This window comes from Nipponia nippon, unplaced genomic scaffold (genome assembly GCF_047370975.1).
Source record: "Nipponia nippon isolate SJK-2023a ecotype South Korea unplaced genomic scaffold, ASM4737097v1 scaffold_1, whole genome shotgun sequence".
Taxonomy (NCBI): domain Eukaryota; kingdom Metazoa; phylum Chordata; class Aves; order Pelecaniformes; family Threskiornithidae; genus Nipponia; species Nipponia nippon.
In genome coordinates, this window is record NW_028262290.1 from 44,317,193 (window position 1) to 44,461,371 (window position 144,179).

General features: G+C 38.7%; 1 protein-coding gene across 10 annotated transcripts; it reads left to right on the forward strand.

Annotated features, from left to right (window-relative positions):
* Window positions 1-17,997: 17,997 nt before the first annotated feature.
* PCMTD1 (protein-L-isoaspartate (D-aspartate) O-methyltransferase domain containing 1) lies at window positions 17,998-62,110 on the forward strand. 10 transcript variants are annotated; one of them, XM_087753480.1, is made up of 8 exons: window positions 18,111-18,250; window positions 20,165-20,291; window positions 38,154-38,580; window positions 42,414-42,516; window positions 54,689-54,860; window positions 55,426-55,446; window positions 56,428-56,551; window positions 59,425-62,110. In XM_087753480.1, the coding sequence occupies exons 3-8, from the start codon at window positions 38,274-38,276 to the stop codon at window positions 59,793-59,795; spliced, it is 1,098 nt and encodes a 365-aa protein (XP_087609606.1). In that variant the 5' UTR covers window positions 18,111-18,250; window positions 20,165-20,291; window positions 38,154-38,273; the 3' UTR covers window positions 59,796-62,110. The 10 variants fall into 10 exon arrangements, with proteins under 10 accessions (XP_087609647.1, XP_087609606.1, XP_087609598.1 ...); XM_087753472.1 differs by lacking the exon at window positions 20,165-20,291; XM_087753490.1 differs by lacking the exon at window positions 20,165-20,291 and having other exon boundaries at window positions 18,195-18,333.
* The last annotated feature ends 82,069 nt before the right edge of the window (window positions 62,111-144,179 follow it).

Below are 144,179 nucleotides of genomic sequence, written 5' to 3' on the forward strand. Positions count from 1 at the left end.
ATAATAATGTGTATATCATAAATATAACATTTGGAAGTACAATGTTTGCATTTAAGTCCAGTCCTAAAATTAAAATACTATTTCCTTCTGCTTCAGTGTACCAGAGGAAAAATGTCTTTCCAATAAAAGGATAAATGCCCAGACACATGTATACAAAGGACACACTGACACTTTGTGTATGTTTTCCTTCTGCCTGTTTCAGAATTCAGCAAAACACTTCGTTGGTCGTAGATGAGAAAAGTCCTTGTCCGGCTAAGCCTAAAATGATCTCAACTTTCAGCATCGCCTAGGCTGCTCTACAAACAGGAAGGACTGTGCTAGGAAGCAAAGGCTAATTGGTCTTAAAAGCAGCTGTCCTGACAAGTAGAATATATATTCATGAGAAACTATGGACAATATTAATTCAAAATCTAAGGTTAAAAAGGACAGTATTCAAAATGTAAAACTCTCTAAGGCAAACAAAAAAGTGCTTTAAGTGTACTGATGTTTAGTGAGACTTCTATTGACAAAGCCTGTAAGTCAGTGAACTAGAACTCAGCTCAAAGACCGTTTCTGGATATGGGCCCTGCAGTCCCACACTACACTGCTGTAAAAGCTTTTGCAGGTGCTCTGAAATTTGAGCTATCAAAGTCAAGGAGACTGCTCTCAGGATAAAAAACAAAAAAAGTCTTGTGCTTCATGTTGGAAGGAAGAGGTGGCAGAAAGCCTTAAAAACACCCTACATTTCCTACTGCTTTTTTTGACTTTTTTTTTTAAATGTCAACTGCATATAACAACTACTGTGTGACCCAGTTGGCATGCAAAGAGGTTAATTTGCCTCATGTCAGCCAATGCTTCTTAAGTAAAAGCTTCTGCAGAAATTATAAAGAAAGACTAAGTATGTATGTGGTAAATTTTCATCCATATCTTAACCAGTAATAAATTTACTGAAAAGTTATGCTCTCTAGCTAAAAGGTTGGCTTTCAACAAATGTTTTGAATAGTTATTGTTACTACATTATTATCAGATCTATGATTTATGAATGTGTTTGGGGGGGGGCTTTTTCTTTGCTTTTAACATCATTTTTTCTTTTTGATAGACAATAGATAGAAGGGAGTTGCTAAGAGTCATCCCAAATTATAGCAAAGTCTGGACAAAAGAGAAATTTAGTCTAACCCACATAGGGAAAAATATGCTGCTACTACCACTGGTGCCAAGAATAGGAACTGCAGGTCAATGGCAGCAGCTGGAGGGAGTCTAAAAAGGAGGTGAGAGGATAGGAGTCACTAGCATGATCAAGGGAGAAATGCCTCTGCATCAACTTGTAAATAAGCACTTTAATCATGTTTGCTACTTCGTTAGCATTTGAACAATTCAGATTGAGATATGAAAGATGTTTTTAGCTCCCTTCTCTTATGCAGGTCCTGGATGGCTTTAAGCAAATCACTTCTAGTCTGAATAATGAGGATAAAAATAGTAACATTTCTCTATCTCAAAGGGCTCATTATGAGAATAAATTAGATGCTCAAATGTTATAGTAATGCATCCCAGTAAATTAAAATGAATTTTCAAAACAAAATAATCACATTTACATGATCTTTTAGATACCTACAATTCAAAAATCTCTTTTTGGCAGTCATAGCTCTTTGTATGTAAGCAAGGAATTTCTGGATGGTTAACCCCAGAAATGTGAAGAACACTTATCGGGAAATACTTCAGCTAGTTGACAGCAGTATAGATAAAGATAAAGAAGAGACTATTAAATGATTAAATGACCTACACTACAGCTTCTCATATGCAGTTTTGCAGCTGGAAGAGAAGTGACTGCTAGGATGCTTAGTTTGGTCTCTTCAAAATGTCTACAGTGAGGCTCTGGTTTGAAAAGTGATTATGTAAAAATAGCACTTCCTACTCAGCAGATCTGTTCTTGTGTGCTTTAGTGGGGAGAGAGAAAAAAGAAAAAAATCACTGCATGTCTTCACTGCTGAGCCACCATATCTCTGGGGGAAGAAACTGCATTATACTCCAGTTTATGCAACTTCATCAAAATCACCAATTTAAAGCTATAGTGTACCTAAGCAAAACCCATCGTTTCAAAATTGTGCCCTTTGAAATCAGACCTGCATAACCTCATTACCTTCAGCTGAATGGAAATGAATGAAATGAAAGGAAATAAGTCCAGACTGAAAAATCATGACTGGATTTCCTCCAGCTTCCTATCATCACCCAAACTAATCAAGCTGTTTCTCCCCCAGGTGGAAAATGAAAAGAAAGAGAGGTGATGATGATTCTTCTTTTAAATATTTGGACAGTAGTCTCAGAGCATGGAGCCCATATAAGTTTCAAGAGGTTACATGAGGACTACAGAAGGCTAATACCATGATAACAGCTGCTACCACAGGGATGTAAGCAATGCAAAAACCAGAATCGTGCAGTTTGGCCAGCCTGTTGCCAGGGTTGTCAGACTATTGAGTGATGGAGTGGGCTTTGCCACTATGAGCTGCTTCCCAAGGATCAATATATCACAAAAAATGTTCCTCTTTCAGCCTTTCAAAAGAAGTCTTCTTTATCAGTGTGTTTGCTTCCCGAAGTAGAGCAGATGAGGAGGATCTTGTAAAAAGGAAAAAACCAAACAAACTACAATTCTTAACACTGGAAAATGCATACTTAGTATCTGTCTAGAGATTTGAAAGGATACTTTGATCATTCTTGCCAATTACATACCTGTTAGAGGAGAGTATATTTACATATTTAATATTAAGCTAATCTCCAAAAACTTCTTTGATCAAATAGACATGCCATTTATCCTCAAATGCTGTGCCAAAATCTCATCTCTAGATAGCCTAATGTGTGAAGTGATGAATTTGTTTTCAAGTCTTTTACAGAATGCCTTCCATTTTTCACTTCAGATTAAAACACCTACGCTTTTAACAAGTGTATTGCCTCTCCTGAATGCTATCTTTAAATATAAAAGAAATCATACCAGAATCGTTCCCTTAGGGTTTTGCCTTTTGACATTTCTCTACTTAGAAAACCTCTGAGAAGGAAAACTAATGGCATTATGCTTGCAGACACAATTCTTTTCTAAATGAACAGAAATGTCTACATATTTCTCCTTCCCATCTGTGACACATTCTAGTGTGCCTTATAGACATAGATCCTGAATGACCTTCACTAAATCCCTGGAGCAGTGGACTTTTAGAAGCTTGACTAGCCCTAGAACTGAAGTTTTGAGTTAGGGCTTCTGCACTCATTGAAAATGGAAAGATTACTTCTAAGTTTGCAGAAAAAAAGCATATAGGTTCTGACAGAAGCAGGTCCAGCAACAGAGGTTTTGCAACAGAATCTGGACTCAGGTCTGTTATGTTAGAGTTAGACATGACAAATCCCAATAAAAAGTGTCATATTTTTGTGATCAAATTGTGTTCTTACCGAATACATGCTTTCCAAGCAATGTCTAAGCTTGTAATTCTTTTCTTCTTCTTCTATGCCAAGCTTTTTCTTAAGACTTTTCAAAAAACTCTCCTAAAATGAAAATCCACCCAAGTGTTTTATTCAACAGAGAGATGCAGACACAGCATCACAATTCCTTTATGTATTTAGAATGCAGTGTTTTCTTGAACCTCAGACTGGGTCTTGGAGACTTTTCAAGCATGGTCTACATGTTTACTGAGGAAGTACTGGGCATTCCTTTCCTTACAGTACCAGGCATTCTAACAGGAGAGGGTTAAGACCTCTCAAAAGTAAGGCATACAGTCTGATAACTAAACTGTAATATATCTGGAGTCACTGTCAGCAAAGCATTGCTTGTTTACAGTCCTAAAATTGAAGTACCATGATAGAGTCTCTCAGAAAAAACCACACTGTTAGAGGTGCAGTAAGATTTTATTTTCAAGTCCTGCCAGAATTCCTCTAGTATTTTTTCAGAATACTCCTTAGCATTGCCACTTCGGGGAGCAAGTGTATGAGGTTTTGTATGCAGGCAGCTCTGGTCTATCACACCACAGTAGGCTGGGGTCCACCCATCAGCAGCATGCCCCATCAGTGGCACTCAGGACTTGAAGGAATAACTGATTTTGTATAATTGTTTTCATGGTGTGAGATGCAACTGTACTGACTTATTGAAGCACAGACCACAGAGCTCACTAGCCTATAGGATGCAAAATAGACAATGAAAATATTAGAGAGAAACATTTAATTACAGAACAAGATGCTCTTTCGTAGAGTGTAGCAACTTTTTCATCCTCGTCTATCACAAAAAAATTTTGGAGGTTGTAAAGCATTTTTTCTTACCAGTGATTTGATCAGTAAACAGTAGAACTTACTACAAGGATACAAATAATATTCTTAAAAATTTACAAAGATAAAATTAAATAGCCTTCAGCGAGACTTTTTTTAAGGCTTTCTTTCCAAATCACTCGGTACTTTTTTTTCCTTTAGTCAGAAGACTCATTTTCTTTGCAAAAATGTTTTTTTCTACCTGGGACAAATTTGTAGAAACAGATTTACTGAGAAGAATTCTGACACTTTCCTGGCAACTTGCAGTGATGCCTGGTGAAAGTAGCTAAATTTTGCTATAGAAGAAATTTGCAAAAACTCATGCAAACAGCTTTTGAACTCATCCAAATGTCATCCCCCTAAAGACAAATCTGAACAGAAATGTCAGGATTGTAATTTTTTGCTCACTTCAGGAATCCCATTTGGTATACTGCCTATACAGTTTAATATTAAAGTATTTTTTTTTCCACAAAAAACTCACTGACTGTAAGTGTTGATTCTGATTTTTCTTTTAAAGCTGCCTAAACTGGATATTCATCATATAATTTTGCCAGGAGACTGTTTTGCTTCTAGCAATTTCACCTTGAAGTCTCCAAAATCTGGTAAGATTTTTATCGAAGAATGAAAAAAATGGTGGGTATCCCTGTTTTGCCCAACTCCCCATAATCAGACACAAACAAGTAAAAGAAGGTCCAAAGAAAAGCTAAGAGCTCTGTCCCTGCATGTCATGAATTACAGATCACTCTCCTTTGCCTTGTAAAAAATGTAAGGCTTGTAGTACAAAAGCTACCAGAGGACATCACCAGTAGTTCAGGCTCCTCACAGTAGCAGGAAACTTGGTCTGCTTAGAGGAACCCAGCAGTACCACAAGCTGGCTATTTCTCCTACATAATGACATTTTTGGTTTTGTTTTGGGGAGCATTCCAGTCGTGAAAAGAAAGTCCACAAGAAATCTGCATCCAACAAAACAGCATGACAGGGACTTTAAACTGTGTATACCTGACAAAACTCATCTTTAGTGCAATGCTTTTTATATCCCCTGACTTGATAGTTTGTCTCCTAAATGAACTTTAGAAGCCTTTCAATTAAATTCTTCATGGGTATAACCTGTTAAAAGGTGCTTCAGATGACAACTTAATACAGGCTGATCTTGTGAAAACAGAACAGAACAAGATTACAAGAAATTAGAGTACTATTTTTGGTTTTCCTTTTTTTTTTTCTAATTCTGAGAAATTTGTTTAACCTTGCTGTGCCTCATTGTACTCTCTCTAAAATAAGGATAATGATACATGCCTATTCTACAGAGATCTGGGAAAATAATTATCTTTACATTGAAAAGCTATGGGAATGAGAAGTATCATTACTTCACTGTTATTTAATTGTATTAAAAATTATCCTTCAACTTCCATTAAAGTCTTTGGTATTAAATATAACAAAAGTGGGCAGAAGTAATGAATGCCATAATCCTTTATTTTCTCTATGGGTAAAGGTGTTTACTTATATGAATTGATTGGCAGATCCAAGTCATTTTAGAGAAACAGAGCCTATCTTCTATTTGAAGGAGGAAGAATCCTTATCAAATTCATATCACTGGTTTGGTTTAGGTTCTTCCCAGCCATTTTGTAGTGTTTCAGGTCTGGGAGCTTTTGGGTTTTGCTAGCATTACAATGCTGCTCTAGTAATTACACGGTGAAGAAAATTAATCTAAAAATAAGCTAAAGAAATCAAGCTCTCTGGTGTTAACATCCCAGATGGGAGGAGATCAACAGTAGGATGCTGACTTAACACAAATCTCTCTGCAGCTTTTTAATAAACTTTTGTCAATACAGTGCTGACATAAACAAGGTGTTTCAGACAATTTTTTGTTAAATGTGTATCTTATTTTATGACAGATCCAAGGTTCCACTGAAAATTTGTAACAATTAGGAGTAGTGCAACATAACTCCCTCCTTCCTTTGTGGTACACAATGACCGTGTTTCTGAAACCAACTCTTGCAAAATCAGAGTTGTCAGCAGAAAGATTACTACATCAATATCATAAGGTCAGAAGCTACTTGATCTATTAAAAGGGAGCACTGTCATAGCTGAGCTACATAGGAGAGATGCAGTAATAAAACCATATAATGACATTCCCTGTTCCCAAAGAATTTACATTCTATTATTAGGCAGAGGAAATAATGAAGATATTTTGGATGTTACTGACCTTTGCAATAACACCACCTTTGGGTGTTACTGACCCCCTGTGACCATTGCAAAAAAAAAAAAAAAAAAAAAAGGTGTGCAAGAAAAATCCTCAAGAATATTTAAAGAGTGCTTAAATAATAACCATCAAGGAAGAAGTTTACTAGAGTTATTTTTTTTATATTTATATTTAATAAGCTTTTATGGCTTCAGATAAAATGTACGTATTGAGTAAGTTTGTTTGAAATTTTGGAAACTGGATATAGCAGGTCAGATTTATATCCTAGCATGCTGGAAGGTCTACATTATGTCTCACCAAAAAGGTAATTGGCATTATTCGAACACTGGGTCTTTAGCTTTCCATGTTTCCATGTCTTTTCCTTTCTGTGAAATGAAGAGCATATTTCATCCACTAACTATAAATGTCTTCAGACATTACGGTCCCCTGCAGCTCTGAGTCACAAATCAAGTACTTATTACAGTCCGGACTCTCAGTATCTGATTGTGTTTTGATTCCCAAGTTCTGACTGCGATGAATGGTGTCGCTCTTCTGCAACAGCTAAATTAGTTTAAAAAAGCCACACAAACACTACAACCATACACTTAGTTTGTTTCTCTTGCAGAAAACTGATTAGCCTGTGATAAAATAAATTAATTTTAATGTTTGAAGGGGGTCAGTGAATGAATTAAATGAAGATTCTGTAAGACTTCGCTTATATTTAATCACCAGAATAAAGAAGAGCTACTGTTATCTTCTGAAATGATCCTTCCTGGCTGCAGGGTAGAAAGTCAGAATAAAGAAAGGTAATACATTGATGTTATTAATGTGAGTGATAGTAAAGATAGTACCAAATGAAAGGCCACGAAAAAAGCCGCAGGGTCACTTGGCTAGATGAACTTGCAACGGCAGCATACCCACACTAGACAAGGAATTGAAGCTACCCTGACAGTCAAGGTCTAAAGGGCCCAAAAGTTCTAAGCAAGAAATTTCACAGACATTTTTAAGGATCTGGGTTAAAGTTGGATTGAACAATGTCTAAAGCTGCTTCCATGTCCATAACAGAGATGAAAAATCCTAAACTAGAATCCAAGAAAGTGTGCCATTTATAAAATTATTCAGAACAACTCTTAGATGTCTATGATGCGTCTTTCATTGTGGCTTTCCAAAATCTGTTCTAGTGAATTATTCCAGAAAATAAGATGCTTCTACCCTCTCCTCTTCACAGCTGAGGTTCAGGAAAATACTGTAGTTCCTTTTTCTTTTATATTCCTAAATATTCCCATAAAGATTCTGGAAACTTTTGGAAGGTAGAAGACTGCCATAAAATATATGAAGAGCTATGCGGTAGCCTTCATATATATATATTTTTTTTTATATTAAAAGATGTGTACGAAAGTGGAGTGTGATTAAATAGCTCTAGTTGTGTGGGATCTTCTTGTTTTGTGTATCTACTTTTTATATAACTGTGTAATTTTACCCTTAATACAGACTTATATGAAGAAACCCCATGAACCCAGTTGGATACCAAATAATTTCATCTGTCATACAAGTTTTAGTTACGTGCTTATTTACATGCTGGGTAGTTTCTAGTGGCTTCTACTGCCCTAGAGACTTGAAACCATTTGGATGCTATTCTATTCGTAGGTCTTAATCACTAACTTTGTGTTCATTATGGATTCAGTTTGCTATTATATGCCAAAAATACAGGTGGCTTTATTCAGGTGAATTAAAACACATTGAGAAAAAGTATCAGTTACTTTCTTATAGAAAGGCAAGTTCTTGAGCTTCATTTCCCATTCTGCAGCATAAGCCTTCTTTCTAGAGAACAAGAGTGTTAAATCAGCAGGGCTCTGCAATTACTGACTACTTTGAAGCCAAAGTGAGATTTAAGTGTAAACTTTCTTCATTAATCTAAGTTGATCCTGGCACAATCTAAATATGCATGTTTAGCTGCCACAGATAGATCTACCTGCAATCTAGAGTATACTTTGAGTTCTACTTTTCTAATAGGAAATGGTTATGTGAAGCACTGAAACACCTAAAAATTAGTTAGATATAGACTTTAAAAACAGGAAAGCCAATAGAAATAACTAGTGGGCATTCTCTAATATTAACACATTGTTGCCTGTACACTGTAAAACATTTTCATGAGTACAGATTCTGATTGTTTATATCCCAGAAAATGCAAAAAAGCACAGCAATTCAGTTAAATACAGTTCATTCCTTGAGGGAGGAAAAAGAGGTTTGTATTATCCTTGCATTTTTGCCTGCTTCAGTAGCAGGGTATTAAATCATACAGAGGCAAACTTTGCACATAAAATAAATAATTGTATTCTTTTTCTTTAATATACTGAGATTTTAATTGTTCCAGGATCAGATTCTGCCATTGCTATAATGTACAGCATAATGTTAGCAGAATACATTTATACTTTTCTATGTCAGAGTCCACTGAAGACTTTCTTGCCACTGAAAGGTTCAACACACACACAAGAAGAAATGCCATGTAGGTATAGCCTCACACTTGCATGCAGCTCTGTTGATTTCAGGCTGTTATTTTATTTGAGAAGTTGCAGACTTTAGCAGAGCAATTTTCACACTATAAAAAAAAAAACAATCAAAAAAATCTTCCTCTCTCCTACCTGGGTTTTCTTCAATGGATTTTTTTCTTTTCATGTAATTGTATGAAAAAGTAGAGATTGACTAAAACAGTTAAAGGCATATAATCCCTATAAAGATTTATAGTTGTTTTATTGCCAAATACTTGATTATTTATGTTTTTTTATTTCTTTGGGTTAGTAGAAAACGGAGAACTGCCAGGAATCAAGATGAAACAATCTTTCCTGTGATTTAAAGGGTAGAGGCTTAGGCACTTACTCCGATCTTCTGGGGTACAGATCTTCAGTCCTGTAGTTGCATGCAAGAATGAGTTGACTTTAACAAGATCTTCCGCTATTACCAATATGCAGTAAGGGGAAAACATTGGCCTTTGGCATTTACTCAAGGCTTAACACAAGCACTGGTCGGCTTATTTGTCCTTGTCTTGCACATTAAGATATATGCATTATGCCAAATAAAACAAATGAGAAAGATCACAAACCTATCTCTTATCATAACAGTTAGCCATATAATTTCTACAAGAGACCTAATGCCTACCTAAGGTCATCTGAAACAATCAGAAGCTTTTTAACTTGGTGTACCTTAAACATGACTAATCAGTACAATCTTAATCTGCCCATTACACCCTGTACTCACGTATTCACTGCAAAGTTTGGCCTGCCAAGTTATGGCATGAAAGAGCTCCATTTGGGCTTGATCAGTTTAAAAGCTTGATGTCAGGGCTGAGTACACCAATAGGCTGTAATGGCCCTGACCAGCCCCAACCCCTTCCCGTGGCCCCAGAAGATCCATTTAGCCTCAGGCTGCTCTGTCCTGTAGGTGTATCTACCATCCCTGCATTGTTGTTTGGATTTCCTGGATTCACCTTAGATCTGGCTTGTTGCTTCACTTTTGCCTTATAATCCCTGGACTGTTCATAGGATCTGTTGCTGTTACCACCTTGCTTTGCTTATCCAGTTCAGGTGCTATCATCAGACTGTGGCCCGGCAATGAAGGCACTGCTGGTCCTCTGCTGTGGCTGCTCTCAGCTCCTGGTTCACCTTTAACTTTAGAGTCCTGCTCTTGCTGCTCCCTGGTACTCAGTGGCCACCATTCCTGCCAAAGTGAATCTCTCTTAGAAGTGAGGCACCTGAAAGCACTCAGCATATCATGCAAGTAGGTATATGTGGAGGAGCCCAAGTCTACCACTCTCACTACCAGCATACTTCACTTACCAGATCTGCCTTCGGTATCTTTTTTCTTTCTTTTCCTTCTTTAGCCGCTCTTGCATTTCAGAACCTTTCCAAAATGTGCTAGTGACACTTCCTCCATGAGGCAGACACTAGGGTCTAGCTGTGCTTCCATCTATATGGCTTTGTATGGGAATAGCGGAAGGCAGAAAATATCTTGCAGTTAGAGCTATTGGAAACAGCTGCAGAAATGGCCAAAGAGAGACTTGTGTAGCCAAAAAGAAAAAAAAAAAAAAAGTTAAAATCTTGAGCTTTGTTTTGCACTATTCTCATTAGCTATTTTCTGCAGCCTTCTGTAACTTCTCGGATTGCGCTTTCATGTCATACCCTTTTTCTTCTCTCTCTCTCACCCTTTGGTTCCTGCCTTGTCCTTTTATCCATTTTCTTTCCTTCTCTCTTCCTTAATCTTCTCCTAACTACCTTTACATGCCATAAAGTTGTGAAACTAACCCAATGCTTGCTACTGCCATATAGTTCATTCAAATGCATATTGTTTCCTATATTCAATTAATTAATTTCAATGGCGGTATCTTACCTGCTAACCTCTCATAATTTTTACCTTTCTCACCATTGCTCCAAGAGCTGGAAGAACAAAACAGGGGAGAATATTCAGGCCATTTAATTTCTTCTACTTTATACCTAAAGGTGTGGTGTACAACCACAGATGAGGGATTCTAGGAAAGCACTCTAATTAACTGGTTGAGAACAGATCTGTTCCAGAGATCCTTTACATCTCTCTTAACAATCTAGTTTCATATAACTTAATAAACAATGTGCTCCTCAGACACAGTTATGAAGTTTCACTTTTACTGCCCCAGCCATCGGCACGTATATCAAAGACTTAATAATAGTCAACTGCATCATCCAAAACCAAGCAAAAAAAAAAGGTGTAAAACCTCTGCCAAATTTGGAGAAAAATATAATTGTTTTTTTTTGTTTTTTTGTTTTTTTTTTTAAAGCATCAAGAGTTTGGATGAGGCTAAAAGAAAAGATTATGTTCTGTTAGAAGACCTTTAAAAAGCAATCTGCATGCTGAACATTAAGCAGAAATCTTCTGGTAAGTCTGTTGGATCTAACGTATTCTTTCTCTGTTTCTCATAAAAAATACTTAAAATGTAGAATATATCCGATGAACTTAAAAAAAAAAAAAAAAAAGCACATTAATTTTAATGATCTCTATACAAGAAAAGCTTGTTTCCTTGTCTTTTTGGTAGCCTGTTGAAAGGATGGTTTTATACAGTCCACAACAAGACTAAAATAATGTCTATAACAACTCAATCCTATTGATCAAAAGATTTAAATTCTCTTAGGAAAAAAATAATATAATCTTCTCACTTTGCCAAATTATTAAATGTGTTAGAAATGAAACTAGAGACATTTGGATTTTTGACATATTTACAACATGTAGATAGCTTTCCTAATCTTTCCTACTTAAAGATAAAAGCAGCATGGAAGACATAGATACCTAATAGATTGTCAATCTAACTAGATGGTTGCTCTTAAAAGCTTCTGCAATTATTACACATAGGCCAGATGACTAATGATAGTAAGAGGACTAATGACAGTGTATTATCAGCCCATATACAGAAGAGAGGCTCTACAAGTTAAATGTTAATTCATATAAATTAAATTACATATTGTTCCATGTTTGATTAACAAAATCAGGGAAAATTACAGGCAAATTCCCAATATTTATTAATTTAAGAATATAAGTTTTGTTATTATTTAAGATACCAAATACAGTAGCTTCCTTTTAACATGACTCATTCAAGGGAAGCTCATAGACTGTTTGGCTTCAAACTATTAATAATGGTGGCATATAATTTTTCTCAGTTCGAGGGACTGTGTTGCTTCTAAAAAAAATAGCATTATAAATTTAGCAAAACACCCTATTGATTTAAGCAAAGGATGACACAAAGAGTCTGTTGTTGACTCACTGTCAGTTACAGCCAGAGACAAATCAACATATTTCCATGGAGAATGTCTCGTGCTTGCAGTTTACAATCAATGAGTAGGACCGAGGTGATAATATATGACACTTTCTGCTGACACATTCATTTCGTATCCTAATATACCTCTGAGACAAGTTACAAATGGTTGAATGCAGAAGCACTGAAGGAAAACATTTATTTTCTCATCATGGGGGAAAAAAAAAGTAATGAAAGTAGGTATCCATACCCTTTTGAAAGAGAAGAATGGCTTAATATACTCTATTATTTGTAAAATATCATTACAGATTAATAGCTTACTTCTATACATGAAATCTGAAAGACAAACACTTGCCTTGGTACCAAATTCTAAAAGATTTTTTTAACATATTATTGCATGACTAGATTTTATTTATGTCAACCATTACCTGGATGTGATCAGTTTGTTATGTTTATGAACAACATTTGGTTATATACTTATCAGTGACTACAGGCCACTGGAACCCTTCTGATGCTACAATCTCAGGCTTGTACTTAACAGAAGAAAAAAACACGAAGGCACGAGCAGTAAACTGGAAAAGTAATCTGAAGAAGACCAGACAGCTGATCATGAGAGACACATCCTTGAAGCCAATGTCTATGGCCACAGATTCCACATAATTCCATTTTTCATTTCATTTCAGTCATTTTCACCTTTAAGTTAAAATATGTATTTTTTTTCTAGTATGGACTTTCAATGTTTTAAACTATGAACTGAGCATAACTTATGTTCTGACACCTAAAATACTACTTTCGGTTCTGTGTCAGCCTTTGCCAGCAGCATTCCCAACATGACTGCTCTAGGGATCCTGAGAGCACTACCACCACCCTAGCAGAAGATTTCATGGCAAGGGAAAGAAAGCCTCCTGCACTGTCCCAACCAGATGTATGCAGGTGTACCACTTTTGGTAATTATCACTGCTATTCCTGCTTACTCAGGGCAACAAAAGATGACCTTTCTGCTACTATTGTATCACATTTCCTCTGATTAAAGCAGGTAAGAGTTGTGACCACTTAAATGGCGCTTGAGAGCTGGAATGCACAAACAGATTACACGCATCCCAAATAAATGTATGTGACTCAAATCCCAACACATTTTATTTGAAACTGATTCTGCGTGCTTCAGAGGAGCACGATCGTGATCCACACCCCATGTGTAATGCTGTTCAATTGCTTAATGGAATTCATGTCTAAGAAGAGTGTATTTCAAAATCTACAGCAATGAAAATCTCTATTCCTAAAAATTACAAATGCCTTAGCAAGGTTACAGTACCAACTGCCTCTGTGAAGGGTGCAGGAGAGGGACAGAGTGTACAGTACTAAAAGAAAATTAAAGTGGTAAGTAAGTTTTAAAGACCAGTAAGAATACTCTATGAAGTAACCCCGCACATAGACATGGCCTGGAGTAAAAAATGATTTACTCCTTTTAAAGGTGCCTTTTTCAATCAACTAGCTCTGGAGCTTTTGGGAGACGTTATTCTGATCTAAAGCTTGATCAGCATATAACCACTTTTATATAAAACAGTTATGCTGGGTTTGTTTACCCAAATTGCAGATTAACAAGGCCGAAGATGCAGAGACACTAAAGCTTGCATATGTAGATCTTACCAGTCTTACAGGTGAAATCTTTTAATTCTCACCTGTCAAAGCAACACCATACAAATGTGGCTAAACTACTTCCAGAGCTAGGCCACACCTGAAAGCAGCACAGCTGCATTCCAGTTTCAGAGGTCCTCATCAACAGCCTATGGAGCCAGCTTGATGTTTTGCTGCTCATCAGACCTGGGGGTTACAATGTGATATGTGACTGTGCAGTCAGATCAGTCCATTAGCTTAACTACGAGCGGGTTGGTGCCGTATGTGCAACTGAACGGACTCAGCTTGGGTTTGGCACTCTGGAGGGGCTGATCAGTTCCCTTCCTGGGAATTTGAACGCTACTTACTATAAATCTTTGGAAATGACTTGATGGCTGCTGGGGTACGGATGAGAGCCACAGAAGGTACGCTCCATATCTGGGATGAAAAAATGCAAAAATAAAACATTTTAAAAGTATGATAGGCTGGCCAAACATAAAGGGTAAGAGAAACTGCTTTCCAGCAGTTATTTCATTACTTTTCCCCTTGTGTTACCTACAATTTTCTCAATCGTACACTATTTTTTGCTCTGAGGCAAGATGTTAATGTGGGAAGACCAGGTCTGCAAGAGAGGAGAAAGCCACTGCAGCACTTCTCCATTTCAGAGCCCTCTTCCTGAAACAGGCTATGCCAATGACAACATATGATACAGTGTGAAGGACGTGCTCACTGTGTCCAATTGCCAGAAGTTATATCTCCTGTAGGGAGCTGAGGACACTGTCTGAAAACTGCAACGTAGCACATGCTTTTTGTGTTCTAACCAGTCAAAGATTTTGAAGAAAGAAAATCCACCAAAAAAAAAAGAAAGGCGGCAAAGAGAAGAAAAATTAAAAAGACAAAGAAAGAGCTCAATGCATATACTGTATGAAGGCAAGAATATCAGGAAGATCTCTATATGAGAAGTCATACAAAACAGACATAGTACATCAACTATAATTTTAAAATGCTTCATAACTAAAGATGAAACAAAAGAGCAGAATGAGATTAGATTGGGGGAAGGAAGTATAATAAGATTGTGGAAATTAGAAAAAAATTAATTACATGTAAAACGAGTAAGAAACAGGATGTTACACGAAGACTCACCAGAAGTTGTAAGTTTTAAACGTTAATTAAAAGTATATGAGCGTTCAGTGTATTTTCACTATGAAGACACTAGCTATATGGATCAGGTTATCTATTTACATTTCCATAGTATTTTGATTGTAACATATTCTACATTGGTCCATCTCTATTTTACTACTCTATTGAGGTATTTTTTTACATGGGCTTTCTGGACTACATGCAGACCCAACACTACATCCTGTTCTATTTTTTTAATTTAATTTTATGGCCTTCAAAAAGCATCAGTTGAAAAACTCAGGCAGAAGTAACTTCCAATAAAGAAGGAATCCTGACTGTTTATCTTTCAGGGCCACCATCAATTACTTTGTAATTATTTTTTATTAAGCTGACTGAACCTCTATATAGCTAGATAGTAGTTATAACAAATGTTGTTGAAGAAGTTAGGTGCTGACATTCAGAACACTTCTTCAGATGTTTTTCAGCAGGGAAAACAAATGGCAGGTAACCCATGGAACAGTAAATATCCATTTGTTTCTATTTCTTTGCACACAGTGTCTTTTTCACTCATCTAACATGAAAGCCAAGGCAAAAAAGGAAAAATAGAATGAAAAATTACCAGAAAAATCTGGTTTCATTAACTAAAGGAAACAGCAGAATCAGAAAATGATCACTATTTTGAAATAATAGTAAGTTATAAATATTTTCTAAAAAGCTGGGTCAACATTCAAATGAATGTACCACAATGTGAAATAACAAATTAGAAATAGAGCTAAGGTGTAGGTCTCATATCCTCCTTGTATTAGCTCTCCATAGCTAAAAAAGTGAGTAAAGAAATTCTTACTTGGTATGGATAATGCTTAAGAAATCCAAACCTTAAGAAATCCAACAAAACATTATACTGTTATAACTTTATTAAAATTAGACTGTATTGTACAACATCAAAAATATTTTAAACACTGTTAGCTAAAGCGCCATCAAAAATTTTACAAGTTTAAACTTTATTCAATTATCAAAATGGCATCTATCTCTAAAAGTAAATTTTCAAGAAAAATACTTATTTTGTATATATTTCCTGTAGCATTTGAAAATATTTTGAAATGGTTATTCAATGACACAGAACATAAAGTTGAAACTGACTCGAATCATGCCAACTTAAATGCAACGGTACCTAAATGGTTCTCATTAACTAAACTGAGATGTGCAAAAACATAAGCAGTGTAAGTTATGCATTATTTGTTAGTTCCATGTTAAGAGGATTACATTCAAGGAATGCAGTTTGCATCACTCTACATTTAAGCTAACACAGCAAAAAAATATTTACGTTTACTATCTGAGGTAAAGGCACATTTCAATGTAAAAATGGAATTTCTTTGTTTCTCCTCCCCTCCATTTTTCTCATGCAAGGGGGCATCAGTTACAGCAGTAACAGTATGGCAATTTGTAGGACTATTTGAATCTCTCAGTCCAACTAACAAAAGACAGAATTATTTCTCAGTCATAGCCTAGCAGAAACTCTCTCCCTTATGTTTACGATTATCTCCACCTCAGTTGTTGCCACCTACAACCGCTGTGTGCTTCAGGTATTAACTAATTCTATCCCCCAACAGAGTAATACTCACTCCTGGCCTCTTACCAGCTACATTTTTGTGTACTTCATTTCTCAGGGCTTTTATGTAGAAATCCTGTTCCACCAGTACTCAAACTTTGGCTAAAGCTCAAAACTTTATGCCTCTCAGCTGCATTTTGCAAAACTCTCAATGCTTAAACCGCTCCAGATTATCCCTGTAACTGTTACCAAGTTATCTAAATTGCTGTTTTTATTGTAACATCCACTCTACATCTTCAGGTTTTCATATCCAGTAGCCTGAAATCCATAAACACTACCTCTTTTGCCTGATCATTTGGTGAATATGAACTTACTGTTCCACAAGTGTATCATCCATTTTCTTATACTGATCTCTGGTTTCTCATTCCTTTCCTCAATGGAAAACTGATTAGCAAAGCCAGTGCAAGTCCTGACAGCTGTGTACTTTTAATTCTGGAAAACACCAAAAGCAGCCTACTTTCCCCACTCTCTGACTCCTCAAATCTCACGTCATTCCTCCAGCCTCCTTTGAAACCAAATGTCAGGTAGTGCCCTAGAAACCTCACTTGAGACCAGGGCTCAGAATGACCCAGTACTTCTGATCACCTCGGGCTTCACCAGCCTGCACCAGGGCCCAAGGCTGTCACGACCTTCACCTACCCCCGTCTATTCCCTTCCACAGTACTTCCTCCTTTCCCAAATTCCTCTGAGCTTTCCCTGTGATCTCTCTTCCTCCCTGTACTTTTTCAAACTATCTCATCTTTCACAGCATCGCCAACATCAGAGCCCGAAGTCCCTTCTCTCGGAGGGGGGCAGCGCCACTTTCCGACTTCCCTTGTGCGAGACCCGACAGAGGCGGGATCCGAGAAAATGCCGGCCTCCCCCGCACCCCTGCTCGTCGGAGAAAGGCGACAACGCCATAAAATTAGGTGGCCCGGTGAAAGCAGAGCAATTTCGGATGGGCGCCGGGCACCTTGCCCCATTTTCAATCTCCGGATTGAGAAGCTGCCTGTCCTCCTCCGCCTCCGGCTGTGCTGCTGCTCCTCCCCCCGCGGCCGGCCCCGGCCCCCCGACCGCAACGCGGGGGGTTGTTTCGCCCCGCCTGTCCCTCCAGTGCGAGTAGCCGTTCCTGTTTTCCTCCCTCGGCGGCTCACGGGAGACAACCGGCCACCTGCCACGGGCGGCGGGGACACGGGTGGCGCGGACACGGGGGTCGCGGCCGGGTCCGCTCCCTGGAGGGGGTTTCCAGCCTGCTGGGGGAGGGGGGAGCCTGCAGCCGCGCGCCACCGCGAGGACGAGGATCCCCACGTCCCCAGGCGACTGGTGACGAGCACCGTGAACGCCAGCCTCCCATTGGCTGTCGGACTGGCAAAGCGCGGCCAATCACGGCTCGAAGCGGAGCGGCTCGCCTCCCTCCCCCCCTCCCATCCGACCCCGTGGCGCGGAGGGGGTTCGGCCGCCTGCGGGGGCAGGGTCACGTGACCCTGTGTTTACATCCTCTCAGCTGTTGGGGCCCCTCCTCCCCTCGCCGTCTTTCACCAACACAAACGGCGGCGGCGACCCGGGGACCGGGGGAGGGTGACTGTGACTGCGGGGGGCACGCCGACCTCTGCTTGCGCCGGCTCCCGCTCCCTCGGCGCTCGCCCGCCTACGTTCCCCCACAGGCGGGTCTCCCCGCTGCCGCCCCGCGCAGGGTCCGGGGCCCGCTGCAGAACGGGTGAGTGTCCCGCGGGGGGGGGAGAAGGAGAACTGCGGTTCCCCGCTGCGCAGCGCGGAGGCCGCCGTCGGACAGCCGGGACGGTGAGTTGCGGCGGGGGCTGAGCGCGGCGCGCCGGCCCCCTCCCCACGCCTCCCCGGGCGCTCCGGTTCCCATTGTCCGTTGGCCCCGCACGCAGGCGCGCGCCCTTCTGAGGCGCGGGGGGGGGGAGGTTGTTTTCGCGCAGCCGGGACAGGGCGAGGGCTTGCCGCCGCTCGCCTCTGCGGGGTGGGGAGGGACGGGACGGGGAGAGTGTGCGTACGCCGTCGGCAGCCCGTTCCTCCTCCTCTTTTGCCCGAGCCAGCCCCCGCGTCCTTTCGCCCCCTGCGTAATAAATAATCTCTGGCCCAGAAAGGGTTGGGAGGAGAGGTGTTTGGTGTAGCTGCCGCGGGCCCGGGACAGGTGTGAGCGGACGGGGACGAGAGAGAAGGTTCCAGCCTTGAGATCCGGGCGGAGGGAGGGCAGAGGCAAGGTGAGGGCAGCGCTCGTCCCCCGCAGCGGCTCTGCGGCCTGTCTCCTCTCCGTGACGGCTAGGTTTTTGCCTTTGAGGAAATGCAGTGCGAACGGGAGCTTATATTCCGCCTCTCCCCCCCCTTATAACCTCGGGGTCTTGTTGGGGGCTGCATCTTCAAGGCCCAGGCATTTTGGAAGAGGCAAAAGGGAGTGTGAGACAACATTTCGTTTTGTTTCAAGAAAAATCTATGGGCTAAGGAAGGGTATTGCCTCTTTCGGGAGAGGAGGTGGTGTGGCAGCAGCGAGGGGAAAATACTTTGTTTACATAAATAAAGTGTGTAAAATGCGCGGTAACTTTGCTTTTCGCCCCGTAAGCCGCGGCGGGTAGGCGGCGGTAGGAGTGGGCGAGCGTTCCTGGCGGCAGCCGCGAGGGAGGGCGAAGGCTGCCTCTGCCCCCCGCTTTGCCATAAACGCACATTTTGTCTCTGTTTACATTGTGGCCTCTTGTTTTGGCTGAGAGCAGCGTAAGGGGAGGAGCAGGAACTCGCTCCGGGGCAGCCACCTCCTCCCCTGTCTCTTTTCTTTGTTGTTATCTCTTCGCGGGAGGCGTCCTGGGTCGCGCCTGCCTGTAGCTGAGCCGCGGTCTGCGGTTAATGGGATTCTTCTTCGGCCCGAAACCTCGGGCCGCCTTCTTCTGTGCCCGTGCAGGTCTTGTCTTTCCTCCGTCGTCGCCCTCCCCCCCCCCCCCCCCCGCCTCGGCAGTTGTCAGCGGCTCGCAATGAAGTTGGAGGAAGGGGAAGGGAGGGCGGAGGGGGAAGGAATCTTGGCATTTATTTGATACGCAGTCAGCAGCCTGGGCCTGCTTTGTACAGCTCTGTCGTCTTTGACAGCAAAAGGGGGAAAAAGAAAAACTTACTGTGGTGGAAGGAGGAGGGACTGTTCATTTTTCTTGGTGGAAGACGAAGGAAAACATCTTCAGGGTCTGTAAGAAGAGATGGAAGTGCTGAACTGCTGCAGTGTGTGGAGAATGCTTGTGTCCTTGTAGTGCTTACCAGTGCCCATGTAGCTACTGTTCCCCTAGTGGGTATTTTTTACTCCTGTCAAGTAAAAGTCAAGCACATTTGAACTGCAGACTTTAGCAAGGAAGTAAGGTTTCTTCTGATAATGAGCAGTAAATTTTGAGACGCACACAAAAAAGAGACACAGGTAAGGATAGTCAGCACTTCAGGGAATTAATGAAGATACCTAGTCTCTCTTGACTGTGTGCTCTCTGTATTACAGAGAATGTTTTTAAGATGCAAGAAATCTAATGCTTAAAGTTAGTAAATGATGAGAGTGTATTGTGAGAACGCCTTTGTAACCATAATTCATTATTCTTGCATATGAATCACAATATGTGTGATACATTTTTTTTCCCCACAGGACCCTTACCTTACTCTGGGTGCTGGGCAGACCATCTCTGGAAGGAGTCAGGCATGGATAAATGGAGCTGTCTTCTGCAGAACTCCTGCCTGATTTGTTGGGAAAGTTTGAAAAATATTGTGGATATGTAGGTGGACAAATGTGTGAAAGATCTTTTGGTATTTTAAGTGACTTTGGGTGAATAAATGTAACGATAGCAATGTAAGAAGTACGTGAGTGAGGTCAGAGAGCCACAATGAGGGCTTTGGAGATGGATGCTTAGCCAGATGTTCTTTACAACGGTCAGTGTCCCACAGAAATGCAACGAAAAACAATTGGATGTTGTTGGGAGGTCTGCCGTGAGGAGAAAGTCGTGAAATCACAGAAATGGAAAAAAGTATGTAATACTGGACAGCCCTGGATGGCCAGATGTTATCACTGGGTCTGTGCAGGATTAGGTTCCTTCCCTGCATAATCTCTGGTCTTCACTCCAGAATTCTTGTAAAAATCTTTCTGCCTCTCCTAATTGGCTTTCTCTGGGTCTTCTTCCTGCAATCTCAGACTTCGTGTCGTGACTTGCTTTAGATATTTGACAAGCCAGTTTCAGTTTTGCAGTACTCTACAAATTTATGAAGTCTTGCCATTTTTATAGTCCTAATCTTGGCAATTTCATGATTTTTATTGTTCAGTCTTCTGTTTGCTTGTCAGTGACTGCCCCAAGCTGCAGCAGCTCCTTTCGAAGAGGCTTCTGCCTAGTAGGAGACTAAGAATAGAACCTAACTGCCAGACATGTATTGTAGATTTCCGTGCCTGTGACGGACCATACCAGAGCAGTCACTTGGCTGTGTTTCTGTAAACTTGAAGCGCGGTTGCTTTGAGATGGTGTGTATTCTGAAGCTAAAGGTAGGCTTAGGCATGATACCAGTGCAGGAGGAAGTCTCTAAAGAGCGTGTTGCCTGTGAGCTTTTTTTAGGCAAACCTGAAAGACGAAACAGTAACACAGAGATCAAATTTGAAGTTCCTACTGCAAGACATGGTTAGTAATACCGGTTTGTGGGTTTTTTTTTCCCCCCAAAGATACTCCCAAAACTCAATATAGGCAAGATGATTTTTCCATGCAGTGCCCCAGAAAGGTTTATGCCAGGAGTTTTAAGAGTTCCTCAAAACAAATACATTAAAAACAATTCTGAAATAGTCAGTATGGGAATGCTCATCCCAGTCTTCAGTGCATGGTGCGAAAAAACTGAGACTACAGTCATTGTTTCTGGATGAGAAGTGTCTTTATACATACCTGTTCTTTTGATTTCCTGCTTTGTTCCCATTTTCATCAGGAATGTCAGAGAGATCTGCTGTTTTACCCTGCTAAACCGAAACTTATGCTCTGTAGCTTATCATTAATTAGCTCTCTGTGTAAGAAAAGTGCTTGCAGCACTTGGCACTCTTGAATGCAAACATCATTGAATATTATCTAATTTATTTTACCTACTTAAAATGTAAATTCCTCAAAGCAAAAGTGGGAAGATGATATGTGCCATCTTGTTTTGCAAATGGATAGTCAGGTATGTGACTGGCCTAAGGCACTCCAGGAATCTTCCGGTAGGGTCAGCAGTTGATCTGTATGCTTCATCTTCTCCAACCAACGAGTGTGGATTTTTTTGTTTGAATGGAGAATTCTTTTAATATATCTGCTTTGCAGAACTCTGATCGCACTGTTCCACTTCTTTCTTTTATGGAGTTCTAGGGAGTAAAGTCAAGTAGTTTATATTAAATATTATGGGCATAATTACATTAAAACATCAGGAAATAACTACTGTGCTTCAACTCCTTTGGGACTTATTTGTGTGCACTGGGTGTTAATGAGAGCCTTCAGGCTTGCTTAATGCAAGTTCTTAAAGCAGGTGCTGCTGCTATGTTGTTTAAGAAAATTGGGCTGGACTTCTGGGTCTTGAAGAAATGATAGCATCCTAAGCTGCTACAGATCCTGAATATAATTTTTTGCAGGACTGAAAGATTAGCTGGCTGCAATTCAGAACAGTAGTGTTAGTTCTCTGTCATTTTTGTCCTGGTACATCATGCCAACTTCATGTTTCAGAGTTAGTGTTGCTACTGCAAAGTTGGCAGTGATGTTAACTAAACCCAAGGAGCTTGAAATTCTGATGAATGTACGTGTGTGGATTCTTGCTAAATGTGCTTCTGATCAGAAGCTTATTGGAAACATTGAAAGTAAGAAGTAAAAATAAACTGAAAGTAAAGATGTCTTTGAAAATGGCAGTTAGTCCTAAGAAACTTATTTCTGAAAGCAAGAAGTATTAGAAGTTGTATCTAGAGAGCAACTGTAGTGTCCATTGCTTGTACGTTGTGACTGCAGTTGGTATGTGACTTATTTCTTCACAAATTTTATCAGTCCTTTAAATTGAAGCACAAAAATGTAAGTTGTCCTTCATTGTGAGGAGAAAACACTAGTTTAGAAGTCACCATAGAGCGGTTTAAAAAAAAAAACCCAAAACCCAACAACAAAACAAACAAAAAGACAAAAGCCCAAACTGCACAGCCCTAAAATAGTTTAGAGGTGACATCAGGAGTCACCATGGTAACTCTCAGGCTACAGATTCTGATGTGTTCTCATGTGGAGGAGTTCTAGGGTGGGGAGGTGACCATGGAGCAGGAGTAAACCTCTCTGGTTAGAGGCAGAAAAAGACTTGGAGCCCACTGCTTAGAAGGTGCACTTAATGAAGGCTAATTTTGGAGTTCTGGCTTCTTGTATAGTGTTTAGCAAAGAAAGGATGTAAAGATTTAGTTTGTTACAAGTGCAGAATGCCGAGTTCTAAGAGTTGCATGGAGTTGGAGGTTTAACATACTGTGAGTGTTGTTAAGGTGATGTAAAATACTGAGGCTTAGAATTTCTCTCAAGTATTGCATTTCACTCCAAATATTCTCAAAGTAGTATTTGCTTAGCATATAGTAGCAAAATAAATGCTGAATTTGGATTTGCAGTGTTTCTAAGATGTAAAAGAAGACAAATGGAATTAATGTTTTAAAAACTTGTTTGAGGAAACAATCCAGAACTTGCCAACAAAAAATTAGGTTTAAAAACTAATTAAAAACACTAATAGAGCAAGTGGTTTGATAGCGACATGGGGTGTTTGGAATCTTACCTGAAGGACACTTACGTGAAGGTGCTATAGGGCATCTGAGTTGTCAGCATGGGAGCTGTTAGATACAAGATAAGATTTACTGAAAGCCTGCATTCTTCTGAAGTTGAAAAAAAAAGGGGGGGGGGGGGTGGGAGGGGTGGAAAGGTGCCAGGCAGGATAAATCTAAGTAGAGGTAGCTGAGCGATTAGAGAAGGGACAGCCTTTGTCTTGGCTGCTAACATGCATGCTTTACTGGAGATGGTGTGTGTTTATAGACACACGTGCACAAAGAATATGTGCACAACCAACCAGTTGTGCAGCAACATAGTGACTGTGAACAGGATCTCTGTCCTGAGAGTTCTTAGAGCGTCATGAGGACAGACTGCACATTCAGTTCTGGTTACAAGTCAGGGTGTCTTCAGGTTCGTTCTTTTGGTCTCTTCTCTTAAGAGTCTTTTGGCCAATGATGCCTTAACTTTTATCTGGTTGCTTTTCCAGTCCCAACTGTTGTGTTCCTTTCAAAGGACGCATCCCTCAGCTTTATGCAGTTTGTGTTCTGTCTAAGAGTCTTAAATCACACAACAGCAGCTCTTCTTGCTTATTTGCGGGGAAGCACGACAGGATGTGGGCAGAAGAGTTTTCTGTTGTGTTAAGTACTTAACGCTAATTGTTGCCATATCATAGGTCAAGTAGCTTATAGTTAGCATGGGCACCTAAAATAGCACTGGAGGTCTGTGTTTAAGCACCTGAATTGCATAGCAGGTATCAAAGGCTTGCTGTTACTATTAGAAAAACTTTTCTTTGCATGGTTTCTAAATAGGTGCTTATTAAAGCTGTCAGTAATCATGATTATTTCTTCCTTTTTTTAAACAATTGGCTTGTTAAAGTCCTAAATGATAGGTGCATATTTCTAATGGCAAATTAAGCAATCTTGAAACCTAGTTTCAAGATGAATAACAACAACTTTGTGGTACTGGATAATGTTCCACCAGGAGGCATCTGACTGTCATTGGGAAGATTTTTCTTTTTTTTTTTTTTCCAGCTGATGTCTACAAATGTTCTTACAGATTTAGCGGTAGGAGTTAGAGACAAATCAGAGTTCTTACAGTAGTTTAAGAAGTGGTGAAAGGCAGTATGCAGTAATATAGTAAACACAAAATACACGCACTCCTGAGTGTAACTATTCAAAGTATGTGTATTGGTACTATCCTTCAAGCAAAATAAATAGCATTTGCTATCAGTTCCTGTTCCCTTCAGGAGTCAAAGGGAACTAAACTTCAAAGAACATCTTGGAAATGACATGTCTTAATTCTTTGTTCAGGCTTTTTTAAAAAAATGACAAAAAAAGCTGCTTCTCAAAAAAGAGATACCTGCATCAATGCATGGCTTCTGTAAGTGAAGTGATAGTCATTGGAATTTTTTGTGGTAATAGTCAGCTACTGAATCACATACCGCAGTTGATACACCTGTGGTGTCCCTGTCCCAAATGGAAGGCTTGATTCCTATAAGTGGTTGTTTTAACATTGAAAGGGGAATTAAGACCATGTGGTTGGGAGAAAATGAGAAGTGGTTACTATTCTGAGAATTTATTAGTGTTATTTCTGTAGCAAATGTTTTCAGGGGATATTCAGGAATTACCATGTGGTTCTCTTGACAAATATTTGAAAGAAAAAGCCAAGTAATACTACTCAACCCAGTCAGGACCACTGTGCTATATAATGGTCTATATATTGAAATTAAAAAAAGATAAAGAGAGTTGGAGCTACTATCCTGGTGATCATATTTTCAACACAATTGTTTCTGCTTGATAGGTATGGCTAAAATGTATGCAAGTTAGCATTGCTGAAAGAATGAACTCTGAAGTTCACTAAAGGAGATGGTTAACTTCAGCAAACAAAGCAAAAGGTTAATGTTCCTGCAGTACTAATAATTTCAAGTAATTAGGAATGCTGTGAGTATTTCTATTAGGACATCAGTTTGCCATTAAAGAATTTGATTTCCATCTGAAAATCTTTGCCTGATACCCATAAAGCTCTTTTTTAGCCTTGTTGTTCCTGTTGGATTCTGGCAGGTGGGGTTTTGCTGGCTCTTCTGCTGGGCCATGTGATCCTGCTGTTTATTTGCAAAACTCTCCCCTTTAGCCTTTTGAGAGTGAACTGTGGTTTTGTTTCCATTCAGTGTAGTCACCTGCTGTCCAGTTTCTTAAGCTTCGCTGTGTTCTTCCTTCAAGTAACTCTAAATTTGGCATTATTGCAGTCAGGAGGTCAGTGAATCTGGAAGGGCACAGAAAAGTTGAGTTGCTGAGTTTCTTTATAACTTCTGCTGAGCTGACAGTTACAACATTATAAATCCCGTAGGCCTTAGTCTCTGCTTATTTACTTCAGTTAATTATGCATTCATTATGACTAAGACTCATTACTGCTGAATTTCCTGAGATTCTGTGATGTTTTCTGGAGTAACTTAGTTGTCAGAAAAAGTCAGTGTAGGATTTGACTTCGCCATTCTGGGATGCTCTGGATAAACTGGAGTTGTTCATGATGTAACTAAGGCAGGTTATGTGACTGTAGCAGCCTCTTGTGTTATATCTGTAAACTACACTTCTCTCAGGTGAAAACCACTTGCATTGTATGACTGAAAAAACCCTGATGGGGTAGGATTATGCGCACGAAGATACACTTACGCTGTGCAAGTGCACGACTTCTACGTCAAGCAATGGTAAAAGGTTCTCAACTTACATTACTTCGTGAAATATTTGTATGAATATCTTGAAATAGTCATTGAAGCTTTCCCAAATGCTCCAAATCCCCTCCAGACCACATCTGCTGTTGTTTGTACTGTAAGTAAATCATAACTTTGGAGCCATATTTCTAATAGTACTTGATTCACACCTGGAGACAAACAATAGTGCGGAAACATTTTCAAGTTAAAAATGTGCTTATATATTTTGGTTCTGGCTTTTAAAGAAGGCCTATAAGGAGGTTTTTTTCCAAGTATTTCTGGTTCTTAGTTCAGGCACGCATGGCCCCGGGCCCAGCCATCAGTGAGGCTAAGCACGTATTCTCAGTAGCATACAGACATGTATTCAGCACATATGTATAAAAACATAGCTGGCCACCATATTAATGCAGAAACCACAGCACTAATGCAAGCACAGACAGTGCCAGTGGCCTTATCCTCTTGCCCCTTCTGGATGGTCAAGCTGAATGTCTGCTAGTGGCAAACACATGCGTGTGTGGATCCTTCCAGTTACTGGGTTTAGACACCTGTTCTACCCTGAAACTGGCCTTTGGGTCCATTTATCCCCCATTGCTTCTTGCACACACACACTCGTGCCCAGCCACCCCGCCCAAACACCACAGGTTCTCCAACAGCCCACTTGGACCCCCCTTTTTCCTCCAGCAGCCAGCTCCTTCAGTTGCCTCACTTGGACAGTCTGCCCCATCCCTGTTTCCCAGGTCGCTCTGCCAGCTTCCTGGCCAGTCCAGCTTGGTACTCCCTGTGATCATACCCTGACCTGCAAAAGATCACCCCCTCCTTTGCTGGCACCACAGATCCACAGGCCCCTGTGACCAACAGTCTGACGCCACTCATCATGTAGACACACATGCACGCTGGATAGAGCCACAGGAAGAGTTACAAAAGGAGATTAATGAGCAGACAGGACAGACAGCCATGATTTGGGGGAGAGCACAGCTAGATATGCATGCTGACCTGCAACCTGTTCACAGGTGGCCTGTCCCTCTTGTAACCATAGCCCTCAGTTTTTCTGTGCTTGTTCATCCCCAAGCCACTTTGACCCCTCCCTTTCCCCACCTTTGGTTCCCCCCTTACACTTCCCATGACAGAACTTGTGCAATCCCCAAGTGCCTTTCCCCTGCATGCCATGATAAATCTGGTAGCCCTGTAAGCAGGCACACCTCTCAATCCGAGAAGTGCGCTGGGGAGGCCCACTGGTGGTGGGGGACATGGGGAGAGCTGATGGTTCTCCTGTGATAGCCCTGGGAGCAGCTGTGTCAGGGTATTTAGGTGGGTTCCCCCACCTGCAAGCGTGCCTCTCTGCTCCTTTGTCTGTGTGCAGAATAGCTCTTTATCGCATAACCTAACAGCATTAATTTTGATATGTGCTGCCAAATAATCTGTTTACCATTTGCAAGCACAGTTGAAAATTTATGGTAGAAGTTAGTGGCTGGCCACTAACAGTAACAGTTGCTGTTACAAAAGCAATACTTTGAAATGTTGCCTCAAAGCGTAGGGTATTTCAATAGCAACAGGAACAGGGAGAATGCTAGAATGATTGCATGAAACTGTGGAACAGGCTTTGATAACAGTACTAATTCTGTACCTTTTAAATTGTAAAATAAGAAGTTGCTTTTTTTTTCTGGATGACTTGCATTTGTGTAGAGGCTTTGCAGATTTTTAAAATATATTTAGCTCATACTTGATTTGTACATTTTGAAAGTTTAGATAAATCATCACTTTCCTTTGGTAAGAACCATGAAGGGATAGTTAATCTCTGCTTTATATAAAGTAGACATTGGATATCTTAAGAAATAGGGGTTTATGGACAAGGTCACATCATTTTAGAGGTATGTTGTTTATGGATTTATGGTATGTCTGGGGAATGAGGCAGATTATGATATGGGCCTTAAAGTGTGAGGCGCTTGGAGATATGCAGGATTTGGGGATTAAAAAGAAGAAAGTTATGTGCAAGCAGATATCCATCACTTTCTTTGACAAGATAAATTAAAAGTAACTGTTAGCGTGCATGTGTTTTAGTAAAGAAGTTACCTTTGAAAAAAATGGTGAATCCAGTGTGATGCTTCTGGAAGATTGCGTCGGTGAAAGAATTTTGTGTCATGGTTCTGAGGAAGAGAAGCAGGAAACAGTAGGCCTTACTCATTCATCCTTCTTGAAGATTATAGGCCTAAGTAATAAAGTAACTTCTCAAAACATACTGTCGTATTGCACTGGACTATTTTAAGAATCTAGTAAACAGGATCAGGACTTGAATTTTTAATTTATTTAGCATATCATAAGAAGGAGACACATAATAAAAGTTGAGATTCTCAGGCTGTGAAAGTAAACATTTTAGTCATACAGTATGAAAAGTTGTTTATGCTGTGATTATTGCATGCTATTTTGATGCTTTTAGATATATTTCTAAAGATCAGAAAATGCAAAGGATTTAGTGCACTTGGAGCTTGACAAAGTTGATTGATATTTTTGTTTTTTTATTTGGGTCTGGGTTTTTTTTGTAGAGAGTGCAGTAAATGCATAGCTCTAAGATGAGGTTTCAAGTGTCAGGAATGTAACCATCTTCTATTTTTACACTTGACCTCATTTCTGTTTTCTTTTGCTAAAGGCAACAGGCGTATGTTGTTCTGTTGCTGCTGGAAGTGAGTTGTTTAAGTAACTTGAAATGTTTATGTGCAATAAGCTTTTGAGCTTTAGCACTGGCTGAAACCGTGCATGTTTTGTTATGGGCCACATTTAGCCTACTCTAAGTTATATAAACTGTGATTTGATCTGCTTAAGGCTGTAGCTGCAGAAACTACATTTGTGGTAAAAGACTAGGAAAGCATGTTTCAGTTCTTGTACTAAACCTGATTTGTATTTCATTATAAAAGAGGCTCCCCCCACACTGTTACTGGTTGCTTTCTGAAGGTGATACTGAAAGTAAAGAAGCATCACATTTTACTGTGGTTTGTTACCTTCTGGTAACCACAAACTAAATTATTAAGCATTTCCTTTCATGAAGAGAAACAGATTTTGTTTTAAAAACGTTGAGTATTTGGCTTGTGCTTTATGTCAAGGTGTCTTAGTTGGCTTGTGATCAGGATAATGTTAAAATTTGCAGAAATGTTTGTCACTTGTATGCCTTATGCTTTTTCAGACTAAAAAGGATTAGATATTCCAAAAGTGGGGGTTTTTTTTTGCACATCTCTCTACAGCTTTTCTAATTCTTAACATTTGACTCTTATAGGTTATATAAAACTGCTTGAAATGGGTATTCTCTGTTAAATACCCTTGTACAAAGCTGTTCATTGTGGCAATGAGTTTTGCAGGCTGGTCACTCTGTAGCTCACTAATTCCTGTGAAATATGTGCACAGACAGCAGTTTCTTTTCTGAAAAACAGGTGCATGATACAGACGCAGTGAATATCAGATGTCTGTTTGTATTGAGCATCACTGATTCATATCTGTCTTACTTTAGTCTCGCCAGCGAGCAAGCCTCTATTCCCTGGTACCTCCTGTTTCTGTGGGTCTGTTAGGCCCTCCAGAGAAGCTTCTCTGCTTTCCCCTTTCTCCCAGCCCGTCTGTGATAAAGCAGTACTCTTCACCTAGTTTGTACTGGACAGACTTAAAATAGTTGTAGCATGGGAATGGGCAGAGCTGTAGGCACTCCTCTCAGGAGCCGAGACCTTTAAGAGTGTACTATAAGGGGACTGCTGGGTTCTTTCATGGCCATTGCTTTCAGAGGAAGGATAGAGGATTTTCTGTGTGTTGGACATTGGCTTAAGCTGATACTCTTTGCTTATGACATCTTTTAGTGGAACTTTGACAGGTCACTAAGCCATCTCAGGCTCCTCAGAGCGAGACCATTTTATGCAGTGTCTAACAAACAAGCATCACCAAACTTATTGGTGTGGGTAGAGAGGCAATATTAATTGTTTTGAAATCTACAGTTGATGGGATACTATAGGGTACACAGAATTGGGGCAGAGCTAGTGTTCATTCACTCATAAAGGTATACATACAACTTCCTGAGATGTAATCACCAGTTTGCATATAGTGGACCTCTAATGGTAAGCAACAGACTGGCAGCTATTGTTTTGTTGACATCTTACCACTGCATGCTGCGAAAAAAGCATGCCATGCTGCTCTGATCAACTACTAGTACCAGAAACTGTCTAGTTCCACCACTCAAGCTGCATCTTATGCTGCTGCCATAGATACCGGTTCTCGTCACTGTCAATCAGGTAGTCAGATTTTTGTTAGCAGTTAATGCTGCTCTCTGAAATTATTGAAATAATTTAGGGTTTTGTTTAAAATTGTTGTAGACAGTGTCACTGGACCGACACATAACAAGTTTTAGTTCTTCATTTTTTCTGATGATGCAGCATCTAGCAGCACCTTGCTGGTTTGGAAAATGGATTTTCAGAGCACTTAAGAGGCTATTTTCTTAGCAGCACTTCTGTTCATCTGCTTCAGAATATGAGGAGAAGCTGGTTCTGGGGACTGAGCAGCAACTGATTATTAATACTGTCCATCAATAATGAACAAACTCTTTATACCTGACAGACTAATGTCTTCTGAATAGGTAATAATGTCAGGTGCTTAAAATCTCATGAGACTTTTGCAAAGATGGGCTAATCAGAAATTCCACCAGAGGTGTTTATCATCTCATCAGCCTCTCATCCATGGAGGCTTTTTCGTTTTACAAATAAGAGCATTTCTTAACAAAAGTTTTATGGCAGATACCGGCTACATTAAAACTTACTGTGAAATTACATACTAGCAAATTCTTTTAAGAGAAGGGAGTGTTTCTGTGCTTATTCTCAATTCAAAGCTGTTGTAACATGAATGGCTGGATTGAAAATGGTTGTAGGTATGCAAATGCCAAAGATCCCATGTATTTGAGGTAGGAAGTGGGGGGGAAAATTTGTGCAGGTGACCAACAGATAGTCTTTACTAGTGACTGAGTCACTAAACTAGGGCGGTGAGACAGCTTTTCTGTCTCTCAGCAGGGAGTTTTTGTAGGATAATTAAGAAAGGTCGGTTGGTGGCCCAGAGGGCATTCTAGGATGTGAACGCTGAAGCTGGGTCTGTGGTGACCATAATGACAACTGTTGGAGAATCAGAAGCATAGCCCTAAATAAAGAGCACAGCTGAGGACTTGCTCTCTGAGGGTATAGGGCTGCTTTAGTACTTAGTGGGTATAGATCTACACTTTTAAATTTCAGAAACTGTCCTGTACTCTAGGTTTCACCCCAGTATCGCAAACTACACTGCTAGCTATCTTGGGTGGAATGGTGAACTCTTATTTCTCTGTTTTGAAGTAAGCATTCAGAACATGTTTGTGGTGTCACAGGTGGGAGCCTGAAGAAGAAACTGCTTCTGAAGCCTGGGAGGCTCAGCTTTGCAAATATTTTTTGATTGCCCAGATTTTAAGCAGTAAGGAGAACTGAGTCAGGATGTGGTGTTAAGCTATGCATTAGAAGTTCCGTCCAGGAAATACATAGGATTCTTTGCTTTGCTTTGTAATAAAAGATAATGAATTTTAAAGTCATTATCAACATACCTGAAAACAGGTCTGGCATATAGAACTGGTATATAGAAAATATTAATTTCAGCATTCAATCCTTGCTGTCGTGTGAAGAGGGTAGATAGAATTTCAGATGAGAAGAACAAATCCAGTACAGAAGAAAACATAGACTGAGAAAGGAATGTATCCCAGTGCAAAGAAGGAAAAAAAAAAGGTGGCTTTTTTCCTGGGTGGACAACCAACAAAACTCTGTGTTGTTTTATTATTTTTTACTTTTAAGTTCCTGTGAACTGTCTCTGTTTAAAAAAAAAAAAAAAAGAAACAAAAGTCAAAGGTTCAGTAGACATTCAGCAAGGTTGGTCCAAAAATTCTCTTGTGTAACTACCAAGGTTAAAGTAATTTGATCGTGAAATCTGTACTGATGTGCTTGTGTTGTGGTTTAACCCCACCTGGCAATGAAGCACCATAGAGCTGCTCACTCACCCTCCCCTCCTCTGGTGAGACGGGGGAGAGAATCTGAAGGGTAAAAGTGAGAAAACTCATGGTTTGAGATGAGAACAGTTTAATGATTGAAATAAGATAATAATAAAAAATTGTGATGAAAACAACAAAAAGAGGGAGAGAAACAAAACCCAGGAAAAACAAGTGATGCAACTGCTCAACACCCACTGACCAATGCCCAGCCCATCCCTGAGCAGCCATTGCTGCCCCGGCCACCTCCGCCCAGTTTATAGACTGAGCATGACATCATACGGTATGGAATAGCCCTTTGGCCAGTCTGGATCAGCTGTCCTGGCTGTGCCCCCTCCCAGCTTCTTCTGCACCTTCTTGCTGGCAGAGCATGGGAAGCTGAAAAGTCCTTGACTTAGTATAAGGACTGCTTAGACTAAACCATCAGTGTGTTATCACATTATTTTTCCTGCTAAATCGAAAACACAGCACTATACCAGCTACTAAGAAGAAAATTAACTCCATCCCAGCCTAAACCAGGACAGGTTGTCACTGTTCATACACTTGTGGAGTGCTGTAAGCTTCAGTGCGTCTTCTGAGAGAAATGCAGTACCATGTGTGCTGTTTGTGTGTTCAGGTGACTGGAGGTGGAGGAAGAGTGAGAGCAAGCACACACCTGGAATCTCGTATAAACAGCTGTTGAAGGCCTAAACAGGAGGATCAGGGCTTAAGCTTATGTCAGACTTGACAAACATTTTCTGCCCAAGTAGGTCAATGCAATTCAGGTTAAGTCAGTAGTTGTAGCTGTTTACATTCATTTGGCTTAACTTTAATCCTGTGGTCTGTTCCTTGTTCCATTGCTATATTACAAAGAACCTTGAAGTATGCTTTGTGGAGTGCATTACATTGGAGGGCTGACTGTGCTTGTTTCTGTTTAACTTGAAAAGCTTCTTGAAATGATCTACTGAACAATAGGTTAGGAGTGAGTCTTTTTGAGTGAGGTGAATCTATAGACTTCAAAAATGTGCAGTGTTTCCAATAAAGTTTTCCTTAATGCACCAAGTAGTATGTTACTATACTCTGAAAACAACAGTTTTCCTTCTTTTTAAACTATTCAGAATGACAAAACAAACAGCTGTGGAAGAGAAGGCAGGTCAAGTAGCACCTACTTTTCCAAAGCATTTAGACTTTTTCTTACCTTTAGTAGCAGTTTAGCAGCAAGGCATATGTGTAAAAGTTTAAAAAATGTCTGTAAAGACTTCATTTTGAAATACCTCTGTGTTCCACAGTTTATTCTGATTTTTGTAGTCACCTACTACAATTACCTCCAGCACACAGTTCATATATTGGTTTTCTCCAGCCTTTGCTTGGTGAAGCTAATGTTAAAATTTCTCTTGTCCTTTCAGATAGTAATCAGTCATTCTGTTTATTCAAAAGGTCCTGCTGAAATCTTAGACTCAGCTCTGTAGTTTGGAGTTGAATTTCCTCTTGTGCGGTGCTGTTACAATACTTGGGAGGAAAGGGGAAGCTAAACTAAAAATGGAGTCCTTTTGTTGCAGGAGTTGCTGGACGGGACAAGGACAGGCAAAACATGATCTTGAGTTCATTATGGCTGCAGGAGTGGCACAAATTGAGTCTAAACAGAAGTAGGTCCAACACTTAGTTGGTGGCCTGGGAAACTTTAAACCTCTGCTGATGAGAGTTGCTGACTTCTGCCACGAGTAAACTGAAACTGTTAAATGGACTGAAGTGTTTCAAGCCTTTGTGTGCATTTGTGGTTAATTCCTTCCTATCACCAGTCACAGGATATTCCTTTTTGGGGAAACTTAACAGCTGACTCCTGATGAAGAATTAAAATGAACTCAAATTGTCAGCACTTCTTAGATTCACATAGCCCAAACCCACCTGTTCAACTAATGTGACAATATTTTTAAAAAGTCAGAAATTATTTATGATAAGGAATTCCACCAAAATTAGTTATAAGTTATGTCAGAAACAGGTCAGAGGTGTTGTGATACGGTTGTGTGGATTTTTACAGAAATTGGAAAGTGTGTTGACATTTTATTTTTATTGAGAATATAACTAATGTGAATTTAAAGTGTTTTAACTTCTAAAAATAAATTTATCAGTAGTGTGGAATGAGAAACAGGTTTTTTTAATTGTAGTTGATTTTAGTCAGTGAATGACCTTTCTTATTCAAGACTATATTGAACTTTTAAATCCTAAACTAGAAATTCTGGTGGCTTCTGTATTCCAAAGATTACTAAGGCTAAGGCAATTGCTGCATTTTGTTAATGCAATGCACCCTTCTGCTTTCTTCTGAAATTTCTATGCATCTTGGTGTAATGGGCATCAGAATGCTTCTCGTGCTTTTTGTGAACTGTGTGTGTTTCAGTTTAGGTATTGGTGTGCTTCATGGGATGCTTTCTGTGAGCTTTGCAGCTATGTAGAAAGTTTCATCATAATATGCTCTACTGTCTCTATCTTGGTCCTGGGTCAGCTGTCACGAGGAAGCTTTGACTAACTCGCCCTTTTTCTCCAGATGTGCTAAAAGAGCTTGTGAGGTGTTCTCTTTTGTGTTACGTATCTGACTTCACACATGTATTGCCTCAGTTAGAAGCAAGTCATTTTACTTCCATAAGATAAAAGCTTGCAAACATAAAAGCATTGGAGGGAAGTGAAATATCAAAAAATATTTTTCTGCAGCACAAGAGGTCACTCTTCATGAAAAGATTTATTTCTTTAACTTCCTAGGATGTTTTTTGTTTTTTTAACAAAAATACTTTCCACTTGAGTAGCATTTTTGCTTACCTATAGCTGTAGAGGCCAGAGTAGAGCACTATAGTTGATTAATGAAAGCAAATGAAAAGCAAGGTATCTAAAAAGCAAGCAATATCACTGTCTCTACCTAATGTCACTTTCTAAATCCGGGGCAATGTATCTAGAATAAGACACAACCTTCAACCACACTTCCAGCCAGCCTCTCTGTTCTGCTGCGTAAGCGTCCCATTCTTAACTCTCCCGTTTTCTCCCCTGCTTCCCACAATGTCATGGTGTGTACCAGACCTTTTCTGTTCTTGCCTTTGAGATTCTGCGTGATAATGAAGGTGAAACGCTTAGTGGGTGTCATCAGTAGAAAAATCTTGTGATACTACAGTAACTTTAGCTGTTAGATAATACCAAGAATATGAAATTACAAAATACCTGAAGAAATTAAGTCTGTTTTAGCGTAATGATTATATTGAAATTAGCAAATGCTATTTACGGGAAAGAAATTTTATGTGAAACTAGTGAAGACTTTTTAAGGCAAACGATAAAGCTTTAGGTTGGAAGAATAGCCTTTTTCCATCTGAGCGGTTTGTTTATTTGCCTGCTCGCCAGTTGAGCGTAGATAGTTGAAGTTCTCCATCTGCCGGTGCGAGGTGGTGAATGCACTCTGCAGGTAGGGCTGGAAGTGCTAGTTCTGTTTCATGAATGTAGCAGCTGCATTAGTCTTCAAGAAACCCAGTTCTTACGTTTACTTTGTAGTTAAAATTATTTCCAAACATCTCAAGACAGTAATGAACTTTTTAGGGTGAAGGGATGGCAAAAACTATTGGTTTAGTCACTGTAGATTATTGAACTTAGTTAATTGTCATTTGATTCAGTAGTTCATTGAACTTTCAGGTGTGATGCAAGTGCAGACAAGCGAGCAGGGCTGGAATATTTTTACAAACTATTTTTTACTTAAATAAAAAATCCTGCCTCAAGTGCCACATTTCCTGTCTAAATTGTCCCTTAGTTTTTTCACAAATAGAAAGGGACGTTCCTGTGCTATTTAGCACACATAGCTCTATTTACTTAGCTCTGGAACACTAGGATGTTGAGAAGTGCAGTTTTTCTACTTCTACCAAAGGTTTTCCTGCTGATAATTGTGCCTGGTGACTTTTTACCTCTTTCTACCCCAGGAAGTCGGTGAGAATTGGTTTTGCTTCAGACAGAAGTACAGAGCTGAGTGGTGAACAATCATCATTTCACCCATGATTTTACCAGGGCTCTAGCAGCCCTGAGCATTCTGTCCCCCCTCCCCCTTCTTTTTTTAAGTATATTTGTAGTTAAGGAGAAGCATTGTTACTGTCTTATGTGGTAATTTGAGCTTGTGTGCTTGAAATTTTAAACCTAGCTGTATATATTTGCACTGGTACTATATGGTTATTCATCTTTATTAGTGATCTGGTGTTTTATGTAAATTAATGCAAGACAAAGATAAGGAAACACTTCTCATTTCCATTTTCAATTCTGACTGACAGGTTTCCTTTGTTGGAAGACTGTTTTGCGATGGCCATCTAGACAGGGGAGGGATAAGAATTGTACAATTTTGGTGTTGGATACTGTAGAAACTTTTAAAGCAAGAAGAAAATAGCAGGCCAAAACAAATTTTGAAGTTTAATCATAGTTTTCCCTTATTTAGTATTATGTGCATCTTTATAGATGTCCTTCCTGGTCAGAACTGATACTTAATAGCTTTAGTACTCTTTTTGATTCTGAGCTTGGTGTTCAGAAAAGTGAATCTACTCATTGGGCTACAGTCCAGCATGTGAGCACATTTTTTTGCATTTGCAAGGATGTTTCAGTGCTTTAGTTCAGAATCGTTGCTGTCTGCAGTTTAATCCTTCAGGAAAATGGTTCAAGCTCTAAAAGTCTTTGTTTAATGGTGCAATGGGGGGGAAATGCAAAACATGAAGTTGTAGTTTCTGGACATTTCCGTTTGGTTTTATGGAAAGGTTTACTAGTATTGTTTTGACAGAGACCCGTTAAACATATGGGAAAGGATTCATTAGTGTTCTAAGAAGGTTCTTCACTTGAAGTGTTTAACCATAAAAATTGTGTTGCAGTGATCCCACAATGTAAACTTAGGAACCAGCTTCATTCTGATAACTTAAATGACCTTGGGCATCTGGATTGTGTTTGTGAATTCCTGACTCACGAATTTGCACAAATAGGCATGTACAAAACAGGAATTTGCTGGATTGTGTTGGAGTATTCTCAGATAAAGGATTACATTCATAATTTTGAAAAGAATACCCAATGAAATATGCTTGTTTGAAGAGGCAGGTGGAATTTTTTAAAAGGTGATACTCAGCAATGCAATTAAAGTCAGGAGTGAGTATGTCGTCTTTTTTTTTTTTTTCCTTCCCCCTCTGTTAACTAGGTTACCTAGAACATGCACCAGGATTCATGATGGTCTTTTTCTTCTTTTGGCTATCTAAGCTGACTTTGTAATTAATGTTAATAACTAGCTCATTATGGGTACTCTAGTCATCTAGAAGTAGTGGATTAAACTTTTTTGTTTTCCTTTCTTCCAGTCTTCTGTTGCTATTTTACTGGTAATTCATGCAACATTAAAAATGTAAACATACGGATTTTATGAGTTTAGTGATTAATAATGTAATAACTGCAGATAAAATACAGATCTGAAGGAATTATCTTGAAGTTAATACGCTGTGTAGAATTCATGAAACTTGCTAGTCACTTAAGAGCCAGCAAGCTGTTGAAGACTTCTAGGTACTTAAGGAATTCATACTCTAGTGAATATGGGAGGCATTAGGAGGAGCTCAGATGCTCAGAGGGGTTTCCTGTGCTGAATTCAGAACAGAGCAATGTGTGGTTGTGTCTGCACTGGTGTTTTGGTTCAACTCAATAGTGAACATCTGAGGAACATCTCCTGGACATCACCACTCACCTGGCTTTCTCTCTCACTGCGGGGTGATTTCCGAGCATGTAAATCCGGTTCCTTTCAAATGTAACTAACTTCGTACATGCTCCAACTGCTCTTGGACATTCAGTTCTCAGAATGGGACTAGAGCTAGTCCAAAGGCAGTTGCTGTTGCCCCAAAGATATATGATTCTTAGCACTGTTTTCAGTGTCTGTGTAAACACTTAAGCTGTATTGCTTGCTAATGTAGGCAGCCCATGTTGACGTATTAAAGCTAAGCTGAAAAACATTGGATTGAGTTAAAATCTGAAGGGTAGAATTTTGATTAAATACTAGCTGTCCTGTGTCTTAATAGTTCCGCTTTTGTAAAGCGATCCAATACTAACAGTATTTCATCACCCTCTAATAGTTGTTGATTTGTTTCTCTTTTGAAACTCAAGTTATGTAAACATATCTGTTTTCCAGGATTCGTTTGTGATGTGCTTCTGAAAGAAGAACTGAGAAACTATTACATACTTACGTTTTTGGGAAAATTCTCCTCCTAATGTATTTTGCAAACTAATTGAATTATCATAGAAATTCAGCATGGGAGGAGCTGTGAGTGCTGGAGAAGACAATGATGACTTAATTGATAACTTGAAAGAAGCTCAGTACATTCGCACTGAGAGTGTGGAGCAAGCCTTCAGAGCAATTGATCGTGGTGATTATTATCTGGAAGGATACAGGGACAATGCTTATAAAGACTTGGCATGGAAGCATGGAAATATACACTTGTCAGCACCTTGCATTTATTCTGAAGTCATGGAAGCACTGAAGCTTCAGCCTGGATTATCTTTTCTAAATCTGGGTAGTGGAACCGGATACTTGAGTACAATGGTGGGATTAATATTAGGTAACTTGAACGTTTTTATTTTAATGTAGTGTTTCTGCATATTTTTAGAAGATTATGCAAGCCCTGTAAAACTTTACTACTTTAAAAATGACAGTACTATACTTAAGACTGGGTGTTTGAGATGTGTTGTTAAAATATTGTATGTTATCTACAAGCTGTGCACTGACACTGCTGTTCAGTGACATTTCATGGAGTGCTTTGAAAGAGGCAATTGTTCCTGCTTGCCTTTCTGTAGTCTAAAATTCTCATTTGAAATGAAACAGTCCTTTTGTTCCTCAAAAGGAAAAGGGATAGAGGAACAATTTTTGTTTGTTTAAAATTTTTGTTTGTTTGTTTGTTAAAAATTTTAGTCTGCATTTGCACCATGTTTGTGCCCTTACTCTAGGTTACTGTTTTGATCTTCAGTTTATGGGAAGAAAAATGTAAATTGTGAAGGCTAATGACTCTTGAAGAAACTTAATTGAAAAATAAATCTCTATCAGCATGCAAACAATTTAAAAATACATTTATTTAATCATTTTAGTAGTGAGAAAGTTTTGCGATGTAGACTGATAAGGTGAAGTACTGCAGGTCTGTAGGTTTTTAAAACTATTGTAACAGGTTAGCACTGCTTTTTCTTCTGTTTTCAAATGCATTTCCTGTATGGAAAAAAGATGGAATGAAATACTGCTGTCTACATTTAAATTTTAAAACCTACCTTAGAGAGAAAAATGCTTTAATTCTACCCTCCTCCCCAATATTTAGAATACAGAGCATGTGTACCAACAAATAATTTTTTTTTTTGCAAATGAATTTCATTATGTGAAATAACTTCATTTATTTTAGTATGTAGTTTTAATAGATATAATTTTATTGACTGTATTACATGGAGTTATCATATTTCCTTGGTTGCAGAAACCTTGGTGACAGGTAATATACAGATTTTTGCATTTATTTACTTATATACGCAACAGAGGTGTGAAGAATTGGTTTGTTAATTCTCAATTAGTTACTTTCTGTCATCTGTTCTTATTTATTAAAGAGCAGAAATTATCCCTAATAATACATAGCAAACGTCATTTGTTGGCATCTCCGGCAGTGTCCTTTGTTCCAGTTAATACCAATAAATTCAACAAATTCCACTGTTCTCTTGTGGAAACAGGAATTATGTTCATTCACAGGTAAAAATAGAAAAAAAGATATCTACTCTGTTAGAGTCTTGCTTTGCCCTTTTCAAGAATGTTTCTGTTTAAGAGAGTAGATAATTTTAATTGGATTGTAATAAGTTCAGCATTCTATTTCAGTATTAAAACAATTAGTAAATATTGCAGCATTTTTTCTCTAAAATGTTTGCTCAGGGTAGTGAGTAATGGTATTTATTTATTTCTCTGCCTTGTGGAAAGCTTTGTTATTACATTACTCTTTCTTAATGTTTAAAAAAAGAAATAGTGGTTTATGTATATTGCACTTGTATCTGTGTATTTATCTAATCTATTTTGGTGGCTGTTGATTGGCTGTTGAATGCTCCTTAGAGAACGCTCTCCTTATCAAGCAGAATTCCTGTCCTTCAGAATATTATATGTGAAGTTGAAGACATTGAAGAGGAAAAGACTTGTCCTCTACAGAGGGTGAGATTGGCTGACAGCCCCTCTGAGGAGCATGGTTACAGTGCAGATGTTCCCACAGAGCCAGCTCAGGTGCTGATACTTTTCTAGCGGGGCTGAGGAGCCTGGAGCAGTGACTGCTCAGCTACTTACAGAAGCAGACTTTCTATGTTTCTGTAGTGCTGTACCCAGTCTCTAAAGTCTGCTTAGTGTTGTAGTGTGGTTTGAGTGCTAGCTGAGGCATGGAAGGTATAAATACAATTTGTGTGCCTTTATTTTCTTACCCTGCTCCCTTTGATAAAATTGCTAGTTACATCTAATCATCCTTTTTTTAGTGTTTGCTTTAAACCAGGGAATAGCTGCTTTAACAAAGAAAATTAAACAGAAGTAATTTTCTGACAAAAAACCCCACTCCATAGAGATTAAATTAACTGTTGTTGGTACCATTAAAAGGTAAATCTAGTTCAGACTAGATGATGGAATTGCTAGCTCATAATGCTGAAAGAGGCCTGTTGACTTTCGAGAGTAACGGAGAAGTTGGTTTCACATTTTTAGAATGGCTGACTCTTTGCTTAAATATACAGCTGTGACTTTCCTGATGAAAGAATAGAATGTTTCTCGTATTTTTGTTCAAATTATGAATACTATGTTGTATCATGATGTGGTGTCTTGCATTCGTAGATCTAATTTCAAGCTGTTGGAACAACTGACACAGGTTTTTTTAGTTCTTTGTTTTTCAAAATTGAGTGTTGAAAGAAATGTGTATGTGAATTTTGGGACATGATGTCAATGCATTTTTAATTTACTTTAAATTATGAGGTTAAAGGAACGGCAATTAATTTTTAATTAAAACATACCTTGGATGCTGCTGCATGCTGTAGAACTGTAACTACACTGCTTAGAAACATCATAGCATATTACTGTGCAAGGGAACATTAAATAATTAAACAACTAGGAAGGGATTGCCTATGCTAATGCTTTTCTTAATGTGATAGGTAATAAACTAAATTTACAGTAGGTATGAGTGTCAACAGGAGGTACATATTTTCACAAGTTGTAAGAACATCCCTTGGATGATTTACCTACCTCTTGCCTGCCATCAGAGAGGTCTTACAAGCACTACCTATGGTAAACTATTGAATTGGTTTTATTTCACCTAGTAGAAAATGTTCTAAACTATGTTAAGAATTGCAATTATTAATCAGCTTAGTGGCATATACTATTTTTTTTGTTGCAGTAAAACGAAACCTTTTTTCGTAGGTCTGTTTTGTTAATTGGTGTCCTAGAAAAGACAAATTGAATTCTGTTTCATTGGAGTAACATCTTTGAGCTAAATATTTAGGAAAGATTTAGAATGCAGTAGAGGATATAAATATAAGTTTTGTCTAATCTTATTGATGTTTACTTTCCCTTCTTCCCCTTCCCTCTCCCTTTTCCAATTCTATGCTCCAATGACTAAAGTCCCTGGGCTATGCGTGCATGTTAAATATAGAATCCCCACAGCAAATGTGACTATCTGATTCAGATTCCTTCCTGATGTGGATAATCCTCATAATACTGTCTCATGATTTCTTCTTGTTCCTGAAAAATAGCATTAACTTTTGGCACACAAATTGACTTGGAAATATACTTGGATTTGATTACAGGAAAGCAGTGTTGCAACTGTGATGGGGTTGTGATGAATGAACATAACATGTGGTCAGTTTCAATGTTCTAGATGGAAATTAATTATTACATAAGTCAATCAGGAGCAGACTTCTGATTTTGGAACCTGCAAAATAGAAGAGCAGATGTGGCTAAGGGATATAATACCCCAATTTCTGAATTGTCAAAAGCTGACAATTTTGCTATAAGAAAACTTTTCAAAATTTAAGTAACAAAATACAGACTAAATCATAATTTGAAATTGTTGTATTCCAACTAGATACTGTGTTGAAAAAGAAGTTGCTCAGACTGACTTAAGTGTAGTCATATTAATTTTTTTCTGCATGCTTATGAAGAAAATTCATTCTATAAAATTGTTTTGCTACAGATCTGTCGCTGTTCTTCCATTGATCCTTTGGCCTTTTACCTTCTTAAGCATTGGTAATGCAGATGCAAAAAAATAACTTTGTCTAGCAGTGTTGGGAGGGAGACTTCTGTTTTTATGTGATGTTAGTGCTTTCACAGATGAAAGGTATAATGCTGTTCCATATGGTTGTGCTGTGCGTATAGAAAAAAAAAAAACCACCCTGCTGTTTTTATTTACAGGACCTTTTGGGATAAATCATGGAATAGAGCTTCATTCAGATGTGGTAGAATATGCCAAGGAAAAATTGGAAAGCTTCATAAAATATAGTGATAGCTTTGATAAGTAAGTATCTCATTTGTCTAGTTCACTTTGCAGCAACATTTTTGTTTTTAAACTGAGCGCGTCATTGCTTACAAGTTTAGGGAGGGGAAAAGAATGGCATCACACAAGCAAAACATAAAACTGCCAGTTTGTGACACTAGTTCATGAGGTAAGTTAAGGCTTAAGAAAGCACGCTTTAAAACTGTGGGAATATTCCTGCTGTGTAATACTTAACCAAAGTTGATTTCCCTGCATTTTGGCGGTGTGTATACGTACACACGCTCATGTATGTATGTGCATGTACGTGCATATATACATACGTACTTAGAGAATGACATGATATGAAGGTGTCTTGTCTGCATGTATAGAGTAATTTGTATCCATTAAGTCAGTTTTTGTTATATAACTGGACATCATCTTTCTGTACAGCATTAACTTTTTTCAAATGTACCACTGTTGATCTATACATGAGTAAATTTATCTGATTGTCCTCATGTTTGTTACCTGAAGAGATGGACTTAGGAGTATTCATCTGTGCTCATACAGCACTCATTTTTACTGGTGTACTTCTGGGTTACAGGGCTTTGAACCTTATTGGTTCTACCTACTCAAGTTTTTTATTACTAGTTTTAAGTTGGCCCATAAGAATCTGGATCTTGGACCTACCTGCCTCCATGAAAGTGAAAACAAGGTTCTAGCTAGGGCTAGTCTCTGTACAGGCTTTTTTCCGTACAGGCAATGAGTTCTCCAACAGTGATTACAAGGTAGCTTCTGGAAATGCAGAAAAGCTTTTGAATTGTAAGAGTAGCCTAAGAATTGCATGTCGTATGCCTCTTCTCTTCCCCAGCAGGCAGCAGAGAAAATTCTTTCTATTCTTTACCTTTGTTGTAATGTGCCTTATGAACTGCCATGCTCTTGGTTATGATGGCTGGAGCTCAATCCACTTTTTTCCATACCCCAAACTTCTGGAGCTCTGGTCTGATCACAGGCCTTCCTCCTTCTGCTCCTAAGAGCCAGGCTCTTAGAGTATAAAGTTAAGTTTAAGGTATCATCCTAGTGTTACCTGTATCTGAATTCAATTCTGTACTTATATTGACTAGGTGATTTTTTTAGTACTACGTTTCCCCATTAGAATAAATAAAATTATGTAAGAAGAAATATGTATGTTTCATTACTGCTGTCTTAATTTTAATACAAGAACTTAATGTTAGCTGAGGTTAATAGATACAGAAGCCAGGACAAATAAAAATAGATTCAGTCTAGAACTTTATGGTGCACTTTATATAATCTGTCTTAAAAAATGTGTGTGAAATGTGGTCACTTGTGATGATTACTAATATTGCATTAGTGGCTCTATTAAGTTAGATGTACCTGCCAGCTAATCAATTCCTGCGCATACTTGTATTCCTTCATTCCTGTAGGTGTGTGTACTCAGACATACAAAAAGCTGGTTTTGATTGAAATATCTTTCCAATCTGGTGATATGTTTATGTACAGAAATTAAGAGAAATTGAGTGAAAGGGTAGCAAGGAAATGTTATTATCATTTAAACAAAATCTGATCAGGATATTTATGTAAATGAATATCAGAACACTGGGCTTTACACTTTAAAATGTGCAAGAACTGGGGAAAAAAAAAAGTTGCTAAACTTGGCATAAGTGAATGTGAGCGTTGTATGTATATTGTGTTTGAAGGAAATAAGTAATGATGTAGTAAGTGACCTAAATATTCTTAAAGAAGAAGAGGTGTATTTTCCCGTAATTCAGCAAAGATCAACTCTGGGAACAGTGTTATAAATGTTGTGTGCTATTTACAATGATAGTTAAATTGATCTTTAGTTATACAGTGTTATTCCAATGAGGGGAAAAAGTAAGTTGGTGAATTACGATCTAAAGTTTATCACTAACTTGTATATTATATCTTGGCACATGTTGTTTAACAATCCAGCTTTTCCTCACAACAGTAAAATGCTAAGCAGTGACTACAGAAACACCCTCCTCACCAACCTAACAAAAATTACACTTCTATGAAAGTCCTTTTTGATACAAATATACTTAGTAATAGCTGCACTGCAGCTGATATGATACCGATTGGCTGGTTAGATTTTGTGTTTTATGGGGGGGTTTGTAACTTGTCTGCATAGCTGATTCTGGTTATCTGCTTTCTTTGTAAATACTCTGTATTTTAATGTAGTTAATGAAGATGGTGCGTGGGGTTTTCTGTGATGGGATCCTTCGATATTCTTTTTTCTAATATAAGCGAATTTATACAGTTTGTCTTGAATTTTAATCTGCCTCTCAAAGTAATCTGCTCTGGGACAGTAAGTCTGGTTTTGATTCTTGTTTTAGTAATTTTTTCCTGCATCTTCATTTATCAGTGAAATATATTTACCCAAAATTGTGTGGACTGTGGCATCTGAACTTAACTACTGATTTGGTCAGCTTAGTATTCAGATGAAAGACCACTGAAGAAACAGGTGTGCGGTGTCTTATCTACTGTTGAACACTGGGGTATACCTAGCAGGCATCCTTACTGTTTGAAAATAGATTTTATGTGGCAGACTGATATGAATGAAGCTAATTGAGTGGATGTGTGCATGTTACAGGGGAACAATACCTTACACTTGCCAGCAGCCTCTAACAAGGCATGCAGGGAACAGAAGGAGCACAGAGACCACGATCCGTTTTCCTGGCAGTAATGAAGTTTTGCGGATGGGGAATTCTGTGAAACTTTGCATTGCCGCTTCCTTGCGTTTTTTTTTCTGTAGTGTATAATGTTCTTCGGTCTAAATATTTTAACCACTCTCCTTCTGAAACAAAAAGGAGGGGTTTAACCTTACGGGTAGGTACTTGGAGAGCTTCAGCCTGGATCCTAAATAAACACTTTGTAACTTTGTGGTGTTCTTCACTTGGAGCAATAGGCCATTATCTTTGCATCTGACTTTTGCATGGAGATGGGTCATGATGATTTAGGTGGGGTTTTGCCTGGTAAAGCAAGATGGGATATTGCTTTGATGTCATTTTTATGGGAGAATGATCCAGTGTTGTGTGGTATAATACAACTTTTTTCTTGATTCCTGATAAGAATGTTGTTGAAATGTAATTAAAACCTTACTGTTCTATGATTGGGGTAGATGCTTGACCAAAGACTGGAAGCAATGTAAAAATAGGATGTCCAGAAGGATTTGAGACACTCTGTCTGCCTCAAAGGAGGGTTGTCTACCTCTGGTAGATGGGCTTCTCTTCAATTTTGGCCTCTTGAACTGTTCATCAGAGGAAAAGCTTTTCAGGTATCTGTTTCAGAAAGAAATAATTGCAGTAATCACTTGTATCTGTATCCATATCCCACCAATCTATAAAAATAGTTTTCCTCTAAGAGGTGGAGTTGTTCCTTCTGAGAGGTAAAATGGTGCCTTGATTTTACTTGACAACATATGTTTTCTAGTAGAAGCAAAGAAGTGCCATCTGAAAGCATCTGAAAGTGTTGTCGTGGTTGAGGTGCAAAGATTTTAGGTATAGACTAAAAGTTCTCTGTCTGAGTCATAAATATGTGTAAGGCTCTCTCGTTCTTAAAACCTTCAGGGAATGCATGCCAATTAAGGGGAAAAAATCATTCCTTAAGAAGGCTCTATCTAAAACACATATGTGCAAGTACCAGGCCCCGCTTCACCTGTTTATTGAAGGGGAATGTGTTGTCTTTTCTGCTCCCAGTCAACTTCTAGACCTAGAATATCCAGCTCGGAGAGAGAGCCACAGGGCAAGGCTAGGTTGCCCATCTTCTAGCACCCTATCAAAAACCAAACCTGGGTAAGCTGGTGAAGTCCCTGCTGTGAAAGAAAATCACCAACCCTTCTCAGGATCAAAAGAAACCACTTCAATGGTAAGTGACAAGAACCCTAGTACTACTTCTGAGATAACTGTTATGGGTGAAACTTCTTCCTGAAGTCCTGTAGTAGATTGTGTTGGCATTGAAAAATAGCAAGCTTAATCTTCCAGCAGAATATTTATTTGTCTTCATTGAAATTCAGTGTTCCTGCTAGGACTCTGAAGGCTCACTTTCTTTTCATTAAAGCAGATTTGAAATGGAAAGTTCCTTGTATATGCACAAAGAAAAGAAACTCCTTCCTGCCTGTGCAGCTGGTCAATGATTGCTCTAGAGCAGGAAAAGCAAACTGTCTCAAAAACTCACTGGTGGCTTTCTCAGTTTAAATCTTACTGATTACTTAGTCTTAATTTCAAATAGTGTACATGATGGGTTTTTTTAGTGGTGAATGAATTCTTGTTGAGGTTTAATCTAACCAAAACAACACAGGGACTACAAGAATTCCAGTGGGATTCTTTGATGCCAGAGGTTATGTTAAACAAAAAGGAAAGGAAAATAGGCTTTTGGAATAGCCCTTTTTCATTTAGAGATATCAGAGAAATACCATTTCTAATCCTACATCTCATAAACCAGAAGGCTTCAAAAATGAGAACTGAATCTACGCTTACCTAGGTACAAACTAAACTTGCATTTTTCAAGTATTTGATAGTTGCAGAAATACATATTCTTGCCCTCTCAGAACCACATATAAAATATCTTTTAGAAATAAATAAATAAATCCCATGGTGGACACTGCCTTTCTTTGGAAATCTCCTGTTGCTTCAAGTTTAGAACGTTTGTGCTCAGTGCATGGTTTCTATAAAATCTGTTGCTTCACAAACACCCGCAGTATAAAATATGACAATTTCAACCTATAAAACCATTTTTCTGCTTCAGTAAAAAAAGAAAGCAAATACTCTTCTGTTTTTGTAAACAGATAAGTTGTTTTCCAGACTTCTATCTATAGCTGTATTAGGACCCTGACAATAAACTGAAGTGACAGGAATTTTTTCTCGCCTCACTATTTCTGTCCACTTTTCTTAAAACTCACTGTGGAATTCATAATAATTATTCCCTCAATATAATTCTTCATTTTACCTCCAAAGTTTAGAAATAGTACATAATGAAGTTTAAATTTTGTAAACCAGTGTTGAAGGGAGAGTGAGGTTAGTCATACATATTTTTAAGAACCAGTGTTTGGATTTTTCTTCAGAAATAATTGAGTACTGTGCTTTCCCCTACTTCAGTGAAACTGATGAGATGAATATCAGAAATTATAAACAAGATACCAAAGGTCATATAATAGAAGAACCAGGACAAGTTTATTAAAAAATGGAGATGACAAATACAAGCAAAGTAGAAACACAGGTTTCTCACTGTCCCACAGCATTGCCTGGAAGCTGAAAAAATGTTCAAAACGAAATTACAGAATAGAAATTCTACCAGCATCACTTTTGGCTGTTACTCTAATGCTGATTAAAATTACTATTACTGTAACTGGATGCAAGGGACTCAAGTTGTCATTGTAGATTTTGTTTTCAAGGATTTAATATTTTTATTTGTTTCTGTTTATTCTAATGTTTGTAATGTACATACAGAAGGTCTCACAAATAATACTAATAGCAGGGAAAGTGTGTGTAACTTTTCAACAAAACATGCTAACAATCAACGAATATGCACTTATACATGAACCAAAGACTAGTACAGAGACCTTGAAAAAATGCTTAAACGAGATGGAATGAACAATGGAGAAAAAATACAAAAAAAAAAAAAAGGTGGAAAGAACTTGGCATCTTGCTGCCCTGCTCTTGGCTTACTTAATAGGAAAAGAATTGGCATTCTTTAAAAATTTTCCTATATTAACCGATGCAGGTTTTAAGTTTCTTAGCTAGTGGTTTAATCTTAAATGGACATCACTGACAAGATATAACATGGGAAGTATTTCTTGAGAAACAAATGGGAAAACTTCTTCCTGCAATATATAAGAAGTACCTTTAAATCTGATTGATACTAGTTCTAAAGCACTTTTGCAGTCAAGTAAAATGAGAAAAGCTAATGAGGCATAGAAATCGGAAAGTATTTCATTATTCTGTTGCATGTTTTTGTGTTGTGTTATATCACAAAAAGCCATGTGAGTGTTGTCCTTCATCTGTGGTTTTCGAAGAAGATAAGTTTTATGTCAGTTGAAAACTTGAAAAATTGACTAAATGATCTGAAAGCTTCTTCAAGGTTTCTTTCAGTGAATGCAGTGGTGTTTAAACAGGTTCTAGGAGTGCTTGGAATAAGATTACTGATTGATGAAATTCTTATGTTTGACATAGGAGAAGCTCTGAGTATTGTCTTTTTAATGCGAATGGGCAAAGGAGCCAGAACTTCCTAGATTAAATTATTTGTAGCTTTGCAGTCTGTGTCTTAAAATAACCACAGGAAACACTTCTTTTTCAGTTGCTGTAGCTGTGTTTTGCAAAGATAGGCCTGGGGTTTTTTTGTTGGTGAAAAGAGTAAGAAACTTCTGAACAAATCTGCCAGAACAGATTTTTTTTTTTAACTGATCTCCCCCCATCCCCCCTCCTTGTTTTTTCCCCTATCCTGAGGGGTCCTTTTGCTGAAAATATGGTCAGCAGTAGATTAGAATTAGGACAACAGTATATTAGTGTAGGACAAAAGTGAGTGTTATTTCCTTGTCACAGTAGTAAAAATAGTTTAATGCTTTATCATATGTTTTCAGAATCTATACGTTTTGCAGATTGATTTCAATGTCTGGTTATTAACGTATTTGTTTAAGGGAACTTGGATACAAAGCTAATTTCATGAGTTCTTATGCTGGATTTACTATTGTGTTTGGAATATGTATTAAAACCTGGGTTGTTTTTCGGTTTTTTGTTTGTTTTTTTTATGAAGTTATACATGAAATTTGCCCTGCAATGCTTTTGAATTCTTTGTTCCAATGTAGCATCACTGCAAGTGTTAACAACTTGCCAGCCTTTTCTTATACATCATTAAAGTTGAAGAGTAGTCTTTTGTGTCCTAAATTTAAATTTAAATAAATTTCCTATTAGAGGGGAATTACTGGGAGCAGCTTGATGGTACTGAATGATATTTCCGACTGTTTGGAGGGTTTGAGTTGACTAAAGGAAATGGGTGTGAATGGGAAAACAGTATACTAAATTCACACCGAAATGGGTTTTCTTTCTGTAGGGGCTGTGAACAGCAAGTGGAGATATGAGTGTTGTTAGTAAATACAGGGATAAGCAGAAGTGTACTGTTAGATGATATCCTGGTATCAGTGTAGTAGTTGAGAGGTGTAAAATGTGGCTTGAGTAATGCTGGGTTTAAGAACTAACTAATTTTTCTCCTGGTGAAAGAGAGGTGTAAGTAGTTTAAGTGGTTCCTCCATATTGCTTTTTCTAAAGCATGTTGTAACATGTTTTACTGTTTTCTTCAAACACGAGGCTGTGGATGTTGAAAGTTGCTTTTCTTTCAAAGTACTTGATTTTTCTCCCCAATTTTACTGAACTTGTTCCTTTTTAAAGAATCAAGTATGTACACCACTTTAAAAAAAAATCATGCCTGCTTGCACCTAGTTTCATCTTCAAGAGACATCAAGATAGCATCCTGCATTCATGAAAGTTGTATAGGTAGACGAGCTTAGCGTAAGAAGCATCCTGTACATCTTGAGAGTTGGAAGTAATTAAAGGGTAGGTTCTGTGGGTGGGTGTTATGGTAGGACCAACTGATGAATCCCGTTGTAAAAAAAAAAAAAAACAAACAAAAAACCCACAAACACACCCTTGCTATTAGAGTAGGTTATTGTACTATGCTCTCTTAATTTTTTTAATTAATATCTTGCTATCACACAAATACTAGATTGGTGGATATGGATACAAGAGCAACAAACTTTAATATTAGTTCTTTGCTATAATTTTTTTAATGGATATTCATTTTATTACAATAATAATACTTCATTGTGTTGATAGCTATGGGGCATCTTACTTGAAAGAACATGGGCACTAATTGATAGTTTTCATGGGCAGTACTTGATAATTTTCTTATGTTGCTGCAGCAAAGACAGAAATGCACTTTAAATTCTGCAGAAATTTTTTTATGTTCAGCTGGAATAAAAGTACTGTGGCTGTGTTGAGGATGAACTTGAAACACCCATCCTTGAGGGACAGATGACAAAAATGCGAAAGATGGAAGGACAGAATCAGGTCAACAGATGTTTTACGTGCTTGAAACTGCTTGATTATCTTGGGCCATTGCTAAAAATGATCTGTGTGTGCTTAAATTTATCCTATGACAAGTGCTCGTTTAAACAGAAATTTTCTGTTGCTATGTTATCTATAATGGGAACTCTTAATTTGTGTTCTTTTGGCTGTTGGTTCTCGTAATCAAGATACGAGATTCAGCTGAAGAGCTGAATGTGATTAAAACTTCTCTAGATTGTTACAGCACTTTATTTTTTCCCTTTTTTTGACATCTGATGTATGAAATAAGAGGTTTTTTTCCATGCTACCTATATAATGCTCTGTAAGGCCACTCTGGCCATTTGGTAGAGGTGAACACTTGGCATTTCTTAGTTCCATTTCAACTCAGTAACTAAAAAAAAAAATTTAAGTGAAATACTACCTGATCTTGATAGCTAGCTTATGTGATTGTCAGTACTGCATGTTAAAGCAATAAACCATTTATTTTCAGCAGTGTCATTAAAAAAGGCTCCGTGTAATACAGAAGGAAATTGAATATCTGATATATTTTGATATCCCAAAAGCAACAGGAATAAAATCAACATGTTGGATATAGTGACAATTAGGACTAAAAGAATTCGGGTTTGAGGTCAAGTTCCATTCTAAAACAATGTGGTTGATACTACTTTCATACTGTTAAGACTCACAAGCTTGTTATGCTGTTGGTAGGTATTCTTAAAATCGTGTACACCCTTGTATTTGCAGAACCTTTGTATTTAAGTTTTAGATCATTTCCTTATCAAATGATGGAGTCTTTTGTGCTTCAGTAAAACTGTACTGTGCTTATTTTGAAAATTATTTCGGCAAGTTAGTAGAACAAATTCTCAAAGTTATACCTTAGTCTCTGTTAGAAAGTCATCACAAATTACTGGATTAGATAAATAAAAGAAAGTGGTACATGCATTTATCAGCTCTTTCTGATTCAGAGGTGCGTGTATCTTTATGAAAATGGAATCAGCTGAAGATTCAGGGAGTGGGGAAGGAGTCAGCATCACTAGGGAGGTTTACTTTACATGGGAGTGTGGAGGAAAAAGTTTCACTGTTGCACAACTTAACTAGGTTTGAAAAGCCCATAATACTCTATGAACTCTGTATGCCTCTATTTCTGGTATTTTTGCTCAAACCATAACACACGAAGCCAGTTGGTTCGGTGGGAAGCACGAATGAAGAGGGTTGGCCTTTGAACTCGCATGTTGCCGTGACCAGAGACAGTTCATAACCTTTTCCACCCATTTCTTCCACCTATTTTTATTTAGCTTTGTGGGTAACAGGAAGCCAAATGTGGCAATTCTTGAACTGCCTATGTTGGAGTGGGCAGCTCGCATACCAGTGCAGGCCAGCTGGGTGTTACCGTTGCATGGCCAGGTGAGCTGAGTAGAGCCCCTTGTTTTTCATCTGACATGGACTACAGAGATGTCTTAAGGAATTACATGTACCCTAATCCATACAGTGTTCAGGTTTGCTGTGGGAAATTAGCCTTTCAGGAAACTCCTGCTGTTGATAAATTGGGTGAAAACTAACTGAAGTTATGTGGAGGAAGAAGATATTTTTTGAAGTAAATGGACTAACAAATAACTAGCTGTTTTGGTCATAAGCTTCGTGTCTCCATGAAACTGTGCTAATAATGTAGAGCACAGTCCAGCCAATTTAAAGTGCCTGTATACAGAGTTGGTCTCTAGTGCTTAACCCATCTCATTCTTAGAGGTGTAACAGGAGGTTGCTTTTGTGTCTTCATTGTGCACTTTGTGCCCTCCTGGTTGCAAGCTGTGGAGCTAAATGAGACATTCTTTTCAGCTTTTGCTGTATTTGTAAGACCACTGTGGATTTTCATCCACAGCTCATGTATAGAGTATTTTGTAATGTTTTGTGGGGTTTTTTGTCTTGTATTTTCGCTTCCTTGGAGAGTTTGGTGTTCCCACTTGTTTTAAGAGGGTGTGACCAGTGGCTTCATGAGCTTTAGGGTGGTTTCTAGTGGAGGAAGCAGTTTAGGAGTATCTGGTAATAAGCTTGTCAGCTTTTAGAGGAGCGTTCTGAGAAGATCAGAAGACATTGTGAAAGTTGCCAGGTTAGGCAGGCAAGCTGTCTTCATTTTTGTAAAACTAACCAGGGGCTGTCTCAAGATGCAAAACTATATTTTAGAAAAGTACCATATTCCCTCTCTCCCTGCCTGCCCCCCACCCCTTCCTATTGTACTTTTGAAGCCCACAAAGGTATTTTGCTCAAACTTTCAAATTAAATTGATGTGGTGATGCTTGACTTAAACTGTAGGCAACATGAAATTAAAACTATAGCGTGAACTGCCTGATAGACCTTTACTGAATGTAGAAAAATACATGATAGTCCAAGTGTTTATGAAGTGAGATCGCTTCTTCACCAAAGTGGTCAGTGCCTTGGGTTTCATTTTCTTCCCAGCATTAAACCTTGCTTAATGTATTTCTAGATACTTCCGTGTTAATCTGAAGTTATTTCAATCACAGTTCAGGCTGGGCTAGCTACCCAGTTGTGTGCAACAAGGCAGTTGTTCCCCACTCCCCCTCCATCTCCCTTTTTTCTTTCTAATCTACCAGTCTTGTTTGTAGCTTTCAGTTTTTCCTCTGGATTTGGATGAGGAAACAACATTATAGACTATTGGCCACATACAGCATGAGGGCACTATGCAGTAGTTGGTAGAGGATTCTGGGATATGTCTGTGGCTAGTCAAAGAAGGAAGCATTGCATTATTTTCAAGATCAAGCATCCCATCTTGGGGAAAAAATATGAAGGAAAAACTTCAGTTTAATAGAATTCTCATTTGTTAATGGCAGTGCTGTAGATGGGAAAGTCAGCCAAGCCTTACAGGCAGCATCCCTAAGCAGTGAAAGCTGCCAAGCTTCACTGTAACTGAAGAAATACTGATTTGAATGTTGTCAGGTGTTGTACTGGGATTTGCTACTGCTAGCCAAGTTAAAAAAAATTCTTTTCCAATGACAGTTAGCTGTAAAGTTCATAAAATGGCTGCATGTATTTGAAGTTTTTAGAAAAATTCATTCCTTCTGGATGAAGTTTGAGATGCATTGGATTTTAATACTGCTGGATGGAGTTTATGAACTACTTCATGCAACAAGGTGTTGGGCTTTACTTAATTTTTTTTTTTCAAAGGAAATCATAAATCCTTTCTATGAGCAACTGTGTAACCTCTCCTCTTAATTTTAAAGTGCTTGGGGAAAATGTAAAGTTATTTGCTGAAGGAATTTTTTACAAAAAGGTAAACTACATTTATTTTGGCATTAACAGCTCAAACACTGAGGTGCTGCAGAGATGTGAAAAATGTCAGAAAATATTAGTGTCATGGAGAATATATGCAGTTTTGGTAATAAAGCTCTATCCTGTACGTCTTTCCTTCAGTATTTTATGCAGTGACAAAGAGTACTTAACAGTCCTTGCAACTTCTGTTGTAAATTTAGGTCCACTTAAAAGCAGTTGTATAACTTTCGTTTGCTGATGAAAATTAGAACAGATGCTTCTGAGATAATTAATCTTTTTTTTTCCCTTGCTTTGTGTGGTCAAAAAATGAGAGACATTTCCATTAAATTCCTTTTTTGGGGAAAAGTGGATTGAGCTCAAGGTGGAAAATTGGGAGGTAGAGGAAAATGAGTCTTTTAAAAGCTTAATTTTTAAAAAAATGGAGGAAGGCTATCAGGCAATGAACTGTTTCAATATTTATTCAACAGCCTGGCTATCACACATTGTTGATAAATATACTGTTTTAAAGGCACTTCTATTGTATGGCTCATAAGGTTTCTTTAGACAAATCTGTTTGCTTGCAGTTAGGAAGTCTGTTAATGCTTTGAGGCCTTTTACAATTTTGCATAATACATAATTATAACTGCTTAAGAATTTTTCTTTGGTGGTCCCTGATGTGACAGAAAAAAACAGATTATTTTTGAAGTAGTATTGCCATAATACAGACTTTTAAAGTATGTATGCTAATGTTTTTTCATTACATAAGCAAAGATACGAAAAATGTTTTTCTGTCTTCATCTGGACTGGCTTTTCTTAAAAATCCTAATTTGAAATGTCTCTTTTTTTTTTTTCCTTCCCCTTAGATTTGAGTTCTGTGAACCTGCCTTTGTGGTTGGTAATTGTTTGGAAATAGCCTCAGACAGTCATCAATATGACCGGATTTACTGTGGAGCTGGAGTCCAGAAAGACCATGAAAACTACATGAAAATTTTATTGAAAGTTGGAGGCATTTTAGTAATGCCTATAGAAGATCAGGTGACTTAGTGACAATTTCCCCTTTTTATCTTTTAGTATGAGAAATATATAATTTAAGGAATGCTTTCAAATGTATATTTGACTAAGTTAATGTTCCAGTAATGATATCTTGATTCAGTGTATTGCTGCAGTTAAGCAGATATTAATCTTTCTAATGAAGTCTTGAACTTTTTTCCCTTAAGCTTGTAGGAAGGCATCAGTATCCTGCTTCCAACAAAGTCTGTGGCAAAACTGTGTCTTCAGTGAAACTAGAACTCCATTCGTAGTATTTTCAGTGTATTATACCAGTCCCAGAACTGCTTTGAAATCTCCCTGTCACACAGACGTTTTCAGTCAGTACTTCAAAACAAAGAAACCGCTTTCCTAAACCAAGAGAATTTATTTCAGGGAAATATGAAATAGCTGTGATTAGTGGGGCATTATAAGGGGAGGAAAAAAATGAAGGAAAAAATATTACTTATTTCCAGCAGTTTTCAGTGTTGCTTTTCAATGTTAGATTAAAAGTTTTCCAGACAGGTGTATTATTTTAATAATACTTGGCACTTTTATCACTTTTCATCCTTAGATCTCAAAAGGCTTTACAAAGGTAAGTATTATTCTCCCTGTTTTACTAATAGGGAAATTGAGAAAGATTATGTGACTTAAGTTGATGTCCTCCTAAATACAGATAATTACTAAAATGCTTATTGATAAACATGCTAATTACTTTATCTTACATAAAGTGATCATTCTTTTTGGATCTGCTTTCTCAGAATACCAAAGTGATTTAAACATAGCCTGCATGAATTAGTTCCATAAATATTTTTTTCAATATTTATTGGACTAAGATACTGTCAGTTGAAATTGATGGAATCCAACTTAAAAGTAGTCACAATTTGAAAGCAACATTAAAACCATGAATAGTTCTACCTTTATATACAAATGGTTAGGGGGCTAGACCACTTAAAGTATAAGGAGCAGCTGAAAGATCTGGGTTAATCTAGTCTGCAAAGAAACAGCTAAGGGAACATTTAATTCCTGAGTTGGAACCTTACAGGTGAACAGCAACCTGAAAGAAGAATGCTACAAATGGCAGCAAGGGAGCATTCTGCCTACGTATAGGGAAAACAATTTTCATAATGAAAGTGGTTGAACACTACAGCAGGTTGCCTAGTCAGGTTGGGAAATCTCAGTCCTAGGAGATCTTTCTTTAACTTCATTGGAAAAGCTTCTGAGTTGCCTGATTTAACTTTGAAGTTGGTTTTGTTCAAGCAGGAGGTAGGACTCCAGAGGTTGCTTCCAATCTAAAGTATTCTGTGATCTCTTGGAAAAATCAGAAAAAGCAAAACTTGCCTTGGGCCTTAATTTTCCAGCTGCATCTCTTCCCATTGCCAAAGAGCCTTATTCTGTACTCTAGTGACCAAGTAATACTTCAAGGAATGTGAAAGTCCTTTCTGTTCATAAAACAGCCTTTATAAATCAATTTTGAAGCAAATCAGAATAGCAGTGTGTTTGAACAGAAATCTGAATAGTACTGAGTATGACAAAAATGTAACCACCAGTTTATTTTGGTTTTGTTTTTATGCAGCTAACACAAATCTTGAGAACGGGACAGAACACGTGGGAAAGTAAAAATATCCTTGCTGTTTCATTTGCTCCACTAGTGCAACCAAACAGAAATGATAATGGCAAACATGACACGGTGGGACTGCGTAAGTGTCATTTGTGCTTGCTCCGTTTGGCTTGATGGGTTGTTACAGTGCCTGCTGGTGGTGATCTGGAAGTCAGGAGGCTATGCTATACAGACATAACACGATAGAGCAGAAATATACAGTTTAGCAAAGCAGTAGCTCACTGATATGTTTTTGTGCTCCTGGTGCATGTTCTGTGTTGCTAAACAATTAATATCCTGAATTAAAATGGTACGGTATTTCTATCTTATTTTTCCAGACTTCTTTTCCTTTTAGGTTCAGCTTCTCTCTTTCTAGTGAGGGATAGATAAAATAGCAGTCCTGACAGACAGCTTCATACCTTTCTGATGGTCTTCTAGAGAAAAATATTTATTCTCCTCCCCCTGAAACAGAAGGAACAGTTCTAAACTGCAGCTGTGGTACTGTAGGGTATTAACAGCTGAGTGTGCTTGTGTCTGCCTGCAACTGATACAGTCAGGCCTAGCTGTTTTTTAGTAGTCATCGGGGTTGGCTTTCTACCTGCAATGCTTTGAATTAGGTTGGTAAAGGTGTTTAGAAAGTCTCTGAAAGTACGTTCGTTGCCAAGGTAAGATAGCATGATAAGGGGAAGGGGAAAAAAGTGGCGGAGAAAGGTATAGAGTTAAAACTTTCTGTCAGGGTAGCCAGGGCTGGGAGTAGAGTAATACATAGAGCTTCAGTAACGTGGTAACTCAAATAAACCCAACGAAGAGCCTAGAAGATAACTGCTTTTCTCTCCTCTTTTGTTCTGTTAACATATAACCAAAGGGAACTAATCCTCCTGTCCTCTTCACATCTTTCTTGCCTCCATGCGCATTTTTTAACTGTGAAACAGGTATAAATTCTTCAGGAGTCCAGGATGTCCTATCAGATTGCATTGCCTATAACTACTGATCTGGTTATTAATTTCAAGAGTGTGTGTAACTTGCCAAGAATAGTTCCTTATTATAGTTAACTTTATGTAATCAGTTCTTTTGCAGAAATAATTTCATTTTGGTTGCTTTAACACTTGCTTTTTGAGACCTCAGAAGTTATTTCCTGAAATTAATTTTAAATCATAGAATAGTTTGGGTCGGAAGGGACCTTTAAAGGTCATCTAATCCAACCCTCCTGCAATGAGGGTTTTACATCATTTACAACTTGATCAGGTTGCTCAGAGCTCCATCCAGCCTAACCTTGAATGTTTGCAGGGATGGGGCATCTACCACCTCTCTGGGCAACCCATGCTAGTGTTTCACCACCCTCATTGTAAAACAGTTCTTCCTTACATCTAGTCTGAATCTACCCGCTTTTAGTTTAAAACCATTACCCCTTGTCCTGTTGCTTCTGGCCCTATTAAAAAGTCTGTCCCCGTATGTCTTATAAGCCTCCTTTATGTACTGAAAGGCCACAATAAGGTCTCCCTGGAGCCTTCTCTTCTCCAGGTTAAACAACCCAACTCTCTCAGCCTGTCCTCATAGGAGAGGTGTTCCACCCCTCTGATCATTTTTGTGGCCCTCTTCTGGACCCACTCCAACAGGTCTATGTCCCTCTTGTACTGAGGACCCCAGAGCTGGATGCAGTACTCCAGGTGGGGTTTCACCAGAGCAGAGTAGAGGGGCAGAATCACCTCCCTCAACCTGCTGGCCATGTTTCTTTTGATGCAGACCAGGATACAGCTGGCCTTCTGGGCTGTGAGAGCACATTGCCAGCTCATGTCCAGCTTTTCATCTACCAGTACCCCCAATTCCTTCTCCACAGGGCTGCTCTTAATCCCTTCATCGCCCAGCCTGTATTGATACTGCAGGTTGCCCCGATGCAGGTGCAGGATCTTTTACATGTGTTTTGGATTGTTAGATAGGGCTTTGTTCTTGAATTTTGAGTTGGTTTTATGTTAAATAAATGGGCGTTGTCAGGTTTTTTTTATTATTTGTGTTGGCATTAGCTGGCATTGGTAGTCATAAACATCCTTTCTATCTCAAATATGAGTAACTAGCATGCAACTGAAGTCAGTGTATGAAACAATAGATTTTTTGAAATACATTGAGTGTTTTTTAAGGTGAATGCAATATTGGAAGTGCAATTATCAAAATTTATGTCTTCGCTAACTTCTTCCTTGCTGTAGTCCCCATTAATTTTATGCTACTTTGTATAGGAAGAAAAACGACAAGCAAGAAAGTTGAACAGGCTGCAGTTTTGGTTGGTGTGCTTTTTGGTTTTGTTTTCCTTGGAATTAGCCAGCCGTAGCTCATCTAGGGCAGGCATCCACCAGCATAGCAATACTAAGTCATCACCTACCTGTCTGTCACTGGAAAATATGTGGCTTTTGGCTTTTTGTTACTTGCTTTTTTTTTTTTTTCCTTCAGGACTTCAGTAATTTTGATTCCTTTTTTGCTGCAAAGATATGGGTGACTTACCTGGTTGGTCAGCTGTGAAGTTGACATGGCCCTCCCTCATTGGTTGGGTTCAGTAGGAAGTAGGGAAAAGCATAGTGAGTAGAAGAGGGAGGCAGAAGGGAAGGCACTTGCCTAAACAAATGTGACATAGGGGTAGAAATTGTTTCCCAGCAGCAGGATCTTAAAACAGTGCCAGCAGTAGGTCCCAAGACTTGCCAGGTGCTAAAAGGTAACAGTATTTGTTGTATGCTTTCTTAAATTTATTTTAATAATCTGTTCATGCTTTCTACTTCTCTTGCACATCTGTCAAAAGACCTCTTAATTTCTTGGAATGTGTGACAGAATTTGTCAAGGTGACTCTATCTACCCTTGTTTCATTTGCATATTGTATCATGTACTAAAATTTCAATCGTTCTTGAAAATTAGTCTTACTGCCTTGCAGCTGATTTTTTTGCTAGAGGAAAATTTCACTTAGTATAACTTAGTTTTTTTTCATTTTAGCTCCATGTGCTGTTAGGAATCTCCAAGACCTAGCTCGAATATATATCAGACGCACCCTTAGAAACTTCATAAACGAGGAGATGAAAGCCAAGGGTATTGCTCAGAAGGCTCCTCCGAAACGAAAACGCAGGAGATGTCGTAGACGCAGGATTAACACCTATGTGTTTGTTGGTAATCAGCTCATTCCTCAGCCTCTAGATAGTGAAGAAGATGAAAGAATGGAAGATGATAACAAAGAGGAGGAGGATAAAGATCACAGTGAGGCCTTGAAGCCAGAAGAGCCTCCTCGAAATCTGTTGAGAGAGAAAATTATGAGTCTACCATTACCTGAATCTTTAAAAGCATACTTGACCTATTACAGAGAGAAATAACTTGTTTTAAGTAGAAATAATGCCTACTGATAGTTTCTTTATTCTTGAAAATGTAGCATTTATTAAGAAGTAGGTGGACAAATTATTATTAGTCTTTCATCAAGACTGAAGTACAGCGATAAATTGTAACTTGTTTCTATCTTGTCTTTGCTACAAGGAAGACTTGCATTCAGCAGTAGAATCCCTTTTTAAAAATATATTTTTCTTTAAATTTTGAAAATGATGTTTTAACTCTGATAGAAATATATATTCCATTATGCAGCACTAATCAATATTTTGCATGGTAAGTCTCTTTTGATCCCTAACAGATTTGTATTGATAAAAGGATGAGTAAAATTTTATATATGCTAAATAATTGTTAAACATGTGCATCTGACTTGATGAGCAATTTGTCTGTATTTATTATTATTAGGGGAACATTTTAAACATGCAGACACTTATCCTCTAATGTCGGAATCAGACCCTTTTAAATTTTATTTTACTATGGCTTTGTTGCAATCATTATTACTATGTTGGTATAGATGTATTCCAACAACACAAGTGCAATAAATGTATACAGACACTGAATGAGCTGGCTTTAATGAAATACGAAAATACAAGTTCTGAAATGTCAGATGACCCTGCTCCTTCTGCATTTATATCTTTTGCCAAAAGATCTTGAGAAAAGTAACAGCTTCTCTCAGAGCCTTAAAGAAACATCATATTGAGTAAGAAGCAAAGCAATGCTTACTTCAGCTCTGCTTATATTTAACTCCATTCTACACTTTCAGTATTTCTAACTAGAGGTACTTCCCCATTTGTGGGAAGTTTAGGACAGTACATTTTGTTTATTTCTACAGCTCACAGCATTGAGTCGAAATGTTTGGTAATACAAGATTGTAATTTAAATATCAGTCATCTATATTTACTGCTTTTAAGTAGAAGTAGAATTTCAGCAAAGTTTAGTTTGTATTGCTTATTGGGATAGCTATAATAGTAGAAGTTAGAATTTGTTCAGCAAATGCACTTTAGTAAGTGAATTTTATATTTAACATGCATCTCCAAGAAGGTAGACTTGTGCTAGCCTATATTTTGTTTCTGAGCATGGCTCTTAGCACAAAAATATTTATAAAATCATATGCATCTTTTGGAAACGTAAGAGTAGCAGTGCAACTGTGGGGACCCACAATAGTGCTGAGTTAAATCCTTCTATGATTTTTTCCTCTTCTAGTTGTGAAGTTCCTTGCAGTTCTCATTTTTAATTTTGTTTGCTTTTATCATCTTAATTTCTTTATTCTCTGTTGTAACATAACCATGAGGGAAGACACTGATTATTGTGAACTTGGCATGATATGCATTAAAAGCCACAGTCATTGGAAACATCTGCCTGTTGGACCCAGTGAAAAACATTCCTCTTGAAATATCCTGCATGACACATTTTATAATATTGGTAACATTTTTTTGTGTAATAACAATAAAACAAAATAATTGCATCTTTCTGAAACAGTAAATATTCCTAGTCCAAGTATTTCTAACTGGCCAATAGTCATGTGGTCTAACAGTCCAATATTGACTTCAAAATACATAAGCATTTTGTTGCATCTGAGAAGAGAGATAATACATAATCCCATGACACTGACCCTTTACGATGCATTTAGTGCTTTAGTCCCTGTTTTGTAAGGTACATCATAGTAATGTTTAAGTGGAATTTCATGAAGGCCTGTTGTACCAGCACGTGGAGTTACTTTCCGCAATATATTTACACTGTAAGTAAACAAAACTATTTGAAATAAGTATTCTGACTTTATTTTAAAAGAAGGAAAAACTAATAAGAAATAGTTTTCAAAAATAATGATACTAATTGTGATGCTTCAGCTGTAAGAATTCAACATAATCTTGTTTTAAATGGATTATTTTAGATGGAGTTTAAATAATCTGAGGTTTGAGATGTTTTTTGCCTCTCCTTTTCTTGGAATCTACATCCATAAGCTCAAGAGTATGAGATTAGTAGATATTTCTTAACTACTTTAAGGACTTTATACAGGATGCTTTTGGAGAAAAAATTTCTGCGTTCTTTCACACCTGTATACTTGGGAAAATGGACAGCGGATGACTTGTCATGATTCTTCAGTATGTAAGGTTTTTTTTTTGGAGTCACTGAAAGAATGTTTCTTCTGTGTTTTATATGTGGATTTATTTTACACTCTTGAATTTATATTTACATAAATAAAAAGGTAGAAACGCAAAATGAATTAAAACAATTTTTGCCATCTCAGTTGATGATGGGGACATTGTTGCAATAAAATGGTTTTTTTGGTGGTTTCTGCTTGCTTGAATTTCTGTGTTTCTGTGCAAGTATTTTCAGTGATTTGGAAATTCAGATACCAGTTTGTTCATAGTTAGGTCAGTATCTTCTTAATAAAGGCTATTCTTGAATTTCAGAAATAGAGTAATACACCTTCTTGCTAAATTTTGAATTTTTGCAAAGGTTAGAAGATGAGATGTTATTCATGACATGGGAAAGCTATTTGGGGCCAGCACTACTTTTGAAGTACTCGTGTAGAGAGTTGGTTTCTTCTGGAGAACCCAGAAGCTATACTTCAGCTATATACTCAAGAACAGTTTCATGGTTTTTCTTTCTAAATACTGAGATGGTTTTCACACTCAGCAGAGCAACTATCTAGGTCAAAATAAATAAGGAAAACTTGGAGGTAAGAATAGCAAGGGTGGTGAGCAACTAGCAAGTCACACTTCCTATTGAAACTCCCTCTTGATGCAGCCTTATTTTGTTAGCAGTTAGAGGAAAAATAACAGGGTGGGTAGGCTAAGCTGGATGCCAATACCATAATTGTGGTCACTGTAAGGAAGGATGTGATGAATTGGAACTTCCAGGGGGTTTTATCATCTTTGGTCTGGAGGAGGTCTTGAGACCAGTGCAGTTTTTTCAGAAGACCTGGAGTTTTTAATCCCATGTTCAGGAAAAACTGAACAGCTGCCTCCCAAAACCTTGGGAAACAGTGTTTGTTGAAGTGAACCGGAAGAGCTCTGTTCAGCTGAGCATTGTCTCTTGCTTGTTTAGATACTAGCAACTTAGTTTATTTTCTTTCTTTTTATTAAGTCCTGTCATTTTTTTCTCTAAACTACTTTTACAAATGTATCTTTACCTGTCAGTTTGAAAACAAATTGGGATGTAATCAAATGTGCTATGTCCTGATTAAAACTGTTTTAACTCATTAAATATTAATCCCTATCTCTTCAAGAGTGCCTCCTTCCATCATTCATGTAATTGAGTAAAACTGAAAGCTTCTACCTTCGTGTGATTTCCTAATCACACTAAAAGATAAAGGAGTTGTGTGCTGTGTTCTTAGAGGTGTATACAGAACTCCACCTTAATGAGCTGCTAATCGTTTTGAGAACACTTGAATCATATATGAGATCCTTTCCATAAACTTGTTTTGCAAAGGTCATTGGAGTGTTAGTGGAGCAGTGAAGCTTTAAAGTTGTGTGTTCTGTGATACCCTTTCAGTAAAATCTAGATGGTTGACTTGGTAAGTGCCTGCCTTTTTTTGCTTCTGCAGCTTCACCGTCTACATGTCAACTTCTTGAATTACTCTGCTCAAATAAAGCTAGCTTGTTTAGCCACAGGCTTGCATCATGTTTATGATGAGTATGGAACCAAGAATCTAACACTGATTTATCAATGGTTTTTAACATGGTAACATTTTCTTTCTAGTCTTCTGATTGTTATCCTTTGTATTCTGTGATACTTCTCAGAGATTTGTCAGTGGAGCTAAGGGAACTTACACTTCCCTGTTACAGCTCCGTTCTCTGTTGCTGTGAACGAGGAATCTGTGTAACACCTTGCTGGGATGGTTTGCAAAATACTTCAGTGCTGGAGAGAAGCAAAAGCACTGCAGAAAGCATTGAATTGTTTTCTCTCCCTTTTCCTTCATGCATTCACAAGTAGCCATGATGATTGTAGGCTGGAAGGGGTGGAAACAGAAGGCGAAAGTGTATCAATACATGCTAAATGCTTTTTTTCTTTTTATGAGCATTTCCGTGCCATTTTGCTAGCATCTTTCTCCTGACTGAAAAATAATTCATTAGGGTTTCCTGATTTAGGACAACACTGAATCATGCTAGTGCTCTACTGTTTACTTGACTGCCCTGCTTAAGTGTGACTTAACAAAGTTTGATGGCCAGGTTCACTTTTATTAATTACTGCATGGAAGAATCATACAAAGGAAAATTGAGTTACACTCGAGTAAGAATGATTCACAGAGAGACTGGAGATGCAAAGAGTAAGGAAGACCTTCCCATTGAGTCACGAGGTTTAGAAAGGACCCCCTTGCTTTCTAAACTCCTTCCTCAGAGAGGAGTCTAGGTGTGGCTGGATCCAATCCTAGTCCCAGACTTGGTCAACGGTTTATGTCTAAAGGATTATATATACAAAGTTTATAAAATGTTTCATTAGCATCAATTCAGTATGCAATCAGAATTACCATAACAAAAGGTTATGTGTGATATTGGTTGCTTATCAAAGATCTGTCGTTAGTTAAAGGTCTCTCTACCTCAAGGACCAACCTTGAGAGGTGTCCCAGGGAGGGGGAGATCACAGCCATGCAGCCACACTGCCTAGCAGGGAGAGCTCAAAGACAGCTCACTTAGGCTGTCATATTTATAGGATAAAGTGGTTGGCTTATAGTCAAATTACATGTGAGAGAAAAGGTATGCAGGAGACTCCTTATACCCACAACTTTCTTTGTTCCTTGATAAAGGAGTAGCTCTGTTCTTTTTGTGGGTTTTCACAGAACAGATTGAAACTAGAGGAATTCACAGCCTGGCTACAGTTCAGGCCTTTCTCTCTTCCAGAGCCTGCACCAAACCACCGCCAGTCTGGTCAAGGGGTTGAGTGCATCCATCACACTCGGACATCCTTTTGAGTTCTTGCACCAGTATATTCAGTTTGATCAGGTTTCTGTATACTTTGATTCTGAAGCCTAGTGGCTTCTATTCATGTAACATTTCCGAAAATCAGGCCATTTAAGTAAGGAAACTAATTCAGGAGCCTTACTTTAGATTCTCATTTTTGAAATCATGTTAGGGTGATTGCAGGTCTTTATTACAAAGTTATATGACAACCTATGTGTCTAAGATAGAGACTATTTCCATCTTCTGATGTAAACCATCATGACTGAAGTGGTCATTTTTACCAAAGCTTTTGTCTGATTCCTGGTCAAGATCTGGAGGCTCAATAATCCCTGCTTCCTAGAAAGGGGTAGGTAGTCTTTCCTCTTTGGAAAGTGTTACACTCAAAATCATTGTTTTAGGTAGAAGGATATGTACCTATTTATCTCCTCACACACTCTTACAGAGATCTTAACAGTCTAAGAATCATGGTTAGTCTAGATCTAAATATTTTTAGAATAGTGCAGTTAGAGTACTTCTAAACAGAGGGGAAGAAAAATCACAGTAGTAATCACAGTAATACAATTAAAATCGGAGCACGTGCACTTCTTTGTTTTTGTTCCTTTTCTTGCTATTATGCTCAACCTCCTTTCATTTCCCCTGAGCGTTAAACCCACAGCTTGTGACTGCTGGAGAGGGTTAACACAGTGTTCTGCACCTCTGCAATCCTTCATGGGAGGAATATTTTGTTGATGTTGCTTGTTCCTTCTTCACCGAGAGGGTAGTCAAGCATTGGAACAGGCTGCCCAGGGAAGTGGTTGGGTGTCCATCCCTGGAGGTATTTAAAGAACAGATAGATGTGGTGCTTGAAGACATGGTATAGATGGACTTGGCAGTGATAGGTTGACTGTTGGACTCTATGATCTGCAGGGTCTTTTCCAACCTTGACGATTCTATGATTCTTAGTTTCCTGGGATCAGCTTGGGATTCATTTGTATGTTGGATAATGTGCTTTTGCATCTTCTTTCTTCATTGTTCTGTAGCTCCAGCTTGTATCCAAGTTTACTATGTATGATAGTCTGCATATGTTAGATACTATAATTTGTTGCCCTTAAGACCAGTTTTGTCAAGTTTTGGGTCTGCATTTTTTTTAACTGACAATTGTAGCTGTGCAAAGCTGTGGGAACTCCAGTACCAAGCATGGACCCCATTTCTTGCCATGGCATGCTACTATTCACCTACGGTGCTTCCTGTGTCCCAGTTTCTCAGAGCATCTGCTCTTGTACCAGGGCTGCATTTCTCTGCAGTATGACATTGTGCGAGAACAGTAAATATTCTGCCAACAATAACTGCATGTTACTGTTACCTATATAAAAGACACTAAGTCAACTGAAGACATTGCTCTCACACCTAGACTGAGTAAAAGCTATGAACAGATCAAGGAAAGCTCAGATGCCTTGCAAGTTCAGAGGCCTTGCAAACTCAGTATAAAGCGTATGGCCCGCTATTGGCAATGTCAGTACCATACTACAGCATTGCAGAAGGGTGAAAACAAGCTTTCATATCTCTCTACTTGACTGAGTGATCAAAAAGCATTTTTTTAGGGTTGGCACAGAAGGAGGAATAAAGGAAGAGTTGAGAGGTGGGAAGTTTGTGTAGAGGGAAGTGACTGGTAAACAAACAGTAGCAACAGACCAGTTTATATCATAAAAAATATAGCAAGAAGTTTTCATTCCTGTTTCAAAATCTTTAACTTCTCCTAGTTCCCAGGTCTGTCCAAACAATAATCTTTGTATGTTAGCTTGAAAGGAGATTTTGGTCACTACGTGTTTTAACTAGTTTAAATACCTGGTTTTAATCTTTCTAACTTAAATCAGTTTTTGTCCTGGCCTCCAGTTTGTCTCTGTACTAAATAGAATCATAGAATCGTTAAGGTTGGAAAAGACCCTTAAGATCATCAAGTCCAACCGTTGACCTAACACTGCCAAGTCCACCACTAAACCATGTCCTCAAGCACCACGTCTACCCGTCTTTTAAATACCTCCAGGGATGGGGACTCAACCACTTCCCTAGGCAGCCTGTTTCAGTGCCTGACTGCTCTTTTAGTGAAGAAGTTTTTTCTAATATCCAACCTAAACTTCCCCTGGTGCAGCTTGAGGCTGTTTCCTCTTGTCCTATCGCTTGTTACTAGGGAGAAGAGACCAACCCCCACCTCACCACAACCTCCTTTCAGGTAGTCATAGAGTGCAATAAGGTCTCCCCTCAGCCTCCTCTTCTCCAGGATAAACAACCCCAGCTCCCTCAGCTGCTCCTCATAAGACTTGTGCTCTAGACCCTTCACCAACTTCATTGCCCTCCTCTGGACACGCTCCAGCACCTCCATGTCCTTCTCGTAGTGAGGGGCCCAAAACTGAACACACTACTCAAGGTGCAGCCTCACCAATGCTGAGTACAGGGGCACTATCATCTCCCTGGTCCTGCTGGCCACACTGTTTCTGATACAAGCCAGGATGCCATTGGCCCTCTTGGCCACCTGGACACACTGCTGGCTCATGTTCAGGCAGCTGTCAACCAACACCCCCAGGTCCTTTTCCGCCAGGCAGCTCTCCAGCCACTCCTCCCCCAGCCTGTAGCGTTGCATGGGGTTGTTGTGACCCAAGTGCAGGACCTGGCACTTAACCTTTTTGAATCTCATCCACAGCCTTCCCCTCATCCATTAAGCGGGTCACCTTGTCATAGAAGGAGACCAGGTTAGTGAAGCAGGACTTCCTGATCCCCCGGTTGTCCAGCACATGCCACATAATGGCACTCAAGATGATCTGCTCCATGACCTTTCCCAGCACCAAGGTCAGGCTGACAGGCCTGTAGTTCCCCGGATCCTCCTTCTGACCCTTCTTGTAGAGGGGCATCACATTTGCTAACTTCCAGTCATCTGGGACCTCCCCAGTTTACCAGGACTACTGATAAATGATGGAGAGTGGCTTGGCAAGCTCCTCTGCCAGCTCCCTCAGTATCCTTGGGTGGATCCCATCTGGCCCCATAGGCTTGTGGGCATTCAGGTGGAGGAGCAGGTCGGTGACTGCCACCTCTTCAACAACTGGGGCTTCATGCTGCATCCTATCTCCATCTCCCAGCTCAGGGGCCTGAAAACCCTGAGGATGACCAGTCTGACTACTAAAGACTGAGGCAAAGGCAGCATTAAGTACCTCAGCCTTCTCCTCATCCTTCGTGGCAAAGCTTCCCTCTGCACCCAACAAAGGAGGGAGATTCTCCCTGGCCCTCCTTTTGTTGCTGATATAGTTGTAAAAACATTTTTTTGTTATCTTTAATGGTGGTGGCCAGTTTAAGTTCTAGCTGAGCCTTCACCTTTCTGATCTTTTCCCTGCATAACCTCACAACATCCTTGTCGTCCTCCTGAGTCACCTGCCCCTTCTTCCAAAGGCAGTAGGCTTTCCTTTTTTTCCTGAGTTTCAGCCAAAGCTCTCTGTTCAGCCAGGCCGGTCTTCTCCCCCGCCTGCTCGACTTGCGGCACATGGGGACGGCCTACTCCTGCGCCTTTAAGATTTCCTCCTTGAATAACATCCAGCCTTCCTTGGCCCCTTTGCCCTTCAGGACTGCCTCCCAAGGGACTCTGTTAACCAGACTCCTAAACAATCCAAAGTCTGCCCTTCTAAAGTTCAGGGTAGCAGTTTTGCTCACCCCCTTCCTTACCTCTCCAAGAATCGAAAACTATCATGTCATGGTTGCTGAGCCCAAGACAGCCTCCGACCACCACATTGCCCACCAGGCCCTCTCTGTTCATAAACAGCAGGTCCAGCGGGGCACCTCCCCTGGTTGGCTCGCTTACCAGCGGCGTCAGGAAGTTATCTCCCACACCCTCCAGGAACCTCCGAGACTGCTTTCTCTCTGCTGTGTTTTATTTCCAGCAGATATGTGGTAAGTTGAAGTCTCCCATGAGAACAAGGGCTAGAGGTTGTGAGACTCCAGCCAACCGCTTGTAGAATACTTCATCTGTTTCCTCATCCTGGTTGGGTGGTCTATAACAGACTCCCACCAGGATATCTGCCTTATTAGCCTTCCCTCTGATCTTAACCCATAAGCACTCAACGTTATCATTATTGTCGTTGAGTTCTAGACAGTCAAAACACTCTCTAACGTACAAGACTACCCCACCACTTCTCCTTCCTTGCCTATCCCTTCTAAAGAGCTTGTAGCCATCTATCCAGTTATGTGAGTCATCCCACCATGTTTCCGTGATTGGCAACCACATCATAGTTTTCCTGCCACACAGTGGCTTCCAGCTCCTCCTGTTTATTGTCCATGCTGCGTGCATTGATGTAAATGGACTTCAGTTGGGCTATAGATCTCTTCTCCAACACAGGCATGCTACCCCTAGGCTCATCCCTAGCAAGCCTGGTTTTATCCCCTTCCCCCTTCACATCTAGTTTAAAGCTCTCTCAACAAGGCCTGCTAACTCCTGAGCCAGAATCCTTTTCCCCCTTTGCAACAGGTGAACCCCATCTGTCTCCAGCAGGCCTGGTGCCATGTAAACTGCCCCATGACTGAAAAACCCAAAATTCCACCACTGGCACCAGCCTCTGAGCCACGCGTTAACGAGGTGGGTCTTCCTGTTCCTTTCCATATGTCTCCTGGCTACTGATGGGATGGAGGAAAACACTACCTGCGCTCCTGATCCTTCAAGTAATCGCCCCAGTTCTCTAAAGTCCCTTTTGATTGTCTTTGTGCCTGTATCAGCTACCTCATCACTGCCAACCTGAACAACCAATAGTGGATAATAATTGGACACTTTTACCAGCCTGGGGAGCTTCCTGGTAATGTCTCTTATCCTTGCCCCAGGGAGGCAGCAGACTTCCCTATGGGAGGGGTCCAGTCGGCATATCGGGCCCTCTGTTCCCCTCGGAAGGGAGTCACCTATGACAATTACCTTTCTTTTTTTCTTACCAGTGGCCGTTGTAATGCATGGGTTCCCCCTAGTCAACCCCTTGGATGGATCACTGTCCGTATCTTCATCCTCCTGGCCCTCGAGTTCCAGAGCCTCATACCTATTGTGTAATGGCACCTGGGAGGGTGAGGTAGGCTGAGAGAGGATTTGCCTGCTGCGCCGAGCAGGGATCTGTTTCGATCCTCCTCCTTCTCTTCGGTCCCCTCCTTCTGCCTGATGGCAAGAGGGGTAGGGGAGCCTCTCCTTCTCTTGATGCTTCCATCTGGTGTGCTCATCTCAGGGATGGTAGGGAGTGGCTCCACCAGTCTATCTCCCTCTTGCACTCCCTGATACTCCTCAGTCTTGCTGCTTCTTTCAGCTCTGCCACCATGCTGAGCAGATCCTCCACCTGCTCGCACCTCATGCAGGTGTTATCTCAGCAGCCCCCCATCACCAGAGCAAGGCTCTGGCACTCCCTGCAGCCAGAGAGCTGGGTGGCTGCATGTTTTAGTAGGAGCTCCATCTGTGTCGCTGCATCCCTTCTGGCGATGGCTTTTGTCCGAGTGGAAACCATGGCTAAGTCTCTTCCAGGAGGGTGGAGACCACAAGGAGAGCTCGCCAGCTGCCTGCACGAACTGCTCTGCGAACAGCCGTGCAAACTGCCACACCACGCCCTGGTCGCCATGCTCCTGGTCACTCGCGCTCCCTAGGGGCCCGTTTAAATCTCCCGCGGTTGCCCCAGCAATGCCCAAGCCCTGCCTGCCTCGCTAGTGAGAGCAGCCAGTTTTCCGTTGGCACGAGGGCCCCACCAGGCTCTTTATCGGGTTCCCCGGCACAGGAAACCCCCTTTTCCACCCCAATCTAGCACCCAGTCACAGGACTTACACAATACAGTGATACAAATCACAGTGATACAAATGATACAGTGCATATTTGTACTGTAATCAGTAAGAGCAAACATACAATGCACTGTCTGTGTACTGTTTGCTCCACATCTAACAAATTCTATAACATTGGCTTCAGTAATGTTAAAAGTAGCAACCTTTTCAGATCAACATCCTACAAAACTAAGTCTGTTATTAGTAATATTTCGTTTGTTTTAGTTTGTGTGTTCTCAAAACTTAATGGGTTGATTTTCTAGAAAAATAAAAGAAAGTGCTTCCCTAAAAAATGCTTTCTAATCTTGCTGAGGAATTGTATCAAAAGCATTGTGCATAATAAATTACGCCAAAAGAGGGCAGTATGGCCTTACGGGAAACTTAAAGGTTGTGTGCTGACACAACTGGTAGAAAAGACAATAAAGTAATAGTAATAAAGTCATATCTACATTGATGTTTATAACGAAATATTTCTTTTAGTAGTTTGCTTAGATACATATCTGAAAGATGTAGAATCCTACTCTGAGTCCTTTCATCATTTTTCTAAATACTTCTCTGAAATTACTTTTTTAAGGGTATACTATAATAGGCTTATTCTAGGGCATGCTTTAATGCAGTCTGAGACCTTTCCAGAGTTGCTGATGTGGATAAAGCCATCCATTCATAGAAATTTAAGGTAGCACACTGTAGAAGGGTCTGTAAGGGCTCGACTAGCTGTGTAATTGGGCATTAGATGGCTTCAGCTGCCAGAGATGTTTTGGATTTCATACTAATGCTTACTTGAGACCATATGTGAGGACTGGACATCTAGCCATGTGAGGAAAGCATGGCTGTGTAGAAAACTGCCATGCATGATATCATCCATACCTGTTGATGATGACTTACAGACCTATATAATGCAGTAGTTGACTGCTGGTGTACCTAGCTGCCGCACAGTGCTGCTGCTTGTCTCCCGAGTTGGAGAGCAGTGTGTGTTGCAGAGGCATTGGCCAGAAGGGAGGCAGTAGCTGTGAAGCAAATGTAATCTTGAATAGTTGGACCAGTTGTTCTTGGGGTACCCAGCCCCCTGAGCTGGATTACAGTGACAGGGAGCGGAATGAAGCCCCCATAATCCAAGAGGAAATCGTTAGCAACCTGCTACACCACACAGACATGCACAAGTCTATGGGACCGGATGGGATCAACCCAAGGGTACTGAGGGAGCTGGCAGAAGTGCTCGCCAAGCCACTTGCCGTCATCTATCAGCAGTCCTGGCTAATCAGGGAGGTCCCAGTTGACTGGAGGTTAGCAAATGTAACACCCACCTACAAGAAGGGCCGGAAGGAGGATCTGGGGAACTACAGGCTTGTCAGTCTGACCTCAGTGCCAGGGAAGGTTATGGAACAGATCATCTTGAGTGACATCATGTTGCACGTACGGGACAACCAGGGGATCAGACCCAGTCAGCAAGGGTTTGTGAAAGGCAGGTCCTGCTTGGCTAACCTGATCTCCTTCTATGACAAGGTGACCTGCTTAGGGGATGAGGGAAAGGCTGTGGATGTTGTCTACCTGGACTTTAGCAAAGCTTTTGACACGGTTTCCCACAACATTCTCCTGGAGAAACTGGCTGCTCACGGCTTGGATGGGCATACTCTTCATTGGGTAAAAACCTGGCTGGATGTCTGGGCCCAAAAATGTTGTGGTGAATGGAGTCAAATCCAGTTGGCGGCCGGTCACGAGTGGTGTTCCCCAGGGTTCAGTATTGGGGCCAGTTCTGTTCAATATCTTTATCAATGATCTGGACAAGGGTATTGAGTGCCCCCTGAGTAAGTTTGCAGATGACACCAAGTTGGGCGGGACTGTTGATCTGCTGGAGGGTAGGAAGGCCCTACAGAGGGATCTGGACAGGCTGGATTGATGGGCCAAGGCCAACTGTATGAGGTTCAACAAGGCTCAGTGCCGGGTCCTGCACTTCGGTCACAACAACCCCATGCAACACTACAGGCTTGGGGAAGAGTGGCTGGAGAGCTGCCTGGCAGAAAAGGACCTGGGGGTGTTAGTTGACAGCCGCCTGAACATGAGCCAGCAGTGTGTCCAGGTGGCCAAGAGGGCCAATGGCATCCTGGCTTGTATCAGAAACAGTGTGGCCAGCAGGACCAGGGAGATGATAGTGCCCCTGTACTCGGCATTGGTGAGGCTGCACCTTGAGTAGTGTGTTCAGTTTTGGGCCCCTCACTACGAGAAGGACATGGAGGTGCTGGAGCGTGTCCAGAGGAGGGCAATGAAGTTGGTGAAGGGTCTAGAGCACAAGTCTTATGAGGAGCAGCTGAGGGAGCTGGGGTTGTTTATCCTGGAGAAGAGGAGGCTGAGGGGAGACCTTATTGCTCTCTACAACTACCTGAAAGGAGGTTGTAGTGAGGCGGAAGTCGGTCTCTTCTCCCAAGTAACGAGCGATAGCACTAGAGGAAATGGCCTCAAGTTGTGCCAGGGCAGGCTTAGGTTGGATATTAGGAAAAACTACTTCACTGAAAGTGTGGTCAAGCATTGGACCAGGCTGCCCAGGGAAGTGGTTGAGTCCCCATCCCTAGAGGTATTTAAAAGACATGTAAATGTGGTGCTTGAGGGCATGGTTTAGTGGTGGACTTGGCAGTGCTAGGTTAACAGTTGGACTTGATCTTAAGGGTCTTTTCCAACCTAAACGATTATATGATTCCATAAATATGCATTAAATGTTATGAAGCATGTGATACTAAAGACTGGCCCCAGCGGAACAACGTTTCCTAGTGAAAGAGGTGTAACCTGAGGGGGAGCACCTTGGAACACTGTCTGTTGCTCTGCTGCCGAGGGCCCCAACAAGAGTTTTGTCCATCCCAGATGTTCTAGCTATGCGGCAAACAGATCCTGGACCTACCTTCAGTGTTTGCAGCAACAACCAAGCTAGCTGTCCAAGCCTCTGGATTATGCAAACTGGCAGTTTTGCAGTCCTGAGTGTTTACAGTCTCTGGCAGTTGCTGATTTACTTCTGAAAATTGGGAAAAATATGAAAAATGGCCAAAAAAGTAAGTGTCGTATTTAAAGCATGAGACAAACAGATCTGTCATACTATTTCCACAGCATGATCTCAGCTTCGCTAATGATGCCAGTGCTGAGATGAGCATTGGCAACAATCTTACTCGGACGCAGTTTCAACTTCTCTTGAAAAACAGAACACATTTCTAAACTATTGTGATAGCAGAGGGAGGACATGAATGCTCGATGTTCAAAGGCCAGAGTGAGGTTTTGCACGGATGCAGAGGTTGGCAGGCTCAAATAGCACAAAGCACACAAAGTGCTACTAAGCAGCTTTCGGACCAGAGTTTGTACATGCTGAGATGTGGGAAAGGGACAACAAGAGCCATCTCCTTATGAAAACCTCTAGTGCTTCGTTCCACAGCTCTTCTTTTCTACTCTCAGACACTTTCTAAAATAGGGATTTGTGTGATTATGTTGTAGAAAGCTGTTACAGATCATCATCTTAAGTACATGCACTCAGTGACTTCTCTCATATCCAGAAACTGGGATTTTAGGTTTTCTTTAACCCTTACTAAATCTTTTTAATAATGACATGCATCTCCATGACCTTATCTTACTTCAAGAAATTGGGTTTAAAAATTAATCAGACTATTTTTTTTCCCCCGTTGAGCACAAAATTATATCTCAATTTTTTTGTGAGAAGAGGAGGTAACTGACATTCTGGGGAGCAATGGTGATGTGATGCTAGCTTGAGATTAATAATAAATTCTGATGTAACTATTTTCCTGTAAACATAATATCTCCTTTTACAGCTATTAAAATAATCACAGGAATATTCTTTTTCTCTGCAATGGTGGTAGCAATTGTGGTGAGACAGATTTAATTCTGTCACAGTAACCTTGCTTTTTTTACCCACTACTGATCTTTCACCTTGTATCTAATCCATGGAGTCCAGTGGTCACTAATTGCAAGCCACTACCTGTATAAGATGCTGGGAGGAGAACTTTTTCTTCAGGAACTGATCACAGATGAAACATTGACCGCCAGTAGATAATGAAGTTATGAGATCCTTTTCAGGCAAATAAAAGAAAAAAAATCAAAGGACTTGCAAATCATATAGGCAAAGGTCCACAAAAGAGTTCAAGTGTCCAGCTGCCACTTGAGGCACCTAAAATAAAAGTTTGTGTGTCCTTAGCTTCTCAGCTCAACTGCTGCCTCCAGTTCCAACCTGCCTGCCGTGGAGTTTGATATAACTTGGTCGTCACCTAAGTCCCAACAAGGATCACAGAGCAGGTATGCCCCAGTTCAGTTTGTCCTGAAAGCTCAAAACACTCCTGCTGAATTAGGCCTCGGAGAAGGTGAATGATGCTATTGCAGACAGCAAGAGATACTGATGCAAGTGCTCTCTCAAAACCAGAAAGACAAAGGTTTTCAATGAAAGTTCCCCTGTGACAGGTAAGAGATCTAATTTCCATGTTGGGAGAATTTATGGAAGTGAATCACAGCCATCTTTTCCTCTCTTAGGCTTCAATATTTGTGGCTGGTTGAATTCGTTCCCATGTCATGCTGGTGGATGTGAATCCCATGCTGTTCCCCACAAGTTATCTCAGATGTGTGGCTTCTGCAAAATAGCAAGATACTAGGTCTCACTTATCTGTTTAACTCTTTTGGGAAGAAAAAGCCCCACTATGGTCTTAGCACCATAGAGCTAAATGTTTATTTGCTTGCATGTGCTTTATGCTAGGTTCAAATATTTTTTTTCTCCCCCCACCCCCCACCCCATCCCAGGCATGATAGCTTTTGTAAGTCAATTACCTTTAATGATGCAGCCTTGCCTTGCTGCTAAGTTGCTTGGAGATTTCAGAATCAATATTAAAAAAGGGAGCTTGAAAAGGCCATTGAAAGTGTTTGGTCACAAACAAGAATGGCAAAAATGCCAGCTATGCTTCTTTGACAATTTTTAAAGCTCTGTGTCAAAGCAATTTCCTAATTAGTGCTTGGGGATATGGCTAAGAACAAACAATAAAATCATTAATGAAAACAGCTGAACAGTAAGCTTCTCACTGTATTGTTCCCTGACATACTAGAAATAAATATCCTAGAAACTTTACCTCTGTAAACAGAATATGAATTTCTGTCCAGGATTTTACCTAGGACATCAATGTGCTAGCAGTTGCAAATATAACTCTAATGTATTTTGATAAAGAACAGCAGTCTACTCAGGAGTAACTGTGGAAAACATGAAATCCTGATTCCATTAAAGTCAATAGGAGTTCTGCTATTGCCTCCAATAAATACTGGATTTCACTGTGCCATAAATATGTCCTGTCTCTGAAGAGTTTATAGTGTAAGACAAGAGAGGAAGTGTGTAGGAAAGTAATATGGTATGCAAGTAGTGTGTAACCAGTTTCATGTCACATTAGTTTTTACATTTTGTTTTTTCTTAAAAGAATTTGTTCAAACGTAAAGTGATGCTTTTTCTGGATTGGTCTGAAGATGTGAAATTAAGCCTTCATAGGAGCATGAAGGTTTTGCTAGGATGTGAGAAGGAGGAAGGTTGGAAGGTGAGAAGGAACTGTGAATAACAGGCACAAAGGAGATGTACCTGGTTTGCTCTGGGTTTCTACTAGTAGGAGAGGGTGAGAGGGACTAACAAACAGCAATGAAAGAGAAGATGCAAAATGATTTTGATAGTATTGTAGCTTGGAAAAGCAAACTGCTGATTTTTGTACCCTGCATGGGAAACTCTTGAGGTTTTTTAAAGCCTCCAAAGCTCCAGTGGGACCTGTTGGGTCTGGCAGGTGGTGGTTGGGCTGCTATTGCACAGCCTTGCTTGACTTCTGACCTAGTCTGACTAAAAGGGATACCGATTCATTCTCACAGATCTGTCCAAATAACTCCGAGGATGGCAAGAAAATTAATTCAGATGCTTATAACATTTCACTGACACAAGTCCTTATGTCTAGATTGGGTTGGTCTCGTTCATATTGAAACCCCTTGGTTCTGCAAATTTTATTTTCTCCAACTCTCTTGCTTTTGAGATCTAATCTCAAATGTATGTAAAACCTCAAAGAAGAAAACACTAAACAATAACCCACTGAATGTATGTGATACACCCTTGCACTTCTGTGCTAGATCAGAGTGTTTGAAAATCCCCTTTGTCTTTTCAATGTGCCAGCTTTTGACCTGTGGATTATTCTGTGTGGAAGATGAAAGGAAATGTGATTTTTCTGAGTCTCTTCAGCTGAAACTATTTTCATTTTAATGGAATAATTCAGTAAACATTAAGTTAGAGACAACTGAAAAAAAATGGTTTTGGTGGATAGGGTCCTCACTGGGGAGAGAAGGGATTTGAATTTCAACCTGCAATCCAATGTGTGTTTAAATATTTTATTTTAAGCACCCTCACAAGGAACAAACTAAATCCAGAAAAAGCCAGGTAGGTTTTCTATCTAAAAAGGGGAGAATGAGTGATGGAGAGACAAGGGTTTGGCTGAGACATCTCTAAATGCAGTTCCCGGGGAGGAGGAAGGGACAGGGAGATGGAGGGCAGAGAAGGGGAACATGGTTAGAACTGAGCAGGGGCAGAGCAACAAAAATGGGGACAGTTCTGACTGTAAACAGGTAAAAGCAGATGTGCAGAGATCAGGGGGAGGGGTTTGGTTGGGCTGTGGCTGCCCCCGAAAAGGGAGTGGGATGATCTCACTGGCAGCCATAGAGTGCTGACTTGGGCACCAGCTCCTGCTCCCTGTGGGGTCTGGCCAGCACTTCCCCAGCCAGGGCTCACCATGACCACCCCATCTCCCACCAGCACAGCATGTTTCCTTCAAGGGAGCAGAGAAAGTATTAGAAAACCATTTCTGTAGTAATTCAACTACTAAGGAAAGAAAGAGCTGACATAGGCACTTTTTTTCATGAGAAAGGAGCAGCACGGGCATCTATCAGGTGAATGCTCAGCCTTTTCAGTCTTGATGAAGATAAATGGTAAGACTCAGTGAAATACCGTGTTCCTAAAACTGTAAAATTTCAGACTCACCTTCCAGTCCCTCCTTTTCTTCAGCATTTCCTTTTAGCTGAATACTTTGCCTGGCCTTTGCTGTTCCCCTGTCGCCTGGCCCCAGCCTTGGTTTTGGGACCTCACAGACATAGAGGGAGGGAGAGCACTTAATGCAGGGTACCACATGTACCTTTAAATCTGCAGTTAAACAAGGGTCTGACTGGAGGTGGGGAGAGGGCTGCTGTGGAACATCTCTGGTATGGGGCCCAACAGGAGACTATGAATAAATACAGATGCTCTACACTGTGGTCCAAGGGAACGTTATTAATTTCCTCTGAAGATGCCAGTCTATTTCCATCAAAATGAAAAGCTGAAAACAAAGAGCCTGTGTCGAAAATTTTCTTCTTAAAACTTTTAAAGTGTTGCCTGGCAATAGGAGCACTTATAGTCTATAGGCAATGTGTCCAAAAGTTAGGGAATACCACACAATGCTAATGCTAAAACTGTGAGATAGAAGCTGTTTAGTGGATCTAGCCAGAAACTTCAAATTCTGCCAGCAGATCTGAGCAAACAGCCTTTCTTAGTAATAGGGATGCAAGATATCTGGGGAGAATTGGAGGCTTGTTCAGTGGTCTGTTGGTGACTGTACATGTCAGTAGCCCATGCCACAGTTTGCCTGTCAGGAAAACATGCTTTGTGTCACTGAACCCCTTTGGCAAATGCTTTTACAAGAAGGACTACTTTTACTACAAAAAGCACCTTAATTGTGACCTTATGCAGCTGGGCCTAGATCCTTGTGCAGGACAAACCAAGTCAGTAAGCTGCTTTCCTCCTAGTTTCTTCTTAGTGAAAGGAATGGAAAAAGACAGCAATGAAAGGCAGAAGAAGGAGCAAGAACAAAAGAGAGTGAGTTTGCCTGCCCAGGCCGCAGAGAATGTGATGTAGCTTTTACACTCTGCATCTAAATAGCTTATTGCTGGTCCCATCCTGAGATTGGTATTCTCTCTGAGGAACTTTGGAAGTGGACTGTGTTTGGCAGCTCTGCTCTTGCAAGACAGTTTGGCATCAGCAACATTTGCCCCATTGCCCTGTAGACACATGCATAGCTGAATTGTCCAGCCTGGTTTTCATTACTTTTCGGGTGAGGAGAAGCTCTTCCTCTGTCTCTCCTTTCTCTTTTGAAAAGTCTCTGCACTCACTGGTGTGCAGACACCTTCCTCAGACGTTACCCCAGGCCACAGGATAACAGCCTTGCTCTGCCTGGTTTCAGGAGAGCTCTGGGGAAGGGTCAGACCACAGGTGATTGCCTGGGTTGGAAGAATTTGAGTGGCAAGGAGAGATGGGGTTGGGGTCAGTGGGAAGGGGGAAACTGTTCCAGTGCATGAGCAGAACCTCAAAATTATTTGAATTTCTGGAAATATTGAAGGTGACAGTGCAGCAGCTCCAAAGATCCTAGTGCTGGCAGGACCTTTGAGAAGAATAAAAGGCAGCAGCAGCAGCAGGACAGAAAATTGTCTGCTTAAATGAGAAGCGTTCATTTCCCGCACTGTGTGGCTACATCACATGGTGCTCGGGTGTCCTGGCTGAATAAAAAAGCTACTGGATACTGTGGTAATATAAATAGTAGGAAATGCCTTCATACACATGGACGATGAAGCATATTGCATGGCAGGTCCATCCAATGAGGCCGCACAGTGCGATCGCTGGTGGAAGAGGCAGATGTGCATTTGAAAGTTTGGGCTTTGCTGGCTCTTGCTGCTAAGCCAGGATACCTTTTTCTGTGCTCATGAGATGAGCCTCCCACACTGTAGTTTTTAAAGCAACCTTCACTACATAGCCAGTAATGGCAGATGTTTTTCAGCTTGATTACTTCTACTGTCATTTAGTTAAGGTTCCCACATGTAATTTTTGCTCTCCTTATGTTTTTGCATCAGAAGAGGATGCTTGGAAATGCTTGTTTTGTGGGAGTGTAATATGAACAAGGAACACTGGCTAATGATTACAGCAGCATGGGATTATCAAATGACTATTATTTCAGAGTATGTGCGTGTAAGTGATTAAGTTTTTGAGCCTGCCACTTTGTGAATGAACTGTTTAAAATCAAAATTAGTTTGATCGTAACTGATTAAAACTGCTGTGGACAAATGCACTCTGTATGCCTGTCCAGTTCTGTGTGTGTGGATGGGATGACCTGAGTCAGGAGTTGTGCTAGTTTGCTTTCAGGAAAGAGTTACAACAATGTTGAGAACTTTGTAATCATTGTTTTTGTCTTTATAGCCCTGATAGCGATCTGCCTGATGCTTTTTTGGAGCCTGAGAAGCAAGTGGCAGCTTTTTAAATGGGTGAACAATGGATAACTGGAAATTACAGGGGAATGAAAGAACTTTGGGTTGTATTTGATCACAATTGAATTAATCTTCTCAAATACATTACCTGAAGGTGCTAAGCAGTAAGTTTTATAGCCTCAACACTGTGTGTTGCTCCTTCAAATTCTCTTTCCTGAAGCTCAGATGAATGAAAATTTCACCCTAGCTCACCCACTTATTTCTCCTAAAGAAAAAAAGAGCAGTTTACAGTCACAGCACCTACCTACAGCTGAATGCTGGAGGCCTTAGTTAAGAACTTAAGTCATCTGTGGATTACATTGGAATTAATTGATGAATTACAAGAAGATTATAAAAAACATTGCTATTGTGGTTTGTACTGTTCAAGTCACTAATCATTCATGAAGGGCCCAGATATCAAGCTCGTTGCACAGCCCACGCACCAATTTACAGTCTAAGGTCGGATCCTCCCTGTCACTCCTCCACATGGGAGCCTCTTCTGTGGAAGGCAGTGAGGTCCTATGTAAATGCTGCCAGTTTCCTGAGCGGCATGGCTTGCCCAGTGAGAGCCAGAGACCTGATGAGATGCTGCCCAGAGCTGAAATAAATGTGGAAACGTGTAGTGGAGGGGGTGGAATAGCACTGGGAAAACATTATATACACAGTATAGAAGGGAGCAGGTGAAAAGTCTGTAGAGAAAATCACTGAAACCTCCGTTTTCCTCAATGGATGTGTTTTGCAATTCTGGTTTATCTGGAGAAGATGTTACTTGCCAAAACGTTGTTTAGGACCATCAGTGTCCAAGTGCAATTTCTTTTGTGTCATAGGTGATGCAAAAAAACCTATGAGGTGTGTAGGGGTTTGTTTTGTTTTGTTTTGTTTTATTTTTCAAAAGCTGTGTCATTTGGGAGGGCACAGTCTCCTTCAGGCTGCTGCATGTGGGGAATCTACCATCTACCATAATAATCATCACTGTTGCATACCTTCCACAACACGGAGCATGGTTTTATCTTGGTAGTTTTCTTTATCATTGGTGCTGTATAATTAATCACTGTTTTGCACAGCACTAATATGGGATCTTAAAAGAGAATTAAGACCGCATGGTCCACAGAAAGTGGAATATACATAGAAAATTAAAACCTCTGGGAGCAGAGAGATTTATTTTAAAGTATTTAAATTAATTTAATCGTAACAAAGGTTTGCAATGTATTTTAAGCAATGCCTTGAACTCCCACAGTGTACCATTTTTCAGGCATGTGACCTGAGAAAAGATACAAGTGATAAAAGCTCTGCTCTGGAACAGATCTGCTTACTTACCATAAGAAAAAAAATTACCCAGCACTGCAAATGTACCCACAAACACACTGGGGAAAGGTTTGTATGCATTTGATTGACCCTGTTTACTTTATTTATTAATTTAAGCTATAACCTTATTCTGTCAAACTGTACAAAACTAGGGCTGTTTAAGCATAAGCCAAATAAACTTAAGCTAAATGCAGAAATATATCTGCTTGAAATCTTATCCTGTATCTTCAATATTAACCTTGTTATACATGCATGTGACATACCATTAAAGTCCCTCAAAGAGCATGAATTCCCTTATCAACCTAAAGGGTGGAAAATACAAAATTTCCTGCTTTTTGAACTGGATCAGAACATTGGGAGATTTTAAAAATCCTGATAATGAATATAGCTTTTTTTTTAGGTGCAAACTGACTGCTTGCTAACAAAGGGTCTAATATTGTCTTAACTGTTTCAGCTGAGTGCTGTGCATCATTGCAATATGTTGTGCAATTCTCTGGTGAATTGTATGGGTATGTATATAAAATATAAACAACAACTAAAGAAAAAGTTGAATAAATAAGTGCAATACTTGGTTATCATTTGAAGATAGGCCCTGCTTTCTCAGATGTAAATTTTAAATATCTGTTTAAAATATTTTTTTTTTCTATTTTAGCATTCCTTTCATATATTGTAGGATGCATTTCTCTCTCCTGGATTGTGTCAAATCTATATTTGATCTATTTATGGCATTTTTTGCTTGGTTTAGAAATGAAGAGTTTACCTATTTCTGTGAAGAAATGAAACAAACTGTAAAAAGAATAAGGTTAGTCAAAAAGATACTTTTCCATCTTGGAGAAATAATTTCTGCTTTGTCAAGGACAAAGGAGGATTTTGCTTGAGATTTGGCAGTTCTTGTTCCAGCTGTTAACCTGTGCATTTTATTGGATCAAAAGAAGTTCATTTTTCGTTAGCAGGAATGGTGATCAAATACAGCTTTGTTTTTCACGTCTTGGATGATATGCCTAAAGCTGTAATCAAGGGGGGTGGGTGGGTTCTTTTCACTTTGTTTTGTTGCTCTTTGAGCTGGAAACCCTTTCAGTATGTCCAAAAAAAGCCCATTTTTTGGTGAGATGTTTATGAAAGCACTCAGTTGTAGAAATGTTGTGAGCTTGGACCCGATTTGATACCTGGTTTGCTGAACAGAGTCTGCATTCTTCATCTACCCCTCTCCACCTGATGTCTTGTCAAACCTGCCACTCACTGATAGCCATTCAAGAATGATTTTTTTTTTTTAGTGTATTAATTATGTCTAATTATGAGTCTCCCAGTAACTGAGCAATCTCTTGTCACAAGCTTATCTGAACTGATTTTAGAGACAAAGGAAGTGTGGATGGTGTCTATCCAGCCTATAGTATTCTGTTTTTCAGTTTGAAGTTTGTTATGAACATTTCTGGTGTCTTACCTCTCCAAAATTGAAAGGAAGAAGTAAAGAAAACATAAGAATTTTATAGTGGGGGTGGCAGATGTTCAGGTTTGAGGTCCTTCAGAAAGATCAAGTGATGTCCAGATTCCAATAATTTCTTTGATGGAGCATACTAACAAAAGTGGCGTGCTCCTGTTCATTACATGTGTATTTTGATGTATGGTACATGTGGCTGCACAAATTTGCTTTAATATTGTCAGCGTCCTGGACTGTGGGAGAGGTTGTCAGATATATCTCAGGAGAAACAGGATGCTTTGGCAAATGCATACAGAAACCGGTCATGTTTATGCTTAAAACGTCTGTATGCGCCTGTTTACATCTCATTCTGTAGTCTTCAGCAGTATGATTTGGCAGAAGGGAAGTTTGTTCTCCCCTCCAACACCCTAACCCGATTCTAAGAGTTTCTGAAAGAATTCATGAGTTCACATTTAAACTTGACAAATGGTTTTAGAGAACTAATAGAGCATTTTGTAAAACATTCCCCTCTACCTTTTAAAAAGGTTTTGTCCAGGTACTTTTGGTAAGGACTATCCTATCCTTTAGTGTAAGGATAACTAATCTTTAGAATGGTTCTACATAAACAAGACCTAAGAGACTCCTGCTCTAGTCTTTCCCCATCTATGCTTGCAAAATATTAGGGTGCATGCAAGACTTTAATCTACTGGTTACATTTCCATTCATGAAAATCTAGTCATAGATCAAACCATTAGAGGAAACTGATCTACTGGTAATGCAATGAACCCACTGCATACATTAATAACCAGGTTTATAGAAAAGCTGCCTGAATTAGTAATTACAAGTCAAATTTAAAGTGTATATGTATGAATACATTTAAGGAAATTTCAAGTATACTTCCTGCAAGCAAAGTGTCTCTGTGTACCCTTTCCAGATATTGGATGCTCCTGAGGCTGTGTTAGATTTTCCTAAAACTCTCCACAAATTAAGAAGCAAAGCATCAAGGAAAAATAGAGGAATTTGCCAGAACAATTTCCAGCAAACAATATCCCACTCTCCATTTTGCCTGGTTTAGAAAAGTTTCTTGTAAATGTCTCCATGTCTCTTAGAAATCTATTTTTCATTATTCTTTTTCTTGGCTGACAACTTGTTTTCTAAAAAAAAAAAAAAAGCCAAAGTTTGTGACTGTAGGAATCATCTTTTCCTCAGTCAGTGAAAGCTGGCTGCTTATTGCTGCCTTTGAAGAGCCCTGTAAAACAGTCATCTGATTTGCTGTGGTTGTAGCACTAATGAACTGCACACAGCTGATGCCTGGGACGCGCAGCCTGTCATTCATGAAGAGCACAGAAATACTTCCAATATGCTCAGCAATGTCACTTTGAAAAGAATTTAATGACACATTTCCTTTTGCAATATGCTGCTAGAAATGTCTCATGTAAAATATGCAAGGAGAGATGGATAGCAGAGGAATCTCAGGACTTTGCAAAAGAATTATTTCAGTGGAGAAAGGAAAATATTTTAGCAAAATTTTCCAATTCAACTATGCTTGTAGGACAATATATTGCATTTTTACAATCCTTTTATTTTATGTATATTTGTGTTCCACAAAATTAAACTGAGAACAGATTTTATTGTAGAGAATAGGGTTAGGTACAGTTTATTTTCATTTTTATGTAGTTCACTGGAAATTACTTAAAGAATGTTATTTCAGAGCATCATTCAAAAATTGTCAGTTACTATGCTAGCTGGTAATGATCTATAAAACTATAAACTTCTCAGTTTCTGGGTATCAATGTTATGTTGTTATGAATTCACTGTTTAATAAATTCCTTTATCCGTACTTTTATTGGTACTGACTTTGTTACTGGGGAGAGATGAAGATGGGGTCATGGAATATATAAATGACATAAATGCTCTTGGAATAATTTGTATAGTCTTTTTGAGGTAGGCAGGCTGCTTTTTGGTATAAGAAGGGGGAGAAAGCTTTGTGTATCAGGCTGTTATCCTGTTATTAAGTATTGATAGATAGGTTATCCCATCTGTCTATTCTTCTTCTTTTTTTTTTTTTTTTTTGTAATACTGATCCAATTGTAGACAAATCCTATACTGATTGCACTGTCGGTCTAATCCTACAGGACTTCCCATTTTATATTTCTCAGCTACCTTCTAGCCTTCACTGATGACTGAGTAGTCATCACCCACTACAGTCGATAGTGAATGACTCTATATGCACACCTCTTCCTCTGCAAAATTGAGATTAAGTGGTTTATTTTAAAGTTTTTTATTGAAATTTATTGAGAAGAAGGCACCATGGAAGGTGCTGGTGCTGTCTTGGTGGCTACAAACTCATTGGAGAGTCGGGGTCAGTGGTGCTGCAGATGGGCTCCTGGGTGACTGAACGCACAGGTTCTGGTAGGGACATTCACCAGGGGGTTACTGGCGAGTCCATAGAATCACAGAATCATTTAGGTTGGAAAAAACCCTGAAGATCATTGAATCCAACCACAAACCTAACACTGTCAAGTCCACCACTAAACAATGTCCTTAATCACCACATCTACACATCTTTGAAATACCTCCAGGGATGGGGACTCAACCACTTCCCTGGGCAGCCTGTTCCAGCACTTGACAACCCTTTTGGTGAAGAAATTTTTCCTAATATCCAATCTAAACCTCTCCTGGCACAACTTGAGGCCATTTCCTCTTGTCCTATCACTTGTTACTTGGGAGAAGAGGCCGACCCCCACCCCGTTACAACCTCCTTTCAGGTAGTTGTAGAGAGCAAAAACGTCTCCCTTGAGCCTCCTTTTCTTCAGGCTAATCAACCCCAATTCCCTCAGCCGCTCCTCATAAGACTTGGGGTAAACATTCCTCTGAGGCTCAACAAAAGACTAGAGAAGTTATTTTGAGAATTACCTCATCATAAAGGGATGGATTGGGATAGTGGTTGTGAATGGATCATATTCTTGGGGTTTTTTTTAGATATAATATAAGCTTTTTAATTTTTTTTTTATTTAAAGACAAGATTTCTGAGCATATGAAGCAAGTATCAGTAGAGGTTTTTCAATGGTTTACAAGGAACAGTGTTAATAAGTTCACTGTCAATAATGGAAAAAGAAATGACTATAAAACTATTAGAAAGGTGTGCTTTCAAATTTTTAATGGGTTCACTAGCTTATAAAATATTTTTAGTTTTGTTTTGTTTTTTTAAAATAATAATGGAAAAAATATCACATACATATTTTCCTAGATTCATGTCTTTCACTTAATGGGAGGACATCAAAACAGATTTAGTGTAAGTACAGACCTCATTAGTGTATGCTACTGTAATGGTGTTAATGCCTGATAATTCATTCCAGCTTTGAGTAACAGTGAAGCTTACAGCTTGAGGTAATAACCAGCATATTTACAAATCACAGGCAAGTTTGGGTAGGGCTTGTGGCAATTGTCTCCAAATTAATTTTTTTTTCTAGAAAATGTGGGAGTCTTTTAGGCAATTTCTCCTGATAGGCTGGAATTTCTAATGACTCCCATGCTTACTGTTTTGTATTTGTTCATGCCTTAAGCTTTATGGATAAGTAAGTCTGGAAGAAAATTCCTGGTTAAAATAAAGTTCACATGGTGAAAAGTGGGACAGAAAGGTACAGAAAAAGCAAAGGAAAGACATGCAGAGGACACTGCTGGTTCTGTTCCTTTGATTTCTGTAAAGGGTTAAGCCCCAACACCCACCGTATCAGTGCTGGTCTGTGCAAAATTGCCTTGTATTTCAGAGTTTTCTTTCAAAAAATACTGCCTAATTACATTTGAATTGGGGAATCTTTTCTTACTGGCTTCACTATGCTCCTGTTGCTTTTCAGCAAAGCCAAATGCAACATGCCTTTGCTGTTTTTCTTTCTTTTTATTTATTCCTTGTGACTTTTTTGATGATCTTTTTAGAGCCTGATGCAGATTTTGGGACAGTAAATATGATATTAGACTCCTAAAATCTGCATACCAAAGTGCAAATGCCTGCCTTGTGTGCACGTGCAATGCCGAGGGCCACATCTCTCCATCTGCAATTACAGTTACTCTATCAGTCTTGAAGGTTCGTGTTCTTAAAACAGACTCAGCTATCAGTTCTGTAGGGGGGGAGTGTGGAAGTAAAATAAGAGAGACACTTAAGTTTACTATAGAGAATTTTACCTGGAGATCTCTTGGACTGAAATCTGTAATTTCAGTAGCCACAAGTGTAGGTTCTAATTTGTGTGTTTAGACTAACAGTGGGAAATATCTAATGATAGGAACCTATAAAAACTGAAGGTTCAATTTTCCTGAATGTCCCTTCATGGGAAAATTGTGTTTTAATAACGAAGGCTAAATTTATTTCATTATGACTAGAAACACTAAGTTTCAGAAAGAAATGGTTGGATCTTTAAAAAAAAAAGAGAAAGTAAGAAAAATTTATCAGTCATTTGGACTGAAGAGAAAAAAGTCAAAGGCTGTGGGTCTGCATGAAATTAGCATTGCCACAATGATTGTCTTAATTGTTAATAGTGGTCCATCAGGGAGAAGTGAATTACTGTACTGAATCAATTAATATGAATATGGACAAGGAATTAAAAAATAGTTTTTCAGGGCTTCAGCATGGACTGTTCTCTCAGATTATTTAGGAAGACCTTGTACATAACACACCCCTAGCAACAAATATCTCTCTTGTACTTTTGACAAGAGATACAGAATATTTGGCTTCTATGATACAAGAAATTGTCCCCTTTGATGTTCATTTTTTAAAAAAAAGTTTTGATTTAGTAGAGGGAAAAGAATTGCTTTTCCTTTCAACTTGAATTTTTTTAAAGAATTATAGGACTCTGACTTAACAGCTAGTTTGCTAAATCAGTATTCTTGCATAACCCTGTGCAAGAGATGCAGTTTCTTAACGGTGTTTAAAAATTACTGCCTATTCCCCTAAAAAGAAAAAAAAAAAGAAAAAAAATAAGCCACTTGTAGGATGCAAGCCTGTTCTGTTGAGTCAAATGGAAACTTTGTCAGAGACTAGCAGAAGTCATACTGGATCCCAAATAAAAATATATAACTTTTACCTGTTCTACATAAAATATAGTCCTATTAGTAAAAATGATGCTTAAAAATAAAATATTAACAATCTCTGAGGAACGCTTACATCTTCCTCTTTTTATTTAATCTGTTGACAGCATCCATGATTAACATGTCACAGTCTACTAAAATGTAAGGTCCAGAAAAGTGCTGTGTGTGCCTCCACAGCAGACAATGTCTCCAGAGGTTTGATCAGCAAAGGTCCAGGTCCCTCACAGGCAACATCTGATTGATTGAGCTATGGCAGCTTGAACTCACCAAAGTGGACATCTCTATACTGCAGTCTCACCTGCTGATGGCCCAGCAAAACCCTTTTTTGACTGTTTGCCCTAAATGTCAGTCTAGCAATTGGGGTAGCTGAGGTGTAGCTGGTCATCTCTGGCACAAACCAGATGTCTGTCAGGTATCTGGAGAAAATAAAATCTTAAATCACCAGAATAAGAGTCATCACAGGAGCTGCTGGAGCCTGAGTACCTCTGAGCAAAAGCTTTATGTCAACAAGTAACACTATCCAGGAATGAAGTGTTCCACTTGCCGGTTCCTACATGGTGTTTGAATGTTAGCTGCTGGTACCAGCATAATTCCTATAGAACTACATCTGTCCAACTTTTCTGATAATTAGTTGGAGGCAGCATGCTATCAAATTAAATAGTAGAAAGAATAATTGGATTACTTCAGCAAAATTTGCTTTGCATGTAGTCAATGATATGGAAACAGACTCCATTATTCTTTTTTATTTTAAATTAACTGACTGATTTGGAACTGCATTGCAATTTAAACTGTAAAAGAGCAAGGTACGCTGCATTTATCCAATTTAAATACAACATTTGCTTCTCTCCAGACATATTTTAATATACTTTGTGGCATGCATTTTGTGCAATTTCAATTACTTTTCCCTTCTTAGGAGTATTTCTGCTACTTTTACAAAGGCTGCTAATGGTAATTCTTGTTCCTTTCTATTCATGAAATTCAACATCACAAAGAAGAGCACAGCTTATCCCCTGGCTTACTTAAATTGTCTCATTACGTTTGTGGTCTCAAGTAGGATTAGGAGTGTCAGTCCATATGGTAGTTTCTTGCAATGTTGCAGAGACCTAAAAATGCATATTATGCAGATTACCTGACTTGTAAGAATTTGATTTTTTCAAATTCTTTTTCTTTTTGCTCATTAGGGTGCTAAATGAGAAACTTAGTTCAGTATCCACACAGAACCCATTTTCACAGAGAAATTTAACATTTGCTGATGTTGTGGTTTAACCCCAGTCTGCAACCCAGCATCACACAACCACTTGCTCTCTCTCCCCCCCGGTAGGATGGAGAAGAGAATCGGAAGAGCAAAACTAAGAAAACTCATGGGTTGAGATAAGAACAGTTTAATAACTGAAATAAAATAATAAAAATAGAAATTTTAATGAAAAGGAAAACAATGAGAGCAAGAAAGAGAAACAAACCCCAGGAAAAACAAGTGATGCATCTGCTCACCACTTGCTAAGTGATGCCCAGCCAGTCCCCAAGCAGCCATCGCTGCCCCCCTGGCCACCTCCCTCCAGTTTATGTACTAAGCATGATGCCATACGGTATGGAATAGCCCTTTGGCCAGTCTGGGTCAGCTGTCCTGGCTGTGCCCCCTCCCAGCTTCTTGTGCACCTGGCAGAGCATGGGAAGCTGGAAAGTCCTGGACCAGTGTAAGCACTACTTAGCAACAACTAGAACATCAGTATGTTATCAAGGTTATTCTCATACTAAATCCAAAACACAGCACTATACCAGCTACTAGGAAGATAATTAACTCTGTAGCAGCCGAAACCAGGACAGTTATTCTTTTTCTGTCTCTGCTTAGCTGTTACTGTCAGTGTGAGAAATCTAGTGGGTTTTTACACCACTCAAAAAGCTTACACTTATATAACTTGTCAGTTCTCTTAATCAATCAAAAGGTAGGGAAAGAAAATAGAAGCAGTTTAGAAACGATAGTTAAATAAAATAGATACAACTTCTATCAGGGTATTATTATATGAGAATATGAAAACATAGCTTTTATTTATATATCTTCAAATTATTAATGAAGTGACTACTCTTGGTTTATACTGTTAAAAGCAGCTTCCAAGTAAAGGCTAAAAAATGTTGTTAACTACATTTTAAAATTCTGTGTTGCTGATCACGTTGAACATGTTTTAATGTAGTAATGGCAAAGGAAAAAGAATTTGGAGCCTTTCTTCTATTGTTGCAGATTCTCATTGGATAGATCTGAAACTGTGGGAGAACCAACATGCATCGTGCAGCTGGGTGCCAGAAAGAAACAAAACTACGAAACTACCTGAATGAAAGAATGAGGTGTTAACAATGACAAGAGCAAAAAACATTTCCAGGGTTATTTGATTGCTTTCTTTTTATTTAACTGGGCAAGGGAGATTCGAGTAAGATAAACTGAATAAGATTTCAAAAACAACAAGAAGAAAAAACCAAACACACACTCCAATCCCCAAAGCACATGAAAGCAAGATTTATAAAGAGCTTCAGAAAGAGATAGAAAACATAGAAGATTTTGAGAGTGAGCTGAAGTTGTTGAAGAGATAATCTTATGTTATTGAAGACAACAACACAAATAGATGTGCAGCAAATCCGCAATGGTAGATTCCCTTGGTATCCAGAGTTAAGGCTTGACAAAGCAAGCAATTAAATTTTGGTAAGAAAACCAGGTTAGGCTACACTGAAGCATTTGGATACTGGAGGCACGATAGTGAAGAGCTAGAGCCTAGAAGCAGAAAAGCCTAAGAAGATTATAATCAGAGGACACAAAAATAGTGTTTGTTGTTGCAAGTGGCAAATTTATTTCAGAAATGATTGGAGCAAAAGAGGAAAAATGCAGCCTGAACAGTTTATCAGTATGATTGAATAAACTCTGCGTGTCTGCATTTGACTTGTTTTATGCTTATATAATTGTACTTGCTGTGACTGTTGTCACTGGTGTATCAGCACTAGAACTGTGTCCCAAGTTACATGTACTTCTCTTGTGTCATTTTAAATACAGGAAGGGAAAACAGCTTTTTTAGAGATGCAGAAAACATGTTTTTATGTATTCAATGGTAGTATAGAACTGCTGAATATGAAACAAATAGATACATAACTAGGAGAAAAAAGTTTATGCCCCTGATGTACTTTTTATGCTTTCAAAGTTTTAAGCAATGCAGAGGAAGCACCATGTTGTTACTGTTCCAAGAGAGAGCATCTTAAATATTATAGTTATTTCCAACTATTTGTTTGGGTATGACTGAATCCACAAACCTTTTCATTCTACTTCATTTGTAATTCTGTCTCTTTCTTACTTTCTTTCTTATTACAAGTTTCAAATCATGTTCTTTCTTTGAATGCAACAAGACTGTTGCCATGGTTGAATTTCGTGTAGTGTCTGTAATTAGTGGAAAGAGGCACTATTAGACATGCTTTAGCCCCTTTGCCTAAGTCATACTGGTGTGAGTAATTCAAACAGCTCTTGCTTGCACTTCCATAAATTTCAGATTTGATTTTATCAGTTATTTGTCCTGTTATTTTCTCAGCATTTCTGATATTTCAACTGCAGGCTTCAACTTTAAAACTGTCTGCTATGATTTAAAATAAATAATGTATTTTTGTCTATTTACATATGTTTCTGGTTAATATTTTCTTGCTTGTTGATGGAAAAACACCATTGCTTAACTCCTGCCTGTGGTGTTTGCCCCTATCCCTGCTTTCTGCTGAGTTGCCATGAAACAACTGCATCCTTAATGTGTCATGGTAAGAGTGGCAAAGACTCTTTTCTCCAGATGAAGGGAGTTTTCTGTTTGTAGAAGAAAGTCTGTCAGTCTGCATGTTTCTTCTTTAGTCTCCTTTTCATGTCAAAATGGGGAACAGTGTTGGTGAAAACATGAATGCGGTAGACTGAGTATCTCTGCTCTGCTCGTGAGCAGCTTACAAGATTAAGACAGGGCTTATTCGTATCCCTTTACCAATTGTACCAGTACAAGATGTGTTATGGGTTACTTCAGAGGCAAAGTATCATTTCTGCTCAGAGAGGAGAGGACTTGCATTTTTCTGTGAGTTCAGGTTTATTTGGGGGACCGGAGATGCAGAGATGGGGGGAAGGTGAGGGAACTCTAGCCCCTCTGGACCTCCTCCCCCAGGCAGCAGCTCACAGCGCTGGTGGTTGTGGAGGAGTCTCCTCGCCAGGAGGTGTTGGGGGGGAAGAAACAGAGACCTTGATCATACTGGGTAGGGACACAGACCCATGTGGCAGCTGGCCTAGGGAACCTGAGAACAGCTTTCCTGGTCCTGTTTCTGGCAGCAGTACATTTGGTATGGTTGGTAGAGCATACACTTTAAACACTGTTTATTTCTTTCCAGAGTGAAGGAGATAGAAAGACAGAAATCAGATTTGTTAACTGTCCAACAGGCTTGACAGTGAAGTTTCACAAATTGCATTTGTTCAAGGTACTTGCCAGTGGCCATTTGCACTCTGTCTTAGTAACCAAGGTTGAAACAACATCTTTGGGAAATTTAATCGCAGTAATACCAAGGCTCTGGGCAGTGAGACTGGCTTGACATTTATGTATTACCTTCTCTGATACAAAGTAATGTGTTATTCCACATCATTGCCAAATTTCTGGCTTGAATTTTATACTCTCTATTTTCTCTCAAAAAACCCTAAGTAAGTGTCTAAATCTGTGTAACACTGTTTAAAAGAATGCAATTACCTACAATTGTCCCACCTACAATTAGCATGGTAATTTTTTACTGTAATGTGGAACTGAATTGATTGAAGTTGCAAAATTTTATAATGTTGTAAAAAGGAAGGGAAGAAACACTGTCTAAAATAGGTTCACTTCTAAACTGAAATTATTTTAGTACTTCTCAGAATACATTAGTACTTCTTTAATACCTTGTGTATGTTTGTATTTGAAACATCAGATGTAGGATGGAGTACTGAGAGAGTTTAGGAATAATTCGTTATCATCTCTGACTTTTTAATATAGATGTCTAATTTAGTCTTGTGTAAGTTTCAGTTTTCCTGACCTCTCTCTTTTTTTTTTTTTTTTTCCTCTGCCAGATGGATACTCTGTATCAGATAATGTGGTTTTATTTTTATAAGTTTAAATGCTTTAAAGTTTCTTTGTTTACAAAAGTACTTCTCAGGGACAGAGCCTTTCCTTGTCTTATATATCCAAGTACCCTCCCCTCCACCTGCTCATTTAGAGAAACATAAATGCACGCTGCTACACTGAGGCACAGGAGAGCTCCCATCAGCAGTAATTGTTGACCTACCACAGTTCCAGCCAGTGATCAATAGATACTACTTTGCTGCACAGCAACAGCGTAGAGAAATTGCAGAACCCACTGAGAATTTGTTTTCGACATGCAAACCCAGCTGATGGCCTTCAACTGTAACAGATGTCAGAGAGTGACAGGCACCCTGGGGCACTGTTAAAGTACTGCTAGAACTTGACTGGGGAAAAAAGAACGCTATCAAATTACTAAGCACATTCTAACAAATCACATCAAAGTGGAGAAAAAAGCCTGAGCAAAAGAAAATTACTGCTTTCATTTTCTTTCTTATCTTCTGCTCCGACACAGTATGTGTTCTGCCTTATGCAATGCTATCATCAACTACTGTACTAATGAGCAGTTCAGCTGCATGAAACGACAACGTTTTTACAGTACTGGCCAAGGGGCTGTGTTGCAGGAGAAACTGGAGGGATTAGGAAGAACATGTACTCCTACGAATGCATTAGCTAACTTTTATACTTCTGCGTATGTAGATTCATAAGTGTGAATATTTGCTAACATTTTATCCTTAGATGACTATGTGAATTCAATCCAATCCAATGCAGAGGAGAAAACTAAATTAAATATGACAATTTTTTGATCTTGCATGTGTACAATATTTAGCCCAGCTGTTTTGCTTATTTGCAATATCTTCATTCCTGGAGATGTTAATTCAGAGTCAGGACTAGGCTGGATAGTATGTTTTTAATTTTTTGATAGCTTTGGCCATCACTGCATGGTCATGATCAACAGAATTGATCAGACTGAACATACATGTAACTACAAAACTATACATGTGTGGGGTCCATTTATTCCCAGAAAATACTTAAAGTTCAGTGAGCTAAAAAGTATATTAATACTTAGAGAAATTCTGTTTGTATTTTTTTTCTGGATCTTCAAATGGATTACTACCTTTTCACCAAATAGAAAGAGGAAATATTATAAAAATGTTAGTGAGGTGTATCTTCAAGTTTTCTTATCTTTGAAATACAAAGCCCCTAATGTTGCTAATATTCATGCACAATCTATGCACACTTCTCACACAGGAAAGGTCTCATTACAGACAATGGAACTAGTGTAGTGCTTCAAAGGAATACTACACTTTTGATAGCAAAAGAAAAAATATGTCTAGGAAGATAGTGCAGTCCTCTACATTTGCACCCTATCATAGCCTGGGGACCATGAAAGAGGCCATCTCCCAAAAGCAGGTTTCCAAACAGAGGTTTAGAATGGAGTTACGTGCTGCACAACCGATCATCACGGCTGGGTTTAGGACATGCAGAGCTCGCCATCGCCTTGGGCTTGGAGTGATCTTTCTTCTGAGCAAAATGAAGGGCATCTCTTGTGCAGCACAAATTTTGTGTGTGCAGTGGGCGTGAGGAGAGCGTGTACTCACTGTGCTCCTGGACCAGGCAAGGCTGGCTCCTGTTTGCTCTGCACGGGACATTCAGAAGTTCTGCAGAAACAAAAGCAAAACATACAGCTGGACTGAATTCTAGGGAGGAAAGTTCCTGTGTGCTTAGAAGAATATGAGCAGATAATGTGGTGTAAAATTAAGCTTATATTTTAGATTGTAGTCCCATACAAGCTCATATAATATTATATCTAGATTTTCATTATGATACGACAAGCAGACTGCTTGTTTTCTTTTGAAAATAGTCATATTCTCAGAGGAAATGGTATTCTGTCTTGCTCTCTAGTAAAGAGTTTTGTGAATGATTTCTGCTAAGACTTTTGTTATAACTCTTCCAGTATTTCTAAATATGAAGTTACAAGAGGCAGACAGTGCCAGCCTTGAATAGCTGCTGCAAGCCCTCTCCGACTAGACAGCCCTTGCACTCTGTGTTCCTGGATCTCTTTGCAGCAGGTCAGAAGGGCAAGACATCCATTTTGGATGGTCAGAAAGGCAAGATGTCCAACAGTGCAACAATAACCTAGACATAATGTTGTTAAGAATTGGCTGATTTGAACTATCGTGAGGTGTGTTGTGAAGCAAACAACTATCAGTAAGGAATTCAGCTATAGTGTTTTAATAAGCTATGAAGTGTTGTGCTCGGAATCTTGTTTATGGGGAATGGAAGCATGCCTTATATATATAAATAAATATAAAAATAAATATATATATATATGGCATACACATATATTTGTATCTATATATCTATCTGTAAAGCCAAGAGCGTCGCATAGGTCTAGGGGAAATAGTAGTAGTTCAATTCAAGCACCATCGTTAGCCTGTATCTAATTGTACAGAAAAACAAAGAATAGTGTAATCAGAATACTGATACATAAATTGTCACAAAAATAGTAATAATACTATTAAAATTGCAACATACACTTCTACCCCTTGTTCTGGGGTTATGCTCACCCTTCCCCTACTCCACTGGGTCCAAAGATCAGTGGCTTCAGTCTAGTGTTTCATGTGTGGAGGGGTGTTATGGCATGTCACCAGTATCTGGAGTCCTCCACCAGGAGGAATATGATGTTCATGGAACTCATTTTCTCTCCCATCATCCACTTGGGATCCACCATTTATATGTTTGCTAACACTTCAGTATTGTTCTTTTTCTTCATTGCTCTGAAGCTCCAGTTTATATCTGGATTTACTATATCTGGTACTCTTTGCATATGTTAGATGCTATTTCTTTGTTCTTTTTCTTACCCTAAAGACTGCTTCCGTCCAGCTCCAGGTCTTCTTTTTTTGTTTGTTTGTTTTGTTTTTGTTTTTTTACTGACAATTATAGAGACCTGTGCATAGCTGTGGGGTCTCCAGTACCAAACACTGGACCCATCTCTTTCATAGGTATTCACCTATGCCACCTCCTGTGTCCTCGCTTCCCAGGCCTCTGCTCTCATACCAGGCCTGCATTTCTCTGCATTACAGCATTGTGTGAGAATCATAAATATCTCATTCTGCCAACAATAACTGCTTGTTACTGATATCTGTATAAAACTAGGGTTATACCATACAACAAACATGAGTAAAACAGGGTAGCTGTAGGCACCAAGTCAACCAGAGAGAGACTGCTGTCACAGCTAAACTGAGTAAAACAAAGCTATGGGTAGGTGAAGGGAATCTCAGATGTAGCAGTCCAGAGACCTTGCAAACTCAGCACAAGAATGTGATCTGTTACTAGTAGTGGCAATACCCTATTACAGGGCTACACAGTTAAAGAAGTAAACGGTGCTTCTGAATACATGTGGCCATTATTAATATGGTGCTTATGTTTCTCAAAAATTCCTCTTGTCATCAACCCATCTTGATCATTTGGATTGCTTAAAAAGCCCCTTTGTTTTGGATGTAAAAAAATGCTTTTTTCCAAAGAACTTCAATTTACAATACATAGCAAGAACACTGCAACCCTATTTAAATGTCTTAGCTCAAGAATAGCTATTCTGTTTGTATTTTAACACCCTCCACCCCCACACACACTGATAAACTTTAGCTTTTAAGACTCTCCAGCTGTGCCTCCAGCAGTAATTGGGGTCATTAGTCTTTGCCTCTCCAGGCTAATTACCAGCACAATCCAAATGTCATCCCCTAAAGAAACGGAGCTTGAACAGGTTAAGGCTGCAGCCACATGCAGGTAGAAACAAAGAGGAAGAGAAAAGATAAGTCAAGATTGTTTTCTGTGTCTGTATTTTATCTCCTATCTTAAACAGCCATTTGTCCTTGCTTCTACAGGCACTGTTTATTTTAACAGGCTCCTAAATCTTAATTTTAAGTGAGGCAAGCACAAAAGAGATGTTTGTGTCTTGACTATGCTCATACTTAAATTGTATGCCTCTTAAGTATAGGTCTTAACTAGAAATCAAGTCCTTTATATTTTAGTCTGAAGGGTGCACTGCATTCAGATTCTAGTATCTAGTACCTTTGGTTCTGGCATGGTGGAAAACTAAGGGACTTTTTCCAAGTTTGACCAAAATAAAAATTTTAATCATGGGCTGGAAAAGCCACAAGAGTGGCTAATGCACTGTAGTATTAATTCTTTTTTTTTAAAGTAAAATTTTGAAGTCAATCTATGAGGTCTTGTATGTAAAAATAAAAATGAGGAGAGAGAGATGTAAAACGTATCTTTCTTATACAGCTAAGATTCGAATTTGACCTTAAAGTATAACATGAATATTAAAAATTTATAGATTAATCTGTGAAGTCATACTAACATACATAAAGCATTTGTTGACAAGCTTTGCTTTGGTAAGTATACTTTATTTGTGACCTGGGAAAAAGTGTACATTGGAGTGCATTCCTTTGGTTAATGGAGGAAAAATAAGTTTTCACCTCAGATCCAGAATTTTGCTCTAAATTGTTAGTTGTGGTTGGCATACTAGGTACTTAGTGACAGGGTAAATCAAGGGTTCTGCCAGTTTCTAAAAGCAATTCTGAAGAAGAGTTCACCATATCACCTCATGTTTCAGATAACTTACAGTCATGCTGATAAGTCAAAATGATTTTATGAGGAAAAAATGCAAATTAGTGGGTCTCTAGGGTAGGATTGCAGCTATATTTGCATTCCTTTAATAAGAGCATGAGACAGAAATGTGCACTATGCAATATGCTTTCCCTAGATAAGTATACAGGGTTCTACTGCGTAGTTGTTCCTGGGGACTGAATTTTAGGGCAAGCTTTTGGTCACTGAAGAGTGGATTTAGTGAAGCTGCTTTAGGACCGTTGGCTATTTGCTGCATTAGATTATTCAGAGCTACAGCTTTTGGAGTATGGGTAGGTTTTGTATTGCTCTGTAAGGGAAGGAATATGGAAAATGGATCCTGCTTTTATGCAGAATATCTGAGCTTTTCTTTATGTGCTGTGTAAGAAATAAAAAGAGATCTCAGAGTTAGCTTTAAGCCTGCTGTTTAGGCTTGCGAGTAAATGCTTTGCAAGAATGAGTTCTCAGTAAACGAAGGAGTTGTGCTCACCTAACCACTTCTCCATTTGTGTTTACAGCCCTCTTCCAAGTTTTGGATATTTTCAGTTTGCACAGTTTTGAACATCCTTCAGGCTGTCTTTGGAGGAAAAGTCAAATTTTGTGAATAAAATGGTTACGCAGTGTGGGAAAATAATGGAAGACTGGCGAGGATGATTGTAAACACTCTCAAGTGACTTGCAGCTGGGGTGTCAAAAAACATATATATCATGCTAATTGTTGTTTGGCCTTGTGTATTGGACAAATATAACATCTGTGTTTAGATAACATAGGCCTGTGATAGACTTAGAGGCACCCTATCAAACATGCTTGAGATTCCTGCCCTGCTGTGGGAAAGATCAAAGCACAGTTCTAAATTACGCCTGCACAAATCCCTGAAATACAGGCAAAACCAGCAGGTTTGGTGATCCTCTAGCAGGCACCGAGCTCTGCAGTGCCTGCGTTCCTGCCTGTGTGCCTCTGCCTGGGTGCTGCTTCAGGGATCCCTTGGTTGGCAATGTAATGAAAACAAATTTACTCTTTGCATTTCATCTGTGGTTTTGTGGTTGTTTCTGCATCCTGCCTGTGCCAGCTCGCACATGCAGTTATATGAGAGATGTGACAAAGTCCATCTCTACTGAATGCCAGAGGGGGATGTATGTAGATTTGCAGTCATTTGTAGCTAGTGTTGCATATTCACAACTTGACTGAGTCCTTTATTACAGATTTATGATTACAGCTGAAGCAAACTGATCTCCTTTGTGATACAGAGAAAGTATTATGTATAACAGAAAATATAGATGGTATGGATAGCAAAGACCTATTTAGGTCCCATCAGTGGTCATATGGCTGAATGTTAAGGCTTTTTTGCTGTAAAATTTCTCTAGAAAATGGCTTCTCAATAGTGAAAAGGTTTCATTTGTGACTTGACCTGTAGCTGAAGAACAACAAAAAATGTGGGCATGGAACAATCACTAAGGGGCAAGAAAGGAATGGGAGATTTGCAGGCAGAAGACGTGGAGTGAAATATATTGTGAACAAGGGCCTCGTATTCCTACTGCTGCAGATCATGGGTCTAGGGATAAAAGTTAAGGGAGCAGTTTCAGAGTCCAGGAATTCCTGATAAACCAGGAATGTTTTGCAATGAGGGTTATAGTCCATGTAGAAAGATGGCAACAGGTTGAGGGGACCCTTTCTTCTCTGGCCTTGGTGTCTGCAGGGCTGTTTCTCTCACTTCTCTCTCACAGATGCAGTGCAGCATTTTTTACCCTGTCTTAAATATGTTACCACAGAGGAACGACCAGCATTGCTGATGTGCTCAGCTGCGCCCTGCACTAGGTGCACTGGAGCTGGCTGTGCCTGGCATGGGACAGCCCCGGCCTCTCCTCATAGAGGCTGCCCCCACTGCCAGCACCTGGGCACCTGTACCCAGCACAAGAAGCAGCACGGAGAACATCTGGGATGCATTGGAAATGGTCTCCAGATGCTCAGTGGCTCCTCTGCCCAGGGTGTCAGGAACATGTCAGGCCCTCCCCTACTGATGCAGCCTGGGCTTCTCCTTGAGATAAAATTCAGCTGTTTTCATCCAGCTATTTGAAGAAAATGACAATGGCCTTTTTAATGCAGCTCATACCTTGAGGAAGTTGCATTGCTTTTTCTTGGAAGCACATAAGTTCTTAAGATCACTTGGACATATGAAGAGGTTTGTCAATAAAAGGAGAAGAAGCTGGACATTTAACAAGGATAAAAAAATCAGATCTATTCCCTTTCTCTGTTCTATTCTAAAATGGATTAAAAACATCACTTTTTTTCATTCTTTACAAGACCATAAAAAGAACAAGCAGAACTATACTACTGCTCTGTAACTAAAATTCTGTTTTTTTTCTTCCAGTAGTGCTATGTGAAAAAGCCAAAAAACATACGGTATCTTTCCTCAATTCATTTTAAGGTCCTCTTTGGTGCATTAATGGCAATGGTTTAAATGTAATTTTACTTGTGTCTTTCATTTCAGTAGTTGTTTATAAAGTAACCACTAATAAGAGTGTATTTCTGGTGAAAGTTATTGCTCATTAAGTAGGCCTTCCCAAGATGCCTCTACTGAAAACATGTTATTGATCACTGAACTCAAATTAGGAAAATTTATCAAGACTTCTGGAAGCTGTTCTTTGTTTAAGGCATAAATGCTTTCTTAAATCCCAGTGTTCATGGGCAAAATATATGTGCTGCTTTTTAAAGCTATCAGCATGTAACAATCTTAATTATTATTGACAGAGCTTTATTCTTGTGTAGATATCTTCTTGTTGTTTATGAAATTTCTGAGCAAATCTTTCAATTCTCAGTGTCGTGCTTGTGGGCAAGCTGTGCTTTTAATCTTTTCCTTGCAAAGGGGTGGAGGAGCTTTCTCATTGCACAGAGATGTGTATACAGATATAAGCCCTGTGAAGAGAAGCCATAGACTTATTTTTTTAAGGAACTTGGAAAAAAAAATGTTTATTGAAAAAAAAGTCATTTTGGGATGCCAGATACTCTTTTATTCTCCCATAGCTTGTATAGCCTGGCTTCAGGAAACACCACATTTTTGTGGAAACAGAAACATTTACTACTTCAGAAGGAAGAAAAAGACCAGCATGGCATTTAAACTTTCTCTATTCTTTACCTAGCTACGTATGACAAACTCAAGCTCCAGAAAATTTTAGTACAATTAATTTGCATGACAAACGTTCCTCTCATAGGAGAGAAAAGGTGTAATCTGCATTTAATATTCTTTCTAAACATGTTACATTTTGGGAAACTGTTATTTTAGACTATGCTAAAAGACTTTCTAAACACGCACAAGAGAAATGAGATAAAGACGGCCTACACAAAACAATGAAACAAAATTGATACATGGTGGGACACTGTATAGACCTTTTTAGGTAAGCTTCTCATGCTAGCCTCCTGCTGCAGTTGACCAAAATAAAAACCCTCCTAGCCTGCAGTTCTGACCTATTTTTAGTTGTCTGCTTTAGGATGAGATGAATCGCATGTTAGAAGCAATGTATTCACAACACGGACTTGAAAGGAAGCCTTGGGTGACTAGCTCAGATTTAACTGTCTGTGCTATAAGATTAGAGAGGAGAAATCCCGGTCCACTTACCTTATTTTTTCTTGATACATGATGGGAAAATTTGACAGGTAGGTGATTCTGTGGGTAGCTGTTGAAAATACCACATTTTGAGGCATAAATGCCTTGATTCTATTATCAGTAATATTTAACAAACTGCAAATAGAAATCGGTAGCTTACAAAGAATGCATATGTTCCTGACAAGTCACCTTCAGGGGAATGATCTTACTTACAACCTTGGAAAGAAGGATAGTTTAGTGATATACTTCTGCTTGACTGATTTAATATCCTTGCTTTAAAAGAATGAGTATCATGCTCATTTTCTTGAGGCTATTGTTCAGACTCTAGTTTACATTCTTACATGGCACTTGTAAGTACCACATATTTATCCATACAAAATCCCTGGAAGAAATGAAAAAGCTACTTTTCCATTTTCTAGAAATGGGAATCATAAGCAGAGACAGACTTTGTTGTTGGCCAAGCCCCACAGCAAATCTATCCCAGATGAGGACACTTGAATGCATCTCTCCCAGGTCCTCAGCTTTAATTAGATCAATCCTTTTTTCTCTATGGCAGACTGATAGGAAAAGTCATCTATATCAAGTACAAGTACGTGATGGTCATAAAAAACCCTGTTCCTCCTGTCAGGAGTTTGATTGTACTTACCATTGATCCAAGACCTTGCTGATGAAGTTGTGTTTCTTCTTGAATGGGACTCAGTTTATCACTGTGTAAAACTGTGAAACATACTTTGCTTCAGAAGTAGCTCAGACATCCCTAATATAGCATTGAACTGTGAAGTGAATCCTAAAAGTAACAGCAGGGTAATGCTTAGTATTTGTCTTTTCAAAGAATCTGTATTTATAGAAGAGCTTGGTTTCCTCTGGTTGTGAAGAGACCCTTCAACTTCAATAAGTTAAACCGTAAGAAATATTCAAAGATGAGTATAACTACTAAAAAACCCCAACTCTACTAAGTGGTAGCTTCCTGCATGGGTGGATAACTCAAGAAAAAAAACAAAGCTATGTTACTAGTCTGTATGTGTATATACATGTATATATGCACACATGTAGGACTTAAGACAATATTGGAGCTTTCTTGTTTTTAATCTAGCTGGCTTGGGCACTGGTAGTACACTATCTTAGAGACCTGGATTAGCGCAGGCTGCAGGACTTGCTGGAGCAGCAGAGAAAACTTTTGGATTTTTGACATGCTCTCAGTGCTGTGGCTGGACCTGCAAACATGTTTGAATAGATTAGGTTACATCTGGCTTGTCAATGCTGTGCTGCATCTCAGACTAAACATGCTTTGGACTGGTGCATGATAAGGGTAGATAAAGTTGTCTGACAGCACATGGTAATTCATTATTAAGCTGGATTTTTCTCTGGTTCACAATTACAGTTACAGTCTTACAGCATCTCTCTGTGTTGGTTATGCATGAAGCTGGCTTTGCAGGCAAATGGGAGGTTAAATCCCAAGCAGTTTAGTGGCAAACAGTGAAGAGCAAAGGTCTGTTTATGTGATTATAGTCAAATACTAAATATCACCATCCTTTCAAGCAAGGATTGAGCACTTGTAAGCAGGAGACAAAGAAATGCATAGAGTTGGGCTTGTCAGTGAAAAGGTATCTATCTATCTCAGACATTGCAAAGAACCTGCTGCTGAAGGGTGGTGATCTGGCATTAGGTGCCTGCCACAAAGGCATGGACAAGCATAGTGCTAGTGTTGATTTAACAGAAGAATGACCAGAGAAGGAATGGGTTAACATGGAGGAAATAGGGTATTTTGCTCTTCACCATAACTTTGAAATTTTTTTCTGGAGCAAGCAGAACTTGTAATGACAAATGTGAATGTCCTAATCTTGCCCCTATTGAAATGGCATGTAACTGTAGTTTTCCCAGGGCAGCAGCGCTAGCCCCAAGAGTAGACCTTTGCTGGACTGTGTGCTGTGTGAGTGCAAGACAAAAGCTGTCCTTCGAGCCCAAGCCTCTGTGGGCAAAGCTGTGTGGAAAATCCCTTTCCAAATCTGTGAAAGAAGCAGATACCAGCCAAAACACTCCTCCCCTCAGAAAACGTACTTTTATTTTTTTTTTTTTTTATATGGGAGAAGAAAGACTGTGACTGAGCCTCTGCTAAAGATTTTTGCCACTTGCCAGACAAGTTCGTTAATTTCTAGACTAGAAATTAGACGTGAGTTAAAGTTGCCCCCTCTCAGGCCTTCCTCCCTATCCAACTGCTTCACCATGTATAGAGGTATGTGTTGTCTGGATATCTCAGATTGGGACACTGGCATCTCAGACGTGCATCCTGACTGCTCCATCTCTTTTTCTCTAGCCCTGTGTATAACTGAGTGTTTTATAAAAGGCAGAACGCTTCAGCTGAAAGCCTGAAGGGGAAGTGCCTCAGACAAGTATTGCTGTGTGTGTTCCTGAGCACAGTCAAGTTCCTAACTCCAGTTCTTGGTTTCTTCTAGCCTGGCCAGTAAAGACATAACTTACTTACTGAAAGTTCAATGTATAAAACTCATATATTTCCTCAAAAGTTGCAGTATCTGTGCAAAAATTGTTTCCAGGGGAAAAGAAAGAAAGAAAAAAATAAATTCCCAGCCAGCTCTAATTCTTATGCACACAAGCATTTTCATTAGCTTCATGGGGATGACTTGTGAGTAAGATCCACTCCTACAATTAACAGTCTTGCAGAACTGAGTTTTAAATCAACTTTTTTTCTTTTCCAACAGCCAGACACCCTGAGGAGTGAGAAAATAGAGCCTCTAGGACAAATTGATAGGATAGATTTCTGCACTAGAAACAAATACCTTAATTTGTGTTTATAGCAAAAACATTGTGCTGTCTAATACAAAACAGGCTTGTTCATTAATGCTATATTCTATGACAAATACTCTCCACCAAATAAAGAGCAGGTTTCCTTTTAATTTCGAAGTGCTTCCAGGCTATAGTTCTCTTTTCATTTTTTTTTCCCTTTCCTAGTAACTATTAGTACTAGAATTTATTGCCAAAATTAAAACAAGGTAGATTCTGTAAACCATGAGTTTATACAGTTTTCTTGTCATGAGTTTAATTTGATGGTGCTAATATATGAAAAATAGAATGTAATAAATATAGTATGTTTTGTGATGTAAATAATTTTTTAATGCTTTTTTTCAGCAGTTTTTTCTGTTTATTCTTTTTAGTTTCAGACAGAGCCTCAGGAAATACCTGGATGAGTTTGGGTTCTGTTTTCCCCTCTGAGCTTTATGGATAATATCCCATTTTTCTTATTATCTTTGACTTTTTTTTTTTTTTTTTACAAAAGATTGTTGAGACTGTGCTGGATTTCCTCTTTTTGAAGAGAGTAGATAATCACACAGCACTCAGTGCTCTGAGGTAAAACATACTGTGTCTGTTTTAATTCTTGTCCTGAAACCAGGCTGAGGAGCTGAAAAACTTGGGTAGATAGCCAATAATCTTAAAGTTGAGGAGGAAAGCTGAAAAGTGGGAAACTACAGTAATCCTACATGTGTGTGTTGGATGACTTGAACAGATCCTGACGGACAGTGTCTCACTGATAATTGCTTGAAGTTTTGTACCTGGGGGCCATAACCTGCTATGCTGAAACTGGAGCCCTAAAATCCTGGATCACAAGGGAGTGCTCAGATAGCTGCCATTGGAAGGATTGCTCTTTTTCTTCTCAAAGTACAAGCACCTGCTAGGAACTTGTGGTCAATATTAATCTCTGGTGTTTCAGAAATGGAGCTAAGGAGTGGTTAACATATATAATACCTCTTCTTTTTCTTTTTTTTTTTTTTTTTCTTGTTTCTTTTTCTTCCCCTCTCAAAGTAAAATTAACAAAAGTCTGGGTCCAAATAACATTGGGACAACTTGAGTCTGAACCTGAACAGGCAGTGGGGCCTTGGGACAATGATCTAACAGTACTCTTTGATCAACAGAGTGCCTGGATTCTCTCCCTGCGATGAAATGTCCCTTAAACACTTACAGATGTTCTGGTAGCAAAGGTAGCCTTGCTGCCTAAAGAAACAGAGAAAGGTAATCACTCTCTGCTGGCTCATACTGAAAAATATTAATCAGGCAAATGTTGCAGCTCAGCAGGAGCACAGCAGAGATCCTTGAATTAGCTCCTAATAAGTATGGGGACAGCTGAGCTTATTAGCTTATACACATCACCTTAAAAACATAGCCGTACTTCTTTGGGATGTGTGCCTGGTTATCTTCATGGGGCTGAGTTGCATGGTCTACATCAGCATAAGTTTGGGGATTTCTGTATTCTGCCCTTTTATGTGGAATAAAATCCCTAGAGAAATCATCTGCTTTCAATGATTCTGTCCCACTGTCCAGCCGAGTCACCAAACCAGTTTGAAACAAAAAATTTGGGATAAGGATAGTTGTGCGTATACAAGGGGATTGGAGCAGGCATTAGGAAGATAAATGTTGTTTTGCTCCCTTATCCCCAGAGGAAACCCGTTCCTTTTGTCTTGTGGCAAAGTATACAGGGAGATAAAAAATAAATGCATGTATGCTGGCTTTCACGCTAGTGTTGCTTTTTTTAAAAATGACTTGTTCCAGTTGTAGAACAAGCCTGCTGGTCTTGGCCACCAATCCCAAATTCTCAAAGGGAAAAATGCTTTTGACTAGCAAGCCATAAGGAGGGCCTGGTGAATACAGGAGGGTAGCTTGTCCCCAGTGTAAGAATGAAGGACTGCTGAGATTCTCCAGGAGACAGGGTTCTTGCTGAAGGAGAAAAACATAGGCTTATAGCTGAGGATTTAAATGGTGAATCTCATCTATTGAAATTTAGATCAGTGAGTGTTTTAGAAACTTATTTTCCAAGCAGCTGGTTTTTGAGCAGTGTTTTGCTCAGATGCAAAACTGGTGGGGGCAATTTTAGGAGACACAAGACCGTCTTGGCAGAGGTGAACGATCCCATCCCGAAAAGCGCTCTTGCAGCTGTGTAGTGCAGGCAGCTGCACAGTGCCAGCTCCAGCTACTCACCGGAGACTTTGGGGATTAGGGGTGCACCCCTTCCTGAGGTCACCACATGCATGATTAGGATTTATAAAGAAGCTGTACTCTACGGGCACCAGAGGATGTTTTCTAAGGTCCCCTTTCAATTTTAATACAGTTTATTGCTCCTATAAGAAGCATCCCATCCTTGTGACTGAGCATGTTTGTGAACACTGTGTTTGCAGTGTTTGTTTACTGTTGCACTCTTATTTATGTACTCAGTTTTGCCAATGTGTTGAAAATGCGCAGCTATACTCCACAGAATGGCTTAAAGACCATTGAGGAAATAATCAAGGAGATGAAGAATTCTTGTTCTGTCCATTCAGTCTGCACAGCAACTCAGTGGCAGTTGAAATGCCACTTGAAATATAGATTTAAATGTTGTATGGGCAATACCAAAGCTACTCTCATTCCTAGCAATTTGAGAAGTTGTTCAACATGGCAGGCTCAAACCTGCTGTGCTGCTTCAAAATATGAAGTCCTCTGCCTTTACTGCTAGCGTGAGGCTTCAGAAGGGATACCAATACAGACTATAGAAAATTTGATGTTGTAAAACCTAGGGAGATTCATTAGCATTTGTTGACTTTTTGCCCTGTTTCATGGTAAATGACTCCATATTATTCAGCTTATCTAAGTACAATGAAGGAAGGAGCTCAGCTATTCCTTTTTTATTGCATTTCCTTGACTTTCTTTCTGTATTTTAAATGAATAGAGACAGGAAAAATGTCAACAGTGACATGATCAGTTCCATTATGAACCTTTCCGTAAACAGTCATGAATCCCATGCAGTCTTCCTTTGTATTCCTCGTTCACAGAGTACCTTGCTCATAAAGCTTTGCAAAGAAGACCTGTGCAAATAAAAATGAGAAATCAATTCTCTTAAAACATTTTCCTGAGATGCCTCTTGTCTGCAGCGATTTAAAACTGTATAATGTTGGGGAGGGTTCCTTCACAGTAAGGATACATCCATCCAAACATGTCATGTTTTTTTGTTGGAACTGTAGGAAAAAAATCAGACAAGGATGGATTTGAAGCCCTCTGACCTTGTATGTACCGTTTTTGAGCTGGTGTGAGTGCTTAAATTCAGGGATGGATCCTGCTGAGCTGTGGATCAGAGGGCTGCCTGCAGCCACCACCTACCTCCCTGGCAAGGTCAGCCTTTGTCTGCCTTTCTTAATGAAGTTTCCTTTTGTAGTTTGTGCTCCTTTCCATACGCATAAGGGAAGTTGTGGCCACTTTTGAGGTTAAGCAAAAGTAATTAAGATTTATGTTGGGAAAAACTTGCTGTCACTCTAATTCCCTTTGGGTTTTGCATTTTGGGTTTTGGTTCGGTTTTTTGTTTGTTTGCTTGTTTGTTTTTTCAGTACAATATAAATCCAAGAAGTTTCCAGATCTGTTTTCAGTGAATAAGTTCCTAGTTGTATTAAGGAAACTCACAAAATTAAGAGTTCTACACTTTTGTTGCCAACCTAATGATTTCTCCATTGCAGCTGTATCATGTCTACAAGAAAAACAAAGTGAGTCTGATTCCTTAATCTTAAAAAACAAAAACAAGCCCTCCAAACCTAGACTGATTATTTAATTATTTGCAGGTGCTTATTCAAAGGCCTGAGATTTGCTCTTGGTCTTTCTTTTTCAAGTATGAGGTAATGCCACCTTCTGATAATGTGTATGATGGCAATCCAAGTTTTAAATCCTCTATTTATATCTTCCTTGCACATTTTAGAACCACAAAAACATCTTCATGAGGCTTTTATTATCCAAGCTACCGCTCTTCCAGCACATTTTACAAACATTGCAGTCTCTACCCACTGCAGACAATGATGGGCTAACAGATCCTAATGCCAGTCCTCAGGAAGCCATGGGCTCTCTAAAAGTGATGCTGTCCAACCTGAGACCTAGACTGCAAAATCCCTTTACCAGGGAGTTCAGGAGTTATCCTAGGCAAGGGTGAGCAAGGACTGCTAGGGATCCCTTCAGCCAGGCCAGAGCTGCGTGGTTTGGATGACACCAAATGTAGCTGGGGAGCTAACTGGGACTATACTGACCAGGGGTTTCAATTCCTCCTCTTTTCATGTGGTTGTAGTGTGGGGAGGCAATGGAAGCACTCATAGCCACATTTTTCTGTGTTTCTTGCTTTTGTTTGTACTGACCACACAACACATGTAAGATGTACTTTTGAAACAACAGAACATACTCTGGAGGTGACTGGAGTTATACAAAGAGAAAATAGGGGTTAGAAAACAGTTGCTATTTGCAGTCTGAGTTCTGCTGGTGAGAAAATCTGTCTAAGCAGTGTTCTCTGACCCTTGTTGCTTGAGAGATCAAGAGTGAGCAGTCTCCTTCCCAGGAACCTTTTGGCTATGCTCCTGCTGCTCCCTGCAGAGCAAGGTTTGTGTTCTGCATTTCCATTAGCAAGGCAGCAGTTTCTCTCCCTGCTGATAATCATGTTGCTTTTCTAAGTCACAAGATTGAAAATTTGCCTCTTTTCTTTGACAGTGTCAAAAATGTTGGGAAAGCCAGTGGATTTTTCTCTTTGCTGTCAAAAGGCATGAGTACCTGGGTGGGGTGACTTTGAGCTCAAGACTTCGAACCTGTTTGAAACTTCTCAGCAGTGTCATTTCTGTGACTGGCCTCTTTCAAATGGGACTGGGAGGAATGAACAAGAAGCTGTCCAGGTAGCAAAATTCTTTTTACTGCCATTTTCTCTCTTTCAGGCATACCTGTGTACCTGTGTCTAGCAGTGCCCGTTCTGGTTTAGCCAAGGTTCTCAGTTTTGAATATAATATTGATTTCTGTTTTATTCCATCTTTCTATGCTGCAATCCCAGTGGGACAAAAAATGCCTTTCAGGCTTTCTCGCAGAAGATGTCTGTGAATGAAGCAGTTGGCATAAAGTGCTCATGTGTTGAACAAATGCCATTTTCCCCTTTTCAGAGCCAAGTGTGTCACCTGTGATGTGTCTAATTGCACTGAAGTCCAGGCTTTACGCCCTTTGGCAGAGCATCTGCAATGAAATTCTTGTTTTCATGAGCTGAGGCAACTGTGTTATATAGTGCCATATGTGTCAGTTGGTAGAGAATAAACACTTTCCTAGGAGTTAGAGAGAGAACAAAATATTGCTCCAAATGAAGGGAAGTATGCCTGGAAGAGTCAGTTGGGATAAATATTCTATTTCCATTTCAGAAGATTCATATTTTTTTCTGTTTTTGTGTTCTCTGTGTGCGTTAGCGCATTACTTATCTGCTACAGAAAGCTAAAAGTAGTTTATGACTTCTTGTGGTCCATTTAAAAATGACTCTGTAGCTGAATCAGTTCTGGCTTCCAATCCTACCTTACTAGTTGACTTGCTAACCTTAAGCATCCAAGAACTACATTAAATTCTATGATTTAAGTTATCTGGCTGTCGACGAACATATTTTGGATGAACTTACTGGTTTTCTAATTCTTGAGATTAGGGTATGTCTGTATAATGGTGTATCTGAATTATGTTTTCAGGTTTTAATTTATAAGCAAGAAAATGTTTTAGGTAACACTAAAGAAATTCTAAATTGTTCGTGCATTAATGTGGTCGCATAATAGGGAATATAAGAAAAGTGTATGAAGAATAATAATAATAACGATTGGCATGTTGATATTGCTGGGACAAATGAATGATATAGTAGCTACTATGAGCCTTAGAGCAGGTAGACTCCAAGGTAAGACTTCAACCATGTGTATTGCATATTTAAACGAAGTCAGTGCAAATGTCTCTCTTGCATGTCTGGTCCATAGCAGGTGTAACAGCTGCAGAAATGATTCCTATTGAATCAAAAGTTATACTAATACTTTGCCAAAGCCCTGCAAGCTTCTTTGTTTTTATCTTTACTTGAAAATAATCACAATGCAAAGTAGTTTGAACACAAGCCTACAGTAAAGTATACAAGCCCCATTAAAAAATACCTGAAATTATATTCATTCTATTAACGGTATATTTCTCTCTCTTTTCTGCTGATATGTACTTTAACTTCTACTTACCACCTTTATTTTGGGCTTTTTCCTTTAGTGTCTGTTGATCTAGGAAAAGAAGTCTTAATAGAAAACAGAAATTTGTGTGTATATTCTGAACTGGACCAAAACTAAAATATTTCAAAATTTTTTGCGAAGACAAAACCTCTAAAGAGAACCCAAACTAACAGGCCAGTAGATTAAGATGAACAGTGTGTTTCAGTTTCACTTGGACAATATTTTTTAATATGAATGAAGAGTTGGAGCAAAGTTGTGGGGTATAGAATTGTCTTTTCTCTGTTTTTTGTTTGTCTGGTTGGTTGGTTTTTGTGCAGTGACCACCAAAATATTCACAGCCTCTGCAGTATTCCTCTTGACTTATTTGGATTTCAAAAGGCTCTTTAGTCTTTTTTAAAAATTAAATTATGTGACCTAGGCATGAAAAATCTGCTGAGACTGTCATTTATTGCTACTGTCTGTGAGTTGTGTTTCTTCAAAAACTGCTTTCTCCTGCTTGTTTCAGGTAATGAATCAGGATATTAAATTAGGTGCTACTTGAAGGGTTAAGATACTACTGAAACTTGGAATAAATTTACACAGCCACCATGGTGAGAATATTTGGCAAATTTAGAGCTCCTCATGTATTCCTGTTATCTTCACGGATAATTCCCAAATTCAACTATTCAGGCAGAGAAAGCAGGAGCCTCTGCTCTAAAGATAGACTTATATATGTGTGAATGAGTGCTTCCAGGACCCCAGGAACACTTACTTGTCAGCCTTCTTCATAGACACAGAAGTGTTAAGATGCTAGGAAATGCACAGGTGCATGATCTTTGTTAACAACTAACACTGGGACATTAGGTGATGTGGTTTTTTTCTTAATCTCTAAGGAATACATTGTTCTTTCAGGATCTGAAAGCAAGCTAACGGCATAAGCCATGATCTTTGGCCAGGCTAATGTACCTTATAGCTAGACTGGTTGCGGCTAAACTGTTTCCTTTACGTTCATCAGGTATTCTATGTTTTCTTTCCTTACTTAACCCTTCTCAGAGCACGGTTCACCCTGATTTTAATATTGCTACTGCCTGCTGTATTCCACACTTGTTTGTTTTCTTCCCTTCATTTCTGTTTCTCTCTGCCTCCTAAGGAAATGACAAACCTGAAACAGTTGAGTGGTCAAGTGCATCTGAAATAAAGCAAACTGATGCATATGGCACGGTTCAGTGGATGGAGCATTTCATTCTGCGTCAGAAAAAAGTCCTTTCTCTGCCACTCATCTTTTTTGCAGTGCTGAACAAGCTATTTCATCTTAATTTAGGCAGCAGTAAGACAGGAACAATGCTATGTGCCTTCTTTTGTACACTTTGAAATTCAGGTTTGTAACATACTTTTTGGTATAGGGGTACCTTTTACTAATGCTGGGAGGAGAAGTGAGTAGGTCTGTTTATGTGTGGCTGGCACAAAATAGAAAGAACAGCTAACAAGGTAGTCTTTTTTTGGAACCACTTGCCTATGGAATGTGTTCTTGTCTTTCATCTGTAATAGTTCAAGTTTGTCATCTTTTTCAGATCATCTCCCAAAGAACATCTTAAAATACATGATAGCTGAGCATGGAGGTCGTGAAGAGTGCAGAACCTGTGCATTTCTCTGCAGGAGTGCTGTGTTAGTCATGTCCTGTTTCCTTCTGTCAGAAGGGCAAACCTATGAGACAAGTGTGCTCTACAGGACAGCACTGAAGAACAGTGACAGCACTGGTGCATCTTCAGCATGCACCAGTCCTGCTGGAGCTGCAGGCATCTCACCAACTTCAGGCAACACCCGATCTCACAGGCAGTGGACAGAGTGATGCAGACACATCCAAGTGACTCTACATGGAGCCAGTGCAGGTCTGGCTGGGCTTATTCGGCCTGGCCTGGCCCAGCACCTGTTGGGCTGGATCTGAGCTGGTTTGTGCAGAGCCACTTGTGCTCTTGTACTGCCTGGCCTAGTAGTCCTAAGAGAAATAGAGTGAAGCTCTAAAGTAATCTGCAGGCTGCCAGTATGTATCCAGCAGGGCTTGATGACTGCAGCAGTTTTGGGATTGCAATAACTGCACTCGCACTGTGTTCCACCTGATCTGATAAATCCAGCTGGACTGGAGCACCTGAGCCTGTTTTGTTTTGCAACAAGGGCTGCAGGCAATGAAGCTGCTATACAGGAGACTGACATCTGCAACTGTTTTAAGCTGTCATCACAGGAGTTGTGACATTGAGAGTGCCAAATAGCCTAAGTTGGGGGGGGGGGGGGGGGGGGGGATTTAGTTTATTTTTTATTGACCAGATGCTTGGCTTGGGAAAAAGAAAGCAAGCAAGAGAGAAGCTTTGGGCCAGGAGCTGTTCCTCTCCCCTTTCCTTAACAAAAACCAAAAACAAACAAAAAAACCACCCCAGACTCAAACCATGCCTGTCAAGAAATCCAAAATAAAATCTGCTAAGGCAAAAAAATATTATGCTGATAAAGCAGAGTGCTTGAAAGAAAAGACTATTCATTATCTTTGGAACAGATGGAGATCAGCAAGAAAGTTGTAATGGACTGCAAAACCTGTGAGGTTTTTTGAGTTCATGATTATACTGTCTTGTAGAACTCATAATTGCCACAAAGAGTAATGAGTGGGCCTCAAATACGTTCACATTGGTAGAAATTTTTGCACTGAATATAATAGACCCTGAGTCAGAAATAACTTGATATGTTGACTTTTAATGTTATACAACGATACTTCTCATAAAACATTTCAAAAGCAGGTATAGAATGTTGAAGTCTGAAGAGTCAAAGGAAGAGAAACAAAGCAAGTCTCTGGCAGTTATTAATTTGTGAGATAGCACTTGAAGAATACTTCCTTGTAGACTCACCATGAAAAGAAAGTGAAAAAAATGGACTCAAAATTGCAGCACCACAGTGTAATGTGTGCTATGATTCATATGTATTGTTATGAAGGTGCTGGAATAAAATAAAGGAACTGAATGTTCTCATTGGAATTCCCTTGATAAATGAACAGGCAAACGATTGTCTGAGTAAAGGATGGTATCAGAAAAGAAATGCAATAAAGCATCAGATCTTTTTCAACTGAGCCACCTTTTTATCTTGCAGATAGTTACAAAAAAAAGTGAGGTCATACATTAGAAATGTGTTTTTTCTCCCTTTGGGCTAAAGGAGATATTGGCAGATATAAAATCTAGAAAAGTTGTTAAATTCTTTTTGTTCTGTCTCTTAGCGGCTATTAAGAGGCATTCATCTTACGAAGGATTTTTTTGTTTCTTGTATGATACTACCTGGCTTGGGACTTCAGTGCTCTGGCACAATTCATTTTACAGATATGCATGAACAAAGGATTTAAGACTTTATTAGCAAGTCCTGCTCTTGTCTGAGCAAAGGCAGTGACTGGTGTTTTCTCTTGGTGATAGCTGTGCTTGGAGCAGTGAAAAGGTTTAGGAAAGATGTATACCCAAAGCTGCTCAATGGTGCAGAGTGAGATATCTCTGGCCACCTGCACACCATTAGGTGAGGGGTGAATTTTCCTCTTGGAAAACTGGACCATTAGCTGTTGGGAGATGCTTTGCTTACTCTTCTGGTGTCTGTTGGGTTCTGCCAGGGCTCCTGAGCGCTGTTTCTGTGGCTGTCTGAAGTTGTTGCTCCTGGCTGTGTTCTAGGTTGAAAAAGTGTGAGCATACCCTAGCCCTCTCTGCTCCCTGCTTTGTTGGCTGTTAATCAAGGAATCATCAAAAACATTCTGATATGTCTGTATAAGTGAATATCTAAAAAACAAAGGGGAGTTGTCTATAAAGAGGATGATAATTAATTAGCCTTAGCAAAACTGTACCTACCTGAACACTCCATGTGTATTTTTTAACTTTCTGATTTTTATAGAGGTGAAAATATACTAAACTGTACAAAAGAAATTCCATGAACTTGATGGTGTCTTATTTTCTTCATGTATATATTTCATTGAATGTGTTCCAACCTATCAGTTGTCATTTACCTATGTGTATTGGGTCTGGCTGCGATGGAGTTAATTTTCCTCATAGCAGCCCTCAGTGCTGTGCTTTGTATTGATAGCTGGAAGGGTGTTGATAACACACCAGTTTTTTGGCTGCTGCTGAGTGGTGCCCACACAGCATCAAGACTGTTTCTTGGGAGGGGACATAGTTAGGACAGCTGACCCAGACTGACCAAAGGGATATTCCATACCATATTATGTCCACTCAGTAATAAAACTTAGGAGAAAGGAGGAGGAGGTGGGGGGCATTCATTGTTTACGGCATTTTTCCTCCAGAGCAAATGCTATGTGTGCTGGGGCCCTGCTTCCCTTGGGGTGGCTGGACATCACTGCTGATGGGAAGTAGAGAATAAAATCTTTTTGTTTTCTTTTTGCTTTTCCATGCACGACCTTTGCTTCTGCTTACATTAAACTGTCCTTGTCCTGACCCACGAGCCTTTCATTATATTTTCTCTCCCCTGTCCAGCTGAGGAGGGGGACTGATAGAGTGGCTTTGGTGGACATCTGGTGTCTAGCCAGGGTCAACCCATCACACTATGTAAACCTTTAAGTTAATTATGCAAAGTTGTAATCTTTCAGGTATTTTAAAAAATGAAAGTACATTCAAAAGGTTAAAGAAATGTTTCATTTTAATGTAGTTATGCAAAACAGCTTGTGGAGAAACTTTGGTTTAGCAATTCACTTTCCTAGTATGTCACCACCACTAAGACTTACAAAACTACATTTATTTTGATAATTCTGTGTTTCTTGGATTGCAGAGAAGCACAAAAGTGCTCTTTTTTTAAAGCAAAAATAATGATATCCTTTAGAAAATCTGTGAAATAATTTTCAAATTTCTTAGAGAAGCAGATAACTGCAAGTCCATAGGAAGCTGTGTAAATGGACACAAAAAGCAGGGTCCTTGAAGAACTACTCCTAATATGCAGAAAAAGTAGAATAGAGCTGCAAATGCTGATTGATAGGAGGAGGAATTCCATAAAGTTCCTAAAGCAAAAATAAATACATCTTCTGCAAAAAAAATCCTTCGGCAATAACATATAAAGGTAGCTGTTACATTACAAGGGAAAGTGATTTGGATATGAGGGAGAGAGACCCAGAAACATTAGAGTGGTTCCTCTCATCAGGAATTCTTAATGTTTTACATTGAGCATTACCCTAAAAATCCTTTAAACACCTGCAGAATGAGGTTAACAGTGGAGTTAATCTGAGTAATGTAAATTTCTGCTTTTTAAAAAAGGAAGTTCTACAGCTGCTGAAAGTCGCTGGCCTCCATCAGTATTTACTTTCCATTGGTTTTGTCATAACCACCACAGATCACAACTTGTCTGGAAGGGCTTACGGCTTAGACTGCCTCTATCTTAGATCCCACTTTAGTTCCTCTAAGAGTTTAGAAGATCAAACTAGGAACTTAGTATTAATTTGGTAGTCAGTATATAAAAAACGAAAGTATTCATGTTGACTGCTTTGTATATGTGTCATAGTATGTGTTGGGATTCTTTCATTCTTAAGTGTGCTGCAATAATTAGGCCAAGAAAACACAAACTGATTGTGGCCATTTAATTTCCTAACAGAAGAGAAAGTAATTCTGAATTTTTGGTATCTTATTTAATGCTGAAAAGATTAGCAATAATATCCTGGGCCTGCTATTGGGGAGTAGGCTCTTTCTGTGGGCAACAGGACAGTTTTTTGGTGGAGCTAGTGGCTGGAAGAAACACCGCTGCCTTTCCTCTTTGTAGTGTCAAATGCCTTCTCAGTCCAGCAGTTGCTCTTACTCCGCTCTTTTGAGATCTGGGGTGTGCAGTCATGCACCTGATATTTAAGAGCAGCCTACCTTGGGGGCACTTGTGCAATTCAGGTAGCAGCATCAGGAATTTTTCCCTTGGGAGAGTGAAGAACTGCTAAACAGGATGTAGCAACAGAGCTTTGTGGAGCTCACTTGAGACCCTATGCAGCATGTGTATGCTACAAGATGCATGTGATGAGTGGTGACCCAAACCCATGTTTCTTCCCTCTTGCCTTAGGGGAAAAAAATATAAACAAACACCTTGACATGCTTGCTTGTTAGGTCATTTTTATTTGCTCCAGGGATTCAGCCTGCAGCATGTGGGCTAAAGCATGGGCTAAAGCATGAGCTAAAGCATTTGAAAAAGCACAGTTCAATAAACTTTGAACAGTCTTTTGAAACCAAAACTTACTAAATCGATTAGATCTAAGAGGAGCGACATAAAATGCAGCCAATTGAAGAGAAAAGGATCCTCTGTTTTCCACATGCTTTATCGTGATATCTTCAAGAATATATTAATATGAGGCAGCAGTAGTGCTGCTAGGATCCCAAGATGCAGCTGTCAAGTAACATCTGCCAAAAAGGGACTTGCTTCATTACCTTCAAACCTCTCCATTGCTCATTAGGTCTCACCAGATGGGGATTCAGTATTTTGAAGTCAGTCATCCTGTATGAAGTAGTTTGTTCGTGACACTGATGAACAATTACCTACCCATACAGTTGGGACTTTTATGCTGTTTATTCCAACTGACTGTCAATACAGGGCACAACTTTAACATTTGATGGTAAGAATAATTGAAATACAAAAGGCCAGTTTGGCTGACTACATGAATGAGATTGAAAGTTTTCTATAATAATCTGTTGTTAATTTCCTTGTAACAGAATCTATTATTATAACCCCTCATAAGGTTTTGCTACACATTTTTATTTATTTTATTTTTTCAAGTACTGAAAAATACTAATTATAAGTTCAAAAATATTGTTCCAACCCATCCAGTGGAAGATAAACTGCTGTGCATGATAACTGTTGTATTTCTGTCGGCTGATAAATGTTTAATGGTTTGTTAGAAAACTAATTGTCAGTTTAATCAGGAGAGTGATAATAGTAACTCACTCAAATATTTGCATTGTAACCTGCAAAAGCAACTGTAAACACTATCCGTTCTAAATTCTGCATATAATCTATGGGTTTGAATATACAGCAATCCACTTGAAACAAATTCCCAATTCTATTGAAATGTTTCTGTTCTATTTTCTGTTGTTCCCAATCCTTATTATGAACAGAATAAAACAAAGCATTGTGCCCTGGATCATGTGAATCATCCATCTGTGAGGTATTTTATTGATGACTTTATGCAGCATCTGAATTTAAAAGTGATTAAAACTCTTGAATAATAATTTAAGCCATCTTTTTTTTTCCACATCTTTCAATTAAATCAAACCACATAGGCAAATATGGGAAAGAGACATGTCTGTGCAAACACACACAGACGTATATATACATATATATATTCATATACACACACTAGAAACTCACAGTGGAAATTATTTAAAAAAAAACCAAACTAAACCAAGTTAGTTAAAATAATTTCCTCTAAAATGAATAATATTCGTATTTCATGACCAGATGCTGTCTTGCTGTCTCTGCTGAATTCTCAGTGAACTATATTTTCATTGATTTCAACAGGAAAATGCCTCTAAGAAGAGGAATATAACCCTGAGGTGTCTGAGTTACCGTGGTCAGCAGGGGGCAAACTTTTTCATGGAAAATGTAGGTGTGACATAATTGTAAATCTCATTTTGGGAAATATACTGGTGTACCTAATTAACTGCAGCAGTACATTGACATTTTTAAGGTCTTTTCTTGGCCATAGTGAAGGAAGTGGAGAAGAAGGCTGTGCCAAAAGTATTCTTATCCCTTCATTGCATGACTGACAGGTGGTTTCTTTAATAGCAGAGGAATTTGCATGCTCATTTATGCACCTTTTCAGGAACTTTTCAATTGACTGCATAGGGAAAAGTAGGGTAAGGCTTCCCTTCTCTTACAGTATGATGAGAATTGAGGCCAATTTATGAAAAATGAGGGTGCCAGCTTCGTCTCATGTTTTCCAAGTTGCTTGGGGAACCTACAGTAAAGATCTTGCTTTACAGTTCTAGTCTAAGCACATGTTCAACATAAAGAAACTATTTTTAATTCCTTTTTTTTCCCTTTATATCCTCTTTTAACTAACCCTGATGCTTCTGTTATTGAAGAATGAATTTTGTGGTCTGAGCAAAAAAAAAAAAAAGCAAAATCTCTTTTTAGGCTTCTGGAACTAAATAAGTCCTTACGAATCTTGGTAAGGTAAGAGTAAGTAAGTAAGTAAGTAAGTAAATAAATAAATAAATAAATAAGCCAGGGGAGGTTTAGGTTGGATATTAGGAAAAACTTCTTCACCAAAAGGGTAGTCAAGCACTGGAACAGGCTGCCCAGGGAAGTGGTTGAGTCTCCATCCCTGGAGGTATTTAAAAGACGGGTAGACGTGGTCCTTAAGGAGATGGTTTAGTGGTGGACTTGGCAGTGCTAGGTTAATGGTTGGACTCAATGATCTTAAGGGTCTTTTCCAACCTTAATGATTTTATGTTTCTATGATTCTATGAATTGAGGCTCTGCAGATTAGACATACTGCCTTAAGAGGACAGAAGGATTTAATTTCATTACTAGTAAAACTTTATAGCTATGCCATTTTGAGGGTGGCAGTACAAGCCATAACCTGACTTCCACAAGCATCAAGAAGCAGGGCGTATTTTTCCCGGCAAGAAGTGTGTGGTAGTGTATTGGCAAGGTTTGTCATTTTGGTTTCTTCTGCACTAGTATGCTTTATTGCTCCGTATGCTGAAGGACAGGATGTTGCCAGACCTGACTGCAAAACCGAGGTCAAATATAAAGGCTAAATTCAACAGTTCTTCAGGACAGTGAAAGGGTGTGAATTTCAGTGGATTCTGGTGGTTTCTGCTGCAAAATAATGATTGTGCATTCCATCACCTTTTCTAAAAAAGTTTATGCCTGTAATGGTAGTACAATATTTTTAATGTGTGTGCTACCTCTCTTCAGAAGTCATTTAAAATATATATGATGTATTTATGCACATTTGAAAACTGACCCTCATGAATACCAGAGACATATTACGCATACTTGCAAAAAAGTGGGACATCAATATTTCTGCGTTTAGTTTACTTTTGTTGAAAAGCCTTATCTAAAATTCAATACTTATTTGGTAGCTCTCAGCTGCTGTTTCCCTAAAGATAGATAAGAGGTTGCTGAGCACTCTCAGTTTAAAACATGGTCTTCTCTGGCAAATGTGAAGCAGAAAAGGTATTCTTTCCCATCTGCATGCCAAAAGTAATTTATAGCAGCAGTTTTAAATTTTTTTAAACATTTAGTTAAATGTTTTTTTTTTTATTATGAAATAAGGTATATTTTGATTAAAATGCAGGCTGTGAGCTCTGGCAGTTTTACTAGCAATTTGTGACACTTGCCTTTTTTTTCTTCCATGGCTAGACTGTTTCATGTATAATTTACTGTGACAAAACACTGGCCCTACTTATTGTCTATAAATACCAGCTCATTAGAAATGTGTCTGAGGTGTAGCTTTTTAATGGTTGCATAATGTTCTTGGACCTGGAGTTAATGGAATAGTAAACAACTTTTTGGTTGCAAAAGCAGTGAAGCGGAAGTGTTCCTCCATAAAATCAGTTTATTGTAGATGTATGGATATTTCACGACAAGCACAATAATTTGTATCTGCTTACAGACAAATATGAATTCTTCTCACCTCTGTCATATGAATATTTTTGAAGGTGTTAGGCTCATCTTATGATGAGCATGATATGGCTGTGTACACTCGCTGCATAAAGAAGAGTAAAAGTTGTCACTGCAGTGAGCCTTTTTAAGAAACTACAACTAGTGACAGTTGAGATGTGAATTAGACAGATTTTGGTAAATACGGATGGCTTCCTTCTCATACACAGAGTATGGAAAAAAACACCTACAGCATATGAGGAGGTAGATAAGTATGCAGTACTCGAGAAAAATCCATAGTTTATAAAAAGAACCCAATGTCATTTACTGGCATTGTGCCGTGTCTTAATTATAGAGCTGCAAAGTTAAGAAGAACTGTAAAATGAGCACAGTGAAAAGTCAAGTATGCTAAAGAGATTACTCCAGCTGAGGTAGCAGTTAAAAGGAAGAAAGAGTGGGCTTACTTGTCTTTTAAAAGTTATTATAACCAAAACAAAAGAAAAAAAAAATGAGAACAACTTCCATTTCTCTCAAGCAGAAATCCCATCAGAAAGATGTTCACAAACTCTGTGTATTTCTCTGTAAAATACCAACCTTGGACTAGTCAAAAACAGTTAACCAAGGCCCTATACCCAGGCCATGATTCTTGATAAATTATTAATTTGAATAGGAAATCTGTATACTTAATCTGAGTACTGGTTATGTAAACTAGTCCTGTATAATAAGGCACAACCTTATTAAATACAGAAACCAGGAAAATATATATGGAGAGGAATTTAAAAGGATAAACAGCTGGGCAAATCATAAACGGCAAATATTTAGGTGATTTGGTATCTATTTACTTTTAATGATTGTACCTCTTTGACCTGGAAACCAGTTCAAGTCTCTGTGAAGTTTAACTCCAGTGCTTTGAAAACCACTTTATCTAGTGGTTTAAGCCATTTGCTACATCTCCTTACACAGACAATATTGCTAAAATTGTCATCGGAAATTCTTCTGTTTTCACATCCACTTCATGCTAATTTAATTTAATCCTAAGCTTGCCTTATCAAACTTTGTACCATCTCAGAAGTTTTTCCTCCTTGCATCCTTCAGCCCTACGTTAGAGATGAGCAGCAATTCACAAAGGAGATGATTACTGCCTGCTGAGTTGGTGAAACTACACAGCTACTGAATCAACCTTTAGAAGGGCTGTTATTTACAAGACTCCTGCTTTTGGACCATCCGTGAGACTTTGAAAAAGTCCTTCTTTCTCTGTTCATTGGAATTTAAAGAGGTTGCGATACATAAACATGTCTAATGCTGCAGTGAAATAGTTTAGTGGCCTGAACAAAACAGAGCCCAAGCAAGATAGGGATCAAATTATCCAGTAAAGGAAGTAACATATTGGCCGCCAAGTTTTAGCAATCTCACCATCTCTTTCTAAGTCTTCAAGAAGCACTTGAAAATGTACCTATGTTGGGAAACTTCATGAAATAATCGCTGTCAGTGCAACCAACTTCCTTAGCTGACAGCATCACATTCAATGTTAAAAGTCTTTAGTGCAGTTAATGAAAGTGAGCTGCAGGAGTTGCTTCTAAATTAGGGGCCTCATCAGTTCTGCCAGTTCACTATCTGGTTATTGAAGAAGAGAACCTTTTTTCTGTGTGACAATACAATTTTAAGGTGAAAAAATCTGTATGAAACATTGTACTTTTTCTACAGAGAAGTTTGCATTGGTTTCATAAACATGTTTTTGTTACAACTCTGAAGCTAGATGCTGATATATAAAAGTATTAGTTGGGCGGGAATGGAAGATAATCCTGTTAGATCTCTGTATTAGAGACTATCACAGAACTGATATTCTTGATCAGACAAGATTATATTTTTGTAAGTGTTCTGAGATCTAAAATAATGCAAGACTTGTTTTGGACTTAGTAATGTTTTTTAAAACACTAAAAGCTTTATGCTGACATGTATTTTGTAATTTTTATTTACTATGTGTTAGGAGCCTGCCTGTCTTTGAAATGACAATGAAAAAATTAATTGAGATAAGCAAATCAAATTTAGTTAGAATGAATTTTCAAAGGAATTGAGGACTTTTCATGTTCAGTTGGGAATACTCAAAGAAATACTTTGAGGAGAAAGAAGAGTGGAAGGAGAATGAAATAGAATTGCAGAGAACTTCATGTACATGAATTACAGGTGCTGCAATGGAAAAAAGACAAATAACTGAACTACGAAATTGGCAGATTCATCAAGTAATATCCCTTTCAAGCTATTTTTTCAGATTTTATTTAGTCTCATGAAATGTAAAATTTTCTTTTGTTGGCAATAAAGCCCTTGGTGCTTGGAAATACAGTTAAGTGCAAAAAATACACACTAAGGTAAATTTATTTTATGGTGTGTTTACTTTATTGGTACCACAATAGCAGCAGAGTGAAAAACTAAGAATTTTCTTGGCAGTCTAAAAGGTTTAATGGAGTAAAATCAGGAGAACAGGGCTCTTTTTTATTTTTTTTCTTCCTTTCTTTTTTTTCTTTTTTCCCCCTCATTCCTCTTCTTTCATCTGTTGTAAAGTATATTTGGCTCTAGTAAGACTTGCATCCAGACTAGGTACATGACAGTGATATAGACAGAAACATCATCCTATTGTGAAATAGGTGCTGTTACTGAAAGCCATCTGTGTAATTATCTACTGAAAAAACCTCTATGAAAGAGATTTGTTCCTCAAAATAACATGCTATACAGCATTAAAGTATCAGTTAAAATGTATTAATAAAACAGTTTGTTATAAAAGAAGCTGTTGCATTGCACTGAGTGAAATATTCTCAAACACATTGTTTAAATTTTTATACTACTATTTTTTCTGAAAATGTATGTCAGTTAACAAAGATATGAGGAATGCAACTCACGTTTATATTACATTACAGTCTAGTTTAGTACTTCTGTTCCTTCATTCTCTAGCCTTTGAATCATTGTGGTTACAGTAAGAGAATATCATGGTCTGATAACTTAATTGAACTAAAAGTTACCACTTTTAGTTGTACCACCATTTTAGTTTACCACTATTAATGGTTTTATATTAACAAGCAGATTTAATATTTTGTTGTAGTCAGTTTGAAAACTGTGTAAATAATGTAAAGATATTTTCCCAGTTCCACATGCATAATTCCTGGTGATGCCAAGGACATGCATGGAATTCAGAATATATGCTTTAACCTCTACTGACTCTCTTAGTTTTCACTGTAACATTAGACATATTTCGACTGATCCTAATGTATTTTAAAAGACCATATAGTGCCTTCTGATCTCTGCTGGATCACAAAGCAAACCCTGGAATAGTCTCTTCTAACAGAAACATTAATCGATGCAAGTTGTCTGAACTGATGCATCAGGGCTGGCAGCTTTCCAAAGCACCAACTTTTCTACAGTTTCGGCTATGATAACTTTTAGTTTATCATATGCTTATTGCTTATTGAGATGTTTCAGGAGAAAATTATCTCTGAGGATGAAAACCAAGATGGTGCAAATAAAATGGTTATAAAGCACATATGAATTCTTAACAGAAAGGCTATAAATCACTTGTCGTAAGAAATTAGTTACTGCATAGTATTCTCCAGTTCATTTTACCACAGTCGTGCTTTCTATATAGTGCTTTGTTAACTGCATCTTAAACAAAATTCCTTTCCATTTCCTGTTTTTACTTTGTTGGGGAAATATTTAAGTAATGCACAAGCTTGTGTTTATTTCCAAAATTGTTAATGGACCTGAAAAACACCACTAGTTTTCTAAATACCTCTAAACTGAGGAACTGCCTGGTTGCAAAGATGTTACTTGATGTTACTGGAGTTATGCAAGAAAGAGACTTTATTGTTTCCTGGAAGTGGGGCTAATGAAAGTCCAGTCTTTGCTATCAGTCTCTCAGGCATGTCTTGTTGGATCCCTTTCTTCAGGCTGGGATGAATTAGAGTAGGAACATGCTCTGGCAAGGTGGGTCCATGTATGCTAACTACCTGACTGCCATAAACTCAGAATAATTAATTCCTGTTGTAGTGAACTAATTGATTTACGCTGTGTAGATCTTCCATAAATAGAGCTGAATCAGTTTCTAATAAGACATACAAGAATCCCTTCTTACATGCTTGAAATCTTTCCTGAAGTTTTAATTAAGCTTTTGCTTACAAACTGTGTGTGTTTTTAAAAAAATCATTTCTATTTAGTATACAGAAAGTGGGATGCAGCTTGTTGTTACCTCTTGTTAAAGAAAACTTATTGTTCTCTTTAAAGCAAATATTAGATGGAACATTTACACTTTGTTGTGTATAGTTAGGTATGAGAATCACACTTCGGCTATATGGGGAAGAGCATACCTTCAGTGGGTGTATGTAACAAGTTTTATAAGAGAAGAGGAGCAATATTAGGACCCAGCACTATGAGGAACCTCCCAGAGGGTTTAGTACCTGAGCTCTCAGGTTCTTCCCTCTGTTGGGAAAGAACAGTCCCACGAGTTGCTCTTGTGAGAGCAGCCAGCTGTAAAATGCTGATCTCTTTATGAGAAAAAATGATAATAATTATAAATAAAAGAAGTAAAAGGCATCTAAATACCAGGAAATATTCAGTTAGAAATTTTCACTCAAACACTTTTGCTTTTCAACTTCCCAGGGAAAACCAAAAAATTTTTAATGAAAATAGGCTCTTTACAGCAATAACAACCTCCCTCCACCCCTTTTTTCCCCAGTGAAAAACAGCACTGAGAGGAAAAAAATAATCCATTTTTGTGACATGACCACTAAATGTATTTTAATATTTCTCTATACCATGCACACATTTATTTTTCAGCTGTTTACACTATATTTCTCTTTCATATACTTATTAACTACAGACAGTAAATAGTGTATTTTTTCCCTGTATAGGAATGCCTTGTTCCAATATAGCAATAATTTCTCTATCTTATTTTTATGTTTTATTGATCCCTGCCTTCATCGTACTTTACCTGCTCTAACCTTATTGCTGCTCCTGAGGTCCTAAATGCGTCACTCTGGACTGCAAAGGCTCATTTTTCTTCCAAGTTATGACCCTGTCCAGAATTTAGGTGTAACTTTTATTTGTCTTTAAATTAGTGCTTTCAGTTAAAGAATACATCCATGAAAAGCAGATGATACTTTCCAAAACTGTGGAAGGTTACACATGGCTCAGTGTAGGTGCTCAGAAGAAACTCAAAAAAACCCCCCAACAATTACAAAAATCTCTAGTACAAGCATAAATGACATCTCCAATGCCCTTTGGAACTAACAAACAGAAAAACAGTAAAATAAATTACTTAAGATTGCCAAGTATTCCTTCAAATTTAACTTAATTGAAATGTGTGTGTGTGTATGTAATTAAGTCCAACAAACGTAGAAGAAAATACACTGAAGGCAGAGTAGAGGTCTGGGATTGAAATCCTGCCTCTGTCAAAATCAGTGAGAAACTCGCCTTTGATTTTAACCAGGCTAGGACTTAATTTCATTTCTTCTTCCTGGTTTTCCTTTAATGCTTCCAAGAATCCGTCAGCAAGTATCCCATAGCCCATAAAAATCAAGATTCAATATTACATATTGGCTTGAATTTGGTAGGAAATGTGTCATGGCTGTTTCCCATACAATCTCAAAGACTTGCTTTAAAGGGAAGACCCTTTCTTCTAACAAAACAACGCAATGCTCTTGCACAGAGAATAAAAGCATTTTTTAAAAGATTTTCTGCCTGTCCTGCACTAACTTCCAGAATTCTGTTATGATCATCCTACATAGTGCTGGAGAGGACTAATGGGGTTTTACTTATTTTGTCTTTGACCTTCCCAGGATGTTAATAGCTTGTGTGCGTGTGTCTAGGTTAAACAAGGCTTTATTGTGACTATATACTAGCAGAAGCAGAGCACTTTCCTTCTTTCTTTCTTGCTTGCTTGCTTTCTTAGGCCAGCTGGAAAAAGTGGGCAAGGTACTAAATATGGGCCAAAATTACATGAGCTGTCTTTTGCTGACAACTGATTCCTATTTTCGTCACCTCCTGCAGGGTATGAGCACAAGTATCCCATGGCTGGGTGGGGATTCTGACAATCGTACCCTGGACTATAATTCAGGTCCATTCCCCAGGTTCAAAGCCTTGTATTATCCTTCTTCTTGTGGTAATATAAAAAGTGACAAGAAAGAACAAAATCTTCTAAAAATATTGTGGGCTACAACTACTTTGTCAGAAATTAAATTGTGCCCTCCTAGCCTGTCTTATCAGTTTAGATTGGTATTGCTGGATAGTAAGCTAGTGCTCAGTAACATGGTAGTGATCCTGCAACCTGGTCCCAGCTGCTGGAGGACTGGGTGATGGAAAATAGTCTTATATGGGTAGCAGTGTTCATCTGTCCTTTAGCAGCTGAGGAATACCTGTCCAGGTATGTACTGGAAGTTTTTTTCCCTATCTTGAGTCTCTGTGAGAGCACTTGGTACACTACAAGAAGTAGAATACATTTTGTGATGAGAATTTCCATGAGATTGATTTGTGTTATGTATCCCTCAGGCATTTTCTTAAAACCTTATGTTGCTACTTCAATATTTACAGCCTCAGTTCCTCTGTCTCAAAACTAATTATTTTGCTTGTTGCTCATGATGAATACTTCTAACACGATGCTAAAACTATACATAACAGTAACCAAACATCCCTATGCTCAAAAGCTAAACTATGGAAAAATCAATGCTATCATTAATTACACAAATATGTGCCATTAGATTTGTTTATTACCACACTTTTCTGCGAATTGCATTCTTAATTAGCCATGTAGCCTCAGTGTTCTAACAACATTAAACATGATCACTTCTTCAAACTAAAAGCATATTGTGTTATAAAATTCTATGAAAATAATAATTAGTGCTAGAGAGTTAAGAAATTTCTCAAAAATTTGACATCTAGATCCATTTTTTTAAATATTGATCTCTAGGTTGAATTATATCCTCCATAAATATATTTCTGATGGATCTATTCTTCTTTCTGATAGGAATTGTACTGGAGATATCCCTTGTCTTTGAAACTGTAAAAGACATTGTAAATCAGAGAATCGTGGAATGTCTGAGGTTGGAAGGGACCTCTGCAGGACATCTGGTCAATGCCCCCTGCTCAAGCAGGACCACCTAGAGCTAGCTGCCATGTCTAGAGAGCTTTTGAATATCTCCAAGGATGGAGACTCCACAACCTCCCTGGCCAACCTGTGCTAGTTCTTGGTCACCCTCACAGTCAAAGAGTGTTTCCTGATGTTCAGAGGAAACCTCATGAGCTTCACTTTGTGCCTGCTGCCTCTGGTCCTGTCACTGGGCACCACTGAAGAGCCTAGCTCTGTCTTCTTTGCAGCTAAATATCTTCAGGTATTTATATACATTGATAAGATCCTCCCTTGAGCTTTCTCTTCTCCAAGCTAAACTCTCCCAGTAAATCACAGCTGCTTAAATGCAATTGGATTTCAATGGCTAGCTGTTGCATAGGGAGTATACATAACTGTATATTGTATAAATGTGTTTGTATTGTATACATGTATGTAGGTATAATTATATATATGTGTATATAAATGCACTTTTAATATAGCTGTATATAATATGTATATATAGATATGTGGATTTGCAGTTGCTTCTTTACATGGAACACTAAAGTATGGCCAGAGTTGAGCTTAGAAATCACCTATTTTCCAGAAGTCTTGATAAACAAATATTTGATTCAGAGGCATTTCATATGATTCTGACCGCATTTCTTTAAAGATTTACGGCTTTGTTTTTTTCTCAACAAATCTTTGAGATGTTATCCTATATTTGTTTCAAATTTATGCTACTGGAATAGCATAATTCTTTTTGTTCTTTTTTATATTTGTATGTTTCGCATATAACTCCTGACAATGTCTGATCAGTCAATAAATACTTTAATCAAATTATTAGCAAGCATTTGTATTATTTTATACTCCAAATGCAGAGTGTGCTGTCATTTTCAACTGTAGTATATTTTGCTGTTGTAGACTCTTAAGTACAAGAATCACTTCTGAAAAACAATAAATTATTTTTGGGTAAAATATCCATGATGACTGTAGTCACTGAGTAGCCTACATCTAAGTTATGGAGATGTTTCTAAATGCCCAAGGTACTTTTGAAAGTGGAATTGTTATTCTGAATTAATCCAGAAAACTACTTGCTCTCGTATGTGCTGGGGAACATACTCCAAAGTATAAAAAAATGTTAAACAAAAATTGGTTACTGAGAAAATAGATATTATTTTAATGATGGCCATTTTGAGTATGGTACTGATATTTTATCATACTCTTGCTTTTTCAGACCAAAAACTAATCTATGAAGGAAAGAGAAATTGTCTGAGACCTATTTTTCATCTTGTTTTGTTTTGCTGGGCAGTTATGACTGCCCTTACTATGGTGAGATGGTGCTCCTGAGAAAGAAAGGAGAAAACAGAGTGGTTATGTACCTTTTATTGCTTAAAATGCAGATATAAAATTACTGTCTATTAGATAATATTTTCAGTGTTCTAGTAATCTTTTAGTGACAAGAAAGCCTTTTAAAATTAAGATTATTATTTAACATTTCTTTAACTGTTAAAAGGAGGTTAAAAGTTAGGTTCTGTGACAATATTTTCAATTTTTTTTGTCCTTCTGATCTCCTGCAAATTGAATAAAATTGTGAAATACACACAGTCCGCACATACACAGAAACTGTAGTGGCCTGACTCCAGTAATGGCAAAATCTGTCCTGGCTGTCAACATGCTAAAACATTAGCATCACAATAACCACACTAAATACCATGGAACAAGACTGGTCACAAAATGCATACTGCAAAGTGTAGCTATGTAATCTTTTCTATATCTGATAAATATTTTAAATGAAGACTGTTTACCTCACATTAGTTTGGACCAGCTGCATATCTCATTTAATGTAAGTACTTTGTTTTCACCATATAGTGGTGTCACATCTATTGCTTTGAAAAATTGATGCTCGCTTTTACATAATTCATAATATCATGCCTGCTGAGATGAGTGAAAAATGCTTAATATATTCATGGCATTACTTCTGTAACATTTTCAAGGTCAGACATTTAATTGATGCTTGATTCTAATTCTATCAATGTCAGTATGTTCATTGTAAAAAAGGGAAATGACAAAGAGAATGTTTTTTAAAATAACTTTTCTTATCTGAAGTATATACAGAAAACATTATGAAGGTCTTACACCTGATTAATGTTGACTCTTCTACATGATGAGAACTGTTTATCATATAGCCTGTATTTTATTTTTGGGAAGTGGCATAATTATTGAGAATTTTCAAGGCTGTGGCCAAGGGATCTAAAATCTTTCCAAGAACAATACTGTATATACATTTGGTTTTATGTTGGCTGAAGTTTTTCTTTGGAGAGGATTTTATTTGGCCATATTCAAAAACCTTACAGCCTTTGAAAGTTGGTTTACAAAGTTTCTACTCTTCTGGGAGCAGTCAGGCTGCTGGCCAAAGAAAAATGCTTGCATGAAGGGTGTTGGTAACACCAGTCTGGTCATGCATCCTGGTCCCTCGATTTTCCAAGCCTATGGGTCACTGGTTCTTCTCAGGTGTTCTCAGCTTCCCTCCAACCCCTTGGTATGCTTGGATGGAATATCCTTAGCTCAGTCCACAATTCCTGAAGCTGCTAGGCAGCTGGAACTGAGATATGTTCACCTTCAACCAGATACACTTCATTGATCCCCTGTCTTTTGCATCAGTGTAAAAATGATAGAGCTGGGAAATTTTGGGAACTCATGTTCACCAAGGGATTCATCTGACTTTCAAGCACAGAAAAGGGTGAGACATAAGGGCACTCAATTAAACTGATGTATAACTCCTTCTTAGATCATTATAGTATCTTATTTTTGGGGATTGCTATGCAAGCAGGAGTGGGATGCCTCAGTTTTAACCAATTACGCTAAAGCTACCCTAATACAGCACTGCAGATGTCAATCATAGGAAATTCACTTTGCAGACCAGCTCTGTGGTTAGAAATAACATAAATTTCTGCAAAATGGACAAGGTCAAGCAAGCTCAGCTGGGAAAACTTCTGGTGACCCTCTAAAGACTTGCAAAAAAGTGAAGTGCGTAGAAGAAGCAAGACTGGCCCAGTTCGGCAAGGGTGTGTATTGTCGTTAGGGAATATGGAGAAGATGGAGCTAGAAATGGAGACAGGAGTTACACAGAAATACAAATAATAAGATGTGTCTTTTGGCATTTTTGCTCTATTATACCCTCAGCAAAACTTCAACTGTACTTGGAAAAATTTCCTGATGGTATTTTTCTTGTTCATTTAATCCTTGTTTCAACACACACTTGGTCCCTCTTAAGACTTGGGAGTAAAAAAAAAAAAATAATGAGGTAACTCATTTTGTTTATTCAACTTTGTTGAAAAGGGACGACGCTGTAAGGGTGATATGCACTGCCAGTGTTGGACAGATGGTTTGTCTCCTGGGAGGTCTGTGTCCCTAAACTACAAAGAAGTATTAAAAAACTTAAATGAAGTTAACTTTCTTTAAAAAAAAAAAAAGTTACTGCATTATTAAAAGAAAAAAGCAGTTGCATTTTTGTTTTCTTCGTATCTTGCTACATACTTGGGAGTCCTACCTCCAAATGAAATAAGGGAAAATTATGTAGAGATATAGATTTTTTTTGCTTTGCAGTGACATTAACTGTATCTTTTCTGCTCTGTTATCTGTAAGAACCTAGGGGAAAAAAGCACAAAGTAGATCGTAAGAAACAGGGGTGGAGTAAGTCTGAAGAAGATAAGTCTGGTCCGTTTGTCTGCAGGTAACACTGACCCTACCTAAACCATTGGCAATGAATGTATGCCTAATCTTATTTACAAACCTCAAGTGATGGATTTTCATCCATCAAGAGATTTGCTGTCTAAGCAAGTGTTTAGCAATCTTCCTTTTTTTAGAATTCTTTTGTTGTTTAAGGTCTAGCTTAAATATCTTCTATGTCAGAAATTACAGCTACTACTTACTGACCTATCCATAGAAGTGCAACATAATTTGCTTGTGTCAGTCTTGAAAGTTACAGTGATGTCTTCTTTTAGATTTTTCTAGCCTAGACACTTTAAATATCTGTTCATGGACTGTGTTCTTGAAATCTGGTTGCACTTACTGCCTTCTCAGACCTTGTTCTACTGCTCTACCACTTTCTCAAGAGCAAAGCCCAAAAGGGAAATGGTGCTCCAGATCAGCTAATCCCAGGAACCATGTGTAGAAGGTCCTTTTTTAGTGTGATGATCTGCCCTGTGAAAACAGTGACCAGGGTCATTCCTGACTGTACTTCTGGACTGTTTAAACTAGTCTTCTCAAAAACAATTCTTCAGTGTACGGTTCAGCAGTTAAAATGTTCCAGGGACAATTCCTGGTGGGAATGGAGTAGGCATTAAGCCACTTACTTTTGGATGCTAAGGCAGCTCATAAGCATAGATTCAGGCTGCTCCAGACCATTTGGCCTCAGTGTCTGGGATTGTTTCCAAGATCACTTAATTTGCTAGTATGAATGTTATGATTGTCATTGAAGAATTGCTCTTTATAGTAGCAACATATATTCTGTTTTCATTGAAGTTTTCTAGTTTCTTATCAGATTGTTTTGTGGTGAAAACACATTTGACAGATGTCTTCCTAAAAAAAAGTGTAGAACTTTTTTTAAGTTATTGGTATCCTCAGGAGAAGTATTCTATTTTGTGCAACTGATTGGGCATTCATGGTTTTTTTTTCTTTGTTTGTTTGTTTTAATATTGTGATTAAAAAAATGTTTTTTTCTAGCATAGGCTTTTCATGAGAAGGGTTGAAGAGACCGGGAGAGACATTTCACATGCCAGAATGGACAAAGTCAGGAGAGGAATTGGAGCACAGACCTCTATTTCTGAGGTTAGAGTCCAGATTAACGTGCTGTTGGATATTGGAGAAATATCTACCTCTCAAAATTTAAGGGCCAAAATATTTTGAGTTAGCTTATTCACAATATCCTTCAAATACTTGTTCGAGGAAGATGTCTTATTATCCTCTTTTTGAAAAATATGCATAAGTTTAGAGTCTTGTCTCCTCCTTGCCCTCATATTTGAGTGTCTCTCTGTTACTGTGGGGAGGGAAAGGCTAAATGATTTACATTCACAACATTAAAGATATTTTTTCCATAGATTAATGATTATAGCTTCAACTCAGAGTGGCTCAGTTTTACTCTGGACATTATTTTTTAAGATGGGTTGTGTCTCCTGAGTTTTTATACTGAGCATTTATACTCTATTACTTGGTTGGACTAGGGTTTTGAATTTTGTTGCTTAATTGAGGATTTGGTTGGATTAAACCTACACATGACTGGAATCCTTTGGGTGAACAAAGAAACAAGAGGCAATTGTCACCACGCCTTGTTCTTTAAAAAGGGCAATTATGGTCTTTATTGAAGTCCCAGTTCCCAGACTCTCCTTTCTGAGATTTTAAAACGAAACCCTTGTGTCTATATGTAAAACCTAAGACATTTGAACTTGAAAGGCATGACAGATCACAAGCACATAGAAGGAATTTAGAATTAATTTATTTTCAAAATAATTGTTTTTAAAGTGACTTTAGGAGTGTGGGGATTTGGTTAATGGTTTTTAAATGACTGAGATAAGAAATATGAAAAATAAAGACTGTGATGCATAACATAACCAAGTATTCTGTAAAATTGAAAAGCATACAATGACTAGACCATTGTACTTTGTCAGTAAAAGTAATGACAGGACATTTATTGCATTATTCTTCACTGTATGCTTTGTCTGGATGTAAGCTGAAGGTTGAAAGCATTCAGCCATCAAAACTGATAATGAAATCCAGTCCTCAGGGAACTCCCACTCAGGAAACTGAAGCAGAAATGATCTTATTAGAGTATGTATGATAGCAAATGAAAAATGATGCAAATTGAACAACGGTGCACAATAGTGAGATTTTCTGGCATCCATGAATCACATTGCTCTGATCAGACATAGACATAGATTTGCTGTCCTGTAATACATTTTCAATGCTTTGTGTTAGCAGAAACCAAAAGCTTTGAAATTAGGAGTTGCCCTTTTTATAGAGTACGAAATACTACAGGGCTCAGTGGACCTGCCCTGCCTCATCTAGTACAGGGACTGGAGACTGAACTGGTTACCACAGATTGATGTCTGTCAGGAAGTGGATACTGCTCATTCCTGGAAGGCACTTCAGGAATGAGAACTACTTTTTTTCTTGAAGATAATGTCTGCAGTGTTTGTTTAGGGTGCTCTGTTCCATATTCCCTTCTATAAATTTGCAAATAAACACCCTTATTGCTAATTTGTAGGATGTTCTGATGCGGGTATCCCTCAGTTGCTGTAGTTAACACAGTTCCCTTTGTATAAATAGGTCATACAAATAAGGTAAATATGGGTGGTACTCCCAGGTGTCCCAGGAGAACAAGTGATTATTCTGTTCAATGACTGTCTTTCTACTTCTAAGGATTTATCGTTATGCAGAGTATGAAATTGTGTGTGTGTGTGCAAATCCAGGCAAAAAAATAAAAATAAGAACCCCCACCAGGTATTCAGATATTCTAGTATATTTTTACCAGTCAATGATCTCTGGTTGAGGAAAACGTACAGAATCTGCCTGGCTGTCTTTATTTTTCACCATTAATTTCTCTTGGCTTTGTGCTGCTGCTACTTCTGATCACAGTTGTCAGAATAACTGAGAGCGGATGTAAAGATACTAGCATTTTCTGATCTCCTTCATTAACAGACACCACACAAGTGTTTTCTTTCCCTCCACTACTTAGCTACTGACACTGTAGTGCTGCCAACATTGCTAAACTAGGGTGCTGCTTCACTGTTACTCCTTGGAGAAGGATGTATCCGAGCAGATGCAATCCCTACCCTCATGGCCTTTATGTGGAGGAGTCTGCTCTGCCTGAGATGTATAGAAAATCCAATATGACAATATACAAAGAGGAAGAACTGGAAAAGTCTCATCTTCATTTCTAGTCCTTCCTGAATATATATTTGCTTCTGGTTATATACAGAATAAGTTGTACTTGAGGACTTCAGAGGGCAAGAAGCAAGAGCAATTTTTACTCATTGCATGCCAAGTACATTCACTTCATATTTTTTCTGCTTATCAACAGGTTGTCTGGAAATTTTGACCAAGTATAAGCTCTTTTTATGACTTGTAATCCAGTTAGTTTTTGAGAAAGTTTTGGGTTTCTTGTTTTGTTTCTCAGGTATGATTAGCAAGAAGGTTCCACAGGTAAGACTTCACTCTTTGCTTCTTTATCTATGCTTAGAAGTCATTTGGAGGAACTTTTGGGATTAACTGTCATCTTGCTAAATACTGACAACTTCAGAAGAGTTGGCCTAGGCTGTGTGTTGCAGCATTTAGTGAAAACAAACAAGATAGAGCAAATGTTGAGTCACCACCTGTCAGTTCTGTGAAATAAATGTCTGTTTGTCTCTTCTTCTCCTTATGTGTGGCATAAGACAGTTATCTTTCAGAGAGAGATAACCATCCCTGAACTGCCTGATGTTTACTGTAGGGTGACCTGCAGAAGATCATGCATGTGGAGAGTTAACTTGGAGCAGACAATGTGCAGTAGTGGCCATCTCCACTAGGACACCTTCCAGGCACCAGAATTTTGCTTCTGCTCAGCAGAAGGGTGAAGTTGTCTCAGGAGGCGGTCACAAGTGTTGTGGAAAAAAAAAAAACCCTGCTCTGCATAGGTCCAGAAAACACTCAGTGCGATCTGCCCCCAAAACAAGAGTCAAACAATTTTATCTTATTCTATATGGCTAAACTGTTGTATTATAAATTGTTGATAGCATTACATTATAAAATTGAGGCATATATTTGTAATAAATACTTTGTGCATGTTTAGTGCATGCCACTTGGTGCATCTCATGTTGAAATATTTCATTTTTAGTTTTTGTAAAATTTTCATCAGATTAGTTTTATGTGGCAAGTGATATATGTAACTCTATAAACTTGCTGTAGTCTTCTGAATGTTACATGTAGTGCTCCGTGGTAAGTAATGTCCTTTATCTTTTTAAGATGTTTTTTTCATAGTTGAATAGTTGATCTGTTAGTACCCAAATACTGAACAAAACTCTTCAACTTGAGCTAAAACTCATTAGCTGATAAGGAAAAAAAATGATATGCTTTTTGAGAGGTGATTCTCTTGATCTTTTTGTGTCAGTCAAACATGCATGACATACTGACTGCTCTTGCTATTAAGCTCTGACTATTTGGTCTGCCTGGCTAGTCCTATTTAATTGTGTCACACAGTTCCACACAGCCTGGAGAAAAGACTCTATGCCATATATATTTTAGCAGTATACAACTGAAGGTATAAATAAAAGAAAGACAGGAGTTTATATATTTGTATGAGTTTATTTGTATAAAATGAGATGTGTAGATCAGAGTGAGCACTAAGTATGTTAAATTGGAATAATCAATCATCTTTTTATGATCTCAAAGTACCTCTCAAATGGTTACTTCACTTCCCAGCACCTTTGGGAGATGAGTCAACAATGACTTATTAATATTCTTGTTGAAATAAGTAGCAGATGAGTTTCATGAGGCAAAGTGGCATCTCTATAAGTGGAAATGTTGAACAGCTCCAGTCTGGACTCAGAGTCAAGAGTTGGATTTAACCTCTGATTTTGCTGAGCTGAGTTAGTGTAATTTATTTTAAATGGTTTCTATAGAACTACTGATGAGAGCCTTAATTTACTAGCTCTCTTGGTTATTATAATTATTAAAATAGTAATAGATAATCTCTTTATGCAGTAAGGTGGCTGTATAGTGTGAAGTAACTGTGAAGGTCATGCAATTTTTAAGAAGTTCCACATATATTACTCCAATGATCTTATTGCAGAGTTATTCACAGTTGGGTCTGTTCTGCATAGAGGGCTCTCCTAGGAGTCTTGAGGCAGGTCCTGAAGGTCGTGATGCCAGCTGGAGCTAGCTGCCTTGCTGGGATCTCACCTGGGGCTTCTACTGCCCAGTCCCTGGGAGGCTATAGCACAGTGTTTTTGTTTTAGCCTCTGCCCAAGGGAAGGGGAGGATGGCGGTTGGAGATGGGAAAAACGTCCCTGATCCCAATCAGGTTTCTTATTAGGCTCATGGTGCGAAAACTCAAGTCACTGACGGAGGACTCCGTGTTTCACCCGTACTGCAGGATCAGGCATTGAGAACTGTGCTAACTTCTCCTGAAGAGGGGAGAAAGGAAACTATTTACTGCAATAGATCTTTACAATATTTTTCCCTTGACAGTTTACTGGTACCTGGCTTAGATGAAGTTGCTTTTGCTTAAAATTTATAGTATTGAAATCTGACAGGAATAGGGCAGTTTAGTTCCTTTTCTTCTTTCTCAATTGTGGCACCAAATTTATTATTTTTTTTCCTGCTTGTTTCTATCAGGCAGTGTAGAGGGAGTGCAACTCCCGCTGCTGCAGATCTTCACATTCATCTCCAGCATTCATGCAGAGCTCTATGCACCATTGACAAATTACATAAAGACACAGTGCAATTTCAGTTTCTTATATAGCATATGGAATTTTTCTAAAGGCTATAAGATGAAAAGTATCTAAGAATTATATTCAAAACTTAGTTTTGTCTTTACTAGATGTAAACCCGTTTGATATATTGGCTCTTTTTCTGTATTTGGTGTTGGAAGCTAAGAGACCATTCCTTTGTGATCTGATCATGTAAGCACTGCAAATTTTTGTGGAAGGGTAGTAGTGGAATCATGCAAGAACCTGAAATGACTACTGAAGTAATTACTGTCAGTTGGATAATAATATACTTTTTGTGGCAGCTTCAGTAATGTGATAAAGCTGCTGAGCTTTTAAACTCCTGATATTTCTTTAATTCCTTTGCTTTATAGCTGGGCAAAAAAACAGTTACAGTAACTGCTGTGGTTTTATTCTTTTAACTAAATGAAGGGATTATTTCAACTTTTGTATAAAAAAAAAGCATTAAATGAATTGCATTAAAGAAAAGTGACATGTTAATAACTCAGAGGTAGTGATTTCATTTCCCAGTGCCTACTTTGGGTCCTTATGGTCTAATACATCTTAACTTCAAAGCAGTTTCTTCAGGATCCAAGAACGGAGCTTGAGTGTGACTTTAGCATTAAAGACTGCTTCTGACGTTGATAATTCCTTATATATGCAGGGACAGTTCTCTCTGCCTCTGTCTCTCTTCCTTTTTTTTTTTTTTTTTTTTCCCTTTTTTCTTAAAGCTTTATAGTTGAACTGATTGCATGGACTTATTTTGTGGGTGGTGATATGAAAATAAATTCTTTGTTAGAACATTACATTTGCTCAAAAATATTTCTATTTCTCAAAGCAACAGACAGGATAAAGGATGAGCATAATTTCTGTATCAGGTAATGATCTAATAATATTAACTTAAAACAAAATAGTGCTAAGCTCTCCATCTCATAATGAAAGGACCTAACTTTTTATTAGTAGAAGTGTTGGTATGGTATTCCTTTTACCTGAAATAGGAGTGGTTCACATGTATTTTGCCCTGTTGGAAAAGTGAAGAAAAGGGTAGCCTTTGTTATTAGTGATATAGCTGGATGTACCTATAATGGGTTAAAATTTGTATACTGGCCTTCAGCTTTTCTTCACAACTATTAATGAACATTTGAAGACTAGCTTGAGACTAAAGATCATAGAAAATCCCATTCCAAGTTAATGATGTGGATTTCCAGGATTAAAGTCAGAAAACTTCATCCATATGCTGTATTGATTTCGTAATGAGAGTACTTCTGTGTTCTCCTGCATAGCCTACTTGTTTTGTACATTGACAGAGCTCAGGACCCAGCATGATCTGGAAGTGATAGCTACTTTCAACAGGACTGTTTCTAATTTTTAATGTCTGAAATTCCATGTCTGGGTTTGTCTGGAATATTCTTCTTTTCTAAAGAATCCCCATTTTCTCAGCTTTCTCTGCTTTCTAATAAGGAAGAAGTCATGTTGAAATAAAATATGGAATTGTTTGCAGAACATCAGTTCTGCAGTTATAAAATACAGCTTCTGTGAAGCTCCATTTGTCAACAACACAATGCACATCAAATTAGTGTCCACTTAGCAGAAATCATTTTAAGATTTCTGCCTTTCAAGTCTAGTAATGCCTACAAACCTCTGAAATTGTATTTTAAGCAAAGAAAGCAGCTCTTTTCTCTTCATCCCTTCACCTTTAGGAAAGCACTCTGTGACAGTCTTTGACACCCTTTATTGTACAAGAAGGGAGATCTTTGAGGCAGTGAGTTATGGACAATAAGCCTTGTGATAGAGAGGGGTGTTGCAAACCTCTGCCTGCACAAATTGAGTTGAGGCTTCTATGTTTTCTGAAGAAAATATATTTTTTAAACCAAATCCATTTATATACCTTTCTTTTCTTTTGACTATACTTAACTTTTTTTTTTTTTTTCATAAAACAATTGCAGAGTTAACAACATCCATGGAAAAGTGAAGATTATAAACAGAAAGTTTTTCTGTGATTTCTCTGATGGCTGATCATCATCTCTCACTGCCTAAGGAAGAAACAAAGACACTGCATTTTGTCGTGTTCCTATTTCCAGATTTTTAAGTGGAGAGAAGGGAAGATAATTTCCCACATTATTGAATATAGGACCGAGACTAAGAAAAAATTGTTTGATAAAAGAAGAACTTTCTTTAAAATACAGCAACCGTCAAAAGTCTCTCTTAGACATCCACAGTTTTTTTCTTCCTCGTAACATTCATATTTTCTGTGCATATGACAACATTGTCAGCTACTTCCTTCTTTATCTCTTCCTGGAAGTAGGTGTACATTCCCTGTGCATTCCCTTGCTTTTTCCAAGTGGGGACAGCCATAGGAAAAGCAATTGCCCCAAGTTCCTGAAAAAATAAAGCTTACTCAAACTTACTTCTCCCCTTTTGAAGACATCCCTCAGACTGTATTGGAATTAGTCGTTATTGCATGGTAATGACATTTTTGTACTACCTGGATGTACTTTTCCTACAACCTTCTTCCCTCTGATACATCTCTGCTGTAAAGAGTTTAAAGAGACAATGCAGTAGACCTGAAAAAAATATTTATTTGGGAATTTAGTACCCATTTATCATGTCTGACCTTCCTGGGATGGGACAGCAGTGCTTGCCATTGCTTTTGCATTTTTTCATAGCCAATGCATTTTAATAGTCCTGTAGCCAGCAGGCTTCTAAATCATCAAAGTATACATACATATTTCTAAAAAAAAATAATGTAGAATGAGGTATTGTTTTCTGCAAGAGGAAACAGATAAGATAAAAAAGTTAGGAGAGGGTGGTAGTACATGGGGGTCATGGAATTACAAAAATAGAGATGTCTCAGAGCAGTCTTCTAGAATTATAGAAAGAGAAGGGATCTTTTTACTGCCTCTGAATGCTGTGGGAGGAGGCGTTGGAATTTTAGTAAGATTCAGGCCCCACCTCTGCTTTAAAATTTATTCAAAGTATACTCTTTAACTGTGAACACTTATTAAAGCTCAAGAGGGTTCAAATTCCACAGTATTTTACCTGCTCCTGCTTATGCCATAAGCTTTGCTGAGTAATGAACCATCTCTCTCATCTGCCACAGACAGAGTATTTGGGCAATTAGGCAAGGCTGAAGTGGCCTTAATAACTTCAAAAAGGAGTAACTTTTCTTTAATATTTGCAATAAATGCTTTTGCTACATTGTTGCCTTGTGACCTTTTCTTAGCTGTTTTATTACTCCACATGCACATTTTTCTTCTCTCTCTTTTTTATGCATGCAGCTCTGCATCTTTGTGGGTAGCTATTTCAACAAGTTGTGGATTCCAGATAATGGGTTTTGGAATCCTAATCTTTTCTTTTTTTCTAAGTATATTCAAAATGTAAGTACGTAAGTGACTAAGATCACTCCCTTGTGCCTCTATGTATTGTTTTCTAAATGTGCTACTCGATGGAAATTCCACTCTCTGTGATGCTCCTATTTCTTCTACACCAACAGAAGGTGATGATGTATTTATGAGTTCGTCCTCTAGCATAGCATGGTCAGTTTGAGTTTTTCATACGGCTAGGCAAAAGAAGGTGCTGTTATCTGAAAAGGAACTGATATGTTCCCATAGCTGAAATGCTGGTGGCACGGTCATAGTACATATATCAAACTTCCCTTTTACCTGCAAGTGTGAAGCAGGCAAAGCTATCCAGTTATTTTTTCTTTTTGATCAAACAAGCAAGTATTTTTCTCATAGCTGAATCTAAAGGCAAAGGAAAATATTTGTTGAAGTAGTTTACATTAAGCCACAAGTTGCTGGAAGTTGTTTGTTTTTTTTTTTTGGTCTAATTATGAAAGTGAGTCCAGACTAAAAAATAACATGGAAAAAAGAGAGAGAAACACCTTTTATAGAGTTCCCTGGAAAGTTATTTTACTCTATTTTTTAAAGCTTTTTGCTTTTTTCCCATTGGCAGTAACCTTCATGGGAAGAAAAACACCTCAGAGGTGCCAGTTCTGTTACTTGTCTGACTACTAGAGTGAAGAAGCCCCCTCCAAACATAATGCTAGCATTTTCCCAGCAATTACTTTTTCCACAGGGAAAATGATTTCATCTGCCACCTGAACTTGCATCTTTTAGGGGATAAGTTGGTGTAGCTATGCAGAATTTTTCTTTTTTTTTTTTTTTTTTTTTTTTGAAGTTGTGCATTATCACTGAAACTATCTGGTAGCTTACTGCTGTCAAAAGTGAGCATGTCCCTGTGATTTATAGATCAAAATTTCATCCAATAATAGTGAAGTTAGGACTAAGGAATCTTTACTTTCCACATTGTATTCTGAACCTTTCAAAAAACTTTCATCCAGATTAATGACGTTCTGTGATTTGATCTTACACTTTAATCAACACTTCACTAGCTACTCAAATGTATTGCCATTAGGAAAAAGACAAACCAAATAACACCTAAATGAATCTTATAATCCATTCAATATGAAGCAATACAATGTCTGGGTGTAGGTAAGGATAAACATATGTACAAGCATATGGATAAATATATGTACATGTTGATTAGGTCATTAAGCCATGCCAGTCAGTTTTATTATAACAGATGAATTATTTGCAGAACTGGTAAAATTTTAATTAATTTTAACTTATGTTTTCTCTAAAATAAGACTTTATTATGTAAATAAAAGAATTTTGAAACAGACCTTCTTATGGTTTTACTGATTTCTCAGCCCCTGCATCCCCTTCCTTGATTTTTTAGCAGCAAAACATGAAAAGGGAACAAGGAGTTAGGGAATAACAAAGGAATTAGTAAATTCCAAATAATTTTCCCATTAGAAAAAACAGGTCAGCTTTGGTTGCTTTTTTTTGTTTCTTTTTTTTACCCTAAACTAGTTTTTTCTAAGACATATGCAAAAATGAAAAGTTTTTACAGAAAGCTTTAATTTTCCTACCAAAAGAGTTGGCTGGTTTGCTCAGGTTTGAAAATGGCCAAACCAGGAATACATTTGAAGATCATCTTGGTTGTACTAAATTCTTCCTTGGATGTGGGCCATACATCTGCTCTGCTGGAGCATGGTCATTCTGTTTACAAATTTACCTACCAAATTGCTTGTGCTGAAATCATGTTTATTTGGTGCAGTGGTATTGACAGGATTAGTAGTTCTTCAGGCTTGCTTTTATCAAGGTGAGTACTGGCTTTGGATGTGAAGTAGCTTAGGAAATTAGTTCTGTCTCTTTCACACTTGTATTTGCTCATATGCAGAGCAAGTATGTAGTATCTGGTGTAGAATTCTGTCAGATGCCTGGGATGAAGAAGAGGAAGCTTCAAGGAGACTTTATTGCAGCCTTTCAATACTTAAAGGGGACTTATAAGAAAGATGGGGACAAACTTTTTAGCAGGGACTGTAGTGATAGGAGAAGGGTAATGGTTTTAAACTAAAGGAGGGTGAATTCAGATATAAGGAAGACATTTTTTACAATGAGGGTGGTGAAACACTGGAACAGGTTGCCCAGAGAGGTTGTGGATGCCCTGTCCCTGGAAATATTCAAGGTCAGGTTGGATGGGGTTTTGAACAACCTGATCTAGCTGAAGTTCTCCCTGGGGGTTGGCCTACATGACCTTTAAACGTCCCTTGCAACGCAAACCATTCTACGATTCCATGAAATGGTTCAAAACATACCTGCGTAACTTCTCTCAGATGACCATCACAGCAGTTCATGGGTTAATCTGTGACTGACTCTTTGTGATCCAATGGTACAGGTAGATGTGGTCACCAGAATGTGTCACAGGAATGCATTTTTCTCCTTTTTATGGAGTCCAGGTCACATATGAATAGTGGCCTTTCTTTTATCCTTCACATTGGGCATTTCTCCTGTCTGCCAGTTTGCATACATGACAGGTATACTGTGGTTGCCCTCCGGCTGTTTGTATTCCCTGCTATAGTTTTGCCATCTCTCCAGTGGCTGACATCAAACACTGGCAGGGTTGGTGTTGTTAGCAGTCCTGTGACCCTAAATCATCTGTTAGTTGTGGCTTGATTATCTTACTTGGTCTCACCACTACGAATACTTTTAAAAGTGATAAGTCATGTTAGATTGCAACTTCTCTGACACATTGCAATCCCTTATGCTGCTAAGTGTTCCTGTATAATTTTGGCATAAAATCTAGCAATCAAGTCGATGTTGTCAGAGGAAGTACACAGCTTTAGCAGATTTTTTTCCCATATACTTATTTTTCTTTGAAATAGGAGGAGAATGTGTGTTTTGTAAATATTTCAGAACAGAAGGATAAAATATTCATCAAATATACTGGCAATTTTTTCACATAACTTTCTTTTTTTGCTCACCAGACTTAAAGCCAGCATGCTTTCTTCACCAGGCAGTTCTCTTATTTACATGAGAGAAAAATACATACCTCTTCTGTTCTCTGTTGAAGGTTGCCTAAAATGCTCCATATTGCATCTGACTCAGCCATCACCAGTCTTGCAAATAAGTTGTCCTGGTCTAGATCAGTGATAGGCAGACTTGTGGCATGTCCTCACATAAAGCATCCCTCATGTATTGTACTGAGCATGCAGGGATAATTCGCAGAGAGTCTATGGTCCTGATGACTTGTCAACACGGAGAGATTTGGATTGTCTAAATAAGAACTACTAGCACTTTTGGCTTCCGAATATGTCCTAATGAAATAAAATTAAATGTTCCCAAGAAAAGCATTTCCTTCTACTCCTTTTCCTGTCAAGGCTCTGATATACTAGAGGTTTGAAATCTAAAGTACTCTTGTTTTTGTGTGCATAAATATGCTACTGCAGTGCTCTTCTGCTGACTGCTTGATGATGTGATCTTAGTATCTTCCTAATTCCAGTCACTAAGTGAATTTCACAGTTGAAAGAGTTAGTTTGCTTTGCTAGTAGGGAAAATATATACAGATTGTTCAACGCTGGTTATAAGCGTGTATCACAGGTGTTGTTCAATGCTGGTTATAAGCGTGTATCACAGGTGTTCAATACCACACCATAGTTATCTTCTTCAAGTTTGAATATTTTTCTCACTGTGGCTCTACTGTGATACAGATATAAGATATGGAAAGAATAAATAATATGTACATGGTCAGGCAACAAAAGCTGAGCAAAAAAGAAATTTCATCTAAGAAGCTGACATTCCAAGCCAATTCCCTAACAGTTGGATAATTGAAATGTAAGTAGTTTAACAAGTACTCCATGCAAAGGCTGTTTTAAAACATCAGGGAAATTATTATGTGGTACTTATAGATAGTTTGAAAATACACAGATGCCCCAAAATATATACGCTACTTATCCAGAGATGCACAGTAGTCACAGAAGACTTCGGGTTTCTTTCTAGAAAGATAGGCAGGCCCGAGTTTAGAAGACTGCTTAAAGCAACTGTAATGATTTTTATAACTATAAAATAAATAGATATTTATATCAAAGTTATTCTATATATCATACACATTTTTATATTGTATATGTAAAGTATAAGTATTATTTGCATAAAAGGAGTACCTTTCGTAATTCTGATATTATTAACTGCTCGCTCTTTATTTGAATTGCTAATTAAAAAAAACACAAACCAAATGAAAACAAAACCACCAACACATGAGAAAGGACAATGAAGCTGTCAGTTAAGCTGGTAGCATCTGGACACTCTGACCTTGCAGCTCTGTTCGTAGTAGTTATCATATATGACTAGATTGGGTGTTTGAAAATTAGGGTTGTCAAAAGCTGTTATGAGTTATCTCTCTATTTGCTACTTGCATTCATTACTCTAAATGCTGTGGAAGGGCAAGCACAGACTACTTAAAAATTAATGCAGAACTGACTGTCTGACTTATGAAATATAGATGTGACAAAAGCCTTTGTGAAGCCTTTTTTTGTTGTTGTTGACATCATCACTTCTGTACAACCACACTGCATGATTCAGGTTATCTCAGTTGTTCCTTGTAGCTCTAGTTAGAGGTGATATAAGGTAGGGTTAATACTATTAAGCCTCACAGGTGTTTTGAATTGCTTCTAATCTTTCCTTAATAGACACTTTCATAACTACAGAAAGGACCCAACTATGTTTTGGCAACTACCAAGTTTCTTATTGTAAGACAAAA

Coding starts and splice junctions, on each gene's coding strand:
- PCMTD1 (XM_087753480.1), top strand. CDS start 38,274: ATGGGAGGAGCTGTGAGTGCTGGAGAAGACAATGATGACTTAATTGAT. Junction 42,517..54,688: donor TATAGTGATAGCTTTGATAA/GTAAGTATCTCA, acceptor CCTTCCCCTTAG/ATTTGAGTTCTGTGAACCTG. Junction 56,552..59,424: donor ACATGACACGGTGGGACTGC/GTAAGTGTCATT, acceptor TTTTCATTTTAG/CTCCATGTGCTGTTAGGAAT.